This window comes from Embiotoca jacksoni, unplaced genomic scaffold (assembly GCF_022577435.1).
Source record: "Embiotoca jacksoni isolate LCO1_2020_lvr unplaced genomic scaffold, fEmbJac1.0.p SCAF_27, whole genome shotgun sequence".
In the NCBI taxonomy this organism is placed as follows: Eukaryota; Metazoa; Chordata; class Actinopteri; family Embiotocidae; genus Embiotoca; species Embiotoca jacksoni.
This window is the reverse complement of record NW_027185378.1, coordinates 2,119,504-2,263,682: the sequence shown is the minus strand read 5'-3', so window position 1 is coordinate 2,263,682 and position 144,179 is coordinate 2,119,504. Positions and strand designations below refer to the sequence as shown.

General features: G+C 40.4%; 5 protein-coding genes across 7 annotated transcripts; 2 read left to right on the top strand and 3 right to left on the bottom strand.

Annotated features, from left to right (window-relative positions):
• Window positions 1–68,675: 68,675 nt before the first annotated feature.
• ap5s1 (adaptor related protein complex 5 subunit sigma 1) lies at window positions 68,676–76,336 on the bottom strand. Of its 2 annotated transcripts, XM_069160935.1 has the most exons (4): window positions 76,087–76,336; window positions 75,285–75,576; window positions 73,870–74,008; window positions 68,676–73,347 (listed from the first exon to the last, which is right to left on the bottom strand). In XM_069160935.1, exons 1-3 carry the CDS (start codon window positions 76,266–76,268, stop codon window positions 73,880–73,882), a joined length of 603 nt encoding a protein of 200 aa, XP_069017036.1. In that variant the 5' UTR covers window positions 76,269–76,336; the 3' UTR covers window positions 68,676–73,347; window positions 73,870–73,879. The 2 variants fall into 2 exon arrangements, with proteins under 2 accessions (XP_069017036.1, XP_069017035.1); XM_069160934.1 differs by having other exon boundaries at window positions 68,685–74,008.
• Window positions 76,337–85,924: 9,588 nt separating this feature from the next.
• cdc25b (cell division cycle 25B) lies at window positions 85,925–94,502 on the bottom strand. Its single transcript, XM_069160932.1, has 15 exons — window positions 93,990–94,502; window positions 93,739–93,821; window positions 92,980–93,031; window positions 91,646–91,684; window positions 91,455–91,488; window positions 90,931–91,068; window positions 90,448–90,567; window positions 90,203–90,340; window positions 89,902–89,979; window positions 89,578–89,766; window positions 88,962–89,066; window positions 88,766–88,828; window positions 88,542–88,640; window positions 88,132–88,377; window positions 85,925–87,113 (listed from the first exon to the last, which is right to left on the bottom strand). Exons 1-15 carry the CDS (start codon window positions 94,196–94,198, stop codon window positions 86,976–86,978), a joined length of 1,731 nt encoding a protein of 576 aa, XP_069017033.1. The 5' UTR covers window positions 94,199–94,502; the 3' UTR covers window positions 85,925–86,975.
• Window positions 94,503–113,026: 18,524 nt separating this feature from the next.
• On the top strand, window positions 113,027–114,101 carry noto (notochord homeobox). The gene is made up of 3 exons (XM_069160962.1): window positions 113,027–113,474; window positions 113,606–113,793; window positions 113,906–114,101. Exons 1-3 carry the CDS (start codon window positions 113,084–113,086, stop codon window positions 114,098–114,100), a joined length of 774 nt encoding a protein of 257 aa, XP_069017063.1. The 5' UTR covers window positions 113,027–113,083; the 3' UTR covers window position 114,101.
• An 8,070-nt stretch (window positions 114,102–122,171) lies between these two features.
• Window positions 122,172–126,023, top strand: emx1 (empty spiracles homeobox 1). The gene is made up of 3 exons (XM_069160548.1): window positions 122,172–122,555; window positions 124,172–124,356; window positions 125,856–126,023. Exons 1-3 carry the CDS (start codon window positions 122,207–122,209, stop codon window positions 126,021–126,023), a joined length of 702 nt encoding a protein of 233 aa, XP_069016649.1. The 5' UTR covers window positions 122,172–122,206.
• Window positions 126,024–128,458: 2,435 nt separating this feature from the next.
• sfxn5a (sideroflexin 5a) lies at window positions 128,459–143,722 on the bottom strand. Of its 2 annotated transcripts, XM_069160960.1 has the most exons (14): window positions 143,553–143,722; window positions 141,644–141,712; window positions 140,798–140,875; window positions 140,583–140,609; window positions 139,533–139,587; window positions 138,975–139,000; window positions 138,816–138,869; window positions 138,152–138,208; window positions 137,975–138,040; window positions 136,996–137,086; window positions 134,927–135,042; window positions 134,621–134,706; window positions 131,500–131,617; window positions 128,459–130,317 (listed from the first exon to the last, which is right to left on the bottom strand). In XM_069160960.1, exons 1-14 carry the CDS (start codon window positions 143,598–143,600, stop codon window positions 130,240–130,242), a joined length of 969 nt encoding a protein of 322 aa, XP_069017061.1. In that variant the 5' UTR covers window positions 143,601–143,722; the 3' UTR covers window positions 128,459–130,239. The 2 variants fall into 2 exon arrangements, with proteins under 2 accessions (XP_069017061.1, XP_069017062.1); XM_069160961.1 differs by lacking the exons at window positions 128,459–130,317; window positions 131,500–131,617 and adding an exon at window positions 133,939–134,462.
• Window positions 143,723–144,179: the final 457 nt, after the last annotated feature.

Sequence of the window (144,179 nt, the reverse complement as noted above, 5' to 3'; positions counted from 1 at the left end):
CAAGTGTTGATTTGCAGAGGGCAAAGAAGGAGCTTTAGAAAGGAGTTGCAAGGCATGTAATTGCTACAGAAAGATGAAAAGGCAGAGGAGGGAAGGTTGTGAGAAAGGGGAGAGAAGACAGAGGCCACATGCTCTTTTGGCACGACATTGTTGACTCAATATGTATTTGTAGACAGATGTGTAATTAATATGTTTTTCTATGTCCCTTTGCCCTGCATGTGAGGCCCCCTCTGCATTCGCCGGTGTCACAAGCTTCATCTAATTATGTTCCACTCGATATATCCTGCAAGTGACAAACTCCACTAGGTCCTTTGGAGGAGGCCGAGCGGGATGACGACGGAGGGGGGAGGGGGGTTCGTGCTTTCAAAAAAGGGAAAAGGCCCTTAGTTGGAAGCTGGAAAGCATATAATTGCCTCGACCAGACGAGGAAAAAAAAAAAGAGACAAAAAAAGATTGTGAGAGAGAAGTTTAGAGTGGGAGGACCAGAGAAGGGCGGATAAAGGGATAAAGAGGTAAGGAAAGGAATCAAAGATTGAGAGAAAAAGGGGGGATTCTAGTGTATTTATTCAACCTGGAGGGTGAAGTGATTCTGATCGTGAAAGAAAAGAGAGTGATACAGATGGAAAGAGAAAGGATAGGAAGACAGAGACCTAAGAAAAAAAAAAAACAGCCAAGTCAAAGACAACAGGAGCGAGACGAGAGCCAGCGAGCCAGTTCCATTACCGGGTCCTCTCTAACGGGAGGGAAGGCCAGACTGGAACAAATGGACTGTAATTGCACACAATCTGTCTTCAGAGCTCAATCACTTTACCCTGCGGGGACCATTGGTGAAACACTTCGCTCGCACTAATCTAATAACCTTCTCCCCTCACCTTCCTCCCCGCGGAGACGTTACCTTTCACCTTCAGCGCGGACGTCGCCCCGGCAGAGAAGTGAGACGTTAATGCGATCGCCGAGTTGTCATCATCCACCCACGTAATGAACCTTGCATATATTTGCATGGAGTATTAATCACGGCGTGTTGTAGCTGCAGAACGACGCCGTTCGCTGACTCTGAAAATTCACCTCTTCCCAACTATTTCCTGTGACAGACTTCTTAAATAATGTCGTTGCTGTAATTGTTTGTTTTGTTTCATCATTAACCCAGTGGATAATGAACGCTGCATATATTTACATACAATTTATCAATCAAACAATCTTCTAACAACACAGGGGAGTTGTTTTTCCTCATCTGGAAATCACCTCCCACAGCATCTTTTCTACACATATATTTATATATTTCTGCCTGTTAGGTAACCTGTTTTTTTTTTATGTATCTTATTGCTCTTTTTCATTTATTACAACTTTTATTAACGCTATAGTTTTAAGGGGACTTTGTGACTCTTTAAATGTAATGTCAGTTTCATTGTTATTGTTAGCCTGCAGATAAGAAAGTCCTTAAAATGAGATAATTTCCTGTTTAGAAATATTGACACATCTATAGATATTGCTTACGTAAAATGGAAACTCTTTATGGAAAGAAAAAGGTTGTTTTTGAAAACCTTTTATCCCAAAATGATCAAATAAGTTTTGAGGACACTGATAACGTCTTTTACTATTGGTCAATGTTAGCATAATTTAAAAAAAAAAAGTAACCAGTGTTTCATTCATTTCGACTTAATTAAAGTTCTATTCCTTCAGCGTTTAAAAAAAAAAAAAAAAAAAAAAGCAGGAGTCTTATTTGATGAGACATACTGTATCATTTTAATGTTAAACTCTTCATATATTCATGAATGAGTTTTGCAATTGCTTTATTCTTTTACTGAGTCCTTATTGAGATCTGTGTTTTCCTGTTTGTTGGATGCATTGATATCTCCAACTAGATAACAAGACAACATGCATCAATATTAAAACCTCGTCATCATTTTACCAAAATAAGAGGGGGGAAATTTCCAAATGTGAAACAGGAAAATTAGTATCTTTCTGATTTCCAATTTCATTTAATTTCCTCTGTGATTGAATACCATTTATTATTATCAGTATTTTGAGCTGATTTCTGTTGTAAAACTCAACCGGCTGCTGTGCATTATTGTCTGTCAGTTGCTTGCTGGGTGAGGGTTGATATGCGTATCCGTCTGTCTCTTTCTGTGAGCATGCATGTGAACATAATCTGCATTTGCTCGTCTGTTCCTGCATCCATACAGTACATGTGTATGTGTAAAGCCGGTTTTATGTGCCAGTACATATGCCGGCTTGTGTGTACGTTGGGATTTTGTGCGCTTCTGTGCATACATGTACGAGAGACGGCGTGTCTGTGCCTCTGTCTGTTTTCCGCCTCATGTCGTCTCTGATCGTCTACCAGGGGAAAAGGTCTGAAGAGCGTCTCCTTGCACAGAGCCCTCATACCGAGGACACGGGAGCAGTGAACCAGCGGAGACCAGTCAGGCGTGGTTCACTACAGAGACAAACACGCATAGCGCTCCAATAACAATGTTAGTTCCCCCGATCAAGTGAAAAACCCTTGATGTTGTTTTTCTTTGAGGGGCTGAGCGGACTCGTCTCTTTGGTCCAAAAATGTCTGTCTGCATCGAATATGCACAGTTTTACTGCTCGCATTGGCAGACTGTATCTTTATATATTCAGCGTAGACAGAAAATATTTCAATCATGAAAATGTAAGAATTAAGTTGTGCGATCCAGCAGATTGGATTTACGGTCTTGTGCAGAAACGTTAAGGCTGTGCAGCATTTAAAAGTCATATATGTATACTTCCAGAGGCCAAATAAAGGAAATCAGACAGGATGTCTCTGACAGTTGGTGTCTTCACTGGTCATATTCTGCAAAGCTGGTCCAGTATTGTCTTTGATTTTGCCCATTTTGGGAGATTTTGATTCCATTGACTGGTACCAATATGTATGTGAACCCTCTCAGAATCCCTAAATAATACAAATACATTATCTATAATGAGTAAACAAACTCGTTTCCTTTTGTAAAAAAAAAAAAAAAAAGCTCCCTCTCAAACTTTACACTAACGATGGCTTTCTGGAAACCACAGGGCCATGCGTGATGCGCTGCTGCTCCACTTCCATAATTTCCATCACGTTAAAGACTCTGCTGCAGCCAAAGCTCATAATAATGAATGCAAATTTCTGAGTGCTTATTAATGTTTTACTACCACTGTGCTATAGATTGCTTTTCAGCAATATTCAGGAGAACAGCCCCCTAATCACCGATACTAATCATCAAAGATACAAACACCAATGCTACATATAAAAAAACAATGGTGACTCCTGTTGCATGTGATTACCACACTCACCACAGGGAGTATTTTCACATTGATTTGGGATATCTGAAGGTGGATGAATCACAGTCGTCTCAGATGGAGCGCTGATTGGAGACGCTAATCTGCAATAAAGGAATATTCACGCGTCCGTGGAAGTGAGCGGAGGAGCGGAGCGGCGCTGCTGTCGCACGTACAAGCGAACAGCGAGGCAGCCATTGTTTTCTGCCGCTACATGTAGAAATGTCCTCATTAGGATTCAGAGAGTCGCCAAGTACAGATGCCTGAGCATGCCGCATGGAGATTGAAGACTCCTGACTGTCAAATTAACTCGACTAAATACTGTTTGGGTTCTTGCTTTGCACGCGTATGAGTACTTTCTAAATAGTCATGAATTACTGTAGCATTTTCCATTAGATACAAGTTAAGTGGGCATAAAGATTTCAGCTCTGGGACTTATTTTATACTGAGGAGCAACTTTTTACCAGTAAATTCACTGTATTAAAAGTGTTTTAGAAAATTATATCTGCAGCCATCCAACAACAAAACACACCAAACTACAAACAGAGATGTAGAATAAAGCGCAGTATGTTTTACAGCACAGAAAACTGCAAACTGCTAATCTGCAGTAAGAAAATAAAGAGAGATGAAGGAGAAATAAATAAAAGAAATGCTAAATAATAAAGATGACACAGGGAGCAGAGGATGAGGAAGAAGAAGAGGCTGATACTGCCAGAGTCAGTGGGGATTTTAAAGTTGACCCGGCTTCCTGCTCCCATCTGGCCCGGCTCGGCTCCTCTTCTGTTGAGTCCAGGGCTATCTTCCAAGTCATGTCGGGCACACAGGCGAGCGGAGCCTAACAAACCTTTTCCATTACTGTAATGACCTTCATGACTGAACACCTCGGGAGCAGGAAGCAGCACCGGACCGCTGCCACAGCACAGCCATTAAGTCGCTCCCCGCGAGTCCGCCGAGATCAGATCAGCAAGAGGAGGAGGCTACAGTGGCGATGGAGACCACCATCGATCACAGCACCAGTACGACAACGAAGAAATCCAATTCAGGCAGCTCCGAAGACCAGAAACAGAAGCAGCATAGTCACGGTGCACCAAATACAGGTTTAAATCTCATGACTGTCTCTCCTCCCGCTGTCACAAACACCCCTCTTACACACACTTTATTAATTCTTTTAATATTTCTAGCATCGCTAATCCAAACCCTCATCAGGGACAAATAATATTTTTTGCTGGAAACAATCCAGAAATATTAGACTTTCTGAGACAGACAGAAGAGGATAGCGGGCTTAAACCAAGAGAAAATTATCAGAGAGATTCCTAAATCCCAATTAACTTACAATGACAATCAAAGGCTTGGTAAACACAAGCTAGTATAACAAACTCAGGGAATGTCTTAACTCGTAAAAAGTGTAATAAAAGTGAAGGAAATGTCCTTCATGTATGTAACAGTTTTTCAGAAGTCAAGCAATGCATGAAATTTGCTGTTATATTGCATAAATGTAGAAATATGTTTTAAAGTTTTAAAATATTATCAAAGGTTACAGTTGTCATAATATTCTTTCTATTTGTGGTATATTGTTGTAAAATCAATATGAAACAATTAAAGAACAGCGTAAAAACACTCAGCTTCTCTTTGATCGAAGAATTTAGGACCCGTTTTGATGCCATGTTGCATAAGAACTATTCTACATTCACAAAAACTGTTTGGGGTTTTATGTTTAAATCCATCTGTGTCCTCAAGACGAGACAGAATCTGAGCCGTACTCTCTATAAGACATATTCAATTCTGGTTTTGTAATCCTGGAAAGGTTTGCTGAGCGTGCATTCTCTCTCTAAAAATGCTTTAAATTTATAGTTCCAGCGCGTTCATACCTGGAAGCTGCCAGCAGAAAGCACAACGTGCTGCTTTTCCACTGTTCACAGCGAGACGCCGGAACATGAGCTGACAGTTGACGGGATTCTTTGTAAGACCTAAAAGCCACAAAAATCACAGCAATCATAGCTGAAAACCTGCTGAAGATCTACGTCAAGCATGTGACTTACTGTGTTAGTGAGCCATTTGTGAGATTTGGAAAAGGTCAGACTTTCAAAGAAGGGTATCGTTGATCAAGTTCAAGCGTGTCATAAAGGAAACAATAGATGACGACAGAAAACATTTTGAAATATGGTGATTTTTGGCCGGAAAGACACAGTATTGAAAACTATAGATTTCTAAGGTGCTCTTGCAGTCTAATAACATCCTGTTCACTTTGCCTGCTTTAACACTAAGAGACCAGAAAATGAGAACATTTTCTTTGTCATTTGTCAACAGTTCTTTGAGTAGATATCCTGCAGGGCGGGTAGCTACAGAGAGAAAAGTCTTTATTTCTGTGCAGCTGTCTTACTTCTGTGAGACGAGTTTGAGGCCAAAATTAAAATTAGTGTTCAATCTATAGACCAGTTAACATCCAGGACAGTATTAACTTTGTATGCACTGCACACTAGATGAGCCTGGAGTCTGATAGTACCTGATTATGGGCTCCTATGTGAGATCCGTCCATATGAACACATCATTGTTGGGTGTGCTGGAAATTTTCTAATAGCTTTAAACTCAAAAGTTGTGAGTTGATCATTTAAAAAACTATTCAATGCGCAACAACTTATATTAACGTCATCATCTAATCTTTTCCATGAAACCCAAACACACAAGTTCCATTTGAAAACGGTACTCACATGCTGCATGAACATTGGAAGCCTTATTGGTCGTTTCTGTTGTTGTCTTCGTGCCGTTCGTAAAGCGAGCCGCTGCTATTAAAGACAAATTCCTCATTTCATACAAAAAAAACCCAGTCTTGAGTTCAGTAATATCAGGCTTCAACACTTAAGTTTGCAAAATCAAGTATCTACTTACTTATCTGAAGTTCAGGCGGTTGCGTGTCGATTTGTATCTGGACGTCTGTGAACACAATGAGGGAATTTCACGCTTAAAAGACTGTAACTGGAATATACACACTTCATATTGTTATCTGTGTCCACTGAGACTTCAAATTGACTTCAGCTCAACTCGTGTATGTGAATTTTATCCCTCATCTTTTATAACAGTCCTTTAAAGGAAGGGATGACATCCAGAAAAAAAATGATTACAGTGACCAGTCTCTCTTTTTGAAGATGTGTGTGTATGGTGTGTGAGTGTTATATTCAGACAAAACAAAAAAATCTGACAAACAGAGCCGAGTTTATCGTTCACCGGACCGTGAGTTGTGAATCAGAACCTTCTATTTGTGTCTCGGAGGAGCAGCATCTTGGCACCAAGATAGTAATTATTTGATGAGCTGCTGTTATCTAACAACTACTGTCCTACTTTTCAAATCACTGTAGCGGCTGAATCGAACAATCTCTGCAGCGTTCTTACACCCGAAACATTTTCGTCTGCGCTGCCAAATGTCGGCGCATCCCGGCAGATAGCGCCTTGTAATTTGCACCTTTTTTCTGGGAACCCGGACAACTGAAGCGGCCTATTACACGAAGCTTTGGTGTGAGAGCGAGCCACCTCCGCCTCCACGGCATCTCCGATTGCTCTCAGAGCCTCGGCCCACTGGCCAAACACCACTGTTGGCTTGTGTTGGGAATCAAACGACAGGTTTTTTTTCACAGAAGGCATCGTAAGCCAAAAGGCTTGTGTACGCGCTCCCAGGTGGAGACTGATGTGCTGCTGCTTTGAAACCAACACACTTACACCAGCGTGCTCTTTGAGAGATGTTTTCTCTTGACCCCTTTGCCTGCCCCCCCCCCCTCTCTCCCCCTCCCTCATTTCTGTCTTCTTCCTCTCTCCTCTCTTCATCACTTTCTCTCTGCGTCTCTCCACCACTCTCACCTTCTCGCTCCCTTTCTTCCTGCCTCCCTCTCATTCCTTCGACTCTCCAAAACACTTACACTGCAGTGCACTCGCCGTCTCACACACTCCGAGGGGAGGTGTTCAACTGGTACATTATGTCTCTTGAGTATTTCTCAGACTAATGGAAAACACTCAAACTGCCCTGGCATTCCATCATTCCACTGGTAAAAGAGAAACCCTCCGTCCACAGATTGCCTTCGTCAGGGAAAGTTTCCACCAACAAGTCGCCGCTGCAGCCGGGAGGGTTTTTTCAAGAGCTCTTTTCAAGTTAATTTTTTCTCTTTTGGGGTTTTGTTGCTGCAAGCTGTCAAGAAAACTATGTGGTGTATGTCATGGAGAAATCATCAGTGCAGTGACTTCGGAATGTTATATGATCACTATATATAAAAGTTAGTTAAAATACATAAGGACACTATGGCACAAATCACATTGTGTGGAAGTAGATTCGTACCAAACACAAAGCAGATTTTCACTTTGCTTTATTCAGCATTTGTGGCTGACAGAAATGTGTTTGCAGTCTAGCTTTATTCACTACAAACAATGTACCGACTACACGTTAGCTCTCCGAACACACACCGCCGTGTGAGACTCACAGCGCTTTGTGATTCACTAACAGCCGAGTCTCTTTTGTCCTTTTTTTTTTTGTGTGTGTTCATGAAGCCGAGTCAAAGACCTTGGAGGATGAGTAAAACTTTTTGCTCACTCCAACATTTTTACCGTGTGTGTCTTCACCTCAGTTCACACAGCCTACAGTTGATGCCTGAACACTCAGGTCTTTGCATTGACTTTGTATTTGATCATGACACAGGGGGGAGGGTTGCATTAAGATGGAGTACACTTTGGGGGAACAGTTTGACATTTATTAGATGGATACATGATTGACATTCTCTTGTCAGTATGCTTGTAGCTTCAGCCCACAGCTGGGTAGCTTACCTTAGCATTATTACTGGAAACAAAGGCAAACGGCAATCGATGACGCTCACAACTCACATCTGTCAGACTGCCCTACCTTTCTATCTGTCCACGTCTCTGTATCACAAAGCTTCCCTTGACGGTTGCTCCGTCTGTAGTTCACATTCATGTTATGCATTCAGTCTTTTCTTTCTTTTAATTTGAAAAGCTGCGCATTCAGGCAATCAGCGGTGTAACCTTGATCTGGCACTCGCCTGAATAGCGCCGCTGTTGCGGTCCAGCCGTAAATAATATATTTATGTTATTTACCTAATTTATGAGCAGCTGCTTGTTTCTAGTTCAGTGTGAGAGTCTATTTTGTGGTTTTACTTTAAGTTCTGTCAGGTGCAGTGATTTAGACTCACACAGGTAATTTTAGAGATGTGTGCTTTCTGAAATATTCTCCCATTCATTTGTCACCTTGATTTTTTTTTTCATCCCGGTCACTGTTGTTTGTTGTTTTGGTTTTTAATCTGCAGTTAAAAGATTAAAAAAAAAAAAAAAAAATAGGGCAGAAAAAATGAGCAATGTGACAAAGGTCCTGTTCCAGATTCAAACCAGATCCAGGACAGAGCCAGCGGAGCTATGAGGATGCCTCCGCGCATCCCTTTGAAGATTAAATTTGACTTGGAGACCATTTCTACAGGGGGAAATGGAGGCTGGTTATCAGGCAGATAAAAGCGGTGCAGTGGTTGGGACTTACTTTGATAAATGAAATATGCATGTCAAAGTGTTGCGAAGATTAGACGTGTTCACAGATGTCACTGTGTGTTTGGTATCGGTGTTGAGGCACAAAAATTTACTTTCACTTGTGCTACTTGGTTAAACTGGGAGGTGTTTTTTGTCAGTAACATCCTGCGGGGATATTGACGTGTTAAAGCCGTCACTCTACAGTCACTTTTAATAATAATTATGGAGATATATGGCACTGATTTAACCCAGGAGCAGACAACTTCATATCCTGTAATGTCATTCATGTTTGTTTACTGCATGTCTTCTAAATTTGTTATGGTTAACAATCCTTTTTGTCTATTTATGATTTCAAAAACTGCAATTTAACCTTCTTTTTTTTTACCCACACAATAAATAAATCAGTTCAGTCTGTAATATTCTTCTTATTTTCTCAGGTTTTACGTCTGTTCAAGTTCATTTTCTTCATGCACTCACATAAGTCTTGTTGTATGTGGTGGGACAATTTCAAAAATTTTTATTTTAATAAGCCAATCAGTTATTATTTGAGATTTTAAGGGCATAACTATGTCCTAATAATGAATCCAGAATGATGTAATCATGAGAAAAGTTGTAAATCTAGGCAGCATTCCAGCACGTAACTCAAGTTTTCTGAATGATTGTTATAAATATTACTGAATACCTCTCGGGCTGTCACTTTGTCCAAATTAATTCCAACATCTCCCCTGCAGTTCATCTTAAATCTGGCTGTAGCTTTGGTAACACCTGATTTTGGCTTTCCACTTATTTGCACCCAAATGAGCCACCTCGTTCAGTCACAGTTATTTAATGCCAGGTGCATGAAATAAAGTGGAGCCTCCTCGGTCTCCGAACGCCACCTCATTATTCTTATAAAACCTGTGGCTCCACAATCCCATGTTGTAAATCAGCAAGTCCGATTCATGACCCGCCATCTTTGTTCGTTTATGTCAACGACTTCTACTTTTGGGTGCAATGTCCTTATAAGCAACCAATGTGAACCAAAAATGAGGATTGGAAGCCGGACACGCAGATCTGATCTGATCACTTACAACGTGGACAGCCAATCAGGAAGATCAGATTATGATTGGAAAGGCCAAAATTGAGACGGTCTGAACACAGCCATCGAAATATTTATACATTGCAATTGTTTATCCCATTTCTAGTGTTGCTATAATTCTCCTGCAGTTTCCACTCACCATTAACCATACTGATACAACAAACTCCTTCATCAAGTGTGAAGATTTGTGACCTCTCCGTTTTATGCCTTTCAAAACAATATCTCTGGGTTTCTGACTATTGGTCCGACAAAAGCAGTTTGAAGACGACCTTTGGAACTTTTTGGACTAAAAATACTTAAATTACTGTTTTTGTTCATGTTATTTTATGTTGATAGATTAATCAATAATTTCAGTTTTTACTGCAGCTTCACAGCTCCAATCAAAATGTTTCACAGCTGGTCAATGATTCTGAACCTCTAAACTGCAGATGTAGACAAAGAGTTCTGAAAAACCTTCGTTCAAATGTGCAAGACATTAAAAGTCAATTTTTTTCTCCTCAACTTGAATATTCCAAAACACTGCGTGTGCAAATTTGCCCATTTCAGTCCCGATAATGAGGCCCAGTGTACACAATGTATGTTCGCTCTCGTGGTGATTGTGCTTGCATAAGCTTTCAGTTTCACCAGGTGACTCCTACAAAATATTAATACATCAGAAGGAGCAGCGGACGGGCGGAGAATCAGGCCAGTGCACATTACTGCTAATGATCTCTCTCAGCAAAATCGCACACATATACACACACGAGCACTAAGACTAAGCATGAGCACACAGAGCAGAATGAGCACTCGCACACAGACGTACTGTGTGAAAACAATCCGAAGTGCAAACGCACACATGCACATAGTGCTGATTAAAAATATGCAATACTTCTTTGTCACCACCAGACATTAGCATATCCCTCTCTGGCAGGACTGCAGCAGCAGTGTGGAGTCAGTTTTAGCTGGGCGTTAATGAGGGAGGGACAGAGTCTATGATTCAAACCCGACAGAGCTGAGCTCATCACAACGTGCTTTAATATGGAGAACGCCGGACTGTGGCGGAGCTTGTTCATTTAACGTGTCACACAAATGTTTTCTCAGTGCTTTCCAGCAGACGGTCTGCAATATGAGATGCGGGACGGAAAGTAAATATTGAAACTAGCGTTGGATGATATGATAGCGTTGAACGCGAGATTACAAAATTGTGATCTGCCTCCTTTTATATCGTAAAAACGGAGCGCTGCTTACAGATACTGAAGCAAAAATTAAAAAAAATCATGACACATAAAAATCACAAACATCATCATCACTTCTTTCTTCCTGACCAGACTAAAGAAAGTAAGTCACCTCCTCCTTAAATGATGCAGCTGAAGAAGAGTTCCTGCATCCAAACAGTGATGAGTGTTGGTTAAAGACCTGTGTGTGCTGGAGCAGCAGTTGTGTTGACGTTTGACAAGTGGTTAGAGTTACAGTAGGTAGTGCACTTTTACTTGGCAAAGCTTTAGACTGACAAGAATGAGCAGAAGGTGGACGGTAACGCACACATGGCAACATGCAGACAACAGAATTGCAGGCTTGTTAAACACTGCTCTCTTTCGTCAATGTGTTTTTATCTGAGTAAATAAACCACGACTGATTAATGAATCAAATGGATTTTTGAAACAGCCAAAGATGATTTTCTATCAATCACACGGAGATAAACCAACACCAACAGTGTCTATTAATCACTTGTCTGATGGATGTGCTTCCAAATTCTCAATGGTGATGACAGGCAGCAATTAAAGGTGCATCGCCAAGAGCTATCCAATGAAAAGCAGAAGAATACGAACTCAAATCAAACAGCAGTCACAACTGATGAAGCAATACGAAAAGATAATAATAAATAAATAATAGTAAATTACAGCACAGCGTGCAGAAAGGTGGAATGAAATTGGTTTTGACCATCCTATCGTCGCCTCAGCAACCTCCCCGACTTTCATTTAGAAGCCTTATAGTTCACTTGGACTCTGTTAAAGAAGAAAGAAATGCCAACAAAGTGCATTTCTCTACGATGCTTTGGAAAATGAGCTGTGGGTGCAATCGAAGCCCAAATAGCCGGGATCGATACCACGCAATAAGACAAGATGCACTTCTAATTAAAGCCGACTGTCGGCCCCCCGATAAAACAGGACTTGAGCAGTTAATAAGTGAGCAATACAGGAAAAGTTGGCAGTCAGAGGGCGTACTTAGAGGCTTTCACCGAGACAACAGCTGTAATCAACAAATAAATGAGCTCTATAGGCATCTGAATCAAAACATAAGCTGCAATCACAGAGCGAGAGCGTCAGGCAGTAATGATGAATCACAGCGAGCACGACGAGCGTACGCGCACATGAAAGAGGAGACTACAGCCACGTGGAACAACGGCTGCTCGAAACGGTTTCTCTCTGGCTGTCTTTGTTATTAACTCCCTAACAACGGCACACAGACACAGCTGATGAATAGCACTTCAAGTAGAGGTCTTACAATTGTTTTCTGGAGTGATACGAGCGAATACTTTATTAACGCCACAGCATCGAGCGGGTTTTATATGAGCAGGGACTGGGCAGGTTTCAAGTTGGTGATTATCATGAGAATTTCAAACATTTGCTCCTAAAATGAGATCTCTGATTAAAAACATCTTAATTGGTCCCCTCAACGAAATCACGATTTTGCAATAATTAACACGAATTCAAGCAAAATTACGCAGTATGTTACAAATAATTCCCGCGATTTTTCTGCAAAAAATGTCGTCAGCAGAAGCTGTGCTGAATGTATTAACAGCATTAAGTCTTTTCAAACAGAACTGGCTTTATTAAAAAAAAAAATAACTCCTCATTTACAATCAGAAAGGCTCTGCTCCTGTTTTCTCATCACCAAATAAAAAAAGGAAAGTCTTTCTCGACTTGCAAGTTTTCTAATTCTTAAAAACACTTAAAACAAAAAAAACTCCACAAAATCCTGGATGGACTGATTTAATGTTATTTGTAGTTCTAATGTTATCACATCAAGATGAAAAATGTCTTTGCAATGTAGTTAAATCCATTTTAAATAAGATTCTCTTTGTAAATAAGTGACTTAGTTGCTCTCGAGTCAAACTTCTGCACAGTAACTTCTACTCGAGTGTACATTTTTAATAAAGTCGCCACATCTTCCTCAGTCAACACAGTGATGAAAACCAAACAGAAATATATTTCAAATACATATTTAGTGTTTAAAATATGACCCACATCAGGGGCTCAGAAATAGCTTTGAGTGCAGAGAACTATTTCTGAATGTGACACATTAATTAGGCAAAGGTGCAGCCAGGCTTTAAGAAGTGAGAACTTGTTGTGCCAACAATAAAGCCGACTCCCATATGCACACACCACTCTGCAGGAACCTATATTATCACTTCATCGTGTGCAGGCACCGTGTGTGAAGATCTCGATTTAACCCTGCTGGTATTTTAGTTGATAATTTGCTCACATGGCAAATTACTAAACATTAGCTCTGCACGGCAACAGCAGCTGAGGAGAGTCAGAAGAGACCTCACAGGAAAGTTTGAGCCTCAAGGCCTTCTAACATGCTAATCTGGCCATTAGTGTACGTGGCTATGTGTACAATTATTACACTGTAAATATGTAAAGCGTTTACACAGAGATTCCAAACAACAGCTTTGGAGAACAATTGAAACATTTAAATGTGCATTCAATTCTCTTTTAATCGTAAAAATGTGTATAACCCTGGCAGTGACAGACAGTAACTTTTAAAAACCTGCATCCTTCAGACCTGAAACTTTTTTTGCATTAAGTTAATAATAAATAATATTGGTATTGGCTCCAAATTGACAGATTTGGTTGGTAATCATTGAGTTGATGAACAGGAAATTATTATGCAACAAATTTGATCTGTTTTAGTCTTTTTTTTTTTAACATTTCTTTGAAACAATGCGGGTATGCTGCTTGATTATTTATTTTTTTTTTTATTTTTTTTTTTTATCATAAACTGATTATTTTACAGAAAACACAAGAAATTTGATGACATCACCTTAGTTCTAGAAAATTACAATGAACATTTTTCTCTATTTTAGTCATTTTATAGAGAAAATTAAAAAAAAAATAGAATGGAAATAAAATAATAATGTTGTTACTTTTCAACTCAGTGAATTTACCAACAGAAATCCAAGACAGCACAAAAAAAAAGCCTAATTAATAATAAAAAATAAATAATGATAGCACATTTTTCTGGGTAATTTCTAAAAACTTTTCGTATGCATGCATGCACAGTTAAGTTATACTCGATACACAGTTATATTACTACACTATATGTAAGTGGAGCACAAGGTCTGTCTTCAGCTGAGCACACACACACACACACAGTCTTTCTCTCAACTCAATAGGTTTCTAATCCCGGGGCCAGGTCACAGGAGTGCAACATCACCATTACAAAGGGCAGGTCAATATGTACTGTAAGAAGCTCTTTCCCTCTCAGTCACTCTAACAAACACACTTCCCCTACGTGTCTCCGCCTCACACTCAACCCTCTCATCAACGCCAGCCTCGGGCGTCCTGCCTCCGCCGCTCTGCAACGGACACCTCAGCAGCCGTGCGCCATTAGGGAAGAGCCCAGAGCGGCAATACTCATAAATATTGACTCGGTTTCAACATATCCCTCAGGAAGTGCTCGAAACGGCAGGTACTGCATGAGCACACCGACAGCAAACACAAGCCCGTGGTCAACACCGAGAGGCTGCCGCGGCTACGCTAACTCTTCCACCATTCACTGCAGCAGAAGAAAAGCCTTGCAGCCGGGTCTGCAGGATGTCGTTACGGAAAATATTTAAATCAGCAGCTGATCTGAATGATCACGAGCATCTCGCACGGCCCATGGATCTCTTTAGAGGAACAGTGAAGGAAATGAAGAACTGTGACATCTGGAGAAACAACTGCCATCAAACGAAACAACCGTTCATCACAGCGGCTCCTGAACGCATCCAACTCGGTGCTGCGTGTTCTCCTCTCCCCTCCCATAGGTGCGGTTAATTAAAGAGGGGCTGTGTTTGTTCACTGAGATTATATGTGGCCCTCTTTTAATGTGTAGCTGGTTTTGAAGTCGTTAATCAATCTCTTTTGGGAGTTTTTACCAATTACATTCTGGCATCACAGAAGATCAGGAACAGAGAAGTACTCGAGGAAAAGCAGACTTCTGTAGGAGGTTGTAGGAGCAGTCAGGTGCAAGAATGAAGTCATTTACTCATGAGAGACGATCATATTAGTGACTTCCACCCTGGTTCAACAGCGTCAACCTCTTAAAAGGTAGATGTCTGGAGTATAACTTGGGAATCAGTGACTCCAGCGGTTGGAAGAGATTCGACCGCAGTTTATCAGTTAACAGAAGTTAAAGATCATTGTGGTTAGTGATTTTGAATGTGTGACAAAGCCTCTCCAAGGCAAGATATAACGGATTCAAAATTATAATTTTCTTTTTTCTTCTTTAAAAACAAATTCAGAAGCCGGTTCAGTCGGGTCTAAAAAGTGACAACACTGGCCAAGTTCAGGTTTTAGACCCATCGGACTCCTAAATTCACGTTATTTGGGTGAAAATATATATTATTAAAAACATTTCCTCAAAATTTTGGCCAAATTTAGCAAATGTTGACAAAAAAAAAAAAAAATCAGTCCTATATGACACTAGCATAAAACATGTTGAATTAATAGTGATAGCAACAGATGCACACTCAGTGAAGTTTCAGTGTCTGATCTCCCTGAAAACGGCCTTTTGAATTGAATCAGTCACCCGTTTATATTCAGTGACAAATCAGGACGGTGTTGTTGATTAATTAGCCTGTCTGACAATTCTGACAGGTTGAAGTCAAAAGAGATTTTACAGCGGGAGACCTTGCCTCTGCCCTTCAGCTGTCAATCACTCCGATGCATCACTCGATTACTTGCACCAAGTTGAACTCAAACTTTCAAGTCTCGCTGTCACCGAGCAACTCTCTCCTCCAGCTGCAACTTCACACTCTGTCACTCCTTCTATAGGAGCCTGTCGCTTTGTCTCAGGTTGTCACCGCCGGTGTAAGCACACACTCGGAAACAGAGATCCAACGTTTGAATCTTCTTGAGGTTTGGGATGCAAGACGTGTCAAAGGTACAAAGGCAGAGAGATGAGGAGCTCTGTTCAGTTGGCCAGCAAAAAAGATGAAAACAGACCGCTTGACATGTCCTAAAAATGTAAATACATGAAATAAAAACCTGAATCTTTACCTGTCTTGACCTCATGGAGGTGGATTTCTAAGAATCCACATTTTGACAACTTAATTAAACCCTTTCCATTGATCATTACAGAAGTATAACAAACTCCGAACTCTCGTCTTTCAATTTCCATAATGAAAGCAGGGAAAAAAAGTCGTGTTTTAGGGTAGCAGCCAGCAGGCGTGACATTAAACTGACAGTTTAGCCAATAGTGTTGGTTCCATCCAGATGATGGAGGTGATGTGAAGCACATCGAGGTGCTCCCTAAAAAACTCCCTAAAAAATGTAAAAAAATATATATATAACTTCCTGTGTTGACGCGGAGCATTTGAAAAGTGAATTATTAGAGTTAATGAAATTAAATGTTTAATGGTATTTTGGATCGTGTACTTGGACTCTCGAAGATGTCGACAGCTGAATTGAAATAACAAGAGCCATAATTTATTAATTATTGTACTTTTCATTGTATTTATTATTCAGGAATTATCTGGCTTCAGTTTTGTTCTCGGTCTCAGGCTTGTGTGTGGGTGCTTTGTACATTCCCTCATGAATAAGAGATCAAATTTTAGGCTGTGTATTGTCTATAATCTGAGCACACATACCACACAGTCCGGAGAGGCGCTCAGGGGCCTTCAAGGATTCCCACGTTCTCACAAAAACAGTAAATAATACATCTGGCTGGACGTGAGCGAGAAGCATCAGACATTTCAGAGGTGAAGATCATAATTTTAATATGTGTGACACCGTGGGCCATTTCAGGGACACAAAAGGGATGAAATAAATGATAAGAAAGACTATCAGCGGAGTCTCATGTCGTCATTACACGCAGAGATAACTGCTGTTCTCGCCAGACACACACACACACACACAAAGTTCCTCCTCTTCTTCTCCTGAGCAGTTTCAGCTGCTGCATAACTGAATGTGAAACCAGCATATTATTCTGTCTGCGGGGACAGAATTGAAAAACATCAGAAAGCCGGGAGCTGGAATAACATTTGGGTTCAGGCTGTGTGTTATTTTATTAGATTTTATTTTATGTCACCACATTGCTGAACAAACGAAACCCAGAGATCCATAGGGGGGCTAAGCGCTGAAGCGTGACGCCGTCCTCCACCATCTCTCCCGTCCAGAGAACCGTCCTGATGTATTGACAGATCTGCACTATTCGGCGATTTGAGGGACATCGATGCGACAGCATTGTTTATGTGAGACTCCAAATATGACCGAGATGGATTCACTTCTGTCTGCCTTAAAAAGTTCACATTATTTGATTCATTTTCTAACTCGAAGGAGGGAAAAGGAAACACAAGATCGGGACGAGTGGGACGAACCCTAAACTTCCTCGAATCACCTGATCAGCTGATCCGTTTGACCAAAGTTGTTGTGTTTTGATTTAACATTGAAGCTAATTCATTAAACTGGTATCCTACAGATTTTTTTTTTGAGGCGTTTTTGGACCAAACAAAGACTTTTCTTGTCCTTGTGGACAATACTATGGACTATAGATGAGAAATGATTTATTATTACGTCATTAAAAAGGGGTTATAAAAAGTTTTTCAAATGTCACAAACCACCACTTAGAAATACATAAAACTGCGTGCAGTATATTTAGTAGTAAACTGTGAACACTAAAGTGTGCTTAGAACGAGATTAGAAGTAACTATACATTTTCTACATGTATTCATTGTGTCCCATTTTCCCAGTTAAGTTCTAAGAAGCTCCTAAACACCCGCTGATATTAAGTTTTCATTCTGCTCAGATGAAGGCCAACCACCACCACCACTGATTAAAAATTTGTGAGCCAGATGGTCATGAATTCTTTACTCCTTCTTCTGGCAACGATTAGGTTTTTTTACTTGATTTATTAGCAAAGGAAAACACACATTAGGAGTTTGTACACAAAAAACAAGTAGCTTCACTTTTAGAAAAAAAATAAATAAAAAGAAAAGAAAGAAACACAAACTACTGTGTGCAGAATTTCCCTTTGAATTCCATGAAAGATGAAATATGGCATCTTGTTGGCTGCAGTTTACACACAGGCAAAGCATATTATCAAAGTTAATTAAATCAGTAGCTAAAAATATCATCAGTGTGGGGAGTCGGTGTTTTCTGAACATTGTGAATATGTTGTGATTTGTTTTTAACTGAAAGATAAGATTATATTTGTTTGATTTTCCTGTTATTGATAAAAAAAAAATACAAAAAAAAAAACTGTTGGCCCAACAAAAAACTAGATTGACAGAAACATCTCTTGTCTTGAGGAGTAGTACTGAATTATGGAACTTGGTAACGAATGACAAGACTACATTGTTGCACTTTACGAAAGCCTTTAAAAAAGCTCTTCAATCTTACGGCTCTTTGTGGAACTGAAGCTCCACTCGCAAACAAACAAACAAACAAACAAACATCCAACGTCTGTGTGCACAAAGAAAACGCTGAGTCATAGTTAAGAAGTTTTAAAAACGTGAATGAAAAGCTGCAACACAACTCAGAGAAGCGCATTCATTATTCACCGCCTGATTTCAGCTTTAAAACACACATTAAAACACATTATATATTATAATTGAAATATCAAAGAACTCTAGAAGTACATTAATGCCAGACAGACTCACAGGCAGTAGGAGCTCCTTTGGACATTAACACGTCCATGACTCACTGATGACTGCACAATTTTGTTTTTCACTTTTTCGAAAGAGCACTGTAAATGGCAGGACTCAAACAAATCAGACATGACCTGACCTCAATTATACTGTTGTTTTGTTTTGCCGTCAGCAAAACTGGTTTAATTGAGCACACACGGTGTCATATCTAAAAAAAACACAGAAGATCTGAAGTATCTGTTTTATTGAAGGTCAGATATTTGGTTTTGGGCAAAACATGCAAAAAAAAAACTTATTGGAGGAAATGTAACCGTCTGTTTTTATCATTTTCTTTCTGCGTCGTTACTAAACAGCCTGCGTGTAAACTCTTTAATACCACTCAGCTCTCTCGGTGGGGCCGTTTGTTCTCAGAGCAGCCGACCACGCTGCTAACAAGGCTTTAAAAGAACATTATGAATTATAATTCAAGAACATTATGTGCTAATTTCTCCAGGGGTACCTCAAGTAGCCGGTTGGTGCCGGGCTCAGTGTGAGGGCCTTTTTCATTACTTCCCCTCCTCTCACACACACACACACACACACAAAGTCACAGAAGAGTGAAACCATAACATTTCTCACTGTGCTGCTGCAGCCTATATTTTCCCGCTGCGGTGAGTGGAAGCCCGGCGGACCGCGTTGGAAAGTCTGAATCATTCCAGTCATTTTTAGTCTTAAGCATTATTCCAACAAGGAAGACACTTATTACCACAGCCAGGCAGTTTCTACTCCATCAGATCCCCCTCCCGACACCTGCCCGCCCTGCAGGACATTACTTCTGTGAGTGTGCCTTTGAAGCATCTCTCGCACACGCACGCACACGCACACACACATATATATATATATATATACACACACAAACAACTCACTGAAAGACACACACAAAATGAGCCCCACTCTTACAAACCGATCCCCCGCTGCAGCACCGGCTCTCACCGTTCACCAAAGGGGGATGATGTATACATTTACCACCTTTAAAAATGATCAGTCACGGAGAAACGCTGCACCAAGCGCAGAGGCAGCAGAGCTAAATTACTTCAAACAGAGCTGTTTCTGCTGTCTTTTTATCAAGAAGGCAGCTAGAGGCTGCTTTGGGTTGGAATTGAACAGAGACAGAAAAATAAAGAAGTAACTTCAACTACAGAGTGTGCACCGCAGGACTGCACCTGACCATTATCCTCAAATTGCCAGTATTTTCTTAATCATTTTGTCTGTAAAATTGAAGAATAATGCCCATAATAACTTCCCACAGCTCAGGATGATTTTTTTTTGTCAAAGAAAGGCCTTAAATCACATCTGGGCAGCTGAAACCAGGAAATATTTAAATTTGTGTCTGTGAAAAGTGACTAAAATGATAATTTGACATTTTAAGCAGTGAATAGTAATAGCTGATTAATCTGTTAGTTTGTTGGTAATGATGCAACAAAATGTTGAAACCTGTTGAATGCAAGTCTAATATTCGGTGGTGTTTTATATCAATGGGAGGCAACAGGTACTCAACCTCAAAAATCATGATAGTTGCAGAAAGTTGTAAACTATATGTTGATTTTCACAGGGATTAGTGGCACTAACGTCTCTTACAGGGGTTCCTCCAGCAATTTAGTATCACAAAAATGGAAGAAAAAAAAAATAAGCAAGAAGAGGCAAATTTATCAAAACATTTAGTCCCAATGTGGGTCAAGCTCCCAAAATATATAGATTTCACAAGTTTATAGTGTTTTTTTATCGAGTCGTTATAGACCATGAAACTCAGCTTGTAAACTTTGTTACATTCATGTGCTCAGTAAAACCTGATTCTAAAAATGATGATGACAAAAATTTAGTGGAAAAGTTGTGAATTATGATTGAAAAAGTGTACAAATAGCTTTCAAGGTTATTTGCAGTGAATATTCTGCTATTTACAAGAAAAACTCGGCAGCAACGAATTCAGTGAAACAGTTCAATGAAAAGTACACAGTATGGTAACCCTGCACCTTTTTTTTCATAAATGTTTTACCTAAAATTCTACGTTTTAAATGTTAAACCTGAGACACTTGTCATTTTTGTTCCTAGAAGCTCTTTGTGCAAATGAGGCAAGAAAACTATCTTTGGTGCATTTTAAAGAAAAAGTACCCCGAGAGTCTCTGAAGCTACAATAGAATTTTTTTCCCTCAGGACAAAGTACAAACAGTACTGTACACAGCAAGATGAACTCTTTATGAACTAGTACGGCAAGTAAAGATGAAAAGAAAAAAAATATATATATCACCTTAAAATTTACTATGAATATGATGGAATTAAAGTGTTTGGTTGTTTAAAAAGCAACTTGTTCCATCTGATGCATGTCCTCCTTTATCATCACAACTGGTTTGGTTGGCACACGTCGAATCACAGACTCAGAATCCATTCACTTCTTAGTAAGCACTTCAAAATTACAGTTGTTGCAGCCATAAAGCTCTGATGACAGCAAACACAAGGTGCAGCTTTCAGGAAACGCTGCCTCTTGATAGCAGATTAAAAACTCACGAGCTTGCATTAAAAGGTGCTTCGGGAAACCATTGTTGTTGTTTTTCTGCAGTGGATTTATCTGTTTCCTCCAGCACTATTCACTCCCGTGTTAAAATCTATTTACTGAGGAGGGATTAAAGAGGAGACACGCTACAGTTCTACATTACTCAAACACACCTGCTGAAATACAATCCTGTGTCTCATGCAGAAATTGGCCTGACTAGACAATTTTAGTGGCATGCAATTTATTTTCTAATCTGTTGAAATACAATTCATCTTGAAACCTAATGCTGGTTCCTCTGGATGTGAGCACATGGTCTGTGTGGGCGGTGGGCTGTGTGGAGGACCGGAGACGCAGCAGAAAGAGCCACCAACCTACCGACTGCAGGGTGGAGCAGTTGAGGGTTGAAAGAAGTGGTAAGGTTTGGTAACATCTGACAACATCAGCTTAGGGCCAGAGTCGGTCAAAAGAGTGAAGAGACCTCCTCGGATATATCCAACCAGCTATAGGAGCATGATACTGATTTAGCAAAGCCAAAACACGATGTTTTGACCCCGACACCAGAGATAAGTCATCATGTTGCATCTTACCATAATATATAATAAGGCTGTCACTTTTTTTTTTAATTTTAATTTAATTTTACTTTTTAATTTTACTTTAACATAACATTATTCCAGCAGTTTTAACAGTTGTGTCACAATAATATTGTTATACTGCACTTTACAGTCATATAATGACAGTGGCAGTTACTCCGCTGGTCTGAGGTGCTTCCTCTGCGTCATTTTGGTGGCAACATCACAGCAACATCTTTGGTAGTTACTCACACTGCTTCTGTGATTGTCCGCTCTAAAAGGCTTTGCTCGCGAGTGTCCTCCTTTTTACCTTCTTCTGATCAACAATATAATGATTAAATCGGGTCAAATAGGGGTTACAATAGGTCAAGTTGACCCATTGATGGTGATTTGTTAGAGCGCCCTCTGCCGCATGAACAGCAAACTACTTCAAATGCTCAGCTGCGCATGTAGTCTGTACATTTTTAATTCGAACAGGTCGAATGTTAACTACGCTCAAACGTATAATACATTTCAAATAAAAAGTGACAGCCCTGATCTGTACACATCAAGTATCGAAGAAGCAGTAACAATTTTTAGACAAACATCAACTCAGGATCTCTTAAGTCTCTTTTAGCTCAGTGTTTGGTTCCACTGTGCATTTCTACTCTGATTTAATGTCATCAATCTTATTAAACCTTTTCCAGCCGAAGCAGACAGCCGCTTCCAGCAAGAAACTCCCCATGCACCAGCGCCAATCAGCAGACAGACAAAGTTGAAAGCTAAAGAGATTTTGTATTTTTATTTTATGGAGACCACAACATATTTAAAAGTGGATTTAATTTATTAGTTGGACAGAAACACAACTCAATCATGTAATAACATTTCCATGTTGTGTTTCAATAGCTGTCATTCACATATTTTAGAGGAGTTGTCATTAGGAATCATTATTTGATATTCTGTGTGGGAAATGGACTGAAAATATCAAAAGCTGGACAGAAATTCTTCAGACTGAAACAAACCCTGTAAAAAAAAAAGCTGTAATACATTATTTGTCTAAAGGAAAACATGAAAGCATTTTTCCAAGAATGTGCTCACTGAGTTTCACTTTCTTCCGTTCTTTAAGATAATATTTGACTAAGATATGTTTGCAATAAAGCAAACTTTAATAGCATTCTACTCCTGCTGAGAGCTCCGATTTAAAAGTCACTGATCTGGGAATCCAATGCTGGCTGCTGTCTGTTAAGAACTGTGGAAGCAGAAACAGAGAAACTTTTTTTTTTTTTCTCCTGTGAACAAGAGAAGCTTCACAGTTTGCGGCGACAGATTATGCAGTCTAATGCACGCGACTTCGGGTTGATGATTGCCTGTCTGTCAGTTGGATATCTGATGGAGTCACATGAGCAGCAGTCGCTGCTTTTTGAAACTCATCCCATGATGTGCTTCATCTTTATTCTTTTAATATGTTGAGCTGATTGTACTTTTTGTCGCCAATATACTTTTTTCCTCCCTTGTTATATTTTTCCTGCTTCTTGTCAAACCTTACCTCACAAAATAAATATATAAAAATAAAAGAAATCACCAAAAAGGTTTTGAATACCGTTTTTCTCTCCTTTTTGGTTCTTTTTAAATCACTTCCATATTACGGTTTTTTTTATTTTTTTACAATGCCCATGGGTTCTAGTAAAGTGTGAGTTGAGGATTAGAATATAATCTCTGACTCTTCACAATTTCTGTGCCGTGCTATCATTTCCAAACGAACAGGAAAAGTTTTTTGGTTTTTTTTCTTGGTGGTGGGCCAAATCTATTGCGTTTCCATTTTTCAACCTCTCCCGCTGCCCTTATATCCAATTCAGGGCTTATGATTGTAATACTAAAACAGAGCGAGTTGTCAAACCAGAAACAGCAATGATGAATGCCCCACTGCTCTGTTGTGCTTGTTTGTTTTGGGGGTGGCATTGGAGGGAGGTGGAGCGGAGGAATTGAATTTTATGCTTACTTGTTGAGGTGCATTTTCTTGACCGCGGCTGCTCTGCTGTACTCTAGAGGCAGCATTGATTAAATGGAATAGTTCTGTTATCTGGATGGAAAAAAAAGAAAAAAAAAGAAAAGGGGGAAGAAACATGAGGACGACAGTGGGCAAGGGAAAAAATAATGAGTTCTTTCATCTTGGCAGTGAGGGCGTCTGCGTCTCTCAGACTTCCCAGGGAGATGTACACAGCTTAAGGAAACGTTTAATTAGAAAATGTCAACCTTGTGTCTGGGCCGCGATGTGTGCAGAATAATAACATTTTTTGATGCGAGTATGACAGCACATTTCCTTTCAGCTGCTTTTCAGACCGACTTAAAGACATGCAATCAATTGATTCTGAAGAGGGAGAGAAAATAATTAGCCGCCTACGTCGCCGCCACCGCTCTGAAGACGACAAGGAGCCGGTAATGATTCTATCGCCCTGGATATTTAACGCGTTTCACATCGTATCAGACTAAATGATGGCTCTGCACTGAAACTCTTCCCGTCCATATGTGTGTGGGTGAGACAGGTAGCTGGTGAGAAAGTTGGACAGAATAAACAAAACTGGTCAAAAGCGGTGAATAATCATGAGTCATGGCGATGATTTGTAAAAACAGTAAATGCTATTAAAATGTCCAACAATATGTCTAAAATTAAAAAATTAAAAAAAAAAAAAGCTGCAATGCTGATTGACTTAAAGTTACCATTATGTAATTGAAAATCTTAAAACACGGGTTAAAAAAATAAAAAATAAAAACAAAAGCAGATACTTGGTGAAGACCTTTGCCCTGCAGCACTCCACCTCATTAAGATACATGGTTCAGATTGCACCTGCAGTATGGTTTGATCAGAACCAAACGTGGCTAATTGGGCCAACTGCTGGCCATTTTTTCTTTTAACATCAAAGCTAAATGTAGATGCTCAAAAAAAGCAGAAATGAAAGGAAAGATATAGAAATGAAGGAAAACAACTCGATTTGATTGAAGAGAAGGAGTGCAAGAAGTTAATATAACTTAGTTTGGCTTGAAGCAGCACAACACGAGGACAAAATGCAAATAATCAGTCTCTGTAGAGGAGGAAGTGGGACGAAGCTCATGTGCAACTCAGCCTCAAGAAGGCCAAAGAGTTGGCATTATATAGACTGGACTAAAACACTGGAAGGTCTGTGCAAGATTTCAAGATGCTGAGATATTTCAACATCTGCAGAACAACGTTGCAGAACTTTATCACAGGAAGGTGGGTTCTGTCCTGGCAGAGGAACTGGAGTCTTTAGTGGAGGTTTCGAGGAAGAGGATGCTGAGGAAATTACTCAGTTTAATGGACAATGCCTCTCATCCCTTACAAGGCACCTTGAGTCCTATCAGAGCACCTTCGGCTGTAGACAGACTACTGAGGAGCATCACAGGATGTCTTCTCTACCAGTGGCCATCAAATTGTAAACTACTTCCTCTTTTGCACGAAGGACAGCTGAAACATCGGACACTGTGTCATGTGTAATATTATTTTGTCAATATCACGTGCAGTATTACTTTTTGCTACTCATTTCATTGCAAATATTACTTTTTGCTTTATGCAATATTACCCATTTAAGATGACTTTTTTTCACTAAATTCATCTTACTTTATTGTTATTCTATTAGGTACTAGGGTTAGCATTTATTCTTTAAATACTTAATATTTATTACTGTCAAAGTCACTGTCACCTTATCATGCCTGTGAATGTGATTTTCCAGGGACGCCTTGAGTGAATTTCTTCACATTTGTCACAAACTTTCACTTTGGCTCAGCAATGAACCGTTTAGATAGATAGATAGATCGATAGATCGATACTTTATTAATCCCTCAGAGGGAAATTTGTATGTTAGATTTCAAAGGTCAAAGGTCAAGGTCACCGTGAGTCCAATATCTATATGGGTTTGGACAGATAGCCAAGTAAACTACAACCGGACTAGTTAATGGAGGCAGACAACCGTTAGGCGGCAATTCAAGTTGAAACCTTAAAGTGTACATTTTGAGTAATCTCTGGCACAAGAATTACTTTTAGGATCAATTAAGTTCTATTTTATCTTTAAATAACACAAATATTGTGAGTGATAAAAGAGATGATGCACCAAGATAATGTAAAACTGAAATATAAACTGATTTTCATGTGCAACCGCTGCAGAGAGGAAATCATTCAGGGAATAAATTTTGTCTCTGATCTGTGAAAAATGTCATTTTTATTTAACTTTCTTTTATTAGAGAAGCAAAAACCGTCTCATCTATAGCTGAATTATTGAAAGGACTTCTAAGAGATGAGGAGTCCACAAAGGGACCAGAACGTCATGATATGTCCTCAGACATCAAAATCCATGGTAGAAATACATATTACTGGAAAAGCCTCTCTCCCCTCCTGCCTGCCATCCTGCTTGTGTGCAAACTGTATTTGCCTTCCAGATCCACGAGGACTCTCAGACGGCCACACAGGTAAACGCCACTTCCTTCATCTGCCTTGTTAATCCCTGTTAAAACACATATAGATCACGACTAATGGGACTTCCCTCCGCTTCCTCCGAATCCCTTCTGCATCCACTTAGCGGTGGTGACTCCATGAGGGCCCATCCGCTCCTCCAGATTGTTTTGGCTGGGTTTAATCTAGTCTCTTACAAGTTACAGACCTTTACAAAACCTTCAGGGGTCCTTTAGAGGGGCGACCACAGAGGAGCTCCAGAAAGTTCCTCAAATAATTCCTTTATTAATTATTCATCAGGTCTGAAGGGACAAACTTCCAACATGTGGCACATTTTATTCTGAGGGTTTGGACACTAAAAAAAAGTACATTATTTAAATCCGACATGGAAAATATAGTATTAACGGCTAACTTAGCCTATCTTAGAGTTGGTGCTGAAGTAAATTCACGAGTATTTTGATCATTTATCATGCAAAAAATACTAAACATGATGTCTTCCTGGTTGCTTATCAAATATTAGGGCTTTTTTTTTCACAATTTTCTAACATCTGATGGATCAAAAGACTGAAATCGTTAATCAGGAAAATTAATACCAGATTAATCACAATTTAAAATAGTTGCAACAAACACTGAGCAATGCCATATGTAAGCTAGTACAAGCCAGATAATCAGACTGAATTGCTCTTTTATTTCCTTATATTCGCTCAGCCAAGCATCATGTTCAATTTTAGTCCATTTTGTGACATATCCATCCTACCAATGTAGATTTTGGACGACAGTTTATGTTGTACAATGGGAAATTAATAACTATGATGAGAGAGGATTTATTTTTGTGCATGACTCAGTCTCATCCACGTTTGTTGCCATGTTTAGAAGTAGCTGGTTGGCCAACTGGCTGCGTAGGAAGATTGTGTCCTCTCTCCGAATTCAGCATTGAATTAATGTTGATGCAATGACTAAAGACAAACACCAAAAATGTGAAGTTCATAAGGTCTAAAACCAGACTAACTGTTTTTTCCACTTCCAATAATTCATTTGGAAAATCTAGTTTACCATTTTCTTCTCTTTCAGCCTTTTTCCTGAAACATTTTTTTAAAAAATTCCCCGAACGAGAGCCCCAGAGATTATCTGGCTTGTGTTGATTTTTTTTTTATGCAGACCATCTTCCAGTGTTACCGCATTGAGATCAATTTGTAAGTGAAGTTACAAAGACTGTCAGACACGACTCACTCATTTCAGAAACATGTGGGGTTGTGGGTGGTGGTGGGGGGGGGGGGTTCAGACGCCGTTAGATGAACTGACAGGGTCTTCTACTGACGCATACTGATGCCTCCAGAGGGCCAACACTGAGCTGAACACTGAGCATTATGGGCGATTATGTTGAACGCACTCCATGCTGCAGAAGATTCCTCCTTCTGATTGATTCCAATGAAGCCGTTCACTCGCTGCTCGTGTGTTTCAGATATGTAATTTGAAAAGTGGAATTTGCTGAGCAGACAAAAAAAAACCCAGCAACATCTCAACTCTCACTCACTTTTTTTCTGCTGTACAGTGAAAAGTCAACAGCAAAAGTGAAGGACTGTATTCATTATACAGGTAATATATGTATCCATATGATGTATTATAATGACATACAATGTTTGCATGCTCTCATATTATAATCCAAGTGCATAATCCCAGCAGTACCACACTGTACAAATTGAGTAATTTTCCAACACAGCTAGCAGCTTTGCTGCAAACACAACATAATTCCTGTAACCATTTGCAGCTCAAAAGGGTGTTACTATGAAATATAATGACTGGTTACACCCAGCCATTATTTTCTCCTTTTTTAACAGCCACTAGTTTTTTCATCTCATTTTTCACCTTAGTCAAACACCTTCAGTAAATATATGTAGAACTGATGCAAAGTGATCAATTTCATCACAACCTAAAATATTAAACAACATTTCTCAAAATATTGAAATAGGCCTTTAATGGGTTCTTCAACTCTCTGAGGATCTTTGATGGCCCTCCGCCGGAAGAATCCTAGTTTTGTAAAGTGTGATGTTGCCAGATGCCGCCTGCTCCGCTGGCCTCTAAAACCAAGTTAAACAGGGAGATGGTGCCGGGTTATTTATTGCCTCCATAAAAGCTGGTGAGTGCGAAAGGAAAAAAGGGAGGAAGATGGAGGATGGGTGGAGAGACAGAGCAGCTGCAGGCTCGGCTCTCTGAGAGGCTGCAGTTTGTTATCAAGAGCATCAAGCATCGCACAAATCAAAGCAGGAAGCTGCATATGGGGGGAGGGGGGGATACGCCGATACACACACATGCTGTACAAAACGCAGTCACATGTAAGACAAGAGTTTTGGTTCTACTCTCAGAGAAGCATACAAAAATCACACAGACATACACCTACAGACAAATGTGAAGCAGACACAAACACACACTCTCAGTATGTGATTCATACAGTACTAACAATTTCACACTTCCTCATTATGCCTCAGTCTCAAGGGCGGACACACACACACACACACACACACACATCACATGTGCTGGCACAGTAAAACAAACAACAAACAACACACATATGCATGTACACGCACAAACGATCACAACACCCTCTTTCATGCAAACAATTTACCACTTAGCCATTTCGCCTCAGCCCCAAAAAAAAAAAAAAAAAAAAACACAAGTCCCTGTTCAGTAGCTGATAGTGAGCGCATCAAAGCCTCCAACCGCCTGAAGATGAGGAAGTTCAGCTGAGGTTATTGGATTAACTTCTTTCCCCTTTGTAGTGTGGTGTCCTTAACTTATAGGGTGCCACAGCACCGGATGGATCAGACTCTTCATAAAGGGACGACAGGGCGGCAGGTTAGCTTCGAAGTCAAAGCCTTAAAGCTCCCGCTTCATCTGAAGCACCGGCAGCGGGACAAAAGGTTTTGTGACTTCAGCACGGGCGGGATGGCGGACACCGTTACGTGTTCATTCACAAAGACATTTTGAAATGAACGAAAAAGCTGCAGTTTTTTTCTACAATGAGACCTCTGCGTTAGCACAGCAGGGATCCCCTTCACAGAAAGCTCCGGGCTAATAATACAGAGGGTGTTTAGTAAAGCGTGGCGCAATGAGATGTAACATCATGCTACAAAATACTGCAGCTTTCAATCACCATCATGTAGCAATTGGATACTTGATTCTCGACACCAAAATACTGCACTTTCATTTTAAAGGAAGAAAACGTTAAATTCAATGTTTTGTTTTTGTATCGTGCAGATTTGCCTTTTCCTAATTGGTCTCTCCTACTTGACTCTACATCAGGAAGATGTCCCACTCATAAAAATAATTCGTATAGGCTCTGATAAGATTTAGAAAAATAAAATTCTGGTTTGAAAAAAAGTAAAAAATGAAGATTAAAAATACATGTTTTCAGATGGTGTTCCGTCAACACTTTTACAGAACTCTAGTCTATAACTGCATACTTCTATTTTGGGATTACATAACAGCAGTTGGCCAATGTCACCATGGTGACACCATGTGAGAGATAATGAGTGTGGAAACGTTCCATAGTTGTGTTGTTTATGTTTGTGTATCCGATAAACGACACTTTTCATGCAATCATATCAACACGGCCCTCGTTGTTTTTCTGTTTTTGTATTTATTTTTTTATGCAGACATCTTTCTGCAAGATAAATGTCCTCTCCATCCATCCATCCATCCAGACAATAAAGTTAAAACTAAAGTTACAAAAACCAGCAAAAACACCACAACTTGCTCAGTTTGAAACGCTGGGGGATGAGCGGGGGGTTTCAGAGGCTGTTAAACGAACTGTCAAGCTTTTCATTTAAAGCCCACCAACGGATCTGCACAGACAACTACTCATGCACAGAGAGGGAATTGAACAGAGTATTAGGTGGCTGATTTTATTGAATGCACTTTAAAAAAGCAGAAGGCAGCTTCTTCTAATCGATTCCAATGAAGCATTTCACTCTGCTGCTTCTGTGATTTGGGTATGCAGTATTAAAAACATGCTACACAGAAGAAGAAAAAAGCATCTACATCACCACTCACACTTTCTTTTTTTGCGTCGTCCAACGAAAATGCACCGGAACTGGTTTATAGAAAAAGTGACGAACTTGATTCATTATGTTGTTATGTATGGCGGCTAATAATAAACCCCAACGTTTGCATGTGCACGTATTAAAATTGACCTGTATAATCTCAGCAGTTTTACACTTCACGAGCCAATTCATTTTCCAACTTTCCCAAGTGGCTGATTCGAACCGTCAACACACCACCTTCCTCACCTTCCATGTTTGTGGTAATCACAACGTAATTCTTCTTTCCATTCGCAGCTAAAAAGGGTGTTAATGGAAGAAAGTGACGACTGCTTATGCCAAGCTGTTAATTTCCCACCAAGAGCCAGAAGTTTCTTTCAGAAATGTAAACTAAACTTCAGTCTACAGCCAACCTTAGATTGGAGACAATTTGTATTGAGTAAAGAGAGACGATGGATGCTTATCAGTCATTTTGTGACATCCCTGACAGATAAGGTTTTTAGTCTCCGTTTTCTGCATGCAGAACCCTGAGGGCCTGCATGTGAATACATTTCACACATTCAAATTAAAAGATAGTCCAATGCACTGCAGCCCTGCTTGTTACATCTGCACCTAAATTGTCATTCCCCACAAGTCACACACAGCGAGTCCTGCCAGTCTAATAGATGACAGATGGAAAACCAATCAAGAAAAAATAATACGAGTTGACAAATATGTCCAACAGAAGCCTGTAATTTACATTGATCATTTCCATGACGACTGCCCAAAATGATCACAAGGACTCTGTTTTCCCAAATCATTTATTTGACAGACAGCAAATAATATTTATCCATGTTTTCTTAATTCTGAATTAAACTAGAATTACTGCCCGGCCACTGCTTGCCTCAGATAACCATTCAGGTTGTAGGAAATGCAGTTCATATACATGCATGTTTGTGAACTCAAAGTGACCTTTGGCCAACAAAACCTTACCAGTTCATCGTTGGTACCAAATAAATGTTTTGCCAAGTTTAAAGAAATTCCCTCAAAACGTTCTTGATGTATCGCTTTTCCAAGGAACGGGAGGGTCAGATGAGAGGGACACGAGGTCACGGTGACCTTGAACTTTGACCACCAAACTGTAATCAATTCATCCTTGAAGCCAAGTCAACAAATGTGTCATATCTGAAGAAATTCCATCCAGTCGTTCCTGAGATATCATGTTCACATGAATGTGTAGAATTGAGGTGACAGTGACCTTGACCCCCCCAAAATCTAATCAGTTCATCCTTGGTATCAAGTGAATGGTTTTGCCAAGTTTGAAGAAATTCCCTCAAAACGTTCTTGAGATATCGCGTTCACGAGAACGGGACGGACGTCCGGATAGAAATAACCCAAAATCCTAAAGACAAGAGTTCCCAAAAGTTTTGAGAACTTTTACAACCTTAACATCCTGTTTAATTATAATTATTGACCAACAGCAAAGTCAAAGTGTTCTCTTTCAATCCCACAGATGTGAGCTGTGCAGTCTAATTATAGCTGTCATTATAAAAGGCTGTGTAGTTAGAAAACCCCTCTTTTGGTCCAAGTCTGTACAACAAGTAGGAAGCAGCATTTGGCCCCCAAGGTGAAATGATGTCGTCCGTGAAGAACAGTAATCGGACGGTTTATTTCATTATTTTAATTTTGAGTCATGGATTCCCAGGGCAGCTGTCACACTCTGAACACCGTCTCATCCCGAGGCCGGCACTCATTAACATGGCAGACACCTCCTTTTAGATACAGGGAGCGCGCCAGCCTGAAACCGCCTCACAGAGGGCCAATCTCTGCCTCCTGTTTCGCCACAGTCGCCCGTCACCTGCTGCCAAGAACCCTTTCAAAAGGGATTTTTCCTGCTCCACTGATGCCGCTAAGGAGGACTTCCCTATGGGTTTGCCTGCCCACTTTTCAAGGTGTAGGATGTTTTCTTTTATCGGAGCTTTTTTCTGCAGAAACTTACCATCCTAACAGGAAGACACTTCAAAATAGCCAAGTTTGTTTCATTATGCCGTGGCCACTTGGGGGGAAATGGACCTATTTGTGATATAAAATACCTGTGACCATTTTTGAAAATCATTTTCACAGCACGATATAGCCGTCCCTCTGCGGGGCTCTGGGAGAAGTATTCAAATCATTTACTTTAAGCCTCTGAAAAGCCTCTCAATCAGCTTCTCACTATGGGGAATGTGGTTCTGCATGAACACAATTTTCTGCCAAAGTTACGACAGAGAAATCTCATCTCTACTGTTTATGTCTGAGGTCTTCTAGTGGTTTAACTTGGTCAGGACTTGGTCAGAAAAAAGCTAATGTCGCATACGTTTGACCACCAATCAGGATTCAGTACTGATGGTCTCCAACCATCTGTCCATTAAATATCATCAAATTAAACCCACAACTTCAAGATGAAACAGATTAGCAGAGAATAAAAAAACAAACAATATTTTTCCAAACTTATACTTGTGTTGCATATTTCGTCCTTATTTAAAAGGATAAAGTGAAATGTTTGGGACTTTTCAGGGAATTTAGCAAGCTAGTGATGCACAGATGTAAAGAAATACTTTATTGATCCCAGAGGGGAAATTGGGAAATGTCACAGTTCCTCACATTCTGGAATAGAAATATATTTAAGTATGGAGAAATCATAAGAAAAATGGAAAAATATGTGCATTATCCTGCAATATGTGGTGACAATATATAGAAAAATATGTTGCAATATCTGCATCAGAGTACATTATGCAAAAAGAAAAGAGTAAACATAAATGCTGAGAAACAGGATTTATAATTATGTTTAAATGCTAAAAAGACTACAAATAAGAAATATTAGTTGAACAAGTAAAAAATAAATGCAGTACTAGAGTACTATTATGCAGTATAAGCATGAACATGGTACACTATGTTTTTGAGTATCAGTTTGTTATTGTTCCCATAAAAGAAGCTTATTCGGCTGGTTTGGATGGAGCTCAGCGATGTGAAAAAATGTTAGTGTTCGAGAGCTCTCGAAAGTATATTTTGTTAAAGTAGCTCTCGGAGGAAAAGCAGTTGGAGATCCCTAGTCTGGAGTTTTGCAGTTAAAATTGGTGCAAAAAATTATTGTACTCTTGAACCAGCATAATTGAAAATATAAATTATGAACAATTATGGCTTTATGAGGCTGCTGACTGGTGAAGTAAGTCCAAGGTTACAACTGCAAGCTTTTGACACAGAGTTTGATGGCCACATGCAGGCGTGACTTCCTGTGGCACTCTGTTGTCCACTTAAGTAAAAGTGCACTGAATGTTCTCCTGTGCTGGATCAGCCCGTCCTGGAGTGGATGGGAGAGATTCCCAATAATTATGGGTAACGTGGACTGTGAACAGCACACCGCCGTCAGAGAGTTCAGATCAACCCCCAAAAACATCACTGACGTTGCAGAGCAGTTTGTCGAGTCTGTTGGCATTCGCTAAACTCAACTTAACTCCAGGACACAACAGTAAACAGGAGAACACTGACGACCACAGGCTCTTAACATCCTCGGTATATGTTAAAGGACTGCAGTGTCATCACAAAGTAGAGACTGACTTCTTGTCAAGGGTTCAGTGTTCTGAGCCCGGTCCAGGTTTTACTCTTCCAGGGACACTGACCCCCCTGGATGGAAGCAGCAGTCACCGGTGCCACAACTAGCTCCTTTGTCTTTGCCACATTGAGCTGCAGATGGTTTCTTTTCTCCTCACACCTGCTGATACCTCCAACCACAGAGGAGTCATCAGAGACCTCCTGAAGAAGGCCAGACTGTGTCTGGTAGCTGAAATCCACAGTGTAGAGGGGTGAAGGCAATGGATCAACAGGATCGTCCCCTGGGGGGGTCCCGGTGTTTCTGTTCACTCTGTCTGACACACAGAGAGGCAAGCTGAACACACTGTGGTCTGCCAGTCAGGTAGTCGACAATCCAGGAAACGAAGAGGGCGTCCACCTGCAACGCTGTCAGCTCCTCACTTAGCAGAGCCAGCTGGACACTGTTAAAAACACCTGAGGAGTCAAAAAAAAAAAAAAACGTGGATTAGCAAGTAAATGATGGCATGTTCAACTGGAGGGAGTCCAAAAGCTGCTCCAGAAGTGTCTGCAGGGTCTTCATGATGTAGGAGGTTTGCAGTCCTTGGAGCCACTGGGGTCTTTGTCACAGGGACAACGCTGGACGTTTTCCACAGCATAGAAACTCATGCTGAAGATGTGGTGAAGCACTGCACATAGCTCAGGCACCCTGAAGCTGACACCATGAGGCCCTGTAGCCTTGCTTGACTCCAGTAATGTTGCATCAATAAAAAATAAAAAATCAGGAATGTTTGTGCTTTGAGGTGGATCAAAGATTACAGACCGAGGAAAAGAAACTAAAATCAAGAAGCGTCATCGACCTCGAACACGGCATGGTTTCAGTAGTTTACAGCTCCGAAACCAATATTCCTACCACAGAGAAATAATTTATGAGCATATGACACGTTGGATTAAAACTAAACAACTGCACTTGTTGGCTAACAGACTAAAAGTACATTATTCATTTAGTGGAAGGAAAGCTGAAAAGTTACGTGATATATCGTGCATCATGATTTAATGTGTGTTTGCATGCATATGTATTATCTTTGCACCATCTTTGTTTGTTTAGTAGAAGCAGGAATACATGTATGTGGAGGTGAAAAGAGATCAATAGAAGTATGTGCTTAGGCTGGACCAGGGCATTTTCAATGATTTGTTAATTAATTAATCTTAATTAAATGAATAATAGAGCTTGTTAGGGCAGGACGACATTGGCCTGGAAAATTAATGCGACTCTTTTCTGTAATTAAAAGTTTTCCTAATTCAGATTAAGTGCCCCCGGGCTACACGTATTGGCTTCGGTTGGATTTATTTTCAGGAAGGTAGCGACCTCCTCTGAAGCTGCTGATAGTCTCCTTGTGAACAGTATATCAGATATTAAAATTGGACCTAGATGACACAAAGCATGAGACGTTTTTCCTACTGATTTACTGAGAATAAATGGCTGCGGAGTTGTTACATCCAGAGTGCATCCTGGCACACTTTAAATGCTACAGGGATTACACGACTTGTTGATTTCCTTTTTCCGGCGGGGGATAAATACCTACCTGCCCACCTGGATTTTGACACACGTGTGAAGAAACACATGTTTGACAGGCAGAGCCCTGAAGTGTAAAAGCATCCGTGCAGGATTTACGTGTGTGTGAACGCAGTGAATGTATGCACAGGATCTGTGTGGGCTGTGCGTCGGTGCGTTTTCACGTCTGACTCACTCCGAAGCCAAACGTGATCAAAGCTGGGACAGACTGAGACGGACAGACAGCCGACGACGGTGATGGATCCCGTCCAGTCCTCACATTAGACGCCCGTCTGTCAGCCGTACGAATTACGGGGCTAACCGCTGATCAGATGCAACCTGCAGCCGGGACAAGACGCATTTTAATGACGCGATGTCTTTCAGCGGTACAAAAAAAAACCACCTGCTCGGGCATATTTGCAAACAGAAGGCGTGTGCGCGTGTTGCTCCCTGGCACTCCTTTTACTGCCACACATCTGGGCATGTCAGCGCATTGTTCCTGGAGTTATGGAGTAGTTGCGCAATGTGGCCAGCAGCTTGCCAAGAGCCAGAGTGGCGGAATAATAACCAAAACATGTTTATTTAATTGACAGCTGAGCCAGCAGGAGATTTTTATCCAAGCTGCTGAGTATTATGGCTCCATGTGAGCAGGTATGTTGAACAAGGCAGACTGGGCTGGAGTCCACACGCGCGAGGCCTTCGGCTGGTATACACAAAAAAAAAAACTGGGTTAGATACAACTAGCAGGCCTCCAGCTGAGAAACTCCTGTCCCTTAAAGAATGACTCAGCTGGCGTTTGAGTAATTACACTTAACAAGTGCACACAAATTTATTCTAAGCCATACATTGTGTGAGGCCAGTGTTTTATCAAAGGTACGAGCTTTAAAGAATGAACAAAAATGTCAGCTGAAATTAGAGCAGGTCAGAAAACAGGACTTAAACGATGAAACAAGCCAGAAATAATCAGCAGGTTCAACATTAAACCACTCTGTCTGTTTACACGTGTTCATGATCATCACAAGCTATTATCACTGCATTATTTCTGTATTAACAACAGGTCAGAGTGAAACAGGAACGCGATCACTTCCAGTAGTGAAATCATAGCAAATTATCACTCCACGCAGCATTTTAGCACTTTTCAGCCCCTTGTTTTGATTTTACGACCAGTAACGTATCCTTTTCTGTTCACTCTCACAGTCAACCAGCAACAGGCATCTGAAAGTAAACTCACACTGTCCTGCACCACATAACTGACAAAAAAGTAACCATCTGAAAGCTAAAGAGCCAAATATCCTCTCGGGAGTTGGAAGTGAGTAAAAGAGTACTAAAAGCAGAGTGAATATTGGACTTGCACTATTTGGCCATAAATATGACTCTTAATAAATGCAAATGTAGCTGCAAGTATAAAAACACATTAGCCGCATTAATATTATATACTTTACGATGTTTTATTTACAGCTTGATCTGCTGCGCCGGAGTGGCCGAAAGATATAAATTAGACCTACTTTAAAGACCCGATGAGACTCTAGAATAATAATAAATTAATGAATGTGAATCTTTAATAATGAAGGTCTCATTCTTTACAAGTTAGGATTTTAAAACGCATTGAGTCATCTCAAGTTTGGAGATTATCCATCCTGCTGCTCCTCCCATCAATCAAACAGCATTTCTCACATCCTGACGTCAGTTAATTGACATTAAGGAAGTAAAGATGCTTTCACGACAGAGCTCTGTGATTAATGCTTTGTTAATTTTGACGTTGGTGGGTAAATCAAGGCTTGAAAGTCTCCATTTTAGTGTAAAATCTGATGGCAGCTTTCATATTCAGGGCTTATAGAGGTGACAGAATTACAGTTCTTGATGAAAAATGTATTATTTTGCTATGATTCATCAGAGAAACAAGACATTGGGAGTTTCAGCAAGACAATGCTGAACTGTATTCTGCACGTATTACAACAGTATGGCTCTATACTAGAAGAGTCCGGGTGGAAGAGACCTGCCACCCACTGAAAACATTAGGCACATCATGAAATTTAAAATACAATAAAGAACACCCTGAACTGTTGAGCAGCTGAAATTTTATATCAGGCAAGAATGGGACGACTTTTATCTTTCAGAACTCCATCAACTGGTCTCCTCAGTTCCCAAACGTTCACAGAGTGTTGTAAAAAGAGATGATGCAACACACTAGTAAACATGACCCTGTCCCAACGTATTGCTGCCAACAAATTCAAAATAAGCATATATTTTTCATAATACAATCAATTTCTCATTTTCAACATTTGATATGTCGTCTTTGGTCTATTGTCTATGAAATATTGGTTTGCATGATTTGCAAATAATTGTGTATAATTTTGTTTTTATTTACATTTTATACAGCATCCAAACCTTCAAAAAGCATGGCTGTACATGTCTGACTAAATATACACAGCAACCAACAGGATATTAATGCAAAGTGTTTGTGTACGAGACATTGTGTGTGTGTGTGTGTGTGTGTGTGTGTGTGTGTGTGTGTGTGTGTGTGTGTGTTTGCTGTCAGATGGAAGAACTAGAGCACGGGGGAGCCTCCGCAGTCTGCTGACCCACAGACCTCTGTGTTCTTAATCTTTGCTCGCCTCCGTGGCGCCTGACAGTAATACCACTGTGCCCTGCAGGGGGTGCTGCGCTACAGAGCCGAGATGATGCGCGCGAGAAGACAAGTTCGGTGTAATTTCTGCACGTCTCCGTCTTTTAATCATGACTGCATTTCATATGCAAAGCAACCCATGTGGTGATAACAGCGGCGTAGGTGGGGGGGTTGTGAATTTTACTCGAGGCTTGTAATCGAGCTGTTGTGGTTTAAATCTTAGAAGTGACTATGTGGTTGCACTGTTTATTCAGCATGTTTTCTGTTTATATGTGAATTATTCATGTGATATACACAATGATTTTCTTTTTTTATGATTCATGAGGAGATTGAGGTGATAGACTTTGGCATGTAGTGATTTCTATTCATTTAGGAGGCGTTTGAATAAGGAACATGTGTATGAGAGAAGGAAAAATAAAGTGGTGGCACTCTCTGGAATAATATCACAAGTGGGTGAAAGGCAGCTATGCAAACAGAAATATTATGCTAATTTCTTCAGTATAGTAGCCAGCAAACACCTCCAGTACAGAACTGCTGTTAAATAATCCTGCATGTTCATAACCTTTTAATATCTCATTTAGAAGTATTCATTCCCTCCAGCATCATTTTCCAAACTGCTGCTGACTTTGTGTAGATTTGGTCTGTTCAGTCACTTCACAGCTCCTGTGGCTCTTTTTTGTTTTAACGCTGCTGCTCTTACTTTTACCCTAAAATTGTAACACGTCGTCCATCCAGCAGACGTACTTATGACACATTGAACATGAGACATGCGAGACAGCTGTCAGAGGATTAATCTGTGGTTGTCACCGTCAGTACACACTTCTCTCAGCAGTGTCATCTTTAGGACTTCACTGCTCAGATCAGAACTACACTGAATATTTTACAAATAAAAGTTCAGCTTTAGTTTTCCTTCTCTCCCGAAAAGAGCTCCCGTTGCAGCAGTTTCAGGTCTGTGTGTTAATAAGTGTAATAATAAGAGATCTGATTTTAACTCTGATTATGGGGTGTGTCGTCATCTCACAGGTGACATAATTGTAGGGTATTCTTTTGGAGGGTAGGTTTCGAATAAAGATGGAAAGTGTGAAAAGTCAAGTGAGCTGAACGGAGCAGATCGGGCGGGCAGGAAGTCAGTTGGAGAAAATGTGGTCAATTTTCAAAATAAAACACCCTTGTGCAAACTTTCAATAATAAAACACATCACCGTCTACCCCCAGGATCTTTTAATTGGACAAGAAACGCTTTCTCCTCCTCCTATAGACACGGTATGTGAAATAGTTACGCAATAAATAGGAGGATGCATGTTTTTAAATGACTAAAACACATCAAGCTGTATTAACTTTGTCTGTAGGCTGCAGCACAAAGTCGGAAATAACAACAATAACCACAAAACGGAGAAAAAAAAAAAAAAAGAAGCCGTTTAAGAACCGTTACCCACGACGGAAGCACAGGAATCAAGGAAACATGACCAAATCAGGAAGTAAAATAAAACGGTCCACACCTCACCGGTGGAATATGAAGCCGCGCAGAGGACGGAACAAAATCGCGATGCACACTTGATGTGATGGACCCATGTTCAGAGGAATATGCAGATTACTGGCATCATGTCACTGCCGGTGTTGGTGTTCTCTATTTGCGGCTTTCAGATCCGGCCTCTCTTTGGTTTTCTGCAGGCGAGTTTCAGACCTTCCCCTCCTGCCACTGGCTCACTACAGAAGTCCTCAATCATCAAACACAAGTACTAAAGGTGAAACAACTACAGAAAGTGTAACCGAGGTTACAACCGAGGTTTTCTGTCTCTTGGAAAAAGGTCTCTACTTTCTACTAGTCTAAACTCTGCATAAGAAACATGGAAGACAAAATAGAGAATACATTCACAGATCTGTATGGGCCTAAAAAGGCTCAGTAAAACTCATTGTTTATTGTGTAAAAAATATTCCAATATTACCTGTTCCCAGTCCAGACCAGGATGATTCATCATCAATATTTTAATGCTACTTTAATCCTTTAAATGTTCCTGACAGCCTACCCCATTAACTCCATCTGTAGCACTTTGCATTGTTTGATTTAGCATTTCTGCACTTCATTGATTGCGATTGCGTGTGATGTTGTTTGTCTCGCCCCGACCCCCAATTACCCGACAGAGACACTAAAGGCCGAAACTCTTGGAGAGAAAAGTGGAGTAATCTGTGCGTTTATCTGCTTCACAACACCTACTAATCTTCTTAAAAACACCTCAGAGTTGGGCCGCAAAGTAAAACCCTCCACATTGTACTCTTTTAGCAGCAGACTGAAAACTCAGCCGCCGCTCTCATTATCTGCCCTTCACTTCTCTCAAGCACTCTGGGAGAATTTGCGTACGTGTTTGTGTGTCTTGGCCTATCTCCCAGTTGTTTCGTGCTGGCGAACAGTAATCTGAATGAATAATTAATTTGGCTGTGAACCAGTTATAAATGAGCGGTTTGGTTTTCCCTTTTTGCTGAACTACAAAATGCGCTTTGATGTTTCGCACCGAGGCTGACTAACAGCACGAGGAGTAAAAATAGCAGAGAGCTCCGTTACAGCAGGTTCAATGACGGCGCTCCCTACAGAGGATTTTAGAGAGGAAGAGGATTTGAAGCTAATCCCACCAACTGAGTACAGTATGAATGAGGGCAACGGAGTGATCCCCGCTGCATCTTGGAAAAGTTGCTCAATGACACCGCTGTCAAAAGCTCTTAACTGATCAAACTGGCAAATTGGTATTTAAGGCAGGCAGTATTTATAGGAGCTGTAATCCTGATACAGATTGATAGCAACAAGCCGGCACCACAATGGACAGTGATTTCTGCAAAGCTCCTGCAGATGTAGCGTACACTTTCCGAATCACAACAGGAGACAATGCATCTGAATGTGTCAGCTGAAACCTATATAATGCTGAAATTCAGATTGGATATGAACGGATGTTCATCATTTGCTTCCCGAAATGTGTCCAACACATTTCAATGACCTTAAGCAGTCAGCTTCAGTTTAGACAGGCTGCCTATCATCCTTTGGGTTTAAAAAAAAAAAAAAAAAAAAAAAAAAACACATTGCTTAATATCTGAGGAACTGTTGCAAACTTTGATTTCATCCGTTTTCCTGTGCAGCAGAAAATATGGCGTGTTTAAGCAGCTGGGAAGTGGAAAAGTTCAGGTAACCTCCGACTTAGAGCGTTCCCATGACAACAACAAAGCGGCAACATGGCCGCCCGCAGGAAATCTGCTGTATACAGAAAAGTGACAAACAACCTCGCCATCACTCATGTAGACCATCGCAGGGAGGAAATGGAGACATTATTATTTGTAGACTACTTTTCTACATGTCATTTTTATCAGATAACGTTTAAAACAGCCAGCAATATTTTTCATAAAATTACGTACAAACGAAAATCGAATGACATGCAGTTCGTTTAAATTAATTTGAATATCAAGTGACATCAGAACGACTTCTTGGATCTCTCAAACACTTCTGACTTAATGGGAAATTCCCAATTCAACAGGGGTCCAAGCGATTTCTCCCACTGGGAGCTTGAAACTTTCCTACTTCCCATTTCCTTAAGAACGCTCCAATATGTTTTAGTTTAATGTTACATGAGGGGTAAAATGTCTGCAGAAGACACAACAACAAATCAAGCTTTTTTATTTATTTAATTGTCTTTAATTAGTTAGCTTTGTATCTGTATGTGCATTTATCTATCATTTTAACCCTACTGCACTCAAAGACATGTTTAGATTTCAATAAGCCAATACGCTACACGCTGTTGGTTTTTTTCCTTCGTGCAGACGGTTTCCAAACCAGATGGACTTCTTCACATGTACGACTCAGGATTGATAATTATTAGGACCACTTGAAAGACAAACTGAAACAGATCCTGACAGATCATCAGTCATCAAATGACAATTGCTCTTTTTTTCCCCTCTCTCTTTCGCTCTCTTTCCTTTCATGTCCATATGTTTCTGAACATCTGTTTTTAACAAGAGCCCGTCATGGTACTGAATTACAAATTAAACAGCTGATTGGTTGATGTTCTAAGTGTCCTCTGGGCATCAGATTACTTATTGAGCTTTCTCTGTTTAAATATCAGCCTTTCACATAAATATTTATTTTATTCCAATTTATTTTAGAAACGGGAATTTATGAACAATAGAGTCAACTGAGAATGTATAAATAAGGACAAAGGGGCAATCAGAAATGTGATCAATCTTTTGAACAAACAAATTTGACAGAAAATCTCACCACAAGATCCATTTAGTCGCCGTTTGAACTTACAATCATAACATATCATTTGATTTTGCTATTTTGTAAGGACATCTAACATCCATTGGCTTAAAAGTTGACATTCAAATTCATGACTGAACCTAAAAATGTATATTCTAAATGGACAAGTGGGGAAATTGGTTTCCCATCTGCTGTTTCCAGTTTGAACTTTAAGCCTCAATGTTAAGCTAATGGTGATGGGAAGTCTTTAAAATGCTCAGAAAAAGTGAAAATGTTAAAATATAAATCTTAGCATTGGCCTTGGTTATTTTAGTCAACAAAAAAAAAGTCAGTTTTGTTTTAATTGAAAATCTATTTATGCTGACAAAATCTTTAATATATTTGTGGGGGAAAAAGTAAGTTTTTCAATAGTTTTTGTTGATATAACCAGCACTGTACTGGATGCAGACTCACAATGTTTGCTGGGCAAAACTTCATTCTGGTAGAAAAGTGTAAAATTCCTTTTTTAATTGTAGCATAAAGAGTATTTAAAATGACCCCCCCTCTTTAAAAGTGTATTAACTCCAAAGCTAACCAGCTGCACAAAGAGGCCATGATGAGCCCCGTGCAGACTCAGTCATGATGAGGGAACCATTATTGCCCTGATCTCCCACCTCCTTCCTCTCACCGCAGCTTTAGCCCTTGACACCCATCACCTTGAGTTGCTAGCTAGGCCTGACAAGGATGCATTCCCTGAGCGGGGGATCCTGGGAATAGACCTTATCCATCATCCTGCTCTCCTCCAATAAAATCCTTTTTACTGGGAAACAACATGGGGCGCTGAAGAAAAAAAAAGAAGAAAGAGATTTAACACCCGAGATCCAAGGAAAACTAACCACGTATGGAGCGGAGGGTCATTAAGGTCAGATAGCCAAGGAAAAACTACTCCAAAACTATTCAGAGAAAATATGGGATAAAAACAATCGTTCAATGTTGTTAACACTGATCTGCATAGATCAGATAGTGAGAGAAAAGTGTTAGCAATAAAAACAGAATAACTTTTACTCCTTCTGATGGAGGATGCTCTGTCTAGACATGACTTTAGACACAAGAAAAACATACTGATGATTCTGCCATTTGCACAGCCGTGCCAATAAAGGTTCTGGAAATTTAGACTCAAGGAAACGCCCCGAGGTCACTAAAATTTAATATAGTCTGAAGAGCATGAAATAAATTTAATACAATCGGCATGCTATGCATTTTCTAGTGTTTATTCAAGATGGGTGGCAGGCTAATCAAGGTAGCCCAGACATTCCTTTCCAAAGCTATGTCCTGTAGTTCCTCCTGGAGGATCCTCAGGCATTTCCTGGCCAGATGGAAAATACTATTTCTTCAGCATATTTAGGGTCTTTAGGGGAGACCCTGGGGAAGAGGAATCAACAATGGGAGGCCTTAACAGACGCCAAAACAACTGGCTTCTTTAGATGCCAAGAAACAGTGGTTGTTCTGGGAGCTCGTTCCAGACGTGCAAGCTACATGTAAAGCTCAAATTATTATCTGGGTGGTTTTGAAAAGCTGCAAGTTTTCTGCGCGACACAAATTTCATTATCTGTCCATGTCCGCAAAGGTCTAACCCTTACTCCTGCAGGCATGCAAGACCATGCAGGACTTTACACAGAAAGTTTTTCCCAAAACTCTTTCTCCAATCGGTCCTTGACACTAATGAACCCTTTTTCCAAACCAAAAGGTTTCCGGGGCATAATAGAGCAAAAAGGAAAAAAAAACTCTGAAAGCACTAACCAACTTTCAGAACACAATCTGCCACGTCAGACTTGGAAACTCAATGAAATTACCGTGTTTTCAAATCAGGCCGGCGACAGAATGTGGGCCATGTACTTTATAAAAAGAAAATTAGATGCTTTCCTAACAGCAGATTGAGAGTTGTGCTGCGATGCATTAGGGTTGCCTTTTTCCATTAGAAGCCACAAAAGATGTTTGAAAGAATCTTTTAATAATGATAACTGCATAATTGAGGAGGTTGGGAGCTAATGGCTCAAGTGTTAACAACTATCTGAGCCACATTCAATGATGAACATGGAAGAAGTATTTGAAACCTCGAAGGCCACGGAACTGAACACACAAACCATTTATTGTTTTTAATTCTTTATAGACAGGCTTTTGAACCGCAAAAATATCAGAGTGCACAGTGACATGCTGATGTCTTGCTGTGTTGTGAGGGATGTTTTTTTTTAACTAGGCCAACTAGTTAAACTTGTGTGCAGCGACTGTAGAGATTTCTTTCGAGTTAATCAAATGATCACAAAGGCTATAAAAAGACACAAAATGATCACAAAGATGTAAATTGACTATAAAACAGCAGCAAAACAACTGTGAAACCAGGTCATCTGTTGTTGCCTTCACCAAAAGGTTTGTGTTTTTACGACAGTTTTTTTGTTCTCTTCTCTGTCTGCATGTCAGCAGCATTACAGAAAAACTACAAAACCAATTTTAATGAAATTCGGTGGAAGTGTGTAGCATTGGCCAATGAAGAAGCCATTACATTGTGGAGCAGATCCGAACCACAAGGCAGATCTATGAAGTACTTTTCTATTTCAGTAACATTGCAATATCAGCGCTTTGGCCCAATAAATGCCAGACATCTTCAAATCTAGTAGCATTGAAGTTCAATACTGACAAAACAATCCTAAAAATACGATGACTCTGCGTCACAGCACACATTTAAGGATACCAATAATCCTCTGGGAGACGCATGTAGTTGCCTAAATTTAGTACAGCAAGATGTCAATAGGAAGCAAAAGAAGTGTGCAGGGAAAGAATTTCTGCCCTGGCAGAAAAACCAACCCGCTGGGCCCAGATCCCCTGCACAACGCTCTCATATGCACCCAAAAAGGACCAGTAAACAGAGATATGGATGGTAAAAACTTACTTGCCCAGCATGCTTTATGGCTAGTACACATTTGGGGACCACTTGGGGACAGTGGTTACATCGAGGGGAAAACAGAAACCGGTATAACTAAAATCACCAGTATAGTTTTTGATAACCGCCTGCCATGTTCACGATGTTATTTCAGCCAAAACATTTGGTATTTGCACATATCTAGCAGATAATTAATTGTTTTCTGGCTTTCACAAAGGTATGTCAAATATTTTTAATTTATAAGTACAGCCGAGAGATGCTTTTCAGCTAGACACAAGCATATTTTGACATCGTTCTAATAGTTTTAGACATATATCCAGACATGTATACAAAACAGAAGTCACAGGTTTTCATTTCATAGAAGAGTGGACGATTGGCCTTGGTAGAGGTTTTGTGCTTTGTGTCTTTTTCAGTGAGGTTTTTCCTCTTATGTAGGAGTGGTGGAAAGCTTCTTCTTTTTTTCCTTTTTTTATATACATGCCTATGCTCAAGCGCCCATTGTCTGATAATCCATCTGTGTATGATGAACAGGATTATAAACAGTCAGGAAGTCTTTGTGGAATAGAAAACACACTTACAGTTTTTGGCTTTTAGTCCATTAAGCAATGGAGCTTCAGCACACCTGAGGACACTGAAGGATGCACATAGGAGATCACTACAGAGGAAGAAAAGCTGCTGTCGACTGTCTACTGAACTCCACAAATACAGCATCATTAACAGGACCAGTGTTTCACTACTGAGACCTTTGTTAAGTTGGTCGTCTTTCAATTTCTCTGGCATTAACTCAAGAGTTTAGTTTAGCTTCAATAACAGCAGCATGAGAGCAACAACAGTCGGAGCTTATAAAACCATTATTACAGGATTTTTTTTTTTTTTTTTTTTTTTTTTCAGATTTGTAAGGGGAAAGTACTTGGTACTAATTTAGGTTTAACGTTACAGAAATTTCTGTTCATGTACATCAAGTATCTTCCAGGTTTACAGCTCAAGTTGTGTTTCCAATAACAGAAAAGTGATTATGCAGCAGACTAGTCAGGGTTCCTTAAAGTAATCAGTGCAAATATCAACTTTTAACCTGAAATATCACAAATTCAGAGGCTTTTCATCAACTTAAAATTATTAAGAATAAGCTAGATATGAGAAAAATTTAAATAATGAGCCCTAATGTTTAAAAAAGTATAGAAGCCTAGAACTTTATTGTTAAAAAATGGATGGTACCTGTGTGTGTTGACATCGGTGCCAATAAACTGGGTGAGGGGTTAAAACCTCTTTGAAAAGTGGAGGGAAATTATGTTAAAGGGTGTGATGGATGCGGAAATTGTACAGTACGGTCTAAAATCACATTACGAGATTAGAGTCAAATGGCACGTTATCTGAATAAAAATGAGTGCTCTAATGGACTGCTGCTATACATAACGGCGTCGGATTCTGAAATGCCATGATTTGATTGGAGTTCAGCCGCCCATTATCAAGACATCCCGCGTTAAAGGAAATATGTATTCAGCAGAGCTTTGCGAGAGCATTTTTTTGTATCTGTAAACCCCATGGCACAGGGAAATGTGTTTAAAAGGATTTTACAGTTTTCCCACTGCTTCTTGCTCATCGCCAAAATTGTTACGTTACCAAACAGATAGGTGTCAGTGATTCCAAGACGTTTTGTAATCTGGAGCTGCTCCCAAAATTTTGGATTAATAAGGCTTAATTAAAGCAATCATTTCATCCTGAGTTTTATGTCCTTATGCATGAGAGCTACAAAAAGAGTTTGATTACATGTTACTACCTTATGCTGCCATCAGCTCCCACTGAAATAATAATAAGGCAATCTACAGTCTCAGCTGTCACCAAAAATTTGAAAAGAGAAGGTGGCAGTAATGCACCTAAAAGCTGTTTGCCAGCCGCCATTAAACAACATCAGGAGGAGAAGAACACGTTGCCAGCAGGCGTAAATATTCAAACAACAGATTATGGCTTAGTATTCCCTTGACAGTTACAGAAAAAGGGATCTTGTATGAAAAAGCTGAATATTATATTTTATGTCATTAATGGAGATGTAATAATATCCTGTTTAAAATCTAGTTTACATATACAGCCGGAGAAGCATAGGAGCAATAGAGGGACTCATTAGTTATGTTGGCACCAACAGTTGTATTAATAGTAGTTTTGACAGTCGGAGCGAATCAGATTAAGTCAGAAAAGATCTGATATGTGAAACTATTAATCTCTGCGGGAATTATATACAAAGATTAGTATTACCAGTGAAATGTTAGATATGACTAATGTATGAATCTACATGCATGTTTGCAGAGAGTGTGAAACAACAGGGGATTAAATATGTAAAGAAATGCATATAGATAAAGAAACATATCTAGTATCAAAATAATACCTTGTTATATGCACACAGCACCTAGAGATTCCTTTATCACCGACATAGCCTAACTTGTACAACAGTGTGAGAGAAGAGCAGTGAAGACACTGCTCACACAGAGAGATCAGAGCACACGGCACACGCAGCAAACACCAGCCGCTGCCTGGGAGCCACAGTGAAATGGATGGATGAGGATCAAAAGCCTCCTGCACAAGAACTGAATGTGGCCATGTTTCATGTTTTCAGACAGGAGGACATTTCATTTCAGCTGGATTCACTGTGGTAAGCTGTAGGTTACAGGAAAAGCCTTCGGGTGTAATGGTGTTGTAGGTCTGGTGCAGTTTGGTCATGATGGGCTCTGGTGGATTCAGTCTTAAGGGCTTTCCTGCAGATAACGGACTATTGATTATCGAGACGTCCCCGGACAGAAAAATTAATCAGCAACAGGTTTGATAATCTGTTACTCATTTCAAGTCATTTATGAAGCACATTGAAGCATAAAATGTGAAGACAATTCTCTGTATTATTCCTCTGTACTTTAAATAACATCGGTTATTTGCTCCAAAAAAAACAGTTTGATGTTACTACTTTGGGTTTTGGGAAATAGTGATGAGCATTTTTAAATATCTTTATATGCTTTTTAGGTAAAACGATGATTCTACATTTTATTACTACTAATACAAATTGTTTTTTCTTGAGCCCAATAGGTTTAATTGTCTGATATTAAACTATCACAGATCTATTTTAATCAGCGTATATTTGGGCGGATATAAGCATTTTAGTTTTTTTTACAGAAAATTGCAAGTTTTTGGGAGTTTATCAGGACGAATGTCTTGTTTCAAATTACATGTCATTTGATCGAGTCTTTGCATTAAAAAAAAATTACAACTGCACCTTAAAAGCTTCTCCGAGCAAAGACGTGGACTAAAGTGCAGCAACAGGTTACTGACAAATAATCAAAAATCATACGACAGGCTCTCAACTTTGCCTTCAGACCGTTTTCACTTGCAGCTCTTATTGTGAAGGAACCGTCCACCAGACGTGAATTTGGGAAAAAAAAGGGTGAACGGGTTCTCTAATGTTAATAACAGACACAGACAGACGTAGCACTTTCTGTCTTTCTGCTTTTCAAATGTTTTCTTTTCCATTTTCATGCTCATGATTTTCACATTTTAGTAAAAAGCTACTTTCCAGAACATTTGCAGAAATAAAAATGTCACTCAGTTTTGCGTTTCCTTCAGCCGGAGAAAGTGACAACAGTACGAGGGATGGCATTACATCTCCCACCTACAATGGCATTATTTTCCAGAAACGAATTCTGCCCGCATGCCTCATGCAGTGTTATTGTCAGCTGCCATGGGAACAGAGCAGGGGATTTCATGTAATGTTGGATGGCATGTGATGTCGTCTTCGTTTCTGTCAAAGAATCCTACAGGATTCACTGGAAATGTGTTTATTTACGTGAGGACATTGTGTTCCTCTGTGGGTTTGAAATGCACCTCCTTAAAATAGACAAGAAATCATTTTATTTTTCAGTTTTAGCCACTTTGAATAGTAAATTAAAAAAAAACATTCATCTACTTTAGCTCCACCCTGCCAGTGATGTAAATCTACCACCTTCTCCCGACTGCCACACGGCATACAAATGGAGGCGAACTGTCACTTCACAGCTTGCCATTTACTCCGTACCCGTTGGGCGTCACCTCGGTCCCGAAATTAAAAAGCAACAACGGGCGACTGGGAGCGGAGTGCTGCGAAGGCCTTCCTGTGACGACGGGCAGAAAAACATCTTGACAGAAGCCTCGTCTTCCACCCCGGCTGCTTTTTGTTTCAGGTGGATGACGGAGAGGTTTGATCTCCATGCGCGAGTTCACTCCACGGGCCTTCAAGCTGCTCTCTGAATCACTGCTGCCACACGACCTGATTTGTGACATTTTTATTCATATCCCTTCCGGGATGTAACCCACTGCCAACACATTAACTGACAGAAAGAGTGTGTGTGTGTGTGTGGTGGGTGACAAACTAAAGGACATCAGTGTTTTATAGCGACCGACTCTGCTGCTGCACGTCTCTTCGTTTCACCACAAACACACTCCGGTTACAGTTCCTCTTCACTAGTGCCTGAACTCAGACGTTCCCCTAAACGGCAGTCAAGTGGGTGACTCATTCAAGCTGCTGTCAGCGGCGATATTACGGGAAGGGAGGCAGGTGATTAACCTATTTTTAGGTTGTCATGGCAACGCTGATGATTCCAATTAGACTGTTTATATAGAAGCCAATTTAAACTGTGTCCAGTTTAGCAATTAGAAATGTTTAGTTCAACATTTAAGAACTCCCAAACTGGAGATGAGAATATATTAATCTCGGAAGCATGTTTAGCCTAGCTTAGCATAAAGACTGGAGGCAGAGGGAAACAGCTAGCCAAGCTGGGTCCAAAGAAAAATCACACGGCAGAATATAAACGTGCAAACTGGAGATGAGGGCGTCGCTTCAGAGGCCTGAAACCACACTAGACCTGCACAGATTTATAGAGCAAATGAATAACTGATGGACCAAAACTATGAGACTGTCATTTATATATTTCTGTTCAAGTATTCAACAAACAAGACTTTACTTTTAAGTAAGCCCAACCAGCAGTTTCCTGGTGTTATATGCAAAGCTACCAATCCAACAAAGAATCTCAGAAGAGAAGTGGATCACCAAATTTGCCTAAACCAGTGGTTCTAAACTGGTCTAGTATTAGGACCCACATCGTCTTTGATCCTGACCCTGTTCGGGACCAGGATCAGATCCTGACGACGCTAGTTTTCTCCATTACTGTCATGACAACGCCAGCAGCAAACAGCTACAGCACACAAGGCATTGTGAGGAAACCAATTTCCTTCAAAATAAAAGCACGGCATCAGAAATTGTGAGTTCAATATTCCTTAACTCCCTCCCTCCCCCCCACCACTCAAAATGGCCCTGCTAATGAGAACTACTGCACAAAACGGGGAACCATTCATTAAAATGAAATGCAACATCCTATTAATACTAATAAGAGAATACTGAATGAAGCTTAAATTAGGATTCCTTTAGAAGCATTGTGAAGAATCCATGCGTGTTTTTTCACGCAGGAGCGAAGACACTGATGAAAAATGAAATCTGCAGTGATCAGCGATATATAATGTATAAACACCTCTCCAAAGTTCTTCTCCGTGACGTATATGTTCTGAGAAAGAGAGGGCGTTTCTGTATTGATTTACTTGCCGATACTTACTGCGTTTGTATCACTGGGACCTGCACCGTCAGTCAGATGATGTAATACAGGAAAATACCTGAGCAACACGCTGGGAAAAACTGTGATAAAATACAGCTGGCTTGGTGCTGAAGTAACTCACAGTGGATTAGAGGCTGGGATTTCCTTCATACAGCAGACCCATCCAAATCTCTCCCGACATAACTCCTGTTTGAATAAAAGCAGCGGGACCACCGTCAGAGGCAGAGGGATTCAGCAGCAACATCTGGGGTGCGTTCACTGCTCATAAAACGTTCTGCACATGTTTCTAATACTGAATAGATTATTTCTCAACAGTTATGCTACAGACTAAGGTATGTTTGCTCCTGTCCAGATTGTCTACACCTCCTTATTTGGAGGTGAAAGTAAATGCACAATAAGTGACTGAAGCAGGAATTTCTGCTTTAAACTGTGATAAATGTTTTACAGTTTGTCGTTTTAACTTCTATGTATATTTCTATTGCTTTAATTTAATGAAGTTAACATGAAAGTTCTGTTATTTTCAACGGTCATTTTGGATTATTGATCTAAAGTGTGATTATACAACACATTCTTGCAAATGTTTCACAATAAAAGCCTTTAAGAAATGAGGGGCTTCTGGGTAATAAAACTCTAGAGGGCTTTTACTTTGAAATAATACAGGAAGTCTTGACAGCACAAATGGTGGTGGATCAGAGAGGTTTCAGGTCGATGTCTTGAATCAATAATACACATCTTATCTATTATTATAACAACTTTGAAATGAATGATTCACTTTGGATCTTTAAACACGCAAAACATGTTAATGAATTTCAACCAGATCAAGAAAACTGTGGACATTTTATTTCCTAACTAGAAGGGAAAAAAAGAGGCAGAGCTTCATTCAGGTGCTGTCAACATGGAGTCCGACTGTCGTCATCAGCTGGTTGCACGTGCGTGTCCTGTGTTTTGCAAAACAAAACTGAATGAAGTCGTGGCCGAGAAGACTGAAACATCAAGCTTTATTGTTGGACTACGAGCCCATGTTTCTCGTATTTGTGCACAGGTGGAGTGGAGAGTAGAAACCTGTGATCATTAGAAATGTTTATACATTTTCTGGCCTTCCGTCGTCATGGAGATGACAGTTCCATGTTAATATCCGGGCAGATAATTGGTTTTACGACCGACCTCGAAACCGAAACGCCCCCGCGATCGCCAGGAGGGCCTGAACCCAACCCACCTCCCCCCTCCTCTTTACGTTCATCTTCTGTCATTTCCCATATAAAAAAAACTGCCATATGCCTGCAGCACTCGTGATGCAGCACTCGCTCTCGTAAAAGTTGCACATGTGCAGTCAGGTTTTTCTTTCTTTTTTAAGTTGTTGGACTCTGAACTTCCACTTCTAGAGTTAAAAAATAAATAAATAAAGACATCCATCAACTTGGATTCATCAGTAAACTGTCAGCCACACAAACACAAGAGATCAAGCAGCTCCCTCCCTGCTGCATACATTACAGACATATTTTTAGCAGCTGTACTGTTACAATAGAAACTAACCAAACTGGAGTATTATGTTCTTCAGCTGTGATGAAACCTGGCACTCGGGGAGCACTGGAATACATTAGAGATAATGAATTTCCCTCGTCTGTTTTCCCACGTCGAACAGGGCCAGTGGAGGTGTGAGGTGGCGGAGTGACGAGGTTTACGCTTCTCTGCATTCAGATTCCTCACTTCTTCATGTCACACTGCTGTCTCGCTGACAAATGCAAAATAAAAGGTTGATGACTGGTTTTTCCATTTGTTCCTCAGGTACCTTGTCCCCATGATTTTTAGAGAGGGGGACTGTCCATGTTTCGGTACCTGCTCGTTATTGTTGCTCCCCCCACATTTGTGGAAGATTACAGGTTTCTCATGCGAGCAACACGACGACGCGGTGCAGACGAGACTCGCTAAAAGGAAGCGTGAAGCTTAATGGGCACCCAGAAACATGATGTCATAAAGAGGTTTATTCTTTTCCCTGCCAGAGAGAGAGAGAGAGAGAGAGGCAAAGCAGGTTCACTCCAAGCTGTTGTCTCTGCTTCACCCCACAGTGGCCTCTCCCTACCACCAAACACACAAAAAACTACAGACAAGTGATTTTTCCGATGAGTTCTTTTGCATGTGCGCAAATTTGTTTTCCCCTTTCTATGCTGCAACACTTCGGTACAGTATCAGTGTGTGTGTCTGTGACAAGGCCATCCATCTCTGGCGGTCCCATCTGCAACCAGCAGCCTTGTTTACTTGTCCCTCGGGCAGCAGCGGCAGCAGCAGCCTGTCTACAGGTAAGCATGCAGCCGCCGCACAGGACCAGCTGGGAGGAGGAGGAGAAGGAGGAATGAGGGGGTTGAGGGGGGTGGGTCGGCTCCCGTCTTCATCCAGGGATAAATCATTCTTTACACCGACCCCAAACTTCCACACCTTTCTCGCCACTCATGCTGTCCACCCGTGGCTCCGGAGTCATTCTTTTCTCCATTCCCTTTTCATCCTCGGCCACTTTCTCACTCCATTTTAATTTACTCATCTTTCCAAAGCAATCCCTCTCATCTCCCCTCAGCCCTCCTCCTCCTCCTCGTTCTCTGCCAGTGACCATCTTTTCACGCCATTTTCCCTCCTGCAGCTTTTTCCCTTTGCTGTGTCACTGTCTAGTTATCTTTCCGAAGCCATCCCTCCTTCCCCCCCCCCCCCCCACACTCGCTCTTCCTCTCACCATCTACCCATCCCAGAGTTGTCGTTCTCATCTGGTCGAAGCATCTTTCAAAGCCCCAGTCCCTCACTCTGCTTCACTTCCCTCTCCGCGCTGATTCTCATCACCGTCCTCTTGGCCACATTCTGCCTCTCCGTCTCTGTCGGCGGACGGGGAACAGCCGGCGCCGAGCTGACGGGGTTGAAGTAGCACCCAGTGATGAATATTCATCCCCTCCCACAAGTCGCCATGTCACAGAGGCCTTCACAACACAGATGCCAGAGTCTATTTGTCATGAGCGAGACGGGACCAACAGGAAGGTTTCTCCAGCCAAGGCTGAGGAGGGGGAAGAGAAACAAAAACCCAGCGAGACCCCGTCGGTGGAAACTTGTATATCTGTGCGACTTTAAACGAGTGTTGAAGACAGGGAGAGGATGACGACTTTGACCTCAACTGTTTCCCCCACAGCGACTATACAAGTGGGACACAAGGAGCCACGAACTGGCAAAACACTGGAGAATAATTTAAGAAAAGAAAAAGTCAGACTTCTCTTTGGTGTGGTCACGGACCAAGAGTCAGTGGTCAACTGGAGAAAGATAAAGACATCCAACATCTGAGCCAAGGTCAGAAAGTTATGAATAATGCCCAACAAAATTATTGAAATTTACTCCCTTATTTTGTCTGAACAACAGTCCAAAACTAAAGATATTTGATTAATTATTGAATGAGACAAAGAAAATCATATCACTTTCTATATTAAAGTTATTTTTTTCCTGTCTAAATATTTGAAAATAATTATATTTTGCTGCTTTGGCAATGCTGTTCTTTTGGAAACAATTCCCCCAAATAATGCACATTTTGAAGTTGGAACTTAAAAGCTCTTTAAAATAGTCACCAAATATTGTAACAAGTTTGAGCTTCGAGTTTCTTTAAAGCTCATTTCTAATTCCACTTTCAGTTTTCCTTCTTAGAAACTCCATCAGATGAGCAATTGTGAACATTTGTGAATGAATTTCCACTTCCAACTTGAATGTAAAGGCATAAAATTCCAAATAATCTTTTATAAAAAAAAAAAGTTGTTTTTTTTACTGCTGGCTGAAGTGGAAAAGTTGGTGTGCCAATAAAAACCAAAATGATGGTGAAAACAGGCAAATAAATAATGATGCGCATAAAGCGACTGGAGCTTCTGCTCCAATGAAAAGACTAAAAGTAGACGCAGAGGAAAACTTCAGGTCTGAGCAGAGTGATGACGAGACATTCTTACATTTAGTATAAAACAAGCCATATTTTCATTACTTTTTCTACACTGTTATTCACTATTTGAGTTTGACTGGTGCTCCTTTAATTTATATCATTTTAATGATGCCCTTTTCTGCTGCAATTGGATGATGGCAGCCGACTGGAAAATTAGAGCCACCAGCTCTTACAGCTCTTTTTCCACAAGAACCGGATCCTAATATTTACATATCTGTAGTAGAGGATGGAAAACACACATTAAATATGTATTTTCTTTTGTCTGTCCTTTTGAATTTCAGTTCAAGTTCGACACATTCAGATGTAAACTCGAGTCGAGGCAGATGGCCACCCGCCTCTGAGCCTGGTTCTGTCGGAGGTTTCTTCCTGTCAAGAGGGAGTTTTTCCTTCCCTCTGCTCGAGGTTTTTCTCCCTTAAAAGGAGGAGTTTTTTTTCCCTCCTAGCTTATGTGGGAATTGTTGAATTGTTTGCTTTCTCTGTGTAATATTGTAGTCTTGCTGTAAGCACTCTGATGTGTTAAGTGCCATGAAATAACCTCTGTTGTGAGTTGGCGCTATATAAATAAAATTGAATTGAATTAAACTCACGAATATCAACTTGTGACCTTTTACACTTTGCAATATAACAGTTCTACCAAATAATACGCTTTAATAACCACTGGTCTGATAATGCAGTCACAGTGAGGGACAGAGATTTACAGACTGTGGGAGTGCTTTTTGCTTTAGTAGATAAAAATTAAGCCCAGCTAGATTTTTCCGAGAATAGCGGTGCAAATAGCAAATAGTTATTGAGGAGCCGCTGCTTCAAACAGATGATTTTCTCGGAGGGCTCTCTGGACAGAATGCAGAAGAAATACTGCTAATTGATAATGAGAGCGATGGGTTAAAGGGGGGTGGAGGATCGGGGTGCCGACATGATTGAGGTTCCTGCCCAATTAACTGGAGATCACTTAAACGGCTGGCAAGCTGAAGAGGTCATTATCCTGAAGAGCTCTGCAGAAACCCATTAGAGATTTCCAGAGCCGGACCCATGACTCTTCCTCGTTGGCTTTACATCTCACCAATAATTTTTTTTTTTTTTTTAAAGACACGCGGCTGATTGTGCTCCACCAAAGCTGCTGACCCTTTTTGTTACTTTTTTTCTTTCTTTTACTTTGGTTGAATCTGAGGAACATGTTCAGTCATGCGTGGCCGTATGCCACAGGCCGCAGGCTCAATCATCCATACACACACAAACACACACAAGCTGCGGCGCATAGCATAAGCTATGGAGACACTTTATCCGTTTACACCGAGCTAAGCCAAAAGAAAAGCAGCAAAGAAACAAATCAATGTTTTCCACAAACTGAGCACCACTCACAAAACAAATCTAAGAAATATTGACTTTCACGTTAGCCCTGCAAAAGAGATGGTAAACTAAACAAAGTACAAATGTTTCCCTGAGCAGCTGCAGAAACACGGAGCGCAACATCAATATCTACAGCTGTAAAGGGACCAGGAGTCTTTTTCAAACTGGCTTCCACATGCACGTTGTGTGGGAATCATTCATTCATGCCCAGCAGCTGTACATAATCACACTCCGACTGTGAACATCACAGCAGCATCTCCCCGTCATGCCGTTTCCACCGGCACGTTCAACATGAAGCGGGCGGTTTTAGCCTCCCACGGATCCCGATCATCCCCGGACCAACATCAAAATTAAATCCCAAAAAATTATTTATAAAGCTTCTTTTTTTTTTTTTTTTAAATCACAGCTGTGTAAATGTGGTTTAAAAAGCAATAAAGGAAATAACATGAAGAGAAGTTGAGGCCAGGATGTGTGCGAGTCAGTGACTAAAAGCCTGCTGCTAATTTCTCACTCCACTTATGCAGAAAGGATGAAATGCATCAGGACTGTTTCACACAATGGAAAGTAAAATCACAGATTTATTTTACATAAGAAACAGCTACAACTGTAGGGAGTTTCAAGTTTATGATTTCACATGCAAAGCCGAGGTAAATTGTTTAAATGTAATCCATTGTTACAAAATATATATAAAGATGATAGAAGTACACCACTATGACAATTTTCAAAGTAAAAATCTGATTGCACATGTAAATTTGTCATTTAAGTCCTCATATATACTAATATTGCACTATTAAGGCACAAAATTTCTGCAAAAAATTGATATTTCCGCATAGCTTATACTTTTGATACTTAAATACATTTGGCTGATCACTTTTCTGCACTTTTGTGTCACTATTGGTCATCATTACTGATATTTTAAAACATTGCAGGCGATGAAAATTGTTCAGATATTGTATGAAACCGAAAATAAAATACTACCATAAAATGCACCAAACACATTTGAAGTAAAAGACACTCATCATAATCTTAAAGGATGTTTTGGTTGCAAGAAACCAGAACAATTCAGCCCTTTAACAGTTAAAGCACTCAATGTGTAACAGTTACTACATTTAGGAAAATGTCATGATATGAAATTGTCCTTTTTTGGCTATTTTTTTTCAGGATTTCTTTACTTTGAATATGAGGCAGAGAATACAGTGGAGTACTTAATGTCTAAAAAGCGTAACAAGTTTTGGTTTCAGCTTTTTATTAAAGAAGATTTATGGACATACTGTGGATGTAGTTTTAGAGTTCAGTCTGCAATGTGCAAAATGTTGAGGAGCCATTACAGCTAGAAGCTAAATGAAAGGGAAAAAAAAAAAATGAAGCACAATTACTTTGTAATGGAGCGTGCAAATATGAAAATTTCACATTTGCGGAGCCCCACCGGCTTTTCGGGACCGAGAGAGCTACTTTATTGGCTTCAACCTCACGCCAAGCGTGTGGCGCGACTCTCAGCGGTGTTCACTCCGCCAGTGATGAAGAAAAAGGCCCCTTTTTCCAAGAACATGACTTATGGCTCCTAATGAACTGTTCATTTGTAATGGTGGTACATAATGGTGATGAGCAACAGCAGTTCATAGTTTTCCCACCTTTTTTTTTTTTTATTTATCCCTAACCACATCCCTGGCAGCGGAGCCCCAGCAGTGATGCTGCCATATGACCCAATTATCTCTCATTAGTGGCCTCAGTAATTACAGGACCTTTTACAGCTCCATCTCCACTGTCTCACATAGGAGGGGATTTCAATTAGGGCCTACCTCGCAGCTCTGCCGGCCTCCCTTTCACAGCCACGCCGCGCTGTCACTTGTGTAGCCAAGCATAGCCAAACTCCCACAAAGCATAGAAGTGTCTCTGCAGCCCAGTTTTATTCATTCCATATCGTGCGCCCATCGATGGGACATGACAACAAGACAGCTTGATAAGGTATCTTCTTTCAGGGAGGAGAAAAATAACCTTTTATGCCATCTTCTGCAAGCAGCGTATCATGAAAAATACATAAGAAACAAACTATGTGTTGCAGCACATCTTCCCATCACAGGTAAATAGCATGCGATATGCAAAATCTCCGCCGTCGGAGTGACACAAAATGCCTCCATCAAGCCAGATTCGTCAAACATAACTAGAAAGGAAAAAGGGAATATTGATTCTGCAGCCTTTACAACATGCAGCTAAAAGCACAGTGAGATTTATCAGAGGAGGAAGCTGAGGTGGAGAGAGGGAGCACCAGAGGAGGCCAGGAATTACTCCCCATCCCCTCTCCTCTCCACTCCACTCATGCTTATCATTTATCTCTCACCCCAACCCCAGCGCCAAATCAGTCACCCTAATTAACAGGCCAGCCAGGAACACCAATCAATACTGCAGAGGGATAATTAACCCCTTGTGTTCTCAATAGTCTCCACAAAAGGTGAAATTGAAATTGATTGAGATTACCTTTTGTTGGCTAATTGTGGCCTTCAGTCAGGTGAAGGAGGGTCAGCTAATGACATGTGTACCGTTATCTGGAACCGCTGGCATTGATGTTTAGTCGCAGTGGCGCAGCACCGACAGAGTTGTGGAGTATTCCCGCCGATTTAAGGGGGAAGGCTTTTATTTTGAAAACTGCACAAATGGAAAAGTGCTACAGGATGAGGAAGCGTTTCATCCCTTCATGCACCAAAAGAACCTCAATCTTATCCGTAATCTCAGCTATCTCACAAGACCAGTGCCAGTTTAACATGTGTGCTTACAAGGGCTTAAAACAGAGGACATTTAGCCACAGTACCAGATTTTTAAAAAAGAGGGTTGAGGTGTTGTTGATGCACAACTTCAAGCTCCTATTTAACAACCACAAATGTCATCAGCTGTGTTCAGCTATGTTAGCCAATAACTGAAAAGTAATATCTTAGATTAACATCTGACCTGATTTTTGCTTCTTTTTTTTAGTTTTCATCAAAGACGGCTTGGTTAAACAATAAAAGCATCTAATTCAAACATACAACAAAGAACCTCCTCCTACAGCACTTTATGCATGACTGTAGTATTTTGGTATCATTTCAATCATTTACTTGTTATAGTTTTTGAACAGTCTTTAACTGATTTATTGTGATTATTGTCGTTTTAAATTGCTCTTTGTGGGACCGAAAAGCTTTTAAATTGGAGGAGTTCACAGTAGATGAGTAGAAAAGGATGTCATGCAAATACAAAGCAACTACAAAGTCCCAGTTTAAACATTATGATGGCGTTTAGCTGGACACATTTGATTTGAAATTAAGAAAAATGCATACCACGTTTTAATATTCTGAATAATAACAAAGTTTGCATCACAGCCCTCTGAGCCCAATCTCTGCTATTTTGCATGACATTACAAGCACAGATTTCAGGGAAACAGTGAGAATGAACTTACTTCATAGATCCTGGCGTGCAGATCTGGTTGAGATAATCCGTTTGCAAACAGATCCTGAACATCCATTCGGATTACATCCACGGAGAACCGCTCACCAGACCGCTCACCGCTCGGTGCAGGAAGCCTCGCTGGGCCACAGAAGTTAATTCTCTCTGTATCCGACAAATGAGCAATTAAACCGTTGTTGCCGGTTCACAGGCGACGACACTTCTCCAGACTTTCAGGTGACGTCCTCCTGGTAATCCAAACCGGGATCACGCGCGCTCTTCCATCCTCACGAGTGCATTTCAAAAACACCTGGCTACTAAAACTGATGCATACGAAACTAATTCCTTCCAGCCCCACAATAAATACTCTGTTTCTGCATGTAAACTACACCAGCTGGGTGAAAAACACAACAAACGAGCCTCGCGCGCACTTTCTGGAGCCAAACATCTTCTTCAACACGCCTATGACGTCAACACAACACCGGGGCCAGGTGGCCTCATTAGCGCGCTCTGCGCTGTAGAGGCCAACTGCGCAGCTGTGAGAAATTGACCTTTTTCACAGAAGGGAGAACACAGGTGTTTTACTGAAGGCTGCATTCCAGTAGGAAAAGGAGTCAGGGTTCACTGGTACAAATTAATGGAACTGGGCTGGCTCCCACCTGGGCTTTAATACTGTAACCAGTCAACATGTCTGCCTTAAAGGATGGATATATTATTTTCTACCTGTTTACATTATTGCTTGGAAGTAACATTAAAACAAGAAAATACAGTCACATAAAGTTAATTGTTGTTTAAAGTCTGAGTTCTCCAAAATACAGACACCAGCATTAATTTCTCTTTTCATCAAAAATAAAAATGATTTTGGGAGTTTTATCAAGGATAGAAACAGTTTAGAGTGACAAAAAAAAACAAATTCAACCCAACTCAATATTTCTCTCCACTCATTCTTTATAAAATGAGGATTTCTTTTTGTTGGAAAATAGTCTATAATAAAAAAGAAGTACTCATTGGTAGAAATGATTGTGAAACTGTGAAAACAGTCATGGTTTTACTCAGAAAAACTCAATGTTTTTGTCAATGTGTTCATCAGTCCAAAAAAATTTGATAATATTAACAAAAAAAGTTGAAAATGATGTGATTTTATATCAAAATACAGAATTTGCCTGAATCACCTCAGCTACTTAAAACTGGCTCATTCGCTGCATTTGCTGATTTAATAAACACTTTTTTTTTTTGTGCATTAGAGTTGATAACTTTGTAATGTAAATGTGACATTATTAACATACATTTAATCTCTGAGCATACCTTGTGTAGCCTTTTTGTTAATGTGGCAACAAGCAATTTATTTCAACAGAACCACTCTGTCAGCACACAAACCCACATCTGTTCTCCATTCACAACAATTTGTACAACATCTATCAGAAACACATTCAGCTCTGTTACATTTGTTTTTGTGTCACTGCCCCCGGAGAACAGCTTCTCCAGTGACTCTCCCTTTTCCTTGGTTCATCTTTTCAAGAACCATCCAAACTCCTCTTTACATTTGAGTCCGTCAACAACTGACAGTTCTACCTGCACATTAATAACCTTAGTTTGTCTGGTCTGATCTTTGCCAGAGAAGATGACCATGAAGTTATTTTTTCTTTCAGTTTACCATGATTTATTTCCAAATACACCAAAGACACCGAAAGAGGCTTTTCTTTCTTTCTTTCATTACAAGACTTCCTGTTTTCACGTGTAACAGAAGTAGCAAACAGGGGAGATCTGTGGCATCTTATTAAGGAAGTTTGGATGAAATGTATTGCTGCAGTTCTGATTAAAGCTTCAGTAATTTTACAGGAACCTTTTAATGTGGGCATTCCCTGTGAAAATCAAAGCACTGCACCTTTTTATCCTCTCAGTATCTGACAATATCGAGCTAAAAGAGCTCACTAGTGAAAATACATGATGAGGCTCGTGTCAGAGACTTTTTACCATAACCTGGATTGGTGTGAAACTTTGGTCTGCGCCTTTTTAACCAATTGTCTCTAATTCTTTACAAATGTCTTTTAGTTTGACAAAAAGATTGGTGGATTACAGCTGGAAACAATGAGAAAAGTGATTATTTTTTGATTAACCAAGGAGTCATCTCTTCTATGATAAAAAATAAACTTGAAAACCTTTGAAATAAAAATCTTTAAATACATTCAAGTTTTAATTTTACTGAAGAAAAATAACAATAAAAACAGCAAATGTGAAAAAAGAAACAGCATAAATGAGCATGTAAACAAAAGTAAACTTTTTTGTAATGGGAATTAGGTTGTTAGTTTCAATAACTGGAGACTTTAAAATGAGCCATCAATATCCCTGAAAGTGCTTCTGAGTTGAAACAGTCAGGACTCTCTCCAGGACTGGATTTTAGCGTGGCAATCAGCTGACTCCTTTTTTCTTCTTTGAGAATGAGTCAGCAAACAGAACAACCATCAAACTTCAGGCAGGTGGAGCTTTGAAAGATGCTATAATGAGCTGTGACAGTCGAGAAGCTGTGGACAGAAATCTCTCCCATTAGGACAGAGGGTAACGAGCAATGAGCTATTAAATATTTCTGTTGATACAGGAGCCAAGAAAAGGTAATTTTGGGGGTTGATGGATTTTGCCCTCATTGCTACAAATTATAAATTCATCCATGAAACAATTTAAGAATACAGTGAGGGGAAAACATTACTCACCTGCAACTGTGCCGGATCAGAAATATCCAAAGAACCATTAGGGGAGTGTTAATATTTCATCAGGATCAGGATAAGGAAAACTGATCCTTTAAATTATATACTGCAATTATTTCAGCATATTTTCTCTAAAATTCAGAAGATCATAGCCTATTTCTACCATTTGGAGCAGGAGCGTTCCAGGTGACACAGGTGCAATAAAGAGAGGAAGTAACTATCTAAAACTGGAGATAGAAAAAGGGGGATCAGGACAGGAACTTACAAGAAGGAAGAAGTGGCAGGACAGAGGAAGGCCTCTGAAAACCAGGGGGAGTTAGAGGGGCAGACTACGACAGGACTATAATAAAAACCGCCCACGACTCCTCTCAGACACTAACTGATGGGAGGATCTCTGTGATGACAGAAACAGGAAGTTAAATGGATAGATGTGAAGAAGATGAGGTCAAAAGTAATTCAATAGGCCCAAATGGGAAAAACAAATCATGACCCGGTACGAGGAGAAGGATGTCTTCCTCTTGTTATACTCTTGTTTTTGCCTTTATCAGACATAGGATAGACAGAAAAAAGTGTGTGTGTGTGTGTGTGTGGGGGGGGGGGGGGGGGGGGGTGGGGGGGGGGGGGGGGGCATTTGACATTTAGTAAAGGTCCGGCTGTCTCGGAGTCTCTCTCTGCTGCTAAGGCCATTTTGTTCCCATGAGCTTTGCGCTTTAACCATCATGCGCCCCAAACATCTTACTTCTGTGTCAATCCTGTCCTCCCCACAGATCCAAACAGACCCCTGTCGTATACCTGGAACAGCACTGGGGCAGGACTGGGTCACATGTCACAGAACGGGGATGCATTCACTCCTTTATCACAATCCCAACACAAATAACTAAAAAACAGACTCCATTAGAGGTTATTAAGTGTTAAAGATGCAGCGAGTGATTCCTCAGTAAATAACAATGATTGTGCCAAGGGGTCTCCAGAGACCCCCCCCCCAGGTAGCAATGATGGGCTCCATAAATCCTTGATGCAGGTCTGCATCCATTCACCTCGCTGGTTTGGAATATATGAATCATAAAGGCAAGAGAAGCATGAGTCAGAAGTTTAATCTGTTATGTGTTCAAATGAGGCTGCAGCTACTTCCAAAGATATTTTTAAAGCTGTTTTCTACTGTGTATCCAACAGATAGTTTCGATACCGGAGACTTCTACATCATGTCGGCTGCTGTTTCACAAAGGTACACGTTGCTCTGATGAAAAATTCCCCTCACATGTGAACCTTTGACGGAGCTCTAATCTCCTTAAACGTATGCAGTCATCAGGCGTCATGCAACATGACAGCTGTATTCCAACCGACTCGGAGGTTCTTGCTGTGAAAGATAATGGACAGTAAGGAGAAAATTGGACAGGTTTGCTTTTAGAGTGGATCCAACCTGCCCGAACTGACGCGACTGACACTGGGGGCCGCTGCTGACTGACTGCAGCTTAGTGAGAGATGACATGACAAGTGCATAGTGCGTTCTGCTGCACATCCCCAGTGTCATGAGTGACCCACTTCCCCACCACCCCTAACTCCGTCCCCCTCCCCTACTCTAATTGCCATTCCCTCTTTAAAACTGTATTACTATGCACAACAGAGGATTGCAGCGGCAGTCTGCAGTGAATCACAGGCAACGCAAGGGGAGTATGTCCTTACTGTCAAAGAAGTACAGTGTGTTTGTTTTGTAAAACACTCACAAATACATATTTACAATGTTATTTGACGCCTCACACCCCTCAGTCTTCATGCATTAACATTAAGTGATGCCGGAGCTGCAAGTTCTGCAAGATTTGTGGCAAAAATGTTCATGTTATGACAACCAAATGCAAACACCAAAAAAGTTCAATAATACACAGGTTTAACCAGTAGTGTACAATATTCATGGTCAATATATCCCTGTTTCTTATTATATTACAGTGATGCCCTGTGATTAACAACAGGTTCGCTGAGCTGACACAAACAAACGAACGAAACGGACGAATCTTCATTATTTACACCCTGCAGTGGCGTTTCATTCGTCTGGTTCAGGTCATATATTTACCGCTGCCATGTGTGCCGTGCAGCAGAGCACAGAGGCAAACAATCCTCTTCAAAAAAACATGTGTTGCAGCTCACACACACTGTGCAAAATAAAACAAAAAAAAAGTGAAGAAATACCCAAAGACATATCATGAATTACAGTACATATTCATCAGTGTCTCCACGTGCATCCAAACTCTCGGTACAGACAACGGTCTTCTAATAAATCTTAACTTTTCAGGTTCATTAGCCTCTCCAGGATGCTCCATTAAACAATTTATCAGTGCACAATGGACTGTAGCATGCTAGGGACAGGAGAAGACCAGACAATATGTCCTCCAAACCAGAAGAAGAAGGCTGGGTTACTTAAACACACTGTGTTGAAAAAAACACAATGTCTGTAACAGGAAAGATGCTTTTATCAGGTATGCAGAGAAGGCTTTTAATCTGAAAAGGCCTGCTCGGCACGCTGGGATTTTTTTTTAGGATTGAATGCTGCGTCGTTTCTCTCGGGTCACAACTACAGAACTCGGAGCAGCAACCAATCGCTAAGTGGCTGGCAGAGCAAAAAAAAACTCCCATCACTTCCTGTTTTCCTACTGGGCTTCACTCACAGGGGATCCTCCGCAAATGAATAATAGATTTTTCCCATTTAATTTGGAAAGCAGCGGTAATGAGGCACTTTCCCCACTCTGGGCGCACACATGCCATAAGCACTGTGTGGTTGAATTGTAAGATGTTAATGCACTGTGGTAAACTGGAGACATACATAATATTCATTATTTAAGAGGCTGTAAAACTGCTTGACTTATTTATTTATGCAAATGACCTCAGAATGGCAGCAGCCTGAAGATCAGATTAATGACATCTTCACATAAAGATCACAGATGTTTTGGTGCATGTGACTGAATAACAATCAGGACTTAAAGTCTTTTGATATGTTGAACGATGAGCATAACTCAGGTGGGACTCAGAAAAGGTGCTGCTGATTTCCAGCCGCAAGCCAGACATTAAACAGTCTTACCATATTAAAGTTTCTTAACTGCAACATTTTAAAGCTCAATTAATAATTTGTAGGATTAACTCAGAGTTAAATGACATTTAAATGCTAAATGGCGTTGTTCGTTGTGACCTTGCAGATTTCTTAGTTTTTAGTTTTAGCACATTTACTGGTTCAGTCTTACCACTCTCATCAACAGTATTATCTGCAGAAAAACTAATAAATTGACTGCCTCAAACCAAATGACAGAAACAAGCTGAAAGACTATCTGGTGAAAAAACTGAAAGAGCTTGAGCTGGTGGCACACTTCCTGAATCACCACCTACAGTGGGTACGGAAAGTATTCAGACCCCTTTAAATTTGTCACTCTTTGTTTCATTGCAGCCATTTGCTAAAATCAAAAAAGTTCATTTTATTTCTCATTAATGTACACTCAGCACCCCATCTTGACAGAAAAAACAGAAATGTAGAAATTTGTGCAAATTTATTAAAAAAGAAAAACTGAAATATCACATGGTCATAAGTATTCAGACCCTTTGCTCAGTGTTGAGTAGAAGCACCCTTTTGAGCTAGTACAGCCATGAGTCTTCTTGGGAATGATGCAACAAGCTTTTCACACCTGGATTTGGGGATCCTCTGCCATTCTTCCTTGCAGATCCTCTCCAGTTCCATCAGGTTGGATGGTGAACGTTGGTGGACAGCCATTTTCAGGTCTCTCCAGAGATGCTCAATTGGGTTTAGGTCAGGGCTCTGGCTGGGCCAGTCAAGAATGGTCACAGAGTTGTTCCGAAGCCACTCCTTTGTTATTTTAGCTGTGTGCTTAGGGTCATTGTCTTGTTGGAAGGTGAACCTTCGGCCCAGTCTGAGGTCCAGAGCACTCTGGAAGAGGTTTTCTTCCAGGATATCTCTGTACTTGGCCGCATTCATCTTTCCTTCAATTGCAACCAGTCGTCCTGTCCCTGCAGCTGAAAAACACCCCCATAGCATGATGCTGCCACCACCATGTTTCACTGTTGGGATTGTATTGGGCAGGTGATGAGCAGTGCCTGGTTTTCTCCACACATACCGCTTAGAATTAACGCCAAAAAGTTCAATCTTGGTCTCATCAAATCAGAGAATCTTATTTCTCATAGTCTGGGAGTCCTTCATGTGTTTTTTGGCAAACTCTATGCGGGCTTTCATATGTCTTGCACTGAGGAGAGGCTTCCGTCGGGCCACTCTGCCATAAAGCCCCAACTGGTGGAGGGCTGCAGTGATAGTTGACTTTGTGGAACTTTCTCCCATCTCCCTACTGCATCTCTGGAGCTCAGCCACAGTGATCTTTGGGTTCTTCTTTACCTCTCTCACCAAGGCTCTTCTCCCACGATTGCTCAGCTTGGCTGGACGGCCAGGTCTCGGAAGAGTTCTGGTCGTCCCAAACTTCTTCCATTTAAGGATTATGGAGGCCACTGTGCTCTTAGGAACCTTGAGTGCTGCAGAAATTATTTTGTAACCTTGGCCAGATCTGTGCCTTGCCACAATTCTGTCTCTGAGCTCCTTGGACAGTTCCTTCGACCTCATGATTCTCATTTGCTCTGACATGCACTGTGAGCTGTAAGGTCTTATATAGACAGGTGTGTGCCTTTCCTAATCAAGTCCAATCAGTTTAATTAAACACAGCTGGACTCCAATGAAGAAGTAGAACCATCTCAAGGAGCATCATAAGAAATGGACAGCATGTGAGTTAAATATGAGTGTCACAGCAAAGGGTCTGAATACTTATGACCATGTGATATTTCAGTTTTTCTTTTTTAATAAATTTGCACAAATTTCTACATTTCTGTTTTTTTCTGTCAAGATGGGGTGCTGAGTGTACATTAATGAGAAATAAAATGAACTTTTTTGATTTTAGCACATGGCTGCAATGAAACAAAGAGTGAAAAATTTAAAGGGGTCTGAATACTTTCCGTACCCACTGTACATCCCCCGTTTCTTCAGTGATTTAAGTCCTAATCTCGTTTTAAGTACAAAATTACCAATCGGCACTTTATCTGCAGGAATAAGAGTTGTATCACCAACTAGTTACCGGTTTACCGCCATGAAAAGCATTGATGACTGCAAATTTTGGACAAGCACAGGTTGTTTTGAGTCGACTTTTCAACGAGGATGATGTCAAGAGGACACATGTTTTCTCAGGATGTAGACCAAACTAGGGCTAAAAATAGAAAGAATAAGGGACTAACATTCATCAGTTGGATACAAAATTAGTGGTAATGTCGCTCTGTGTTTGTTAAATTTGTCATTAAAGAGGTTTTTTGCCAACATTTTAGCCATAGTAACTTTAAAATGCATGTAAGAGGTGTGTTTGTATGTGTGGCAGCTTGTTTCTGAGATTTTCATCCCCCTGGTGCCCAAAAATCAACAAACGCAGCTTTAAGTGTTGCTGATGCAATGAAGTTCTTTGTGCAGTATTCGCAACAGTGTGCAACTTTGGTTTGATATCTTCAAAAAGTCTTGATGACCTGTAGCTTTATCTCTAAAACACAAGAAAAACCTTACAAATAACTTCAATAAAATAATTTGAAATCACTTCCCAAAACCGGCCTCACGCCCTCCCACAATCCTGAATGATGTTGTGTGAGAAGGAGGGAAGAGACGTTGGGGAATGTTCATGTGATAAGAGGGTACGACCCGTTAAAGCCTCCAGGCCTGAGTAAAATACAGTGACACGCACTCTCACTGTAATTTTACCATAAAAGAGTCAGCCGTTCTCGGATGTAAATTTATTGAGGAGGTCGTAACTTATTACAGCCGGTGCTCTGCGCAGGATATGATCACATTCTCCTCGGGGGTGTTGAAATTACAACCACAGTCAGTGTTTTACTGCGAACGAGCCATAACCTCCCCACAATTATCTTAATTACTGTTGAAATTGCAATTAATGCCCAATTGCAAGTGGTAAAGAAGAGGCTTTTCCTGCATGATAAAAATGTGAATGTTTTTCTATTATTCAACTGTTAACTATGAGTTGGTTGCAGAAGTATCGCCTGTCACTGTTTTTTTGAGAGGAAGAAGAGAATGAAAGTATCTGCCTCTATCTTTGACTTTAATAAAAATAATAAGCCTGCCTTTCACTGCAGAGGCAGATGGCATCCTGTTTGGCGTATAATCCCCTCTGAGTCGCTATCAGAGCATTAGGAGCATGTGGCCTTTATCAGTCTAGACTTCTTTATCACTTAGCTTATTTACAGATCAACAAATCAATTTGCGAGAAAAAACAAAAAGACTCCGATCCCCCTCCCCCTCCCTCCAAAAAAAGAGGCAGAAAATCAAAGATATGAGAGTTCTTTTCATTTCTTCCTGTGAAGTGTTTGTTGAGTCCATTGTTCCCCCCCCCCACAGACAACACTGCCTTTTCCTTCGTAATGAGCAAAAAAAAAACAACCAAAAAAACAGCAATCCTACAGAGGAATCCTGCTGCACACGGAGCTTCATTAAGGAATAATTGACTTATATTTTCAATTAACGGAGTCGTTTGAAGTGTGGTGACAGTCTAGCAGTGACAAGCTATACCTTTAGACAGCAGCCACCTCATGCAGATCGGTTGAAATGCGAAAAGAGACATTTTTCAGGGGGGGGGGGGGCATGAAATAAATGGCTTGAAATTGGAAATCTAACACGATTTGAGATGCGAACAGAGAACGTCTCTCCTCTGATGCCTGATAGACTGGATGAGCCTCGCAGGGAAGATGTTATTTTGTACAAAGAGAGGGTTGTGTGTTTCAGGAGAATTTCAGGTATAATTTGCAGAATTATGGGCAAAGAATTAACATGACAAAATGTTGACTATTACATTCAACCCCTTAATTCAAGCTAAGCATGTCAACGCCTACACACTCTGCTCCAAAAAACATGTAATCTCCCTCCTACACAGGCAGTGAGAATGCAGAAATTTACAGATCACACAGATCTCTTGTGACACCTAATATGAGTGGCGTTTAGCTGTTATCACTGAGCCTCCCTCAACCTGCACTACAATACCAGCTCCACTTAGCTCTTGCCTGGGAGAAGAGGAATATTTGAAATTCTAAAGATGTACGCATGAAAGGGAATAGAAATGATGCCTAATGTATGTGAATGCGAGCCGTGGAGTTCAGGTATTTCACGCTGCATGCCCTGACAGAGGCTAAAGTGAATAAGTCTTCAACCCGCATTGAAATTCATACTGTATCTCTGGCTAGAGCTGAGCCCATTTTCTCCACTGTGCTCTCGCCATGAGCCATACAATAGTCAGGGAGACATTTAATGAGGCAGGAGAAAAAATATGAAGAGGAAAATCCTTAAACTTAGGAGTTGGCAGTATTCAATGGGCAGTCTCTAAAATTCAATGGGGGAATGTTTTTGTTGGAGCTGCAGGCTGGTGGAGGACAAAATGCAAGAGGAAGAAAAGATTGAGCGAGTGACTGAGATGTGCTGTGACAATGTCAGCTTTGGTCTCGGTCAGCCTGTACACATGATGAGTGAATATGAGGGCAGCTGGAGGAAAACAGGCAGCAGGGATGAAGCACACAGCCGCAGCAGGAGGGATGGGGGGGTGGGGGAGTCGCGGTAAAGATGGTTTACCGCCTTGAAGGTTTCTGGTTGGAAATGTGTGTAGGACAGCCACTGTGGTGCTCGGGCAAAACGTGAAATAGTCAAGCCGGTCCGCTACAGCAAAATGTGAAATAGCCACGCTCTGGGCTGTCCAGTCGTGAAAGTTACACGTTTTGCTGTAGTGGACCGGTGTGTCTATTTCACGTTTAGCTGTGATACCGGGTTAGCTCAGGAGGACCTTCCCTCTTGACTCCAGCTCATGTACAAAGCTGCTCCCCAGATTTCACCTTTGATCTACTAGCTCTGCTGCATCATGCAGTTTGACCTTTGGGCCCCTTGATAAACTCGCCCCACTCGCCATCTGTTGTGCCTTTTCCAGTTCTGGGCTGCTAGAAAAAAAAAACTATTTGCAAAGTTGGTGAAGATTGTTTTTGCTATGAGAATTTTATGTACTTTAGTTAATGGCCTTCAATTTATTCCCTCTGTAAGTGCTATTGAAGCCTGTGTGTGTGTTTTCATTTCAACCACACATTAAAGCAGTTGATTTCACCGAGGATCTTGTGCTAATCAGGAAATAATCACCTGCTGTGTTTGGCTCCAATAGAAACTTATAGATTCTTGGGCTCTGGTAGCACTCAGTTGAAAACCTCTTCATAACCTTAAACCATTTAATCTTTTAACTTCAACCCCACAGTGGCCTCTTTTCAAAGTAAAGAATAACTAAGTGTGATAATTTTGCAGCATCACTGCATTTTTCCTGTCCTGTGATTTTATATGCGCAATTACACTTTTCTCACCCTCCTGACTTCCCCTTTCTCTGTTCCACTTGTTTCTCTGTACGTGCAACATGCTTTTAGTAATAATTCAAGCTGCTCAGTAATGAAATCCTTACAATCACACATGATGAAAGCACAACATACAGACAAATATATACCAAATCTGCAACAAATACAGTCATTTTAATCCCCACTTGACATTAACTCATCCATTTGATCAAACAGATGCTTGTAGGCAAAGATCAACTTCCTATTTCTGTGCATCGCTAATTAGATGTAATTACAAACTGGTTTCCAAGACAGTTAACGCGCTGCTTGTTTGATGTTTACCATCTCATTTTTAAATTGTTTCAAAGCTGCAGCCTTCATGATTTTTGTAGTCTGGTGGATTTCTGCTCTGGTGTCACTATTTGTCTCCTATTAGCAGCAAACATAGGCCGCAGCTCTCATCCTGTCTGGTTACATACTGCCCCCTAGTGGGGAGGCTACGGCTCAGCACTGCACTTTGATTTGCAAAGTTTACACATGTTAATGAGGCCAAATAACTGGTTGTAAAGAACTAAAGAAGCAAACTTAACACAGTTAAATGTTGTGTTTTCAGATTACAAATTTACAAAAAAGTCTTTACACCAACTATTTAAACTATTGAAGGTTGATAAGTCTTGATTTCACTGATTGTTGCTCTATTCAGTCATTTAAAAATATATTTAGACAAGAAATAGCTTTGAAAAATAATTTGTGTCTAATTTTCATGCATAAAAATGTTTAGTTACATTGTTAAAAACTCTTAAAATTGAATTTACTCCCTCTTCCTCATCACAAAACCCAGAATATGCAAATAGTTTATACCAAAAACTTGAACTACAGGACAACAAAATGTCTCCCACTTTACTGAAAAGTCCCCAACTTGTGTGCTAACTGGACTGTAATTGGACTGATGTTACCGAATCATCTCGTAAGTATAAAATGAGATTTAAGGTGAGCGCAGAGAAAACTTTCCTCCTTCAAACCATAACAAAAGAGGAAACAGCCTTCTGGTGTCCAATTCTGCACATACATCTCCCTGCACGGTGAAGGTCAAACAGCCAAACAATAAGCGCAACACGTTTTCCAGTGGAGGGAGGCTGAAAGTGTTCAATGAAATTCAAGAGTTGTGGACAGATAGGGAGTAAAAAGGGAGTCTTTTTTTCAAAAGTGACAGCACTTGTAAAAATACAAGAAAAACAGTTTGAAAGGAACTAAATTAAGTGTTTACTGGACATTAGCCTTTTATTCCCTGCAGATTAAGGCCAAAACATCAGATGACAGCTAAAGTTCACGACCTTAATGAGAAGATGCACTGACTGTGTCCTGCAGAGAGAAAAGTAAGCAGAGGACCTGCGCTGACTGTCTGAACTGGCTCTAATTTATTCATAAGATCGCTCAGTGATGTCAGCTGATGAAGCCCGGCCTGCAGTCAGCCTCAGCCCAAAGCTGCAGGGTGGCTGAAGTCAGAGCTCAGAGGGGGGACAGTTTGGTTTTGACATGTGGGAAACATAAAAATATGTGTTCACAAATTTTTCATTCTGACGCCTGAAAATATTAGTCAGATACTTTTAAAAAGTTTTTAAGAGCTGCAGGCAGAAAGTCAAGTTTCTGAAACTAAAAAGGACCTTCAAATGATGTTTGGATCAGCATTATTTATAACATGTTTATGGATTAAAAGAATAATGTTCTCCAAAAGAGTGCAACAGAGCAAGAATGTAAAAATATGGAGAATTTTTTTATTTTTTTTATGCAGAACAATCCTTGTTTTTTATTTTATGAACGCTCAAAGGTTTTCCTTTTCCATTATGTACAGCATTCATTTTTCAAACTTATTGGATTCTTTTATTATCCATTTTGTAAATGTTTTACTTCAATTCAACGTGCTTTTAGGAGCACAGAGTATAATCCAGGTGTATTTTATAGCAAGTTGCATCAAAATCTAAATATTTACTTCATACAAGTCAGTAAATTTGTTTCCTGCAGCCTGAATCCTGCAGAAACAACAGCGCCCTCTACTTTCTGGCTACCTGATAAATCAGTTCACAGATGTTTTTCGCAGACGTTGTGTTTTTTGTTTTTTTTTCCCCGTGAGACATGCACCACGTGTAAATCCTCCTCTCCCGTGTTTATCATGTTTAACGTTTGCTACCTGCTTCCCTGTGGCTTTTTTGGAAACCGCACTGCGTCCTTGATTGCACACGACCAACACGAGTTTCAAAGAATACGCCTCAGGTGATACTCGAAATGAGGTTGGTTTTTTTTTGTTTTTTTTAATACAGAAAAAAAAGAAGATGATCAAAGCAATTGATGCTGGCATTCAGACAGTCCCCCTCTCCCCCGTTTCCTGAAAACACAGCTATGGTGTAGGATTTGGTTGCCAGCACAAAAACTGGGGTTTAAGAAGCTTTTTATGAGGCATGAGGTATAACACACACAGGTATGAGGAGCTAGAGGTACAACAAGATGTTCACAACACACGGGTATGCATTTGTTATTTGTTGTGTCAGGACGTTGTCGTCCTTGTCATCGTTTCCTGTTTTTTTTTCTGTCTTTTGCATTCCTTCATTACGGTTTGATAATATGTCTTCTCGTTTTCCTGCCTTTTTTCCATCGTCCTCGGTGCCTCCGGAAACATGACATTTCCGCTTGAAAGTGACATTAAAGACGTCTGACTTTGATCTTTGTTTGTTCCATTTTTTTCTGTTTTGTTAATACGAGATGATTCACACTTTGTACTGCAGAAGGAAAAAAAAACATCCTCATTCATTCCTCCTCCTCTTCAGGAACGTACGGTCTATTAAAAGTTACCCAAAGACAACAACTAAAAAAAACACAAATAAACCAGCTGTACTCGGACTCCTCAAAGTCACACGGTGACATTTCCAGTGCGGTGAATCAGATAAATAGCAGACTTTGATGCCGACGAGTGAGTCTTAACTAGCCTCTTCAGCTGCACTCTTTTATCTGCCACATTTTCCTTTCCACTTTTCAATTTGACAAACAGGATTTGAAGTGATGCCTCCCACACAAGTAAACAGCCAACAGTGAGCTGCAAGTGGCTGAGGGAGATATTCACCGCTCTGTGTGTTTACACATCACGCCGCAGCAGCAGCAGCAGCAGCCGGCGGTCCGCTCCTCTTCCTCCGACACCGAAATGTCACCGAAGGTAAACAGCATTCGGATTGTTTGTTTGAAAGCTCACAGTAATGGAGCTCAAACAGGAAGTCAGACCGGAGCTGATAGAAGTGAACCCTCACCCCCTCCGGGTCACTTGGCCACGTAAGCCGCCACCTCCTTCTCCAGACTCTGGGCGAAGCGATGGTTGAGGAAGAGGAGCTGGCCGTGAGGAAGCAGGCGGCTGAGCAGCACGTCGACGCGGCCGCTCCTCAGCAGGACCTGCAGGGAGAGTGTCGTTGGTGATTTCACACATCGCAGCAACGTGTCAAATGAATGTGTTTTAACAGCATCTGGACAACAGAGCTTTATTTATACTTGTTAGTAGGATCACTTAATTGTTGGTTTTGATCTTTTCATGGGATTTGTTGAATATCACCAGAAAATGGTCTCCCATATATCAATGACGGAGCAAAACCCCCCAATTATAAATCTTTCGCTCCTCTAATCCCTCCTTCACAAATTAAACAACAGCCAGACCGCCAACTTGTTGAATACAAGTTTAAACACTGGTAAAACCATTTTTTTTTTCAACTTGCAATCTTTATTTTTACACAAATCAGATAAAAAACAAAAAAAATCGAATCAATTAAATAATCTAGACAAGAGAACCAAGAACCACTTCCCACTGCAGATACCAACAATACATTTTTACCAAGTAACAACTGCAGAAAAGCCAAATAACAAAAACACAAGTCTACTGTTTCAAAATCCAAGAATACAGCTCAATTTCTATGTAGAAGTGCCGCCACTCTCCGACTCCTCTTCAGCAGTGAAAGGTCCGTCTGACCGCCAGTGGTCGTAGGTGGCTAAACAACAAGGCATTTTATTTCTATAATATTTTACTGATTAACAACTGATTTTTACATCACTGTAATGTGATGTTAATACTCTTGTCTTAATAAAATGAAATGACAACATTTTGGACTTGGACCAGTTGCAGTGCACCTGTCAGGCAACCAGGAGGAGCCAGATTTAGTTTGATGTCCAAATCAAAGTCTACAGAACTCTTCTAAATTTGACAATTAGGAGTAAAAGTAAAAGAAACTAAATAGATATTAATATTTCTCAGTCCATCATCTGTTGTCACACAGCTTCAGGTTTTGAAACAGGTGCCTCACATACAAGTCTTCACATGTCACATTCACAAGTCTTAACCAGCGCATGGTTATTGCGCTTGTTAAAACAGGAGACTTAGTCTAGATTAAAACCACTGTACGTGGACTATAGTATCACGGAGGGTGAAGACACCCCTGTGAGATTTGTTAAACCTTAACGGTGTTAGTAAAACCAGATCCACATCAAACCAGGTCTTGATCTAATCTGCATCTAGTCCAGGTTTGAAAACTTTAAATGAGCTGAGCAGAATCAAATTTTTTGAGTTGTAATAATCATGTTAATTTTGTATCCCCTTTCAGCCCTGTGTTCCTTAAAAAAGATAAACCAACTGGAGCCCCATCTCCATAATAAAACGTGTTTGTGTTTGGGTTGTGCTCACCTCGCTGCCCTGCCCCAGCATGTGTAGATGGTCCAGGCAGTGCCGGGTCAGGTTCCGCAGGGTTCCCTCGGCCAGCAGCAGGTTCTCGTGCGGCTCGCAGACCAGCGTGAAGCCCAGACCCTGGACCCCGAGCCACAGGGCGCTCATCTCCTCAGAGAAAGGGTCTCCAGCTCTCAGACGGACCACTCCGCTGTCGGCGTCCTGCAGGGCCAGAGCCTCCTCACCGGGGACCGTCTCCACCAGCAGCCGGCCCGAAGCCTCCCGGGACAGAGAGACGGCGCTACGGACCTGCCTGAGGAACAGAGGATCATAAAAACACATTAACATGAGCACATCGCCTTATTAAATATAATCAAATAACTCATTGTCATGTTGGAGAATAAATATGAACCTGAACATGATGGTATCGGTGATGGAGAAAAAAAAAATGCCTAAAAACCTTTCCACAGTAATATGTATATACTGCGTATATATATATATATGTGTGTGTGTGTGTGTGTGTGTGTGTTTGTGCATGAAGAGGGAACACAGGGACAAAAGCTGCATCCTCTTAAAAATAAGTCATTTGTAAAAGTAAAAAAAAAAGACATCTGAATAAGACCCTGAGGCTGACAGTCATCTCCACTACTCACTCTCTGATTCACAATTTTTCTCCAAAAAAAAAACTGCACAGAGAATATGAAGTCAGTTTAATCCAACATGTCGCCCTTATTGATCGGGCACATAATATATCATTATTGGAGACAAACTAATGTATTTCAGACCTTTCTGTACATGTTCAGACTAGTTTCCGCCCACTCACCTGGCCACCACAGCGACCCTCTCCTTCTGCAGCAGCCTTCTTTCCTCCGCGGTCAGCTCTTCGTGCTTCCCGGACAGGACTCCCTCATCCGGACCGAACACCCGGGAGTACAGCACCCGGCTCTCCCCGGCAGACAGAGCAGTAACCGGGCACACCGTGTGGATCAGGAAACACCGAACCATGATCTCACGTGCGCTCAGACAGCTTCACTTATGTTGTATCAACAATATTCCCCTGGCTCAGTGGTGTTTCTGCTGAGGACTCACTTCCGTGTTAGTCAGCTGACCGCTCTCCCGGAGCTGTGTTCTGTTTGAACCGCCAGAGGGCGCTCGCAGTCTGCAGCCTATTTTCTATACTATCAGTTGTTATTTTGTAAAACGGCTTTATTAGGATGTGTTTTTAACCAAAATACAGAATCTATTTTACAGTTTTGTATCTCTTAACGTTGTTAACTCTTCCAATGTGATGTTTACAAAGGTGAAGATTAATTATTTCGTCGATGAGATGTCAGAAAATAGTAGAAAGAAAAACATCACACTACATAAAATTCTTTAATTTGCTTCTTTTATACAGGCAACAGCCACAAATCCAAAAATATATAGAATTATATTCCTGACAATTTGCATATGAGACGCAGAAATCAGTGAATCTTCATTTTCTATTTCATTTATTTAATTTGTTACATAATTTTCTATCATTTTTCAATCAAATTATAATTTTAAAAAAGCAAAATTTATGCAGATTAATTTTCTGTCAAATAGCCTATCGAGTCAAGACATTTTATTGATATAAAATTACAATTTCTATCCTTGTATTCTTGATTTAAGAATACACCACCACCGAAAAACAACTTTAAATGTGAAAAAAAATAATTCAAACTTAGCATTTTTAGGATCAATCATTATTGTTTTTGGATTAATATTTATATTTTCAGTTTATTCATTTGTTTGTATGAATTTTACAGTGATAAATCAGATCAGAGTGAAGATATGGCAATAAGAATGAGAGTCTGTGTGCGGTGAGGATGAACTGAGAGACAGCAGCAGAGGGACAGCTCACAGATCAGAGCGTTTCAGGGTCTCAGCAGACAAACAGAGGCAGCTGTTAATCCAACAGCTGCTGCTGGTCATGCTTCTTTACTCAGAGAGGCCCTGTGTGTGTGTGTGTGTGTGTGTGTGTGTGTGTGTGTGTGTGTGTGTGTGTGTGTGTGTGTGTGTGTGTGTGTGTGTGTGTGTGTGTGTGTGTGTGTGTGTGTGTGTGTGTGTGTGATGGAGGGAAAAGAGAGAAAACATTCACTGTGCTTTGTTAACATTCACTCCACCGTCCTGTTAACCTCTTCACCCTCCGCCCTGCACCGACCTGCTGAGACCGAACCACTCTGTTAGAAGACGTGACACAAAGATTGTTCAGTTCCTTCGTGGGATTTCACCGGGTTTTTTTAGATGAAAGACTTCCACGTCTGACATTCTGCTCTGTTTGTGTCCTCGTTACAGCCAGACAGACAGTTTGTTTTATCAGCATTAACAGTGGAGCTGCAGGGATGGAGGTGTCAGTCAGTCAGACACTTCGGTTCCAGCTGATATATTACTATTGAGTGGATTAAAAATATATATTTATTAAAGTATTGCAAAAAAAACTACATTTCTGCACTCAATGTGGCTGACAGCTTAATTTACTTCACAATATGACCATTTTTGCATACAAAATTCATAAAATGCTTTTATGTGCAATCAATTAGTCGATTGACAGATAATTAATTTGGAACTATTTTGATAATCAGTTATTTTTTTCATGCAAAAATGTCCCAAATGTCATGGTTTTAACTTCTCAAATGAAGCCAATTGTTAACAAAGATACTGATTATTCAAATTTAAAACATTTTAAAAGCTAGTTGAACATTTTGGGAGGCATGTTTATTTGCTTTTGCACTAAGAAGATCCTCCATTGTTAATATGAAGCTACAGACAGCAGCCATTTATCTCCACTGAACATAAAGACTGCAAGCAGGGGGGGAACAAAATACATCTAACACACTCATTAAAACATTATAACGACACAATAACTGAGTGAACTTCTTCTCTAACTCTTAAAGTGAATAAGCGCATTTCATAAAGTCGTCTACATCAGATTCAGATCAGCTTTGATTTATATTCAGACTGGGTAACCAACACTGAAAGTTCAGCCTGCTTACATGAAGCTTTTCATTAGAATTGGAGGGAAAGTGCTGATTCTGTAACACCCATAAAGCATGTAATGATTAACCCAGAGCAGTTTGTACACATTACACTCCTCAGTAATAAAGAGGCAAATGAGTGGGATCACTGCAGGTAATAATTAGCCAAAATCATAGCGAGAATTCAACGTGAAAGTGAAGTCGGATTTCAGAGTGAAACTTAAAGTTGAAGCTTATAATATGGAGGGACTCCGCAGCACGTTGAGAATCAGCTCTTCAATATGGAGCAAATTCAAAGCAAAAAACAACAAACATGAAAGATGTGCAGCTGCTCTTTTTGAGTCCAACCACAAAAAAGTCAGAGGTGGTTTGAGTGATTTTTTTTTTTTAACTAGGAGTCAAGTTTGTTTTGGGCTGTGATGAAACAAAACCAGCTGAATAAGAACAATAACAGGATGTGGCTGAAAGGAAGGGCGACCAGCGAGGTGCATGGACCAATGACGACGAGGCAAGTTTTAAATAAAGGAAGCTGATGACAACATGCCACAGGCAGGCAACAGGGTGAAAATAAAAAACATCCTCGGCAGGTTGTGAAATCATCTCAAACTGCACAGAGGACGAGCAGAAAGAAGAAGTTTCTGATCCTCTGAAACACACACACACACACACACACACACACACACACACACACACACACACACACATGTATGTTTCACCGCCCTGCTCCGGTTTGTTCGGTTCCTTTGAATTACAGGTCGGTTTGCCGTAAACAGGTCACAGCACACGGGGGTTTAATAGGTGACACCTGGGCTGGAGCTTTGTGAGGCAACCTTTGAAGGGCTCGTAGCTGCCTGCAGGAACCCGGGGTGGGGTGACAAGCTGACAGGAAGGGTGGGGTAGCTTTCAGGGAAACTCTGCAGGGTGCTGGCAGGGTTTTGAAAGACCTCCCACGACATCAGCTCTTGTACTTTTGCAGGATGTTTGCGTCAATAAATCAAAGTATCATAACCATTTCACTATCTTAAAAGTGTCTCGATATACATTTGCAAACAATGACAACTGTGCAATAACTCCAAACTCTGATGCAGACTATGAGATACAGCCTGTTCATCCTGCTGCAGCCTAGCCTCCACCTGCTGCTGCTGCTGCTACCCCACCTGCTGCTGCTGCTACTCCATCTGCTGCTGCTGCTCCACCTGCTGCTGCTGCTGCTCCACCTGCTGCTGCTACTACAACCTAGCCTCCTCTGGTGGCTGCGGCCTGGGCCTGTTCATCCTGCTGCAGCCTGGCCTCCACCTGCTGCTGCTGCTGCTCCTCCTGCTGCTGCTGCTGCTACTCCACCTGCTGTTGCTACTCCACCTGCTGCTGCTACCCCACCTGCTGTTGCTACTCCACCTGCTGCTGCTGCTCCACCTGCTGCTCCACCTGCTGCTCCACCTGCTGCTGCTCCATCTGCTGCTGCTACTACAACCTAGCCTCCTCTGGTGGCTGCAGCCTGACCCTCCTCAATCTGCAACAGCCTAACCTATTGCTTATTGGTTTGGACATGTTTCATCCACTAAAACCTTCCTGGCCTTTTTGGCTTACAATCATTTATATTTTCTGGATCACATCAGCTCCTACAAGCTGCCTTTCTAGCAGGTATACACGGGAGACTGCCATCATTTCTAACGGTGTTGGTACATTGGACTTTAGTTTATCAACCAGGGACATTTCAACCTTCTGGTTTACAAAGACTTTTGGACTTCCCACTTGGTATGTAACAAAGCCTATTTCTTTGTATTCTCACATGTTCTTGCAGCAGTTCCACGACTCCTCCGCTTTAATTTTGACCAAACAGTCATTGAAAGATAACCAAATGCAACATTTTAGTACTGTCCTCAGCCGTGTATTAATCATTCTTATGTTATTCATCTCTGGAAATGTTCACCCAGACCCTGGGCCCGCTATTCATTGTCCCACTGCCTCTAATCTGTCGTTTAATGATTTTTGTGACCGTAAATCATTGGGCTTTCTACATGTCAATATCTGTAGTTTGTTGCCAAAACTTGATGATTTAAAATCTTGGGTGCACACTGCAAACCCTGATGTTCTGGCTGTCTCTGAATCATGGCTTAAGAAAGGTGTCTCGGATCTAGAAATTCGAATACCCGGTTACAACGTCTTTCGTCAGGATAGATCCACCAAGGGTGGCGGCGTGGCTTTATTTGTAAAAGACCATTTGCAATGTTCTGTTACGCTGTCTAAATCAGTCCCCAAACAATTTGAACTGTTACTGTTAAAACTTAAACTATCAACAAATTTCACTCTGTCTGTAGCTGCTTGCTACAGACCACCCTCTGCTCCAGCATGCACATTAAGAGCTCTCGGTTTACTGTTGGCCCCTCACATTTCCTCTGAGTTTGTCCTTCTGGGTGACCTAAACTGGAATATGATCAACCCCCCTGATTTAGTTACACAGCAATTTGATGCTTTAAACCTCTTTCAAATTGTATCTGAGCCAACCAGACATAATTTGAAATCACCGTCGTCTGCCACACTGATCGATATCATTCTCACTAACACTCCATCAAACTACCGATCTGGAGTCTTCAGTCAAGACTTGAGTGACCACTGTGCCATTGCATGCGTTCGCTCCGGCCTCTCTGTCAAACGTCCACCGGTGATTGTGACCAAGCGCTCACTGAAAAACTTTGACAATCAGGCCTTCCTGCATGATGTTTCAGCTGCGTCTTGGGAAAGAATCAATCTTATCCCCTCAGTGGAAGACGCCTGGTCTTATTTCAAAAACACCTTTAGCCGAATCATTGAGAAACACGCCCCATTGAAACGATTCCGGACGAAGAATCAATACAGCCCCTGGTTTAGTCATGATTTGGCGGCTCTGATCCGCCTAAAAAACACCTCATGGCGGAGAGCGAGGTCTTCCCAGTCTGCTGCTGACTGGCTGGCCTTCAGACAATACAGGAATAAGACAACACAGGCAATCAGGAAGGCCAAAATCAGTCATTACAAAGAAGAATTCTCAGCCAGTGGCTCTGACGCCAAGAAATTTTGGAAAACAGTAAAATCCATGGAAAACAAACTTGCTTCTCCGCATCTACCCACTTCTTTGATCTTTGATGACATTGTCGTTACTGATGAACAGCGCATGGCCACACAACTCAACCAACATTTCGTGAACTCGTCTAATTTCCTTGGTGCAGCTGCCCCTGAAACAGATTCATCTAACACCCCTACTTCATCACCCAGCGTTAACAGCTTCTCCCTTCAACCTGTTAAGGTTTCAGAAGTCCTGGATGAGCTCATTAAATTAGATTCAAACAAGTCAGCTGGATCTGATGGGCTTGACCCCGTGTTTTTAAAATCAGCGGCTCATATTATTGCTTCCCCTATTACAAGATTGTTTAACCTGTCATTTCATTTGTCTGTTTTCCCCCTTGACTGGAAATCGGCTACGATTCTCCCCCTCTTTAAAGGAGGCTCTGGCTCTGACCCGAACTGCTACAGGCCGATTTCCATCTTGCCCTGTTTGGCCAAAGTCTTAGAGAAACTGGTACATAAACAACTAATTCACTTCATTGACTTAAATCATATTTTGTCTGACCTGCAGTCTGGGTTTAGGAAAGGCCACAGATGTACCACCGCTACACTAAAGGTCCTTGATGATGTCATCTCCGCCATGGACAACAAGCAGACTTGTGTAGCTGCCTTTATAGATCTAGCCAAGGCTTTTGACTCGGTCAACCATAATATTCTCCTGCATAGACTTACCAGCATTGGCTTGTCCAGTAGATGTTGCAACTGGTTTGCTAGCTACTTGGCTGGTCGTGTCCAGCGGGTGAAGACCGAAAACATCATGTCTGAACCTCTTACCATCTCTAAAGGTGTGCCTCAAGTCTCCATCTTAGGCCCTATTTTGTTCTCCATTTATATTAACAATGTAGCCAAAGCTGCAGGAAATTCCAGGATTCATCTGTATGCTGATGATACCATCTTATATTCAGCTGGTCCTTCACTCCACTCTGCCGTATCCACTCTTCAACTAAGCCTCACCTCCATCCAACAGTCTTTCCACAACCTCCATCTGCTCCTCAACTCCAAAAAAACCAAATGTATGCTGTTTGACCGGAAAAACCTCATCATCCCCAGCCCCCCCAACATCTACAGCGCTGATGGCTCAGAGCTGGAGTTTGTCAGCTCCTACAAATACCTTGGTTTCTGGTTGGACTCATCTCTCTCATTTAATATACATATCAATAACCTTCTAGCTAAAGTCAAAGCTAGACTGGGTTTCCTGTATCGAAACAAGGCCTCCTTCACACACTCTGCCAAACTCACCCTTGTGAAAATGACCATCCTTCCTCTATTTGACTACAGCGATATAATTTATAAAATGGCATCTAAGACCACCCTCAGAAAACCGGACACACTCCACCACTCAGCAATCCGTTTTGCCACAGGTGCCCCCTTCACCACCCACCACTGTGATCTCTACAGACTGGTGGACTGGCCCTCCCTTCACACCAGGCGGCTACAACACTGGCTGCTCTTGGTCTACAAATCCCTTTTGGGAATGACCCCTCGCTACCTCTCAAATCTTCTGCACATCTCGGACAGCAATCGCCATTTAAGATCAAGTGACTTCATTAGGCTCATCATTCCAAAAGTCCGTACTGTGTTTGGTCATAACACCTTTCATTTTGCCTCTGCAAATGACTGGAACTCACTTCAAAACACACTCAAACTAACAGCTCTCACCTCTCTCAACATGTTCAAACTAAAGCTGCAACAAATCATAGTTGACTGCTGTACCTGCTGACCAGCCCTTGCTTTTCTCTCTCTCTCTCTCTCTGTCTTTCTCTCATTTTTATAAAGAAAATCCAGTAATCTGCCTTTTTCATTTTATTTATTTTTATTAATTTTATTGTTTATTTTGGCACATAGTGTTTATTCATTTACCCATGTTGTCTTTAGCCTTTTCCTCATGTGTTTGTCATACTGTTTTGTATCTGTGCTGTTTGTGTCACTGTGTGGACTGTGCTGACAGGTCATCATTGTAAATGAGAATTGGTTCTCAATTGATTTTACCTGGTTAAATAAAGGTCATATATATATATATATATATATAAAAGCAGCAGAAAAAGCTAATCAGGGAGCCTTTAGTACAAAAGTACAATTTTCAAGGTCAAAACGATTCAATTTTGTGATTTAGCTTAAATAAACAAATAAAGCTGTCAAAACACCATCAGTCAAATTTTGGGAATTTCAGGACAATAAAAAGAGCTTTCTGAGCTATTATTTTGGATCTGATTGTTTTAGATTTGAAATTTTTGGAAAGCTACTCAGACAAGCACCTCAGTAGGAACAGTGTTCATTTACAGAAACCATTTTTTATTTTATTTTTCCAACTTTTAAGTGTCTCACGGTTGCTTTTTGTTGAATTTTCTCGAATCTCCAGCTCCTATTTGGAGTCCTGTTGCAAAACCTGGCTCGGTTTTCTTTTGGGGGGGGGGAAACTGCCAAAGGACTCATCTACATTTTAAAAACCAACTGTTGGAGTGGAGAAAGAAGCCTGCATCGAAAGGATCTTCGAGTGTTGCATTATGTATGCCTGGTGTAAAGGTGTGAGGCCCCGCACACCTCAGGCCGGGTAATCGTCTTGCTCGCACAAAGGTGGCAGCCTGATTGTGAATAGTGTAGACCAGGGGTGTCAAACATACGGCCCGCGGGCCAGATCCGGCCCGCCAGGGGGTCCAGCTCGGCCCGCCGGCTGACTTTGCCAAGTGTGAAAATTACAGAAAGACATGCATTGCATTTCTATGAGAATATGGAGGTTTATGAGTACAAACGTTTTGTGATTTTTTTTTTTTTTTTAATCAATCCAGTAATTGCTTCAGAAACAGCGTAAATGCGACGTCTGCTCCGGAGGGAGAAGCTGCTGCTCGCTTTGTGACCCGTTAAATCTGCAGAGGAGAGCCCAGGCAGATAAACAGTGGGCTGATGTCTGAGTTTTTGCTCTTTATGTTTCTAGTTTATTGTAGAAAGACCTTTAAAATAGGGTTTATCATCCAAAAACCTTCACCAATGATTTAAACATAGAGAAATATTGTCATTATGTATGCGTTATTATGCTATGATTTTACTGGTCTGGCCCACTTGAGATGAAAGTGGGCAGTATGTGGCCCCCTTAACTAAATTGAGTTTGACACCCCTGGTGTAGACCTATTGATGAGATCGTGTAAAGATCACTGCAACAAAACGCAGAATTTTAAGTTTGTCTCTCACTCAGCCGTGTTGCTTTCCCGTGGCAGTAGTTTGATACTCAGTATCCTGCCGACTCTTACTTTTGTCGCACAAAACAACAAAAACACACTAGTTTAAGCAGGAAACTGTTGGCTGTGCATTAGTCTGTGGAATGCAAACAGGGGCTTTCTCTCTCTTTCCCACAGCCACATGGCTTCTGTCCGATTTCAAACTTTGGTGCAGCGCCAGCAGGGAGGGAGTTTGTCCTTTTATGACCTCCCCTCCGTCAGACCGGTCACGTGTTTGCAGCACGTGGAGGCTGCGATTTGGTTTCTCCTCCTGCGACAGGACTGTTACGCTCATGTCAGGACACGTCAGGCTGCCTCCATACAGAGGAATGTGTGTGTGTGCGTGTGCGTAAAGGCATGTGCTGCAGCAGAGAGGCCACTCCCAAGGTCAGCCAGAGAGGGAACATTTGAAAGAACTAGGAACTGCTCCGTGTGCTGCAAAAAAAAAAAAAAAAAAAAAAAAAAATCTGCTTCGCCACCACGTTGAACAGAAAACCAACTCTTAGAAGTTTGCTTTGACTGAATCCTGCAGCAAGTTTACTCATTTATCTGAACAACTTTTTGTGAAGTCTGAGAGCATTTGAACTCTAGACATGTAAGATTATATTCTGTATGTATTGTTAAAGTCAGAAACCAGAGGAAGAGCCGCTTCATGGTGACAAAAGTTCTTATTTAAAAAAATAATAATAAAAAAAAAAAGGTCCAAACTGGTCGATTTGGTCAACCAACAGGAGACGAGACACAAACTATCTACATTTTTAGTGTTTGTGCTCTTAAAAAAAATAAAAAAAATTGTTTTATTGAAAATAATATTAAAACGAACAAAAAAACAACTAATTGTTTTAGCTCTAATTAAAAATCTATGCTTCGAGGCCAACAAAACTACTCAAATGAGCATTAAATTGATGACACTAAAAGGTGTTGGATGCTACATAATGTTAATGTACACATGCAGAGAAGGCCGAGAGTTGCATTAAAGTCTTCATGCTATGGAGCTTTTATTTTTTTTTTGTGATTTTTATACAGACACTGAAAATAGCAGGAAGAAACTGCAGTGCACTGGCGCACTAACACAGCCCTGGGTTTACTCTGCGTGTCAAAATAACACCTTAAATGAATCTACTTTTTGCTCCTGGCAGGAAGGAAAAATCAAAATAATCCAGCAAGTAATTGGTGGATATCAAACCTCAGCATTTTAGGTAAAAAAAAAAAAGGAAAAAACTATAAAGCCTGCTCACTTTTCTTTGACCAGAAACTACATTAAGGAATTATAATTTTGCAAAGTTATGACGTTTAACTTGATACCCAGTCAAGAATACTTTCACAGAAAAAGAAGAGGCTACCGTTCATCCCATTTGAATGCACATTGGATCTTTATTTCAGCAGCTCATCCACGAGCCTGTACCAAAATACTGAAAGCACCCTTCTCATTATAAACCAGCATCATTAGCTCTGCAGAGGGTTAAGACATTTTTATGTAGTCAAAGTGAAACAAAAAGGTGTTTGTCTTGGATCAAAAAAAAAAAATTAAAAAAAAATCTTCTCACACTTGCTGACCTGCAGCATCAGAAAAATCTCACTGCGAAGTTAACAGGTAGCTTTTGTTTGCTTTGGTTTGTTCTGACTGAGACAAAAAAAAAAAAAAAAAGACAGTACTGCAACTGATCAGGAAGGAGGGATGGGGGGGAGCATTCATCGTTTATAAGTTGTCATTTCAATATCCAATTTTTACCTTTTGGGGATGCCTAGAGAAAGGCATTCATTCAACAAATCAATGTCCAAACAGACATCAAAACAACTAAAAAAAATTAATAAAAAAAAAGATATCAAAAGCAGTATCTAAAAAAGAAAAGCACCTCACCATTTCAAGGTATTTAAATTAAGTGCTCAAAAAAGGCGGGAGAAATTCAAAACAAAAACCAAACATCCAGTGAGGAGACTGAAAGACAAACTTCAGACTTGGCAGTGTGGTTCAGTCATATTATTGCAATCTGGCAGTGATTTGTGCTGCTAATGCCAGAACATTTATTTAGAAAAAAAAAAGAAAAAGAAAAAAAAAAAAGGTCAAACAGGCAGTAGGTCCAAGTGGTTTTAAAAAAGACAAATCACCTTAGAATCTGTTCAATGCACCTCAGCGACTACTTCAAGCCGACGGTTCATCATTTCACGTCTTTCCCTCTTTCAATTTGCATAAATAACTAACTTTGCTATAGAAAATCTATCTGGGATGTCACAAAATCCCGGGTTTTTTTTGTTTTTTTTTGTTGGCGCAGTCGCAAAAGGTATTTCCTGGGTGGTGAGGCGAGGTCGCAGGCTCCGGGAGGAGGTCATACTGAGTCTGTTGGTGGAGAGGCAGTGTGGTGGGGTTTTTTTAGAGGCAGTTAGGGAGGAAGAGGAGGCGCTCACAGCTTCAGCCGGCTGTACATCTCTCTCTTGCTGCGCTCCCCGGCCCAGGTGCGACTCCTGAGGCGAAACTTCCTCAGGTCTTCCTTGAAGTCCTCGTGGTGCATCGGCCGGTAGGACTGAGGGTCACATTGTACCTGCGCGGCAGGATGAGGAGACCAGTTTAGAGCACTGAACAGACATCAGCACTTACATTTAGTCCATTACTCTGCGGTACAACAGCTCAACGAGTGTCAATAACCTCGCGACAAACATCTCGACTCAAAGTCAACACGGTGTTTTTTCTGGAGTTGAAGGTTCAAAAAGTTAGTAAGTGGACCTTAAACTAAGTTTATTCTACCAATTGTACTCCGTGTAATGTTTGACTAAGATGTTGTATTGACGATAAACTTTTGTCCGAAAATCTAAATACATAAAGCCTCATCTGTCAATCAAACTCCGTGCAAACAGAATCTGTAACTAAGCAGGACAGAGGGACGGTCGGTCAATAGCTTGTGAGCTCAATGCTGCAAAGTTACCATCACAAACTACTGTTAGATTTAAACAATGTGTCGCAGTATTTCAACGACTGGTGAGTGCTTTTAAATAACAATCTTTAGAAGTAGCTTTTCCACATTATCTATGGCTGCAAAAATGGGAACTTTGTCTTAATTGGTAGCTCTTTCAGTGACTTAGATGGTCCTTCTCTTCACAAATCTTCCCAGTTTGAAGGCTAATAAATGTAAATCCAGATAAATTGAATTCAGTGACAATGAAAACTCCCTGATCTTTACTTTCCCCTTTTGGTTTTTACATTTTGAATTTGTATTTCTTTTTTTATCCTTTTCTAAATGTCATTTATTCCAAGTACTAATATTCAAGCTGGAGAGAAGATTTGTTTTCTGCTTTACTTTAATTCTATTTTGTTTAACTGTCCATAAAACATGCACACACAGCTGTAAATATAGAAACAAAGTTGGACAAATTTTGAATTTGACTGTATAATCTGCTGAAACGAATCAAAAGTTAAAAAGAAACAACAACAACAAAACAAAACAACCAACAGCTACTGACTGGACTTTGTGGCAGGAATAATTTGTGAACGACAACGCTTTCTTCAAACCTCAGCCGGTACACAAAGCAGCATTACAAGTGAGATCTAAAGTAAAATCCCACCTGAAACAGAGGGAAGAAGTCTTTGTAGCCGCCCTTCAGGATGTACAGCTCGGGGTAGTGGAGATTGGGGTACTCGTTCACGGCGCGGTCTCGCTCCCTGACGAAGCGGCACATCCGGGGGCCGCGCTCCGATGAGAACTCGCAGTGGAAGATGATGACGACTCGCTTGTCCGGGCAGAGCGGGATGATGGGGGTGCTGAAGAGGAAACCCTCCACCTGCTCTTCCTGGTGCAGGTTCAGAGCTCCCTGACACAACAAAAGATCCCAAAAGTTTACTACTGGTGAACTTCAATCAAACTTCAGTACTTTTCGGAGACTTCTGCACACTGCCAAATGATACTTCGACACAAAACTGAATATTTGAGGTTGTTTTTTTTGTGCTTTTTTTACATTGTAAATAGCTGCCTCACCTTGATGTGCCCTCCTTCAAACTCATACGGGTAGCGGCAGTCAATGACGATGACTCGCTCGACTAGATTATCAAACTTCCCGGTCAGAGCTGCCACCATCTGAAGAGCACGAAGAACGGGTTTTATTGTGAAAATGTGACGGGAAACAATAAAAGAAACGTTGTACTGGCTGAGAATTTTGACAAATCATGAGGAGACGCAGCCAACGAAGAGTGTGGGCTCACCATTTCTGAGGTAATGTACTTGAGGTCTTGGTGTTTTCCCTCCACTGTGGGCAGAACGAAAGGCTAAAAGACACACACAAAAAAAAAAAAAGGACATTGGATTGGAGAATTTGTTTCATTTAAGCTGCAAGTGGAGAGAGAAAAAAATAATAATAATTAAAAAAAAAAAAAAAACAGTTGAAGAGTCTTTTCTCACCTTGGTGAAATCTCCTATCAGCTCGGTAGAAGTGTCCTCACTGTCCAGCAGCTTCTCGATTTCGGTCTGACAGAAGGATTTGGACCTCTGGAGCAGCAAGCAGCTCTGGAGGGAGACGAAGCAGATTTAAGGAGGCGGTCGAGGAGAAAACGAGGTGATTTAAGACGGCCTGTAAAGCCGGGGACAAAAGCCAGTGAGCCTCGGCGGGTGTTTCAGAGGACATTTCTTCACTTCCAGTTACTTCCAGGCTGGTTTCACTTCCAGTTACTTCCAGGCTGGTTTTTATCTTCTGCTTCTGTTTAAATCACGTTCTGCATTTTAAAAGGCGATCAAATGATATCCAGCATCACACCAAAAATGCCCTCCAAGAAGTGACTGGTTTAAGAAAGATCTTAACGGACTACTGACGCAAACAAGATCGTTTTTAGCTTGTGACTTGGAGCTAACCAGTTCTGACAAGATTACCTCACATCTGCACACAGTAAGAAAAATGCACCAGCTTTATTTGGTCTAAATCAAAACAAGAGGATGCCAACAACGCTGCCATTCATTAAACTAATCACGTCAAGTGACACGACAAATATAATAGCCGTCATTCCGGGCAGCGGGGACTCACCATTCTCGGGGACTCTGGGTTTTGTTCCAGGGTGGTGACCTGAGTTCCCGCCAGGCTACGTCGTCTCTTTACCCTGGCCGGCGTGTTTTCGTCTCCGGGGCAGTCGGGACGCTTCGCGGAGGGGCGGGTCGCCGGGCTGGGCATGGAGGGCGAGCGGAACAGACTACGAGGTCGGCACCGGATCACCGGCTGACGAGAGAGAAGAGAATTTGCATTAGTTTTTAGCACTATTATCAGAATAAGCCGGATACTTTACTGCTGATCTGGCAGATTGTTATTGCTGCTAAAGTCTCACTGCTCTGATTCCCCAGTGAGCAAACTTACCGAGTCTTCTCTTGTCGTGCTGGACACCAGCGGAGCAGTGAGCAGGCTGGCCATCCCCATCGGCATACTGGAGTCGTTCTGTACAAGAAAAGAGGTTGTGGTCAGACAAATATTCAATAACAGTGGAGGATTACTTTCTAACAATCAGTAGGAAATAAAGATGAGGGACAAAAGAACTTCTAAAGATAGGGGAATGATTTCAGCTGCTGTTGGGAGACAATTGTGACCCATTTTTGATGCTTGACAATCTTCAGAAAAATGTGCTTAATGCTCGATCGTCTCTGCCACGACAGGGCTTCACCTCCATGTTGTCGTCGAGCACTTCTAAAAAGCCGTCGTCCTCTTCGTCGTGCAGAGACGAGGTGACGGAGGACCGTCTCAGAAACTCGGGGCTGGAGTCGTAAAAGTCGAGCTGCTGGATGGCAGAGGGCGAAGAGATCTGTACAAAACGGGGACAAGCATTCAAACACACTGGTAATCATTGGGTCAGCATCTTTGCAGAACCGGGCCAGGATTTTGTGAGCGAACACGGACATGTCCCCGTACCATAAGGGCTGGAGCGGAGCTGGGCCGGCGGGCGAAGGCGTCCTTCGTCTGTCCGCTGTGGAAGGAGCGTACGCGACACCGAGACGCCGGCTTGTTTGGTTTCTTGAATTCAAAGCCCTCCTAAAAAAAACAAAAATAATAAAAAAAAAGATTTCAAAAAGTAAATCAAGACTGCATTTTTTGAGAGCACCTTCCAAACTTTAACTCTATTCATCTGTTGCTGAGCTACAATGGTTCTGCAGATTTTCATCAAACATAAAATTATGCAAGAGAAATTTGATTTTTCTTTTTTACCTGTTTTTTTCTGAACTAGTCTACATTTAAAGTCCTAATACTGACAGTACTATTATTCTAATTAAACAAAATTTAAACCCAAATGATGCAGTGCCATGGTAACATAAGCTGTCTAACAACGATCCATTTAAGAATGCACTTCCTAAACACTTTGTTGTTGTTGTTGTTGTTGTCGTCTGCCCCACTGACCTCTGGCATGTTCTCCTTGTTTTCGTGTTGAGACGTGGAGCAGCCGGTTATTTGGGAAGGCGCTTGGCCGAATATTCCGTAGCGGTGCGAGACTGCTTCCTGTCCTTTCAGAGATGGACTGAAACCTAGGAGCTGGAGCTGAAGGGAGGAGGGCAAGAGAAGAACTAGTTAGCATGGGCTCAGTGGTGGTTAACAAGCTGCTATGGGGGTGGATTCACACTGGAGGATGTTTTGAACTCATTAGATATAAAAATCTGCCCTGGAGGGTCCCCCCCCCCCCCTTTTTTTTTTGTTTTTTTTTGGAAACTTTATTATGAGGCTTCTTGCACAGTCCCCCATTCCAATGTGTGTTGTATGATCTTGTAATTTCCAACTGTTCTGGAGGAAACTTTTGAGATAAAATTGGAGTGGAATGGATACTTGACTTCTTGCAGCATCTGTTCGCACTGAACATCTGCCACAAATCAAACCAATTACTATGAAGCATGCAGGGCCGTGAACATAAACAGTACAAAGCTACTTACTGGCAAAGAGTTGATTCTTCGAATTGGCATCCTCCTATAATCAGAGAAGAGGTAAAAACTGCAGTCAGTACAAATCAAATTAACAGGCAGATCGTTTCAAGAATAAACGACTCCCAAGACAGCAATACTGTTCAAATGAGAGATCAAACAACAGGTAATGACTTCATGTTATTGACTTTACAGCAACTTACTCGTTAACTCTGCTTGATTGTTGAATGGCTTTTTCAAATCTGTAACAGAAAACAGACAAAAAATGTTTAAGAATTACAATTAATTTCAAGGCGGTGTTGTGCATTAAAAAAAAAGTAACATAAAATATGCTAAGAAAAGAAGTTGGAAGCCCTCGACTGGCAGCCGAAACCACTGCACACTCATAAACTACAAACACAAAGACTCTGCAGCTCTATTGAGAAACCAGGAGGAACGGTTGGACTTGAGGAAGTCGGGTGAATGCGCAGAGGCGAGAGGTGGTCTTTGCATTGGAGTAATGCCCACCTGTATGCTAAACAAGTGGAGTCGAAAGCTCGGAGTGGAGCTCGGAGGGGAGGAGGGGGGGGGGGGGCAGGAGAAGGGATGCAGAGATCAGCTAATCTACCATATGCCTGCTGGAGCCAATGCTGCCAAGCCCCCTTTCTGCAAGGGCTCTTTGTTTGTTGGGGGGGGGGGGGGGGGGGAGCGTGTCCCATTCAATGCAGACCACGAGAAGGGAGGGAGGTTGTTCTCTGAGGGTGCCCTCATTTCAACTGCCCTGAGGCAGAGTAAAGTCCAGCCTATTGAAATAACACTGCATAGGAAGAGTGTGCCAAAACCCCAGAGGGGGTGGGCTATCATTAAACCCGAGAGCAGGACAGGACACCCCCCCCCCTCCAAAAAACAACAACCTGGAAAGACTCCTAGCAACCAAACAGCTGCAAGAGGAGGTGAATGAGGTCCCGAGCACCAAATGCTGCTGTAAAGGAACTCATCATCAGATGGCGGCAGAGACTCACCCAACTGAGAATTAAGAAAAGAGGCCACCCAAGATTAGGCAGCTGAGGATATGCTGTCAAACTGGTCCTGATAACAATGCTGAGCACAACTGCTGCAGCAAGTTTCATCAAGACCGGCATTCAGGTTTCCAACAGAATTGTTCTTGTGTGGACAGAAATTCATGCAAAAGATTTTTTTTTTCATTCTTATCCACCGTGTCCTAAATGTTGTGGATCATTTCCCACTCTAAAATGACCAATGCAAGAGTCAAGATGACTCCAATATCCCAGACTACCATTTTTTTCCTTCACAAAGAAAGAAAGTTAAGCTCACATGCCTTAACTGCTAATCTCCTTAGTTTAAAAAAAAAAGAGTGAAGCCAGCATCTTAAAGGCAACGGTAGAAACAATAATCCTGCAGATGAGAAACAGTGCTTGGCTCAGCTGAACCCAAGTGCAGGGTGGTGGTGTGTCGAGGCCGAGGGGTAAAGCAGAGGGGGCACCGCTCTCAGGAGTTGATTGATTACAATAGACAAGAGGAGGACAGTGCAACTTACGCATCGTCCACTTCGACAGCATCCATGGGGCTGGGGGAATCCATGCAGAGGCCTGAAGGAAGGGATTTGAGTCACAAATCTATACAGAGCATCACGTTGGTGCAACACAGACGTAAACTGGCACCAAACACCAGCTGAATGATTACCAGTGTATTTGAAGTGTTTTTACATTTGTCTTTGTACATTTGTGTTTGATTTTACACTGTAGATAAGTTAAAAAAAAAGAAAAAAAAAAAAAAAAAAAAAAAAAAAAGGAGTGGTGTGTGAATATAGAGCAGCAAATAATTGTTTTCCATTTTTAACATGCCAGAAAATAGTGAAAAATTCCTTTTACAATTCCCTGAACCCCAAGGTTAGGTCTGCAAAGTGTTTGATTTGTACAACTAAAACTTCAAAATCCAAATATATTTAGTCAACCATCACATAAGACAAAGAAAAGTAATAAAATAAAAAAAAAGAAATAAATTTCCCCTCGGGGATTAATAAAGTAACTACCTAACCTAACCTAAATTCACACAATTCAGCAGCTGGGAACAAAGTAGCTACTGTCATTTTTGCTTATTAAAATGATCTGTTATTAAACTATTATTTAAAAGCAGCAGCACTAAAAATAAATAAAAATAAAAGCATGTATTTTATGACCACATGTAAAGTTAAAGGCATGTCTAAGGAATCGGATGGATACATGGATATTAGGCCCTCTGGCATTCATTCTGATAGCATCAATTAGCATAGACAATAGCTTTAAGGAGGGCTCACCAGCATCAGATGAGACGTCAGAACCAAAGGAGGGAACCTTCTCCAGGGGTGCACGCTTTCTCCTTTTCGGAGTATCATATTGGCTGTGTGGGGGTGAAAAAAAAGAGGGAAAACAATAAAATAATGAAGCCACTAATCCATATGCTACATGCCACATAAGAACAGGAATACATCAATGGGGTTTGTTCATTGCCTGCAAATATAATAGCTGCAGTAGGTACAAGAAATAACACAAAGTTGAATAAAAGTACCTTCCGAGTACTGCCAAGTTGTTCAGGTCCAGAGCCAAGTTGGTGACAGGAGACAGCACAGCCGAGGGCTCAGGGGAGAACAGGTTCCTGGAATGCGAGGTCTTTGTGCTCAGCTCGGGCAGAGTGAGCGAGGAAAGCTCGGGGATCCCATCGGGCCTGCGCTTCAAAACGTTGTTAACGGAGCCAGTGTTGCCAAAAACGGACTCCATGTTTATGCTGTTGTCCAATCCGGATAAATCCTGCGGACGATGTTGCTATGTGGTCGATTTAGTTTGAATTTCGGGTCGGAGAATGCCAACCAGCAAGACGGTCCAAAACTTCGAGCTAATCCGGAAGCTAACCAGCAAGCTAGCAGCAATTTAAGATAACATTTCCAAATTTACGACCCGAAACACCGGTTGGAAGTGATTCGGGGGTTCCGTGAGGAGAAAAACTTTGATTCGGTCTTGCTAAACTACTAAAGCCACATAGTTATTGTTTGTGTTAGAGAGTCGCAGCACAATGTACTCCCTCTCTGACAGCCCCGGATTTCTAAAGCAGAGGCTGAGGCTGCTCGTATTTATGTTCAAAATAGAAGCGCAGAAGCGGCAACATTTCAGCCAATCAGCACCATTGTTACATCCAGCTGGCCAATCAGAGCGCTGAACGAATGTCCCCTGTTGTTCTCTCACCGGATGGGGAGAAGAAAGAGGATGTGACACAGTCCTTTAAAATGTTCATCTTCTGGTATATCTTTTGTTCTCAAGCTCAAATTTTACCTTCTACTACACGTAACACATTCTGACAAACCTGCCTTTAGGATATTTGTTTGTGTGAAATGTGTAGAGATTTGTAGAGTAAAATTCATGTGGTTTAAAAAGTACAGTCAATGGTGGAGGAAGTATAAAACATTAGTATTACAAGTGTTACTGAAGTAATAGTACAGAAATATTATCTGGTGGTAATTAGCTGGTAGAGGCAGATTTTTTTTTTTTAAACTATTTAGATGGTATTTTGTTAGATGTAGTACAGTTTGTTTGTAAAATAACCTGAATTCTGTAAAGTAACTAGTAACTATATGTGTCAATTAAGAGAAAAGTACATTATTGTCCCTTGAAATGCTGTGAAGTTGAAGTGTAAAGTGGCATAAACTGAAAGGTACATTAGATAATGTACAGCACTTGAGTAAATGTACTTAGTTATATTCCACCACTCCATAAAACTTACAGCAGATATTTAAATAACAAGCAAGAACAAATCATAAATCCTCTATGATCTACAGCTTTGTCCTCTCAGAGAATCTCTTCCTTGCAAAATTGTGGTGAAGCACATGGTGGCCTGATTGTGTGCTTGCCTAATGGCAGCCCAGCTCATACACCTCCCACACAAAATGGCTCAAACAAAAGACATGTTCCCCACTCATGTTGCTTTTGGTGAATATTCACTGAAGAAAACATCTCCTTTCTGCTGTCCTCCTGGGACACAAACACTTTTCTCATTTTGCTTTCTGAAATCATGTTCAATTCATGAATGTGAGAAGCAGTATGGACCTGGAGAGTATTAGTATGAGTTTGTGTGGAAGTTTGCAAGTTTTCAAGTGGTCCTATTTTATATTTTCCAGCATGGAACAACACTTTCTGCAACCTCTGTATGTAAAAAAAACTGCAACAATAAGTTTCAGAAAAGTTTAAATAGAATCAAAACAATCTCATGCACATGTTTATATTCAGTACATTTCAAACTGCTCCTTGTGATCTAGCAGAATTTGAGGGTGTATTTTAATTTGAAATCCTTTGATTTAAAGCATATACTAAGAGGGAATCTTATAAACCTCATGGGTTTTAAATGGTCTACTTTTGCTGTATTTGTGAAATAGTTTAGTAGAAGTTATGTGGTTCTTTCTTTTAGTTGTTGTTGGATTACAAATTTAGTGACGGAGGATGAAGCTATGGTTTCTGTCTGTAACTAACAGACACATACCTGGCTGTAACTAGTTCAACCAGACCAGTGAAGCTGTCCAACTGACAAAACCAGGCACGTGTTACCAGTAAAAACACATCGGTATTCGGCTGGAGGTTTGTGGGAGGCTTTTGTTTGTATTTCTGCAAGTTTTTCTCAAGTCTCTGTTCGATTTATTTTCCAATTATTTTACCATAAGTTCAAGTTTTATGATGTTCACTTCCAATCTGTATTTACAATACAGTTAGTTCAGAGTCTGATACCTTATCAAGTAGGCAGCACCCATTTCAATACAACAATACTGTAGTATTTGAACTAGAAGCATGGTTTTCTAGCAAACCTTTGACTGTAAACAAAGCGGGTGTGCTGACTTTCAGTTTGAAGAAAAACCACTGTCCACTGAAACAACCCTGGTTCAGGTAAAGTATGCGAGTGATTGGCAGCACAGATGTAAATTAAGTTTAATCAACATCCCTGGAGAGGTACAGGAGCACGTTGACTGCAGGCTCCACAACCCACATCTGAAAAGAAGAGACAAAAGGGAGGAGAGGGAACCTGCACAGCTCACACTGACACACACAAACACACAAATAATAAGGGCAAAATAAAGGAGTCAGAATCTGCTGAAGAAAAAGCGTGACAAAGCAAGAAGCTACACAAAATTCATACCTGTACACTCAAGTTTTTTTTTTAATTTGCTTTTAGAATAGTGCAGCTTCCTTTCATATTCAGGAAAAATAACTTCACTTCAGTTCGTCATTTCTTTGTGTGCTAGTTGTTACATTAAATAGGTGAGTTCAAAGTTTTACCGATTACAAGACTTTGTTACTTTTACAGGATAAACTGTAAAAGGCTAAACTGTAGAAGCAACAGCGTTCACAAAAGTTTGAAAGGTGATGTTGTTGTAAAGCTTTTGGGCCTCAACTCTTAAGAACATACAAGTCTCTGCTGTGTAAGAACAAGTTATTGCACACTTGATTGTATTCTTTTGTGTGTTAAAAGTAGTCTTTGATTGTCATTGACTTCTGTAGAAATCAGAAGTCAGATTCTTCTCTGTAGGCAGCCGTCTGTTTGTGTTTCACTCTGTAATTAGGACACTCGTAAAGGATCCCTCCCTGCCAAACAATCTGCACTGTTTTCAATTCCCCCATTTACAGCTGGGTTTAGCAGTGTAACTACAAGGCAGGGAGACCTTTTACACCCAAACTAGTGGCCTTTTATATTGTTCTGGGTGAAGCTCAGCTGGTTCTTAAGGTGGTCTTTGTGAAAGGCATTTGAATTTCACTGCAGAAGCAGCAAGTTGTTTTTTTTAAAGTCTTACATTTCACAAATCACATCATAAAAGGGACATGAAATCAGATGCTTGCTCTGGTTTTAGTCTTGTGTTGTCTCAGTGGAGGTTGATGGTCGATGAGCGGTGGATTGGACACTCATGGGAACATTTGCATTTCTCTTATTTGGAAATGCGTTGTTGCAGCAGCATTAACATTGACGCTGGTTCAAACAGGTCATTGACACTGCTGTCACAGAGCACTCAGACCGTCGCGTTGACAGTGGAGGCAGTTTACTACTGATGACACCACACTTGGGCTGATTTACATCATAGCAAAAATGTCTCTGCAGCAGAGTGTAATGATATGTTTTTACTCTGTGACACCTTCACAGCTACAGTAGCTCGAGCCGTGTTACTTTGAGAGAGTTTAGCATTTCATTGCAGACCCAACTAAGTCCAAAATCACACTTGCTCCTTCGCACATGGTTAAATGGTAAATGGTCTGTATTTGTATAGCGCTTTATCACCTTTCAGTCTCAAGGTTTTCTCATTCATGAGACAGATCACCATGCAGTGTGCTGCCATCAGGAGCACATTCACACACTGATGGTCCACCATCGGGAGCAACTTAAGGTTCATTGTCTTGCTCAAGGACACTTAGGCATGTGGACAGGAGGAGTTGGGGATTGAACCACCAACCTTCCAATTAGTGTGCAACCCACTCTACCATCTGAGCCACAGCTCCCCATCATTGGGTTATTTTCCCACTGCTGTCCAACTTTTGTGGAGCCACGCTGTTCACAAAATAAAAGCACAAACAAAACCATGACTGTTTCACACAACAATCAAAGATTCACCTGTAAATAAAGGATTAATTTAAGACCTCTGTATCTCATAATCTTGATAAAGGGAAAACCAATAATAACATTGAAATATTGAACTAAGAATCTGAGTAGTTTCATAATAAAGTTAACACTGTAGTACTATGGCAAGACTATGAATGATGCTGAGTTATTTGACTGCTTTTAATATATTTTATATTTCGCTTTATTATAATACAATAATTCGACTTTTGGGGAAATATACTCTTTTGCTTTCTTCCTGGGAGTTGAATAAGAAGAGTTAGTGTGTGTGTGTGTGTGTGTGTGTGTGTGTGTGTGTGTGTGTGTGTGTGTTAGGAAAGTTACACTGATCGGTTTAGTTCAATCTTATAAAGATCAGAAGCAGAGATAATAACAGCTTGCCAGGCTCTGTCCAAATACAATACCTTTAGATTTTATTCACAAAAACGTTCTATCTTGCTTGTGGATTTAAGCGCCAGCAGCGACTTCACCTAAAAGCTCAACATAAGGGGTTTAAAGTTCTAATTTTGTACAAAAGTTAAAAAAAAACAAAAAACAGAGAGACGCAGGTTACCTATTTCCCCATGCCCCCAGTCTTTATGCTAAGCTAAGCTAACCAACTGTTGGCTCTGGCTTCAAATGTGCAGCACAGACATGAGAATGGTATCCATTTTCTTATCTAATTCTCAGCAAGAAAGTTAATAAGTGCATTTCTCAAAATGTCCAGCAGCAATTCCTTAAACTACAATATAAAAGAGCCTAAAATACATTTAATGGTTGATAGTTTTGCAGAATTTTCTTATCACAGGATTTCTGGTTTCCCACCAGCAGATTTTCAGATAAGAGGTTTGTCAAGACCAGAAAACTTTGTTGCCAAAACACTGTGTTTCTCTTCAGGACAGTAACCCAAAGGACTCTATAATGTTCCACTGCATCAACTGTTATATTATCATTCTCTTTTTTTTTTTAAACTTATTTTGTTTGAAAGTTCTGATTTGAGATATAAGTCTATAAAAAAACGTTCATAAAATCAGCATGCAGATGCACAAAAGTGGGTATTACAACAGATTGATATAAAACAAAGATATGGAGAAATATATGGATGATTTGGAATGTTGTCTTGCACAAAACCACACCACACCATATTCAGGTTAACTCAAACTTATTTGGTCATTTTTACAGTAATGTGATTCTTTAACGACCAGCTGATGACATCCTGCTGTAATCACAACATGAATCTGCTGTCTATCCTCTCAGTCCTCCACTCTGCTCAAGAATGACGGGTGTGTGCATGGAGAAGTTCAGTCAGCCACTGCTTCCCCCATCCGCCTCCCCGGTGTCAGTCCATGCCATTGTTCCCTGTCATTGTCTCCACTAGTGTCAATGCAGCCTCTTTCTTGGAGTAGGTCAAACCCTCTAGGTCTACAACTACCAACCCACCCCCTCACATATACACACACACACACACACACACACACACACACACACACACACGCACACACACACACGCACACACGTGCACACGCGCGCGCGCACACACACACACACACACACACACACACACACACACACACACACACACACACACACACACACACACAGGCTCAGGTCAAGGAGGAAGGAGTAAACATCTGCTCGTGGAGAGGAGGCTAACAGATGGAGAGAGAGGGAGAGAGAGCTCCAGCCTCTGGCCAGCAATTCTGGAGGGAAAGACAGACAAAAGACAAGGAAGGGTCGAAGAAGGGAGGCTGTAGCGGCTGTGTGAGGGGGTTCATCTAAGGAAGGAGGAGGTGAAGGTTTATAGAGTGAAGTGACACGTCCTGACAAGCCACTGAATGTATTTTAGTATGATGCAGAGAGGAAAGGAGACCATGGGAAGTTAAAATTCTTTGAGCAACATTTTGTGCATGAAAGTATCTCTAAGAGAAGTTCCTGATTATTATTAGTTTAAAATGTGAAGGAAATGCACCTTTTTCTTGTATGGTGCCATGTGCTGAAACAATTTCCTGGCCTAGTCTTTTCTTTTATAATGAAAGCACTAAAATAGAGCAATTTAAACAATTGAAAAGCACAACAAACAGATATTAGAAAATGCACAAATTGATGCAAATAAAAGGGCAAAAGAATAAAATCGTATAAGCTAAACCTGAAAATCATCATAGAAATATAGAAACAAATAGATTGTTTCAAGTCCTGTGTCTTTTTCAGGCAAATCTGTGAATTTGGGCTCCATAAATAAAACAGATTAGACTCGACTTATATTTACTAAATGACCCAGATATCTACTATTAAAACTATCTCTGAAGTCACATTTAACTCATATCTAGTGTGTGTGTGTGTGTGTGTGTGTGTGTGTGTGTGTGTGTGGAAGGGGGGGGGGAGTGCAAATGATTTAACCTCTCCTTGTGTAGAGGTCTCTCCGCCCACAGAACTGGGCTGTAAATTTGCAAATGTTTGGTGCATTTGAGTAGAGCAGCTTGTTAAGTGTCTGTCTGTTGATTCGGGTTTCAAGCTGAGAGAAAATAAAAAAAATAATTTTAAAAACACCCTCAGTGGGAATTTGTATGTGAATACATTCGGCTGCTTAAAGCCTTTAATTGGCTGATCTTCATCTATGCAGCTCGCTGAGGACTCAGAGAACTTGTAAACTTCATTTTTATCTTTATATTCCTCTGTATGTACATTTTCCACTCTTTCTGGTTACGAACTAAATTGTATTTTATCTTACTTGTCTGCAATAACAGGAAAGTTTAGTTTAATCTCCAAAAATCTTTTGAGGCTTTAAGTGAAAATGTTTTGGTAAAGTTCAGGGAAAGTTATTGAACTGAATCTTGTCACAGTTGTCCTGATTTTGATATAAAAAAATTGCCCTGGTGAAACTGTTTTTCTGTCTTGGTGTGACAAAGAACACCTTCAATACCTTTAATATTCCTGTTGGATCAGGATAAAGTTTTACTTCAAAAAACATAGAACAAATGCAGAAATGTTTCCCTTTTGCTCTGAAAGCAAATTTAAACTCACACGTTACTTAAACATATTTCATATTTTGATTGACATTTGCTCTAAAGGGATGCAGTTAATTTCTAATTAAGTACTTGGTTTAAGTATATACTGTCATAAAACAACCTTCACATACCAAACATGCCCAAACAAACGCACATCCAACATAAACATGGACACTTAGAAGTACATACTACAAAATCAAACCGAAAACAAAGAATTATATATAAAATTGAAGCATGATGCAGGATAAAAACACTCAAAGTTCAAATGACGTATTTCTGCTGTGCCTCCGACTGAATAGTTTTCAGTTTGTCACACCTTCCTGCTTTTCTTATGATAAATTGATTAACTTATAAAAGAGTGACATCCTGTCCAGAAATCAAACCTCCGCCCTCGTGGCAGTGAGACGGCCCCTTTCTTTGACTGCTAATGAGAGCGATGGGCACGTGTGTGTGAATGTGTGTGAATGTGTTAAAGTGTGTGTTAAAGCGTGTGTGTGTGTGTGTGTGTGTGTGTGTGTGTGTGTGTGTGTGTGTGTGTGTGTGTGTGTGTGTGTGTGTGTGTGTGTGTGTGTTGAATATTGCATTGAAAGCAGTTGGCAGCAGTTGGGTAGCCCATCTGTCAGAGGCCATGCTGAGGCCTCATTTCTACAGGATCAGACAGAGTTATTAATCGTGGATGAGGTCAGGGATTAAAAGTTAATAAGTTCCACTAGTATCAGAGGTGACGTTATTAAATGTGCATAAACTCAACAATTAGCAGCTCTGCACTGCAATGTCTCAGATGATTGATCCCTTATTAATACTGGATTAATTGGCTTTAATGTCACTCATCTTTGCAAGAGTTTAACATCCTGTTCAGGGGACGTTCAGGGTCCTCTGAAGGTATCAGTCCTGCAGTCATTTATTCACACGCTTAAGGGCTCCAACATTCAATAAAATACTATAATACCTCTGATATAGTAATTGTTCATGAAATTTTCATACTATTCAAAAGGTGGTTTGCCGGGTTAATGCATGGAGTCATTGTCAGTATGTAAACATGTGAGCCATGCAAAATAAAAGTAACTTGTGCAATTTTCATATCATAAACATACAAAGAGGGAAAAATTAGCCAAACATTTTGCAGATCTAAAACAAAGGTTATTCTTTTGTGATTAATGATTTTCCTTCAGCGTAATCCTCCGACGATTTATTATAAGTAATGTAGGTTCTGTAGGTTCTATAATCTACGTGTTTCAGTGTGACAGCAGTAACATCAATGTGATGCAAATAGTTAATTTATAATATGGTGCCACCTGCTGGCAATCTGTTGGACTGCAACATAGGTAAATCCAAAAAATGTGACTACAACAAACTTTGTGTCACTACAAAAATGGCGGATGCCTGAGTATCGTGTGTGTTTGTGTGTGTGTCTTAAAAAAAGGTGAAAACCCAAATCTCAAAGGCGGTTCACAAACTATGCAGATGATCATTGAAGGTTACGCTTTGAGGACAGAAACTGGTCTATCTTATGTACTTATTGTTTCAGGAAACAAAAACAAATTGTGAAAAAATACAGATGACAAAATACTGAATACAAAAACAGAGACACCTTTGCTGCTTGCTACAAGTTGGTTTATAAAAGAAATGCTATTTGTTTATATCTGTCAGAAACAAAAACTGGAGGCATTTCTGATACACAAATACAAGAGGGTGTTTTAATGTCGTTTTTTTGTCTAATGACCACTTGGGTGCAGTGTTGGGACTGCTTTGAGAATTCACACCTGCTTGCCCTTTTTCTCCCTTATTTTACAGGTATCTAAACACATAATTAGGAATCCCCACATTACAAAATTAATCTAATTTTTTTTTTTAAATCACATTGATTGCATGTTATGTATTTTGTCATGAACAATATAGGTAGGCTACATAAAAAGATCAATAAATAAAGTCAAATTGATGTAATTACTGCATTTCAGGTTGAAATTGGCCAAATAAGGAGAGCCAATAGACAGCTCCACATTTTTTATCTGTCAAAACTGTGAGATAGATTAAAAAAAATAAAGTAAAAATGTCAAAAATAATCATCTGAAAGAAATTGGCACATTTTCAACATATGTTGAAGTGAAAGATGAAGAGACATCCCTGACACTCTCTATAAGGCTTTTTTTTTACAGCAGACATTTTAGACATGTCATATCCATATCAATTTATAACATTAATGATCATTAATAATTACCGCATTCTTCCAGTAGATGTCACCAGATGTTTGTCAGATCTGGGCTCTACCTGTCAGGCTGTGTGTGGTCTTGTTTGAAGTGTTCAGTCTGCTCTTGTAAAAACACAAAATTAGCCATTGTGTCCCTGACTCTTTACATGAGTTAAAAGAACAGGGAAGTGAGATGTAAAGTGCCTTTAGGTGGGCTGTCTGCACTAATTATTGCACTCAGTCCATCGTGGCTCACAGACTCAGAACATCTGTCTTTGTTTGCGGTTTCTCCAGGGAGACGGACGCTTTGATCTGCAGTGTGAGAGGTTCTGATTGTCCTCTGCTCGGCTCACAGTTACACCGACACACACAAAAGACTACAACCAAGGTTGGACGACTGTAAACCTCCTCCATCGCTAAAACACAGACCTCTAAAGCAACGCAGCACAAAACTAGACAGCCGAACACTGGACTAACTTACATTTAAGCAGGGAGTTTTTGCATTAAATTAACTTGAAGGTGTCATCCAAAGAAAATTCAAACACAGAGGATGCTTTAATGCAAGGAGACAGGAGCTAAACAAACTCAATAAATAAAAGATATAGGTTCAAGTCTTAACAGCCTGGGTCTTTATAGGAAGTTTGTTTTATCATACGGAGCACGTTGCATACAGTACAGGGCTCCAGACAGACAGTCTTATACTTTCTAGTAACTTGTTCCCACATGAGTGACGTTTGTTGCATCTGCTGGGAATTTATAATGATGACAAACACTTCTATTCTGCATACCAGGATATGACTGGTACCTGTAGGTCCGTGAATGCAACCCTGTCACCTAAAAGAATGGCACCATCACATTCCCTCTCTTTTATCATGCTATAAGACAGAAGAGATGTTTGCAGCTGCAGAGTCACCACCAGGACTTTAACCACCACCTGCAGCTGACGTCTCTACAAGTGTCTTCAACATGAAATCGTAGCATGACGTCAGTACGGTCAAACCACAGCACATACGTGGCTCAGTTTGAGCCTCGTGATTCTGTAATGTGTTAAACATATGACACATTTTAAGGTAATTTGGTACAGTTTGAAGATAATCTGCACAGTTTTGATATATGAAAGCAACACATCTCCAATTTGGTGTTTTTTGTATTTTTTAGATAAACAGAAGTAATAAGTGACTTTTTAAAGGTCAAATTGTCATCTTTCTTCATATGCAATCCCTTTCAAACATCTGTTCTCTCGTATGCATCAAATGCATCATCACAAAGTTGAAACTTATACTAACTCATGAAAAGTCTTAGAGGTGGAAGAGGAGCCAAAACAAGAGAAGGAAGAGTATCAACAGTTTCCATGAAAAGTGTAAATGTTTGTTTCTAAATAAAAATTCAGTTTACATGATTATCCTTCGGGCAAGAAACTCTGTTATCGGTCCATTTTGTGACCTCTGACATCTATTAAATCTCCATCACCAGCCAGACAGACGCTAACAGGAGCAGTCAGGTTAAATATGCAGGTTTGTCATGATTTTCCTATAAAAGGCCTGCGGAGCTGCGTGTGGGGGGTCGAGGAAGTGTGGCAGTAATATAAGCAAACAGAGAATGTGAAGGGAGGAAATGGCCTGTCCTTCTAATCACAGCCCCGGAGCAGCAGAGCATTCAGGTTGGAGCGCCGGGGTGCTCGGCTGCTCTCCGTCTCCTTTCACTGCAGCCAGAGCCCTGCGAGTCACCAGCGCTTTATGGACAAGATCTGACACCCACAGGAAGTGTAAACACAGGTCAAGTGTTAAAGTCCAACCCGCCAATTCTCACCTCCATTAAAGAGAGAGAGGGGAGGGGGGAGGATGGTGTCCATGGAGCCCTCACAGCACCTGGGAAGGGAGAAGAGAAAGGAGACCCTCTTTAAAACACAGCAATGACTGGTTTCTTAAAGAAGCTTTTCAATACCAGTGAAGATGTAAAATGTCTGAATGACACTTAGATTTTATGAATTTATCGAGAGACTGGTGGAAAATATATCTGGACTGCACAGGTCAAATCAAATAAAGTTACAGTATCTACTGTGTCAAAAGAAACTTTCTACAAAAGTAATTCATGAAATTCTCTGGAGTTACCTTCGTTTCTGATAATATATAACTGAAAACAACTATATATGCATAACAAACTCCTGCTTAAGCTTCCTTTGTCTGAAAGATAGTTATGCATGAGCACAGCAAAGAAATGAAAATAAATAAAAGGGTCATAAATAAGAAAAATTAGAGGAACTTTGAATAACTCGCAAACTCATAAAGTTGCAACCCACTGAAGGATGGATACTGGTCTTGATGATTTAAAGGAATAGTTTAACATTTGCTGAGAAAATTGTTAGCCTAACTCAGTCAGAAAACAAATAAATGTGTGATATAGCCTCGGTAAAAACAGAAATGTAATGTTGAGATTAAGCTTAACTAACAGGCTGTTAGCTCTGGCTTCACATTTACTCCACAATAATTATCATTATTTGACCCTGTGTGCAGAAGGGTTGAATGTTGCCTATTCTGACCTAAATACAGAACTTTACATACACCTAAATTCCTTTCTGTAAATCTGCAATTATTACTAGCACCTGACATGGAAGACGGCATTAGTCTGAACACACAAATCTGGCAACGTCTGTCTTGAAAATGCAACAAGATGAAACAGCAATGTGAGGCTGCAAAGCAATGCTTTGATTACTAGGGTTAGCATGTTAACGAGGTTCGGCTAATGGGAATGTCATCAGTTCTGCAGACATTTCTTTATAAACTAAAGAAAGGGAAGTCAGATGTCAGAATTCATCACCAAAATGTCATGGCAAATCCTCCAAAAGTTGTTCAAAAAAGAATCCACAAAAAAAAAAAAAAAAATACAAACGGCCATCTCATTGTGTCACTTAAAAAAAAAGTCAGGGGATCATTAGGATTCAATGCCCAGAGATCGAAAATACATCAAGTAGTGCTTGATGAAGGATTGCAGGGATTCCCGTCTGCTCCAATGCACTACCCAGGGTGGGAACCAACAGATTTAGCCTGAAACTTAATCCCTCATTAAATTGGCAATGAGGTGGATGAGTATTAATGCAAATGGATGGAGGACTTTGTGAGCCCAAATGGCCACTATTAGCCCAGAGGAGAGCAACTCCTACAACAGTAGGACTAGTAGGAGAAGCATTTCACAGCTCCACTGGTGTCGATGCTAATGCTCCGCTGGAGCTGCAGTGAGTGTGGGCCTTCCCTACCGCCACACATGGAAATGGAAAACACTCCATCTGCATGCAAAGGAGGCAAAAGAGGCAGAATGAGTTAGCTCTTTTCACATTCGAAGCAAAAAAATTTTTTTTACTTTTACTGCTACTTCTGTGCCTCTTTAGCTGTTTTATTTTTAAGATGAGGTCCTACAGAGCAAAATACAAATATTTAATTCTCAAGTTTTGGCCCAGTGATATAAAATCCCAGAAGAGTCCAAAACAAAAAAGACACCAGGCTTCTTCCAGTGCTAACTCCTTCACCATTTAAAGATTTCTAAAGGATTATGCTAAATACACTGTTAACACAACTTCAAAAGCAGAATATCAAAGTGTTACTGTTGAAATGATCAATAATCAAAGACCTGAGTCTGAACCTGGACCTGCCCTCAGTGTCTGGAAACCTGCTCTGACAAGACTTGGACTTGTCCCAACATATTAACACAATTTATAGGATGTATTGAAATGACATACTGTTTTCTCTTTTATATTTGTGATCTAAAAACATCATTATGAACAGATATATTTAATATATATTCGTATGAGAGTGTAAATAAATGTATAAGGACTTCTGTACGTATAGTGAATGTATATTGTATGTATAGTTCATTTCCAGACATGTTTTCAGATTGTTTTCTTCGCCTAATGTTGCCGGACGGTTAAAGCAGAAGGGACAAAACGATCGAGACATTATCCAAGTGATTCAATGAAAATAAAACCTCTGTAATTTGTTTTCTCCCTAATTTGAAAACTAAAACTCACTTCTTTTTTTGTGTGTCTGATCTAGTCATGAATCAATCCATGTGAGGCTATTTAAACAAATATAACTAATATAAATGAATTTTTATGCTTTTTCTTAGTTACATATAATTTTAACATGCATTTTTTAATCATGTTTAAAACATTGGAAATTGAACATTAGATTGTTAAATAAATTTTAGAGGCCTTAACAGATAAAATTGTCAAGTATACATACTTTTTTGATCAAAATTGGTACATAAATGATGCAACAGCAAACGAACAATCAAAAATGGGCAATAAAATGAAATAAAAATAGAAATTATGCCTGTTGAATCTAATAGGGGTTGGGTAAATGCACTGAACGAATCAACCACAGGATGTGCCAGAATTATCTTCAATCAAACAAAGATAAAACAAAAATAATTGTTTTTGGGGCCAAGGAAGAACGATTAAAAGTCAACGCTCAGCTTCAATCAGTGATGTTAAAAACCACAAACCGAGCCAGAAATCTAGGTGTAGCCATGGTTTCAGACCTCAATCTGAACAGCCATATTAAGACAATTACAAAATCAGCCTACTATCACCTGAAGAATATATCAAGGATTAGAGGATTTATGTCTCAACAGGATTTGGGAAAAACTTGTCCATGCATTCATCTTCAGTAGACTCGACTATTGTAACGGTGTGTTTAAGGGTCTCTGTAAAAAGTCAATCAGAACGCTGCAGCTGATTCAGAACGCTGCAGCTCGAGTCTTCACTAAGACCAAGAAACTGGATCACATCACTCCAGTTCTGAGGTCTTTACACTGGCTTCCTGTCCAACAAAGAATTTACTTTAAAATTCTGCTGTTGGTTTATAAAGTGCTGAATGGTTTAGGGCCAAAATACATTTCTGATCTGCTGCGACCTTATGAACCATCCCGACCCCTCAGGTCGTCTGGGACGGGTCTCCTTTCTGTTCCCAGAGTTAGAACTAAACATGAAGAAGCAGCATTCAGTTTTTCTGCTCCACATACAGTGGTGTGAAAAAGTGTTTGCCCCCTTCCTGATTTCTTATTTTTTTGCATGTCTGTCACACTTAAATGTTTCAGATCATCAAACAAATTTAAATATTAGTCAAAGATAACACAAGTAAACACAAAATGCAGTTTTTAAATGAAGGTTTTTATTATTAAGGGAGAAAAACAATCCAAACCCACATGGCCCTGTGTGAAAAAGTGTTTGTTTCTTTTTCACACCACTGTATCTGGAATAAACTCCCAGAAAACTGCAGGTCTGCTGAGACTCTCAGCTGCTTCAAATCAAGATTGAAGACTTTTCTGTTTGCTGCTGCCTTCAATTGAACCAGATTCAAGGATGTTGATCAATTTCCTGTATTTCTGCATTTTACTACTATATTTTATTTCTTAAACTGCTCTGCAACCTTTATTCTATTTTTAGCTTGTTTAATGTTTTAATGACTGTTTTTAATGTTTCAATCAATGTTCTTAATTGTTTTTAAATTTCCTTTTCTTTTGCCTGATGTTTTGATGCTTTTAATGGTTTTATGTGAAGCACCTTGTTGTTAAAATATGCTATACAAATAAACTTACCTTGCCTTGCCTAATAAAGTTCAGGTGCTGTTGTGAAATTTCTCTTTTAGCAGACACATTTCTCTTTCTTTTAAACCTTAGGTTCAATTTCATGTTTTATACTTTGTTATTATATTTAATCTCAACATTTATGGACACAAAACTCTAAGTTTTGATTTAAAAAGACAGCACATTAATCACAAATCTATACCTTTTTAACTGAAATATTAAAAGCTGACTCGATACTTTCTGACACTTTTAAGTGTATTAAAAGTGTCAGAAAGTATCAAGTCAGCCGGTATGTCCATTTTGTGTGATTCTTTTTCAACCCAGGCTGGAAACCACAGATTGATCCACACTACAGCTGGCTGTACAGATGTGAAAACATCTGAGATATAAGTGCAATAAGTGCAGATTTAAAAATAAATATATCCATCATTATTTCTTCAAGTCTCATTAGAATAATGTGACCAAACCAGAGATTAAAAGCTGTGGTGACAGAAGAAGTTGAACAAGAGGAGTTAGGACAACACGGGTAGTTTCTCCTGGACCTTCTTTTTCTCAAGAAATCAAAGACAAATAACTGGAAAATCTCTTAAAAACTTCATAACATGTGTTTCACCTCTTAACTTAAAGTGCCATTAGGCTCCTACTGCTGCTGCATAAAGTCCCCACTACACATATACAGCAGTGTCTGATTTGTTTTGGAGCCAGAGTGCCTGCCCGTTGGACTCCCATTCATAGTCAGGGTGAGGTCCAAAGCCCCACCAGGTTCCTGTAAAGGTCCTGTAATGAGGCCTCGGCCCTGCAGCAGCTCGTTCCGGATCGTTCTGTAAATGGCTTCATAAATTCATTAGTGATGGATGTGCGTGGACAAGAAAGGCTCAGATAACAATGCCTGTTAAATGTGTCGGGCTGGTGACAACAGAATTCCCTTTCACCTCAGTAATAATAATGATGACAGTGTTTCTTCATGCTTTTGTCTCGTTCAATCGTGTAAACAGAGGTGTGACGCAGCAGAGTTTCTCTTCACAGCCGCAGCTCTCACTTCTCTGTCATAACTTCTGAGATGGAGGAATATCTGGAGCATCTATTGTTTGGAAATCAGGACTTTAATCTTTAAAATTACTCGACAACAAACTGACTCCTTGTTTAATTAAATCTCATAGAAAGAGGAGAATAGAGACAAAGTTAAACCAGAAAAAGGGCTTCACCCTTACATTAATATCATAGACTTACTGGAAAACATTTACTGTATGTGATCACATATTGAATTCATAAGTTTACTTTCCATCTAGAAGTCGGCTATGATTACACAAGCGCTGTCTATAAGTTAACTTAAATGTAATTTTAAAATGTTCTGCTACTTTTTCCTTCATGTCAAAAGGAAACATTGTATTTTCTGCTTCACAAAATGCATCTTAAAGTTACTTTACACACTAAAATCTCTTTTCAAAGTCTATAGAATATAATACATGGTGCTATATAAAAGTATACAAAGTGGTAAGAATCAGCTGAAACTCATCCATGTGTAACATTAGTATGCTGCTCGCATGTTCAGGCAGTATCAACATGATATTTTTGAAATTTTAGGCACATTTCTCTTTTTATACTTCTTACTAAAATCAAATATTTAAGCGTTTTGTCATAGTCTAGTGTTGCAATTTCTACTTAAATGATATTTTTTTTTAAATAAGTGACTGTTTGTATGCTTGATAGTTGCAATTACAGGACATAAAATAGCATCCGTCAGAGCAGCTAAAAGTTGTGGCAACTATAACATTGGATATGAGGAATTGGGAATGGTTAGGTTAGGTTAGGTTAGGTTAGGTAGTTACTTTATTAATCCCGGAGGGGAAATTGTTTTCGCTACAGCAGCATACAGAAGTAATAAGATAATAAGATAATAATAGAAAAGCAAAAAATTTAATGTAAAATGTAAAATATATCATTTATGAAGAACATCTGAAAATATTTGTTTCTGTTTATACACATTATATCATTAACAACCCATTTCACGAGGTATTAGTTTGACATATTTTAGTATATTAACATAATTTTATCGTTTTGCCACACTTTGTTGTTTAAAGTCTCCATTGGATGTTTGAAAAATATAAATATTTTAATCTTTTGACAATAATGCTCGATTCATTGGGGTACAACAATTAACAACCGACAGAAAATGAGCCACTGCATTCAAGCTTAAGAACTGAGTGACTTCTCAGTCTGATGAGTTTCAAGCTGCTGGTGAGAGCCTCATTTAGGACGGATGGCCTACGGAGCTATTAAAGAGCAGCCCTCAGCTTTCTTTCTCCTCTCAGCCCATGACTATGAAAAGAGGACTCTCTGAGACAAAGGTCTGTGTATTCCATGTCTGGCTCCAATACACAAACAAAGGTTTCAACTGAGTTAATTTTTTATTTTTAATCAATTGTTTAGCCAATAAAATACCCAGAAAATACAAAAATATCCATCACAGCTTTGCAGAGCTCAAGGTGATGCCTTTAAAGGCCTTGATTTATCTGACCAGAAATCAAGGATATTTAATTTACTGAAGGAAAACTAGCAAATATTCACAAACTTTAAACAGTTGACTGTTGATGCAGTTGTAGCTTAATTTTCTATCTATTTATTAATGGTATCAGTCTGATAAAAAGAAGAAAGAAAGAAAAGTGGATAACATAACCTAATTCCAATAGTTTTGGGCAATCTTCTAAAACCCTTTTTTCATATAATTAAACCTTATTAAATAAATGCATTTTGAAGTGGATTTGGGTGAGACACATCTAAAATTGATTATCGAACTTTCACTTTTTCCTATTTCTGGTCTAAACACGAGTTAAACGACGTGTCAGGACGGAGATGCTCCACAGTGCACCGGTTATAGGGGTGGGTGGTCCGGTTGTATAGAGCCATCACAAGAAGAAGCATCCTTATTGTTCAAGCTGACCCGAGAAAGTCTGTGTTTGCCCTCTTCATTAGACATTCTAGTGTCAGCTGAGGAGGATAAATAAAACGTGCGGAGGTCAAAGGGAAGGAGCACTTCGCTGCGCTGTTTAAATGTGTTTTAACAGTTACTTAAGGCTCGGGAGAAGCTCTCTGTCACTTTCAAATGATGGAAATGAGCCGGGAAAGTTTGCAGAGCTGGCAACAATTCAAGTTGAAAGAGAGGCTGTCTTTGTCCTCCGGTGGTGTAAGAAAGCAAATCACCTCCTTTAAAGGAGCCGCAGAGCCTCGTCGTCAAACCTCTGTGGAAATATGTTTGGTCTCTTTTTAAAGTACAACACATATGTACAAACTCTAAGAAGTCGCATTATACTTATTTTGATTTAATTCACCAAACATAAAAACTTGCACTCAGATTTAAGGCTTTAGAGCAACTTGTTCTCTTTAAGGAACCAAACAAAGCCTTTTTTTTGGAACGACAGTCAAAGGATGGGATATATCAACCATGTGGATTAACGCAGTGATTCAGATTAGCAGAGTTGCAGTTTGACAAAACCAGCAGCACCACGCTGTCGCCACACCTAACCCGCCGAATTTGACGCCCCCATTATGCAGGGCAGTTATTCTATTTTAGGAGCCACGCCGCTGCTGCTAAAAGACACACTCTGGGAACAGAGGGCATTCATTTTATACAGGAAAAAGATTAGAGGATGTTTACATTTAGAGGTGGTTCTTGATTTGCAACAGCTTGCGAAAAACACGTTTCTGAGCCTTGAAAGTTCCTAAATTTGTAGATGACGAAGAGCGTTTGGAAACTATAAACCAAAACAGAAGATTCTCTGTAAATTGCGCACCTTAAAGTCGATCTCCAATTGTGTAGGGACTTGTTACACTTCTTAAAGCATCTGTCGGCCAGCCAGGACTTAAAAGGCTCCAAATAAGATGATTTAGTAACATCAAGGCCTTCCCAGCGGTAATGATTACATTTGGACTTAAGATCCATGCAAGAATTTGTAGCCCAGTAAATCCCTGCCCCCCCAGCACTCTTCAAAAGCCTTGTCATTCAAAGGGTTAGGATGTTTGACAATCCCAGCTTGTATTACTCCACCAATTAATTGGTTACGTTGTCGGGATGTTCGTCTCTCTCATCTGCTACTTAGAAAAACAAAGGGTCGACGGGGGGCTGTTGACACCTCCGTGTGGTGCTGGAGTATAAATGGGGCCTCTCCGCGGAGGAGCAGCACTCATCTTCCTGCTACACCTGGAGCAACAACTTTTTTTTTTTTATCAGCAGAGACCTTCAAGATCTAATTTAAAAAATATCTGGAAGAATGCAGGTGCCGAACAAACCAACGGGAGCTTATGGATACTCCGTGCGTAATTACGCACCAGCATCTCTGTACCCGCACTACCAGGGCGGGCAGTGCGCGTCGACTACGAAGGTTCCCAGTGGGAAATCTTTCACTATCGAGGCTTTGCTCGCCAAACCGGAGGAAACAACCAGAGATCACAGGAGTCCGTCTCAGTGCAGAGTGAAATACCAACCAGCAGCTCCGGTTCTGCCTTTCACTGGACACGCAGGCTTACCGATGGCACCGGCACCGTACTTCTACTCTCCAAACGTGCTGCACTCAGCGATCCACACGCAACCTGGATATTCTGTCTACTGCTGCCCGCCCTTCACCTACCAGTCATCGTGTCGTGTAGGATTTTACGCACAGGGTAAATTCAAGAACAAGATTCTTTTAAATGTGAAAAACGAAGCCACATTTGTGTGGCAGTGTGATTAAATGTTCCATCTCTTCTTTTCCTTCCTTTTTTTTTTTTTTTTTTTTTTTTTTTTTTTTTTTAAGCTCCGATGTCCAAAGTCAACGCAGGGCTGCACTCATTCAAAACTAAAGGAGGGAAATCAAAACGGATGCGCACGAGCTTCACCAGCGAGCAGCTGTCCCGGCTGGAGAAGGAGTTCGTGCGGCAGCAGTACATGGTGGGATCAGAGAGGTTCCTCCTGGCGTCTGCGCTGCAGCTCACAGAAGCCCAGGTAAGAAATGATCAGCACTGAAAGATCAGAACTCAGTGTTTACCCACAATATATTTATGCTCATGCCTTAAACACACCGTTTCCAACATGAATTTTACTTTTCTCTCTCCAGATCAAAGTCTGGTTCCAGAACCGACGCATCAAGTGGCGCAAACAGAGTCTGGAGCAGCAGCAGGCCAAACTGGCCAAACTGGGCCTGGCTGTTCTACCGAAAAGTCCTGGATCTCAGGGCCACGGAGATGAAGGCGACGAGAATGAGGAGTTCTCCGACTCCGATGTTGATATTGACGTGTCTGATCACTGTTAACACCAAAGGACTCCTGAAACTTCTGTACATAAACAGCTGAGAAAGGAGAATCTGTCTCCAACTACTATATTTAATAGATTTATAGTTATATATTTAATTTTCTACATTTTATTGCTCTTTCATGAGTTCAGTTCATGTTCTAGTTTTTGTATATTTGAATGAAATATTCAGAAATATATTTTATGACATCAATTGCAACCCTGTCCTGTTTATTTGTTTTATATTCTGTTTTATATTCTAGCCATGTGTGAGAAAGATTTCAGACGTTAAAGGTGATATAAGGTAAATGTAGAAAATCTGCATTTATTATTTCCACTGTTCCGCTAGTTGAGGCAACACATAACTTACTCTAAAATAAGAGCAGTTCTGATGTTTTATTTGGGGCTTTTCTGAGAGTGCTGAAGTTGGCAGGGCTCAGGTGGAAATCTTGTACTAATCTGGATTTTGAATAATTTAATGGCAGGTTTGGGTTTATTTTACTGTCAATGAAACTGGGTCACATCCTCACAGTTCTGATGAAGCAAAATTTGTTTTAAACTCATAATAAACTACACCTTATGAGAGCCTTAAGAATTTTTTTTACTTCAATTTAAGAGAAATCTTTTTAAGATTTAAAGGTTTAAATCAACCTTTTCAAGAAAACCAGATATAAACAGAAATTTAAATGGATTTTAAAAGGAGATGGGAACCTGAAAAATTATGAGCTTCTGCTCACCAATTTGCTCTTGATAAATGGAAATAAAACGCACCTGATGTGAATAATCACATTACTTTTTTAGGAAACTCCTCTTTAACACATCGTATCATCCCTCTGCCCTCCTGACCTCTCCCTTATTGTTCCTCTCCTCTGCCTCAGCGGATGATGGAGACATTTCCTCCCAGGTTTCATCCAACATAAAGTCTGGGACTGACTTGGGTTCCCCTCTGATTTAAGCTAAGCAAATAAATAAGCAGCTCAGGGATTAGCTGGGATATCTGTAACCCGGGGTGGTGGGGGTCAATCTGTCTCAGGGCCATGGAGCTAGGTCTCACTGATTAATCTGTTTAAACGGTCACTACGCCTGTTCTCACTGCTTCTCAGAGGATGGGGCTCCAACATGCCCTCCCACCGCTGGCAGGTGGCCCGGCTTGGCTCTATAGAAACCGTCCCTCTGACGTCTCTCCTTTTCAGGTGGAAAGGGACCCATGCTGTCCACTGAAGCCTGCCTGGCAGACATTAGGAATGAAACAGGAGAGAGGACAGCAGACAGGATCGGGATGTTTGAGTCCATCAGAGCAGCTAATTGGGGTGGTTGAAAATCTTGTTGCTGAGAGAGAAAATTGCCAGGAAGGGAATCGTGAGAGAAAAAGATGGTTTATCTTTTGATTTTCAGTCTTATGGAGATTTTCCAGGCTGTTATAAATCAACTGACCCGCTAAATCAAGAAGCAGCTACTTTTACAACTGACTGGACGGAGAATAATACATAATCGAGAGGGCAACAACTCCAGAAAACAGTTGAATAATAAAACCATTGAGCTATTGTCCGGCTGAAAATGTAAGGATTAAGAACAAACCTCTATCAACGGCTCAATCTTGGTTTTTGTGGACACAAAAAGTGATCAACATACTTTTTACTTACCAGAGAGATGAAAAGCAAGCTGATGTCTGCACCAGCTGAGGTGCCGTGAGGAGGAACAGTGAGGAGGTGCAGTGAGGAGGAACAATGAGGAGGTGCAGTGAGGAGGAACAGTGAGGAGGTGCAGTGAGGAGGTACAGTGAGGAGGACCAGTGAGAAGGAACAGTGCAGAGGTGCAGCAGAGGATCAGTGTGGAGGTGCAGTGGGGAGGAGAGGACAGCTGTAACAGTATCAAAGAGAGAAGTTTAATAAACAGTAAAAGCACTGATCTCCTCCTGATTACTGCTGCAGTGCCGCTGGAGGAGCAGAATTCGTGTAAAAACCCCGGAGAGCCGTTTCTGATGTGATCAGAACTCCCTCCCCCTTCCCCTCCTCTCCCTCCCCCTCCTTCTCCTCCTCCTCCTCCTCCTCTTCTTTCTCCACAGCCCAACGTAATCCCATTGAGGGACAGAAAGAAGCAGCCAGAGGCCTGGGAAAACTCAGAGAGTCATGGGGGGTGAGGGGTTGGGGGGGGGGGGGGGTCAGGGGGCTCATCGTCTCAATTAGCACAGGGAACCTTAACGGTTGGAAACACGCCAACGCTGGCTGTGATTCTTAAGACTCTCTGAACTGGAACTTCTTATGAAAGGGAACTGTGACATCTTCATTTGTCTCCTGACTCGCTGCTCAGCTCCTCTTAAGGTTTATATTTTAACACTTTCTTTATCCTGGTCGCAGACACATTTCTGTTAATCCAAACTATCTAGTCATAAAATACAGTGTCTTTCCAGTTTTTCTAGATCTAAAACAATTCATCAGGTTTAAAATGAATCCTAGTTTGATACCTCAAATAAGAGAAAAGACCAACTTTGCTGGTTTCAGGCTCTCAAATGTGAAGATTTATTTTTACTTAATTGGAGCTGGGAAGAAAATTTTGATTTGAAGGACACCGGGAAATTGTAATAATATTTTAAAAATCTGTAGATTCATCTGTAATATTTTCAGTGATGACATTTCACATTGTGTCTAAACTGCTGCAAATGTGGCCAGAACTTTCTGATCTTAAGAGACTTCTGGTAAAATAAAGACACAATAAATCCAGTAAAATCTGCAAATTCCTAAACATCAGTCATCCACCAACACTGACAAGAGGATTTAAATAGATAGTGTTTGTTTGTCAGAGGTTCATTGAAAACAAGCAGACAGCTACCTCCTAATCTACCTATTAAAAACTGAAACTCACCACCTACTGATGCGTAATGCCCTCGCACATTCTACCAACACTAGTTGCCAGGCAAAAGTTTGTTGTTTATGGATTTTCTAAATTAAACACTTTTAGTGTCACTCTTTGGGGTTTATTATTATTATTATTATTACATTAATAGATCCTACTTGAGAATTATTTGTGGTAATGTTGAACTATGTTTCTATTTTTTGCCAATGGGGGTTGACATTTTCTTTAGACTTCATCAGTTCACATTAATTATCTTTTTATTTCTGTAGCGTCCCTAAAATCCCTCCTCCCTGTCTATTTTATTTCCCACCGTTAATTTAAACCCTGTCGGTCATATGACTGTTAGACAGATTGTAATGCAGCTCCGAGGAGGTGTGAAAGTTCTCATGGAGAGCAATAAGCTGCAGCTCCAATTGGGAGAGTGCACTTCACTTGACCAACGTGCGTTTTAGGGCAGACGATTGTAAAAAAAAACCAAAAAAAACAAAGACACTTTGCATTTTATTTGCAGAGCTGAGGGCATCTCTACTCCATCTAATAGTCATTAGCTTTCATTACAAGCGTTTGAAGTCGTAGCTGCTCTTTGTCTCGTCGTGAAAGGGCCGCATTCGAGACGCACAATGACTTCAGACACGGGCACGGACAAGAGGAGCTCTCCTCCAGTGAAGTGGTCATACTGATGCCCGGAGAACAGGGGCTTTCTTTCTCAGGAAATGCCACTTCCTGTTGACGTCATGCAGCAGAGAGAGAGAAGATCAAACAGAAAGCAATAGTTCCTTCCCAAAAGAAATGCGCAATTTATCCAAAATGCCTTTTACGCACAACACCATCCAACAGGAAAGTCTTCAAATATCGAAAAATGATGGATCATACCTCTATCATATTCTGGCTAGAAATTTATTCATGATTTTATCTCCTAAAAATGACTTCAAATTTCATTTAAGCACGCTTATAATAATTTACATTTTATCCAAAATGTTTGGAACAATTTCAGACAAACAAAATTTAATATCGATACGTTTTTCTGACTATAAACATGTATTTTCTCTCCGGACCCTGTTAAAAGTGGGGTGTTTGTTTATGCTGACGGGGGGAGCCGGTTGGAGGAGCAGGTGCAGATAAACGAACCCACTTCTCACGCAGGTGGCACAAACGCAGCCACGTGCTACTTTTCCCATCTCGTTATAATGGGGTGAAATTTTCCAAGCATTTAAGTAGAATAGATTAGCTGAACACACAACGCTAATGCGAAACAAAATGACCAATTAACTTATTAATTAAGTGGGAGTGCGGGTCAGATGTAGTTTGATAAATGAAAGTTAATTTGGATTACCTGCTTTATGGAGGTCAACATATTGTGATGACCTTTATCTACTAGAAATACTCTATCTGCTATATTTTCCTGAACTAAGAACTATCCATCTTTACCTCAGACACAGCCGAGGCTTTTCATGGAGCTGCAACCACTGAGGTCACAGCTGCCCTTTGACCTCTGCAGGACATTTTAAATATTTTCAACATGCTGTGCCTCACTTCCACCACTGGATGGCAACGTTGGCACAGAAGAAGATACTTTACAGTGACAAAGTGGAGTAATTTCTGAGGACTGGTGAGAGGTTTTCTCTCAGGTGAAAGGACATCAACTAAACAAATTTAAAGGGATTTACTAAAATCTCACGTTGCAGTTATTTTTACTGTCAAAAATAGTTTTCATCAGAGTACAATCTCTTAAAGTGAGTTGGAAAAACAAAGTGAGCTTTTACACTGTTGAAGGTCATTAAAGGGCTCCCATGCTTCAACTGTTTTTACTCATTATGAACAGAACTTTGTTAATACAATAATTAATAACGTTTGATCCCACAGTGTTTATTTTGGGGGATTAAATGAGTCAAAAATCAGTTGAGAAGCTGCAGTTCCCATTATTAGAGCACATGTTCAAATATTATTATAAAATTATTATTTTCTTCACTAAATATTATGTATAAAAATCTATTATCAAGAGGACTGTTCAGTCAGATGCCACTGGAGGGCAGCACCTGTCTTACGTTGTGTCACCAACAGTGGCCTCCATTTTGGATCAGTTTCCTGAGACGCCAAAACAATCTGGAGACATTTGAAACTGACCAATAACTAGAATTGTCTACTTGAATAATAATCTTAATTATTATTGTTATTATTATTGTGTGGTTGAACAACTGTTTGATTGAAGCTAAAGTGTTTATCAATCCCTGTTAAAAATTCTTACACAGCTAGATGGACTCAGATTAGTTATTTAGAAGAGTTTTAGCATTTTTAAAAATCATTAGAAGACAAAAATAAGCAGAAATGGAATATTTTCATCACTTCATAAACAGCCTGTATCCTCTAATTGATTATGTTTTGTTATATTTATTTTAATAAAAACACAGGACTCCCTCAAAAGCAGTATTTTTAAGGGGGTTGAAATTAAATTAGCTTTAAATTGTTCCAACAGTTACAGTCATGTGGACAGATGTAAATACGTCACATAACAATCATGGTTTTTTTTGTTTTTTTTTATTTAGTGTGTCAAAATCTGTGCGAAACAAACCTGTTTTTATAACAATTGTGGATTAATTCTTTCCTTTTTAAAAAAACAAAAACAAACAGACGGTTTAAGTCTTAATATGTTCTCACTGCATAATTTAGATTTTTTTTTTTTTTTATAGCCATCTCTGACTCCACTGTGGGAGCTCTACAATAAAAAGGGTTTGGTGCCCAACTAATACATTTTCATCTTTTTTTCTTTTACCTATTAGCAAAACACTTCCACCTCATACTCTCCTCACACTGGACAATATGAACCAGAACATACTGCATATTTGAGCTCTTTTACTGGAGTGTTTTAGAATTTAATGAAAATTATGGTCCCAGCTCGTTACTAATTATCACGAATGTATGAAAAGTCCCTAAAATTATTTCAGCAATGTCAAACCAATCAATAGGAATCTTACTGTAAACTATTTCCAGTGGAGTTGAAGAGGTCAGATGTGAGTCTGTGTCCTCCGGAGCCTCTGGGGGGGAAAAAATCAACAACAGCTACGGAACAACGGTGGATTGCTTTACTTTGTTTTGGTTAAAGCGGAGCGGTTTGATCATCTATTAACCAGCAGCGATCAGGGTCAGCGCGTAAAGGCCTGCAGGGTTTCATCATTAAACTCAGCAGCTCGGTCAGCCCTGCAGTTCCTGCTGCTGAGGGATGGTTTAAATATAAAATCTGCCTCAGAAAGAGTGCTGACCGAGTCCTGAAATATTTCACCACCACAAAGGCGTCTGATTAGAGTCTGATTACAGCCCACAGGGTCACCACGACTGGGTTGTAATGAGACCTAATAGTAAAATATTATCTTAAAAAGACTGTGAAGATTTAATGTTTCAAAATAACTCCACAGATCTATACTAATCTATTATTTCTTCACAATGCTTTTATTCTTACCAACAGTTAATAAACAGCCTGGATGAAACGGTCCAGACTCCAGTTGACAGTAGTTTTTATGACTCATGAAACAGGAAATACTTCCACGGAAACTGGAGAATTAATGAATCAGAGCCACCCAGAAAGTACACATTTATCTGTCCATAATTTGTTTAATAAAAATTAAAACTTCAGGGGAAAATACGAAGATTTTTGGAGACCAACTTTCCCAGAACCTCCTTTGATGTCTTTAACTCTAAACACCTAATCAACAACTTGTTTTACCTCATAATTTCCATCGGTAATGATTTTCTAATGCAACCTTTACGCAAACGAGCGCATTAAGAGGAGAATTATTAACCTGGTTAGCGCATAAAGGAAGCTGCGCAAAGACCTCTAATAACCAACAAACTACCGGCTGCTTTTCTCCTGCTGCTCAACTGATCTCACAGAGGACAAACTGGGCGTCAATTTACTCAAAATGTGCACGAGTCAAAGCATTTTAAAGCCTAATTTGGTCCATTTTCCAACAAGATGTGGTCAAAATCCTGCAGACTTCTTTATTAACAAATTAAATACTGGCTCAATTTGTGAGAAGGAACTTTTTGGATCCTATTTTGGCGATAAAAACTAATCTTTTGAAAAGTAATCTGCACGTTGAGACTAACGATGATTTTATTGGGTCCCTGAACACCACTTTGAAAATGTTTGTTTAACGGAATTTTCCATATTAAACAAAATAGGTGCAGGTCTACAAACTACTACTCGTGATTGTAATGGTAATAAAAACTATTATTATTGATGTACTGTTAAAAATTATTCTACAATTATGATTATATTGTTATGTTATTAACCAAAACGAGTGGAACAACAAGTAAAAAACATTTAAATGCATATGAAAGGAAATAAACATAAAAATTAAAAATTAAAAAAAAAAAAAAAAAAGCTAAAAGCTAAACTTGAGAGGTGAAACTGTGCACTCTGGTGAGAGAAGAAAATATATGCTGAAATAATAAAGACAAATCAAGCAGAAAGAAAAATGAATTGATCTTTACGCACAACTTGGTATTTCGATGAATATTTCCAGTAAATGAACGAGCTCTTTACTGTTTTCAAAGCCCAGTGACGGTTTAATGGTTGTATAATGAGGGTGAAAAGTTAAAGAAGAAAGTTAAAGAATTGAAACAAGTGCGTTAAAGAGATCTCTATGACTCTCCTTTAATTTCTCGACAACCAGGCTCCAAACATTGACACCAGAGAATTCCTGAACCAACTGAATGCGCTCAGAAACCAGTGGACCCCCCCCCCCCCCTCTAACGCCCCCCCTAGCGCGCCCCCACCCCAGCGCCCCCCCCCCCCCCTCCCCTCTCCGCCCGGCCGACTGTTTCCTTAAAGAAAAAACAGATATTAAGGCTGAACGCAACACAATGAGCCATTAATTGGCGCGCACATGTTTTCACAGCGTGCCTCTGTAACTAAGCTGCGCGGTCTCGTGTGATCTGTGAAGCAGGTACTTGAGGAGACCTATTGGCAGGTGCTGTGGTCCAATCAGCTCCCTCTCCCTACGCAGCGTCGGGCCACATGGAAGCTCAGAGGCGCTTTGCTTTGGTGAGCACTTGTGCACAGATTCCTTCCGAGCGCGCACGGACAATTTGCAGCACTGTTGAGTTTTGTAGCAGCATCTTCATAAAGCAAGCTTGTGCAGGCTATTGGCGCACCCCCCCCCCCTCCCCACCACCCCGCAACCATGCATCTCTGAGAGGGGGTTATCTTCTGCAGCAGGAGGAAGTAACACGACTGACCACTTTCTTTTTTTGCTGTTGGTTTTTTCTTTCTACCGAGATGATGTTTTCCTCTGCAGGCAAGCGCTGCTTCACGATAGAGTCTCTGGTCGCCAAAGAGAACCCTCTAACAGCCGAGGAGCCCATCCGCCCCACGGCTCTGAGTTATTCCAACCCGACCACGGATGCCTTAATGAACAGTTACCAGGTTCCGCCGGCCCGGTCCCTCTACCAGAGCCCGGACCTAGTGTTCCCGGAGACGGTGAACCACCCGTCTCTCACCGTGGCTCCGCACCAGCTCGGAGGATCCCACCTACAGCACCCGCACTTCTTCGGGACACAGCACCGAGACCCGCTCAACTTCTACCCCTGGGTCCTACGGAACCGCTTCTTTGGACACAGATTTCAAGGTAGGTGGAGCGGTGCAAATGCAAAATAATAAAACGAATCTGTGCAACAATTTTAAAGTCCACAATTAGGTCATAAATACCTGGATACTCAGCCTGAATTAAAGCAAAATGTAGACTTATCTGCAGTTTAGATGGTGCCAAAATTCACAAGATTTATGTGTCTTTATAAGAAGTGGTGGTTCAATCTTTGCTTTTCATATTTTCATGAGGTTTAAGATTCTTGAACAGGACTTTTGAACAAGATATGACTCCCCACAATGAGAAATATTTCCTGGTAGAAAAATAAACTGCAGCCACAGATAACATGAAGCCAGTTTCCGGCAGGCTGCTCTCCTGCTTCCACTCTCATTCGCCCTTCAGCGACTCTCAGAAAGCCTCAGCAGGAGCAGATAAGCACCGAGGCGGATCCCCCCCCCCCCACCCCCCTCTCCATACAATTCGCCTTAGGTTAGACTACAGTTTGTTCATTTAATTACAATAAAATCTTGCACAACAGTCAGACTATGGAGGCGAAATAGATCAAATCTGTGATAATAACTGAAGTGTGAATAGAAATCAGAATAAAATGCAGCAGCAGTGGATTTAAATAGAGCCTGCAGTGATTTTGAACAGAAAATGTGTTTTTATAATAAAGACAGAAATATGCAAATCATTAAACTGCTACTTAATCAGAACAATAAACTAATAGTTATTATAGATATAGAGGCTATAATTAATTATTATCCCACAATAACGAGGTGGATTTTGTTGTAGACTTTCTTACAAAATGCAAAAAGACAAGTACGAAAAGAAAAGCTGGAATACGGGAATATAAATATTAAATATAATAAATATAAATATATAGAAGAAAAATGTCCAAATAAACACAATCAATCAATAATATTCCAACCTCTCTGCAGCGCAGCGTGCAACAACCCTCCGAAATATTTTAGCATAAAATAAGCCATCAATCTCCACAACAGCTTCACCTTTTAAACCTTCCCCACACAACAGTGTGAAATATATCAGAATTAAAATTAACCAGTTGTCCGTTAATTTGCAGTAAAAGATCAAAAAATGCACACATCCTCAAACGCTTTATGTTTTAAGTACTCCAGTCAAATATGCTAATTGATCAATTATCCCACGACTGAATATTGTATATAATTTCTCATTTATTTACGCGTAATTATCAGTTCATTTTGCACCATCGCTTTAACATTTCTTTAAAATGTGTCTTTTTAAATGGTTGTTTATGATTTAATTCGCTTGCGTTCTTTGTAATTGTAAAGTGAAAAAGATGCACGTGCAAAAGATGCAAAAGAAGTCGTTTTATGTTTGGTCAGAATATTTGGCATTTTTCCTCTAAAGAGTTTTAAAACTGACACTCATAATATTTGTCAAAAACGCTCATTAGTGGAGTTTTTAAATCAGGCTTTGTGTTACATAAATAAAAAATGTACTGGCCTATTAAGAGGCATAATTCTGCAAATATTAAATTTCTGGTAAATTATTACTTTTATTTACAACTATATTAGCCTATATTATATATTATAATAATAATAATAAAAAAATCTTTTCCATACAGCCCTTTAATGTCCGAGGTGTTGTATTCATCTTACCTTTGCCGTTTTCAGGTAACGACGTGTCCCAGGACAGCCTCCTCCTCCACGGTCCGTTCGCCAGGAAACCCAAACGCATCCGGACGGCCTTCTCTCCGTCGCAGCTGCTCCGGCTGGAAAGAGCCTTCGAGAAGAACCACTATGTGGTCGGAGCGGAGAGGAAGCAGCTGGCGAACAGCCTGAGTTTATCCGAAACACAGGTGAGTGACACTGTGACGGGGATATCTGCCGGTTTTAATCATTTTATCATAACACTTCCGGTCTCCATCAAACATGGTTCATTCTCACAATAAAAAAAAAAAAACTAAAATATTTGAACGCCTGAATAATCAGATTAACAGCTGTGGCAATGAAAATACTAATAAAAAATATATTTAAAAAAAAAGGAAATTTAAACATTATTTTATAATATTTTTTGTACGTTTTGAAAACCCAAATATACATTTTCTGAACTATAGGTTAGTTTATCTAAATATTACATAAATATATTGTTATATTGCTGAATATTATCAACTAAAATGTTAATAATTAGAGAAATTTTGCATTTATATATAAAATCTTTAGGTTTTTAAAAAAATATCATATTGAAGCTATTAAACCTCCAGTTTGCAGCAGTCTTGCATGTCCTACAATAAAACAGAGTAAATATTATTGATGTTTAAGTTTAATGAGTCCACACCATCTGGGTGTCCATTAGGCCTAATAGGGAATATAAAGAGATTTTCCTGAGTCAGTGAAATGAATAAATGCTGCTGTATGTTTCCTGTCAGTCAATAAGAGGTTCTCAATTGAATTTTACAAATTATAAAGACAGTAAAGTGAATGTTATTATTAACACACAAAGTTTATTTAGTAACAAAAACTTAAGTCAATCAGCTGGATGTTAACACCACAAAGAGTTTATTGATCCCTGTAGGAACATTAGGACTGGCTTTACTATAAAAAAAATGATCCTCATCAGGTGAACTAGTGATTTTTTTTAAAAAGGGGGAGGAGGGGGCAGGGAAGGGGAGGTCAGAAAAACCAAAATATAATGCTGCTAAATGATCTAACACTTTAGCGAGGTTGAGTTTTGCTCTTTTAAAACAACAACAACAACAACAGTACAACCATGCAGCTCTGGGAACATGTGCAGTTTAATGAGGATCACGGAGAGTTTGTAGTTTTACATGAAAACAGTTTTCATAAAGTAGAATCAGCCTGAAGCCCAAAACAAAAAGAAAAAAGAAGAGGAAACTAATGAGTTCAGGTGCTGCTATTTAAAAAAATGAAACCAAATCAGCACAGCTCATATTACTGACATATTACTGATTGCATCTGGCTGCAGGAAGTCTTGTAGCTTCGTGATGTTTCCCAGACATTAACAGAGAGGTTTCAGCCTTTGTTACTAAAGATTTAGGTACTAAATTCAAGAGAAAAGGGATTACATTCTCACAACTGATGAGCTGCAACAAGACTGCATTTATAATTTGCATCAAAATGAATTAAAACTATGGTTCAATTATCCCCCCCAAAAAAATTTGTTTAATTTTCAGATGTACAGATTTAGTAAATAGTCTGAATGCATGATTAATATCATCGTGGATCACAGCTGCATTAATAACAACACTGTTGAAATGCAGCCATTATTCATCTTTAAGAATGTCTGTTTACACCGAGGTCTCAGACTGAGCTGTTTTTCTTGTTTTCCTCCTTACAGGTGAAGGTGTGGTTCCAGAACCGGAGGACCAAGTACAAGCGTCAGAAGCTGGAGGAGGAGGGACCGGACAGCCAGCAGAAGAAGAAGGGGAACCACCACATCAACAGATGGCGCATCGCCACCAAGCAGGCCAGCAATGAGGACATCGACGTCACCTCAGAGGACTAAAAGCAAACAATGCTGCTGCCCCCTTCACCCCCCCCCCCCTCCCCTCCCTCCAACCCCCAAACCAGAGGACCAACACTATTTATTATGTAATATTATTAAGTATAATTAGACGCAGTAGAGGAAGACTCCAGGACTGAATATGTGATCATCTTTTCATCGAGGTGCTGCACTGGAGAAAGCATCTTATTTATCAGCATCCATCCTGAAGGACTGTGGAAGAGAAAGATCCTTCCACCATTTAATGATCTTTGGTCTTCGAATCCAAAGATGAAGAGAAACAACGTCAACCTCCGCCATTGTGTTTTTTGTTTTTTTTAAAACTGTACATAGGACAGTGATAAAGACTGTTTTGTTTTTTTTCCAAAGAGGCTATTTGTTTCATTAAAGCTGTTTTGTTTTTTTCAACCACCTGCTTAGGTCATTAACACCTCGCCACTCGCTCCGCCCACTCAGCCACATGTGCGCCATCTTTAATTTAAAAACAAAAAACAGAGGTGTCGATGCACACTTTGAGTCGAGGAACACGCTGGTGACCGGCCAGAGGAACAAAACGGGAACCAATTCATCGCTTTGCTTTATTTAAATATTTTTTTTTTATTTATTTTTTTTTTTTTAAATTCAGTGACTTGAGAGCCAATCAGAAGAAAAAGTTCACAGCTTTGTGCTCCTTTTTTTTTTTTTTTTTTGCCACATTCGTCAGATGTCTCCATTTATTGACGGTCTGCAGATCTCATTAAGCGCTGTGTTGCATAAGACATATAAATAAAAAAAACAACAACATACTTTTCAAGCAGAACATGTAGTTAAAAAAAAAAAAAAGATGTTTTAGAAATAAAAGCAAAAATCATTTCTCGGACGGGAATTTTTTCGTGTGCGTGTGCGCGCGCGTTTCAGCCTGGCTGCAGAGTCTGCAGGGTTTTTTTTTATTCCAGCCGTGCATTACAGTGGCAGGTTTCACTCATTAGTTCTTGCTCTCCCACTAAAGGTGCATGTGCAAATCAGTGTGAAACATGCTGCGCTGGTGTTTGATTGGAATGAAATCTTGCAGACACGAGGGCCTCTGTGGCACAGGAAGTGGAGACGTGGATTTAGCATTTTTTAGGTTATTTTCTGAAGACGGAAAAACAACCTTCCCCCCAAAATGTAGGCGGAATTATGGCAGTATAAATATGCTGTGAACTCCCTGGGGAAGGTTCTTTTGGTTGGGAATCACTGCTTCTCACTGATGTGTCAGGAATGTTGCAGGACAGCTGCGCAGGTGTCAGGTGTGTTACCTGTCGACTGGTATTCCCTCTGAATTGTAGCAGAAAGGGAACACAGAAAATCATTCCCAACCAGAGGGTGCAAAAAAAAAAAAAAAAAAAAACAGAAAAAAAAAAAAAAGAGGGAAAGTAGTGACTATTGTGCAGCGGTTCTTTCACGGAGCGCCTCCTCAGTAATTACCTGTCAAAAGAAACGGAAGGAATCTGTGCCTAATGACCCCGAGGATTCAGAGATGAGGCCTGACGTCTGACCCCGACGTCGTGTTTTGAAAGCGAGGAGACGGAGGAGAAGAGACGGGAAGATGTCGGAGTGAAACGCACGGGAACGGTCTCGGCTCTTCACAAAAAAAAAGGTGCACAATGTGTCAGACATCTGGAGGTGCAAAAGGGGGCCACAAGCCTTGTTTTGAGTTGGAGGACATCTTATCCTCCCTGCAGGTGCAAATAAGACTATAAAAGGTATTCAGAGTTCCTTATTATCTAAATAAACACCAGTAAATGTGAGTTGTAACCCCTCTTTAACATCGCAGGTGGGTTCGAGGCCGATCACACCTCGGTTCGGTGAAAGGTCAGCACAATTAATACCAGCTGCACCTCTTAGTTGTCTGTTAGGAAAACAATTAAAAAGGGGAAAATCAAGCTCGTCTCCCTGAACGCTGCGTCTCCCGTCGCCTGAGTCAGCAGAGAGGAGAGTTCAGGACGCGAGCAGGACACCACCGTGAAAAACAAAAGTATGTCTCCGGAGGAGCGGGGAGCTGCGGGGGAGGGGGAGGAGGGAGGGGCTGGTACGTCCTTGCTGCTGCAGCGAGGCGTCAGGAAACTCTACTGGTTTAATTATTAGATTACTTGTTTTCTGTGGGATGAGCTAATAATACAGATTCCATGTTTTAATGCAGAGTGCAGTCAGTTGAGTTAAAGCAGCAGCAAACATGAAACTAATCTCACACACACACACACACAAAAAAGTCTGCGCACGATTACTGATATTAAAACCTCAAATACATTTGGCAACTAAAGTTCAGAGCCCTAGACATCCTACAACTTTTGTTTTCCGAAAAATGTAAAGTAATATAACACTTTGAAATCCCTCAGTTATATACACATAAGATTAGACATAAAATCATTTTAAAAATGCTAAAATTACCTAATTAAAACTGGAATTTGTCAGTAAAGCTAAATTCATTATGAATTCATATTTAAATGATATAAAATGTTACAACAGAAGATAGAAGTGCACATCTTCAATTATCGTTCCAGCACTATAAAAATTAAACATAAATCAGCTGTGAGATGTATTTGCTGAACTGCAGTGTTTTATGAATGGCGTGTTGTTTTTATTTGTGCTCTAACTCACATCCTGCATCACCCCCACTGATTCTGCATGTGGCTTCTTGTCGGATTACGCTGTATTACAAGCCTACAGTGCTGCGTTCCCACAGCAACCGTGCAAACACACTAATCACACAGATCCAGAGAAATGATAATACTTTAAAGACAGAAGGTTTATATGGATAGAAATACAAACAAAAATACATTTTGAAATATGATAACACCCTGGCTATAAAACCAATATAATACCAACGAATAAAAAAATACTTCACATTAAGACTTAAAAATATCCCCTTTGGAATTTAAAGGGAAACAACTTAAATGTGTATTTATTTACTTACTTTTTTGTTACAAAAATCACAATTTTTGGACAGTAAAAAAATTTCTCAGAGAAATTTTCCTGTTGAAATGAATTAATCAGCAGGGTTTCATGATCTACTTTTGTGGTTAAGAGACAGAATCATATTTTAACTACAGGAATTTTAAGCAGAAACTGATCAGTTTGAAATTTGAATACAGATGACTGTTTTAATGAGATAGCTTTATTAAAGTAAAAGATTTTATTTATAAACTCTTTAACTACAACAGACAGTAAATCAGGATTCTCTTGATTATCTACTGTCACGTCATTATTCGCATTTTTAAGCAAATGAACAATCTCAACGTAGTTTTAAGCTTCTCTCTCAGGCTTTTTTATGTCTGTGCCTTTAAAACTCATTGATATCAATGATCCCCTCTTCTGATTGGCTGATTCTTTTCTGAGTGACACACGCCAGGTCAATCACAGGTTGTTGTTTTTTGGTCTTGTAGGTTGCTAGCTCCCCGACAGGATGACCACTCACTGTTTTCTGACACATAAATGTTTGGACAGAGGGCCCCGCTGAAGGCCGACGTGGACATGTGACATGATCTTGAGTTTGTGATGTCACAAACTGATGGAAATACAAACGGCTCGTCCATACTGAATATTAATTTCTCCGTGCAGTGAGCGTTTAGACTCTTTCACAGCTTTATGATCCAAAAACATCCGTAAATTAGGCTTTATACAAAATGGGACCTTTAAGACCTCAAAAAAATTCAAAATCTTTCACACAGCTCATAGACAGGTAACCTATGGCCAATGTAAGGTTGCAGGGAGACGTCATATTCACAGGTGAAAAGAAAAATAGGTTGGGAACCTCTGCATTAAATTAAGTATTTACAGACCATAATCATTCAAACATCCTACTCTTATTTAAATCCACCTACCTTTCCTCGTGTTTATTTAAATTAATATCTAGTTAATTTCTTGTTCATTGTAAAAAAAACAAAAAACTTTTTTTTTTTTTAAAAAGGGCGGGAAAGAAGAAACTACAAGAAGCTAACCGAGCTAACCCGGCTGTTTCTCCCTCCGCTGGTTGCTTCAGCTCCTTGTTGTGTGATAATACTTTAAGGTGCTGTGCTGTCCTGTCACTGTTCTGTCATATTTAACAATCAATTAATGTCTTTGTTAACTGTTAACGTATGTTGAATTCCCCCTCCGAGTGCTGCGGCCAAAATTTACCAAAATTCATTCGTCTGGCAGCTTCAAGCGGCTCTTTGAGCCTCGACGAGCGGCGCCCGGGCGTCGTCGTCACGGAGATCACTCACAGTCCTTTATTGTATGTCACAATCTTACTATCCGTTGCCATGGCGATCTCCGGCTCGAGCTGATCCACGCCGATCTGAGAGAATCAAAGCAGAACAAAAAGGTCAAGAGTGTGAATGGAGATATTTGGCACAAGCTGTCACGTAACAAGTTTACATGTGTGTCTATATATCTCCGATATGAGCTGCTACGTACACGATTTTGAAGAGTTGTATTTGTAAGTAAATATTTCTTAAAGGCTTTAAATGTTCGTTATTTAACGTTAATGTGCAAAAGGATCCAATTTGGCAGATTAAAGTGTAATTTGAGGTTTTGCATCTCCTAATATTTGAACCTGAGACAGATGGCAGCCGGAGTCGGAGGCTGAATCCTAATCAGACGTCTCGGTAGGTGTGAAGTGTAAAAGTGGGACAAATTGAGTAGGCGGGGGGGCCGTCAGAGAAGCAGGGCATTCATGTTGCTTTTTTTTTTTCCTCAGATCAGTTTTTTTTTTTTTTTCCATTCGCGAAAGTGCAAAAAGGACTCGTGCGAGAAAAACAGGCCCCTCGGTGGAACAGCTTTTCACAGGACTGTTGGCGGCACATATGTCTGAAGTTTTTGCCATATGGCTGTCGGAGCTATTTCCAGTGGTAATTAAATCCTAAACATTTTGGAGCCAGAGCCGCTTGGCTCGTGTCAGCGAGTCATTTGGCAGAAACGAGACAAAGACGGAGAGAAAAACAAGAATCACGCCGAGAGGAATGACACACTGAGGACAACGAGGCTAAAGTTAGATCTCAGCCTGGACGGCAGCGGTGGCGCTGAATAAAGGCAGCGGGCAGATCACAACAGAGCAGGTTGAGTCTCAGAGGGCTACGCCTCATTAGGAGAGAGCTCCTGCACAGCCTGATGGGAAACGCTGAGGAGGTCAGGTGACCGACATCAGTCACTGAACCCGAGTCACGGCACATCTGAGATATTCAATACGGTCGGGATTTAAAGGAACAAAACATTAATGCACTTTGAGACACATCTTTTACAACACAGACGAGTATTTGCTCTGTTAAATCATCTTTTATCTGACTGCAGAGACATTTGATATCATGTATTGATGGCGCAACTTCAAACCAGCTCACAAACTGGTTTATATTTGGGCTTTAGTGTGAGGCAGCTCTTTCAAAAGAGAAATGCTCGCTATTATATCAGAAATAAACAATAAAAACTGTTCCTGTAAATCCCAGTTTAAAACTCCTCAGCACTCATTTTTGGGATGAAGTACCTGCGACATCTGAGGGAAGAGGCTGATGGCGAGCGGCAGGGCGAGGCCAAAGGCTGCGAGACACACCAGACTGTGGACGGGCAGGACGAGTCTCCGCTGTCTCTGCAGGAGAGGGAGCCTGGGGGACAACAGGGCACAGAGAGGACAACAGTTAGTTTAAATAAAGTTATACAAACATAAGAGGAGAGGTTAAGTGTCATTGAAGCCGCATCTTCCACAAACTTAAAAGGTAAACGGTAGATTCAGACTTCTCAATCACAGTATGGGTGAATGTTGGGGGGCTGCATGTAGAGAATAGTCCTTTCAATGCATTTATGTGTATGAAGTGGATTTGAAATACAGTAATATCAAAGCAACCAGTCAGAAAAGCAACATTAGGTGATAAAAAGCAGGACTTCCTCCACTGCTTCTTTGCATGACTTCACTTTGCAAACATTAAAAAGACTTTATATCACAGGAACATGACGCACGATCCCTAATGTCTTAACTGGTCAGAAAGAAAGTATTTATTTATGAGGTGAATTCTACTTTTCATGTGGATCATTTGTGAACAAATCAAAGTTTTTATTAGAGATGATTTGAATCCCTCATATTTAGCTCAAATAACGACACAAAACTACAAACTTCTCATAAAATGCACTTTTGCAAAACTTTAAATTAAAGACCATGAATTGATTTCACTGTTCGAATCAGTTCTAAAGTCTTTTGAAGCAATTTAAAACTATTAAATTCCTGTTTCAATCTTTGTTTTTACTTTACTTCACATATGAAGTGTTCAATCCTTCAGCAATAAACTGGAACTGTTGCAATCAGAAACAAAAGTTGTATGTTCTCTGCCAAAATAAAACGGTCTTTTTAAGGACGTCTAATAAATCTATCCAGAGTTCTATTTTCTCATATTCCTCGTCTCTCTTCCGCTCGCTGCCCTCCGTACCGTAATCCCTTCTTCAGTGTGTGGGACAGCGAACTCAGCGGGAGCCTGAGAACGAGCCGCTCCATCTCTCCTCCACCAGCGACGCCTCTCCCCCTAACGAGGAGAGCTACTGCCTAATGAGGGAGCTCATTAACACATATGGCTGCCATGGTTTAATTAGGCTACACACACACACACACGCACGCACGCACGCACGCACACACACACACACACACACACACACACACACACACACACACACCTCAGAGGAGTGCATTTTAAAAGAGAAAAGTAGTGGTGAGGGGACGACGGTTCGGCCGCACATGTACGTTTAAAAACCTCTGAATCAGGTGAACAACTTGATATGATCCAAAAGTCAGCGAGTCGGTTTCATGAGATAATGTCTGCAATAATTAACCTGGCGAGTGGCCACGTGGAAGCGGAGGTTTCACGCAGGTTAAATTGTTATCACGAGCCAACTGATCATTAGAAGATCCCTCCCGACTCCTGCGATGTCAAACGCCGATAAAACAATCTGCTACTGAATTATAATGGAAACAAACACATTCATGATCAACAGTTCTTCTGCTGACGAGGAATTTTTCTGAGCAAACAGAAGATAAAAGTATTATTTTTTTCACATTTTGTTCAGTTATTTTCTCGTCCTATGAAACCTGCTGTTCTGTATATACAAAGGCTTGTGAATGGGAACAATTAAACTGGAAGCAAGGCTTGTGATTTCTATGTTAAATTAATGTGAGAAAGGTGGCGGGAGAAGAGTGATCATTAAAATGCAACAAGGTTTTTAAAAAATAAATAAATCAGGAGGCGTTTCTTTGTCAGCGGTGGAAAAGCTGTTGTTAATAGTGCACACTGCAGTTGTTCTAGAAATTCATTCTTTAGCATTTACAGCACATTTCTTGCAGAAATTATCGTTTGATAAGTCAAATGTTTTTTGGGAGCTCTCAAACACAAAGAGGAACAAAATGCCCTTCAAATGGAAACAAGACTCCAAGCAGAAAGCGTCAATGAGAAACTTTTTTTCTTTGGAAACCACCTCTATATGAAGCCTAAAGTGCAAACAGAGCAGTCCTCGTTTTTGGTAACTTTTGGTAAGGCTACTTTGGCCTCGAGTGTGTAATTTGATTGACTTTCCAAAAATTATGCTATCAAATTTCCAGAAAACACACTATTTACGCAGATTAATGTAGATTAAGACACACAAAAATAATTCAGGTCTGCAGCCTGTCACATCTACCGAAGCACACGGGCGACACAGAAGCCTCGATCTGTTCTCAGCGGTGTCATCCATCAGCGAGGGGCCGCCAGGGACCCGTCCCTGTGCCCCCTGTTCTCGCTCCATTGAGAGCCAGTGAAGGCGAGCTGAGCACTCAACACACACACACACACACACACACACACACACACACACACACACACACACACACACACACACACACACACAGGAATCCCAAACACACCTGGGCAGGTTGAGCTGACCCCGCCTCCACGGCCGCATTCCTCGCCAGAGAGCACGAGGCCATCAATCACAAGACGTCCATATAAACGCATCATTAAGACTTCATTATGGTCTCATCAGACGGCTCTGAATCTCAGTGGTGGAGAGGGTTCACTGGACTCTGTGGATTTATTAAACGACACCGGCTGAGGAGTGGAGCTCAGTTTTATCATTCACACATTAATGGTCATTCATTGAATAAGGAGACAGCTGCAAGCTTCAATAATTCTAACTAACTAGAACACCAAAAGCTTTCACCACATACGTTACAGCCATTACAGCAATAATTACCTTCTTCTAAAAAAAGCTAGTTTAAAACAGACTAATACAAACAGTAATTCAGTCCATATTGAGTTAACAGAAATCAGTTTTTTGCTGTTGCAAACACTCTCGCGGTTTAATGCTCATCTTTTCTCTCGAGGAAGATGGCCGTCCTCCTGAGTTTGGATCAGTCGAAGGTTTCTTCCTATTAAAACGGGAGTTATTCCTCCCCAACTGTTGCCAGGTGCTGCTCAATCGTTGGGTTTCTCTCTATAATCCCATTTAAAAAGAGATTTCACCAAATCAAGCTAAACAAAAAACTAAAATAATGAATTTCTACACCGATTATTTGCTTTCTGTTAAATTACTGTTTCTCATTCATTTTGCTTCAACATCTTCTTGGCTGATTAAAATGAAGAGTTTCTTACTTTTCCAGTGTAGCCATGATCAAAGGAGGAAGCACCAGGATGGGCATGGGCAGGACCACTCTGGTCAGAGCCGTCTCCAGAAGTGCCTGTCAGAAAAAAATAAATCATAAAATGACAATGTAAAAAAATAAAATAAAAAGCATTTGCTTTCCTTTTGTCAGGGTAGAAATCCTTCATGTGTGAACTCAACACATTCAAAGTCTAAACTGAGACGATACAGATATCACAGTGATTGTTGATCAATAACAATAAACCAGAAGGATATATTAACTTCAGAAGTTAATTTTTCAGAAGTAAAGTACGTACATGCCTCGCAGCCACTCTGGACGTCCCCACCACGTTGCCGTCGCCGTCGAGCACGCTGATGCCCTCCGACAGCTCCGAGTGCCTCATGAGCACCACGTTGCAGACGTTCGCACTCGCTGGGAAAAAGGCGAGAATGTTTTAAAGCAGGTGCAACTCCAGGTGTGATCAGAAAATAAATACTTTGAGACGCCAACAAGACGGCTGGTCCACCACTTTGGTCAGGTCAGACTGAAATACTCTGACTTTAATAGTCCGAGCTTGACATCAAAACATATTCCATAGATTTCCATTATATTTGCAACACACGTGCCCCTCAGGATGAACTATAATCTTTTAAAGAAACAAAGACACAGAATTTTCCCTCTAAACGACAATACCTGTTTACTTTCCATTCCTGTAATGAAATGTAAATGGAGTAAATCACTGCCATGTCATAAATGTCAAACTTTAGACACAAACGAGAGTCGAATCATCTACAAACTGAGACGTCTGGTCGGCCGACAAACAGCGGTGTTGTTCGTCTCTGATTTATTCACGAGAGCCAAAATGAACACAAATGTATGTTAATATAGATGAAGCTTTCTTCTTGACTCTAATAGGAATAAGAAAAACTAATTTTAGAGAGTTTAGTGGAGGCGCCCTGAGCCTTTTTAATTTAAGACAACAGCGTTCAGAGTTATCTCTGTGGGGGCCGCGGGGCTGCTGGCTCGCTTCATGAGGGGAATTCAATTGACTGAGCAAATAGCTCTTTTTACCTATAAGGGATTTTTTTTTTTTTTTTTTTTTTTTTTTTATCCAGACCAATTAATAAAAAGGGGACAGATAGAAGGATTCTGGAAAGGAAAACAAAAAAATACAGCGAAAAGATACAATTCTCAAAAACCTGTTTATAATTACATTAATAATGGGGTAAAAGGAATTATACACCAAACAACTGCTGAATCTGCACAACTAAATACTGAAATATCTGGCTGTAATTTGTAATTATTTAAAATAATTGTATTTTAATTGTCATCTAGTCCACACATGGAAATGCATCCAAGAATTTGTCACGCAATTAATTCCTAAATACTGCAAATAACGTCAAATATTTTCAAAAGACAAATAAATTAAATTGAACCCACGACTTTCCCGCCAGCACGGCTTCCCCTCCAGCTAAAGTCTTCATAAACTAATTGAATGACAGGCCGCCGCTTGATTAGGTTATTACAAATAAATCTGGCCTTGAGTAAGCAAACAAAATCAAATGGGTGAAAATTACAACAGCACTTTGCCTTCGCTCGCTTCAATTAAGCGCTTTAATTAACTTTTATATGGGCCCCACCAAAAAACAACAGCAACAACAATGAACAAACAGAAAGCAGGTAAATGAGGCCTTGACATAGACCCCACTTTAGGGGTAATTATCCAATTTGTTTGCAGCAGCAGAGTTCTAACGAGCAGCCAATTACCAGGCAAAGGCTGCGCTGTAGAAACCTGTTGATTTAATTAGAAGAACCACTATGGTAAGGAAGGGGGGGGGGGGGCAAACAATTTAATTATGAGCCAGTAGCCCGGGGCATTCTGGGACACGGGTCTATACCCCTGGGTGTGATTGTGTTTGGGGAGAGAGTGGCATGAAAATCAGCTTTGTGGCTCCACACACGTCTCCGAGCGGGAGGGTGAAATAAAAAAAAAAAAAAATCACAGAGTTGTGGTTGGCTTTTGTTCAGACCGTTATTATGATCACAGAACAGTTGGTAAAGGGTAGACTTTACATCTATTAACACGAAGGATACGAATATTTTTTTTTTTTTGATAATTATTGTGAAGATAATGATGGAAAAAAAACAATTATTTTGTGAATTTCCCTGTTTTCTTTCTAATAAACCACAAAAAAAATAATTAAAATTACATATAAAACAAAATTAGGTCAACCTTAGTTTGCTTGAGTAAGTTAGTTTAAGACTATGACAAATCTATGATGTGAACCTAATTAGTTTAAAATGTATTTATTATAATAGCAGAGAAGCGGGTCTTAATCCTCTGTCTGTCCCGTGAAGAGTTTCCCGGAGCCTTTGTGAACTCACCCACTGCTGGGAAGGGGATGAACCTCTGCACCAGCAGCCTGCTGGTTGGGCTGAAGAGGCTCGCTTTCCGGATTAACACGTTCAACCCGACCTGAAGGTAAAGCACACGATACGATCAGACAGTTCCCGTTATTAAAAAGCAGAAAAGCTCCAAAACCAGAAATGGTTACAGAAACGGGATGTTTGGGAGGAAAGTGACTGAAATTCAGGGTCACTGTGTGTAAACAAGCTGAATGATTGAACTTTTCTGGTTTTAAAACACACAACAAGGCTGCATTCATGTGCTCAGATAACACAACGCCGACGCCACTTCTGCCTGGAGCTCTCCCGAGCCCGGCGGGGGGTTGTCACCAGACTGGACCTTTAATTGGAGAGCTCGCGGCCCCCCTCCCGGCCTGTCGGTCCGCCCTCCAGACACCCCGCGACTTTTTTTTTTTTTTTTAATATTGCGCTCGCTGCCATTGTCAGGCCTGAGGGCACCAACCGGATGAGCACCCAGCAGGACCAGTAATTGGCTCGGTTTGAGCTCCTCGTCCACGCTGACGGTTGTGTCAGCCAGGTGTGTGAACGTGTGTCATACTCTTTTGACATGAGTCTTTGAGGTAAAAAAAAAAAAAAAGACAAAAAACAGGTTGAGCTGAGAGGAGGGCTGCTACTAAATGGTTTAAACTGCTCATCAAAAGCATTCAAAATATTCGACATCGCACTTGAAAAAGTAAAAAAAAAAAAGAAAAGAAAAGAAAAAAAAAGGTTGAAGATATTTTATGTTGGTTTAAGAAGGTAACTGGAGGAACCTTTAGCTTAAACAACAGAGCAAATAAAACAATTTAATTTCAGATTTTACAATTTAACATTGCAAAATGAGGAGAAAAACATCCACTTCCAATGCGGAGATATTTTGACATATCAGTGAGTGACTCGGTTGTCCCTGCGTGATGACATCATATCTTCATGTAGCAGAAGTATGACTAGAACTCACAGCGATTGACACGGCGCTGGTCACCGCTCCGACGTATCCCTGCAGGAATTTGGAAGCTGCAGCCGGCTGAAGTGAGAACAAAAAAAAAATATAAACAAAGAGAGATTAACGATGTAAAAGCAGTTGAGCTGAGCGACGTGTTGACGTGCAGCCGTCCCTCTGATCCCGGTACTGTACCTTGGAGGCGTTGCGGTTGCAGTAGTTGACGCAGGCATTGTGACTTTGATTCAACCACTGGAACAAAAGAGGAGAAAGTCGGAGAAGTCTCAGTCTGTGATTACAGGTGCTCAGGTGTACTGGCGTTTATCTCGCAGCCTTCTACAGCAAAGGAAAACATTGGAAGCTCTGGGAAAAATTAGTAAGTAAACCACGAGTTTATCATCATTGCAGATTTTAGGCACGGAAACGAGTTCATGATTTAAACGATGTCAGACTTTTGTCTCGCACTAGTACTATTCCTATGAATTTCTTTACATTAAAACCAGATTTTCACAGCTGATTACGCTCAAATATAAGAGTAAAATCGCCAATTTTCCATATAAATAACACTCGACACACGACTTTTAAGTAGATGTTAGTATACTGCTGTATCAATGTTCGTCAGCTGTGTGCTCCTTGCGTTGCATCATCTTCAGCGTGCAAAAATGTGGCTATTGACGTCACTTTGGCCTCTGCCGTCTCGTGTCTCACATGTTTAAATGAATAATTTCATTGGTTTTGCAACATCTTAGCAGGACAGCAGTTTGTTATTGGCAAGAAAAAACTGTGACAGTCACAGAAATGTTAATTAATGCATGTTGTCTTTTCAATTTCTGTTAATTAATTTATAAACTGATAATACCTGCCAGAAGATAGTTGACGCCAGCGTTTGATGTGGGAGGAGGAGACCAACAACCTGGACAGAGACAAAAATAACAACTCTTTACGATGAATTAACTTCATTTTAGAATAATACGATGACTGGGTTTGGATTATTAAAATATAAGTCAGGAAATCTTACCACTGGTGTACCAAACGGGATAAAACCTGTTGAGAGAGAGTCAGTATTATCACTAAGTTATCCTGCTGCCGGATTTATTTCTATTTTCTCATTTTCTAACTTTTTAATAGTGTTTTCCTTCCAAATAACTTCATATTCATTCATCAAAACACATCTCCTGATTCCTGTATCTCTGACATTGACAGTATGTTGGTCCTAACAGTTTAATCTCTGCCCCCCCCCCCCCACTTCCTCCTTCCTTCCTCCTTCCCCCGTCCGTTGACACTTCAAAGTCACCTCACAGAAAAAGGTGCTTTTGAAACTGGACCAAAATACGAGTGTCTGCCTCTTTAGAAGAACCTGGAGATCTTCTGTCACCGTAGGGGAGAGGTCTTAATCAGCGCCCAGCTGAGTGTGACCTTTTTTGAAGGCCCGAGACAACCTGAAGAGTCCCGCAGAGCCGTGACAGTTCCCAGGGTGAACGAAGCCTCCATGTTGGACCATAACAAGCCCCCACACACCCCCCCCCCCCCGCCCTCCCCCCAACCCCCCTGAGGCTCCCACACCGAGCTACCGTACCTGACATCCGAAAGGGCATGAGGATCCTCTCCCCTGTGTCAGGATGGATGATGGCCTGTAATGAGAGGAATGATTAGAATCACATGATAATGAGCGCAGTTTTATTTGTTCACATCAATTAGGAAGAGGGTTTTTGTTCGAGATTAAAAACTGAGGGAAAGTTTATGTGAAGTGAATTTATTGGAATTCAAAATCACATTAAATATATTGAAACTACCAAGAAATAAACAGAAGTGCACAAAGCTAATGGTTGAGACGAAAAGTAATAAAACACACTCTTGCAGGTTAGCCGTTCTTTATTTTTGCTATTCAAAATGATGGCATGTCCAAAAAAAAATAAACTGACTTTCTTAGAAAAGCAAGATACTCTATCTCACTACAAGACACGGATATCATCAATTATATCCGAGTATTTTTGAAGATCCCGCACTCACAGTAGCTAATCTGAAGCGTAGCCTAGCATAAATTAGCTTCGTACGATTCATAGCTGAAGTGGTTCTTTAAAATGTTAAACTGCAGATAAACAAGATATTTTTTTGTATTTCCGTTTTGACTGTATTCGTGTTAATGCTAAATTATATTCAGCATGGTGACATTAAATAATGCTAATAATAAGAAGAAGAATAATAAGTTGTATTTAGTCAAGTCAAACATGCCAGATTTATAAAAGTGAGTGCTGCTGTGGGAGTTCCACATTTCTGTAAATTATTTTCTGCAGCTGCAGTTCAGCGGCCGTCAGCCGTCTTTCCAAACTGGCACTCGCAGCTCATTATCAGAGGAGCTAAAAAAAACAACCACTCGGATGATTCACTTCACTAATTTAAATCTCCTTAGGTAACGGTTAAACGCTGCGTTTTCATGCTTTCTGTCCACTCTGGTGTATATTTGTTGTGTAAACAGGCGAGTGATGATATGAAGTGCAACGACTGGTGTCAGTTTGCGTTTCGCTGACACCGTGTCACAACAGTCACACGATAAAGATCACAGTGTGTGTGTGTGTGTGTCAGTGATTGAGAGGAAGAGGAAATAATGAGAACCGAGAAATCTCACCTGCTTTATTTTCTGAGCTCGCCAAAGCTGCAGAAAAACAAAATCAGAAAAACTTTTATTTTCAGTTTAAAATAAAATGTGAAATAAAGACTTTCATCCCTCTGTGGAGCAGTCACACACACACACACACACACACACTCAACACAAAACACTGTGTCAGCTCAGGTGTGTGTGTGTGTGTGTGTGTGTGTGTTTGTGTATGTGTGTGTGTTCACCTGAGCGTCCGTCACTCCTGCAGGCAGAGTTCCCTGTTTGAAACGCTGAAGCAGCTCGACACACTCCTGCAGCCGTTTCTGGTGACAGAAGATTTTTTTTTTTTTTTTTTTTTTTAAAAGTCAGTAAACTAAACCTGGCCGGCGGGTTTCCCCGAGGATTCTGGGTACTTTTCTCCTTCGCCGCTCGGCTCAATAATTGTGTTTCACTAAAACTTTCGCGCTGCTTTTTCAGTTGACAAATGAGTTTCCTAAAAAGGTAATGAGCAGCTTTCTGCGGCGTGATCGTTGTCTAATGCCGAGCAAAATACAAGGTCATGTGGACCAATTTGCTCTAATGAGCTTGCCATCTGCGTGTGTGTTAGATGTGCACTTTTCACTGTGTGACCATCCCTGTTCTCGTCAATGGGGGCAAGTTGAGGCTCAGCCTGGCCCAGCAAGGTGCAAGGTGTGTGTATGAGTGCGTGTATGCATGTGTGCAGTTCCTCCCCCCCCCTTTCCTCGCAGCTGTCCACACCTCATCACATCCCAGGAGCTACTGCCTCCATTACTGTCACCAAACAGCCCTCTAACAGCTTCATTAGAGCTCCGGCGGCTGCACGAGCGGAATCATCACAACACGGTGAAAACGTTTCGACGAGCAGAGCCTCAAAGGGCTCGGATTTGTTCGTGGGAGCTGAGAATCTCGAAATATGTTCATAACTTAGTCGCGTTAAATGATGACATAAACAAGGTGGGACACTGTAAAAAGTCAAAATCAGAGCCTTTTTTTTTTTTATCTTCCCTCTTCAGTAAATTTTTCCCAGAATCCCACAACCGACAAATACATAAATCAATAAGTTTGCGTACCTCTGTCACGAAGAGCGTTCTGGGGTCAATCACATCCAGGAAGTGACGGAACCGACCGGAAAACTTGTTCTAAGAGAAGAAGGAGACATGCACATTAATAATACAAAAAAAAGTCCATTAAAACATTAATTTTATTCTTTGTTATTTGAGTAAACATCATTTTAGACACATCTCGTGACAGTCCAACTTTCCACCCACTCTACAGGTGAAATAAATCAAACGTGGGAGGAAAAATACAGCTGTTTTGGGTTTTTTTGAAGCAGAGAGTCGGTGAGGATCCAGATGTCACCCGGTAAACAGCTCGCCAGCTGTTCCACCACACCAGGTGGAGCCTCCTTATTGGTGCCGCCGAGTAACTGTTTCCTATCTGCATCTTTTAGGGACCCCAGAGCGACTGCAATTAATTCCTCTAATGACTGTTCCAGAAATACATCTCCATCAGTTATTCTTACCGAGCAGAAGGAAGAATTTAGGAAACATAAAAACACACCGCGCAGGCTTGAAGCCGCCCATCCCTTCCCTGTTTCAGTTTAATTACAATAACTGCTAATTTGGATGAAAATCTGGTCTCAGACTTGCTGCTGCGCCTCGTGACTTCCTGAACATATGGATGGTTGGGGGAAACATGGGGTCGGGAGAGGAGGGGGGTTGGTGGTGGTTAAAATCTGTTAAATGCAATTATTCACCAGTGAGACTCCAGTCTGAGCTGACGTTGGTAAGAAGAGGAAGGAATCAGAATCAGCATTATTGGCCAGGTATGTAACACATACAAGGAATTTGACTCCGGTTTTAATTTCAGCTCTCAGTGTGCAAAAAAAACAGACAGATAAAACATAAATAGACGTATATACAGCTAAGAAAGAAAGAAAGAAATATACACATATATACACACATAAAACAATGGTGCAATTGCACCTAGTGCAAATGATGCTGATGGATCACTGAATTTGGATATTGATCATAACTTCTTAAATTGGTCAATCTAAGAATAAAAGAAACTTCAAAATGTATCCAAACAGTTCTTGCTTTAACTGATGCAGCTGATATTTATTTTATGCAAATGTACTTATTACGGGGTATTTTATTAGAGGGGTACTGATGCATTTTCAAGTTGGGGAACATAATAGGCTGATTAAAAGATGATTGGTCAAACCCAAAGCAAGTCATTTTGACTTTAAATTTAGGGTTAAGATCATCTGTTATTTAACTCCCGAGTCCATGCTTTGCACCATCAGTTTGTAATGTAGGTTTACTGTTAAAACATCCCTTCTGTGAGTAAAAATCCTTATGGGGTTATTCGTTTTAGACATTTTTCGGATTAATAAAGTAAATTGTATTGCTCATATTCTCTCACATTCAAGGAACGTCTAATCTTTCAGTTTATCGTAAAAATTCTAATTTAACTTGGGAGATTTTCACTGGACAGGAAGTGGTTGAAATACTGTAATGTTAAAAGTAAAGCTTGTGAGACAAACGCAGTGGAGTAAAAAGCACAAGATTTACCTCTAAAGTTTAGAGAAGTATAAAGCTGCATAAAATGGAATATACTTAAGTAAAGGATAAATACCTCAAAGTACAGTAAATGTACTCCGTTATATTCCACCAATGGACACTTTATTAGTTGCACCTAACTAAAAAAATAATGCTTTATCTTCAGTAGAAACTCGGCATTTTGTAGGCCTGATGCTGTCTGCTAATGTTAATGAAAGTAATAGTTCGCGCCTCCTGCTGCTGACAACTCGACTAACAAACAAACAGTAAAACTACCTTAAAAACGTACGTTTTATTACTGGGAGTCTGTGCAGATACGCAGTGTCACGTAGTGAGTCTCCAGCTGCCTGCTGTTTGTGTTGCGCGTATGAAGTTGAGTTTGTGTTGCAGACTTTGGTCGAATAAAGAATAAAAGTACCTGGTCGAAGCGGGACGCGCCGAACCGGAAGTTCGGATATTCAGACATGCTTCTGCACACGGACACAGACGGACACAAACTAACACCTCTCTGCTCCTTCAGGAAGTTTAAAACGCTTCTCCACAAACAAATGCAGCTGCTGGGCTTTTCGGGGTCACAGTCAGCTGTTCCTGCCTGGCCGGGTTGCATTCTGGGTAATGTAGTATTTCCGGGGCTGAGCAGCTCCGACAAGCTGCGGTTCGAAATGTCGTAAACGGGGACTGCATTTCCCATGATGCCGTGCTCTGTTTTCATTGTATTAAATGGGAAGTTAATGGTGAATCAGGTGCATCAGTTTTGGAGACCAAGCAGCTAGTTACTGCACTGAAGGATTAGTTCATGGAGGTTAATGTAGCCCTCTAGTGGTGATTCAGATTAAAGTCAACAAGATAGGAATATACAACACAGCAGAATAAATAAACCTCTAAGCTTCCACTGGGGACTTTAAAGCCATACTCTCTCTATTTTTCAATAAAGGGGGTATTTACATATGATTAAAAACTTACAGTGCATCAGGTGGGACGTTTATAGAATGATTCCAGTATTTTTAGATTATTTTTCAAACATTACACATGCCATAAAATACAG

Coding starts and splice junctions, on each gene's coding strand:
- ap5s1 (XM_069160935.1), bottom strand. CDS start 76,268: ATGGTTCGGTGTTTCCTGATCCACACGGTGTGCCCGGTTACTGCTCTG. Junction 75,577..76,086: donor AGGGTCGCTGTGGTGGCCAG/GTGAGTGGGCGG, acceptor TCTGTTCCTCAG/GCAGGTCCGTAGCGCCGTCT. Junction 74,009..75,284: donor TGCTGGGGCAGGGCAGCGAG/GTGAGCACAACC, acceptor CTCTCCCTGCAG/GTCCTGCTGAGGAGCGGCCG.
- cdc25b (XM_069160932.1), bottom strand. CDS start 94,198: ATGGAGTCCGTTTTTGGCAACACTGGCTCCGTTAACAACGTTTTGAAG. Junction 93,032..93,738: donor TGACGTCTCATCTGATGCTG/GTGAGCCCTCCT, acceptor CCCTTCCTTCAG/GCCTCTGCATGGATTCCCCC. Junction 89,067..89,577: donor ACCCAGAGTCCCCGAGAATG/GTGAGTCCCCGC, acceptor GTCTCCCTCCAG/AGCTGCTTGCTGCTCCAGAG.
- noto (XM_069160962.1), top strand. CDS start 113,084: ATGCAGGTGCCGAACAAACCAACGGGAGCTTATGGATACTCCGTGCGT. Junction 113,475..113,605: donor TGTAGGATTTTACGCACAGG/GTAAATTCAAGA, acceptor TTTTTTTTTAAG/CTCCGATGTCCAAAGTCAAC. Junction 113,794..113,905: donor TGCAGCTCACAGAAGCCCAG/GTAAGAAATGAT, acceptor TTCTCTCTCCAG/ATCAAAGTCTGGTTCCAGAA.
- emx1 (XM_069160548.1), top strand. CDS start 122,207: ATGATGTTTTCCTCTGCAGGCAAGCGCTGCTTCACGATAGAGTCTCTG. Junction 122,556..124,171: donor CTTTGGACACAGATTTCAAG/GTAGGTGGAGCG, acceptor TGCCGTTTTCAG/GTAACGACGTGTCCCAGGAC. Junction 124,357..125,855: donor TGAGTTTATCCGAAACACAG/GTGAGTGACACT, acceptor TCCTCCTTACAG/GTGAAGGTGTGGTTCCAGAA.
- sfxn5a (XM_069160960.1), bottom strand. CDS start 143,600: ATGTCTGAATATCCGAACTTCCGGTTCGGCGCGTCCCGCTTCGACCAG. Junction 135,043..136,995: donor CATCCCCTTCCCAGCAGTGG/GTGAGTTCACAA, acceptor CCTTTTTCCCAG/CGAGTGCGAACGTCTGCAAC. Junction 134,707..134,926: donor CCAGAGTGGCTGCGAGGCAT/GTACGTACTTTA, acceptor TTTTTCTGACAG/GCACTTCTGGAGACGGCTCT.